The 144,179-nt window shown below is 40.3% G+C and overlaps 1 long non-coding RNA gene across 1 annotated transcript; it reads left to right on the top strand.

Annotated features, from left to right (window-relative positions):
* Positions 1-45,495: 45,495 nt before the first annotated feature.
* Positions 45,496-110,522, top strand: LOC142827200 (uncharacterized). Its single transcript, XR_012901730.1, has 3 exons — positions 45,496-45,617; positions 49,975-50,070; positions 108,254-110,522. It is a non-coding gene; the product is annotated as an uncharacterized LOC142827200 (long non-coding RNA).
* The last annotated feature ends 33,657 nt before the right edge of the window (positions 110,523-144,179 follow it).

Raw genomic sequence — 144,179 nt, 5'->3', positions numbered from 1 at the left:
CACTAACTGTTAGTGTTCTATGTATAGATCATGAACAGACTGTGATGCATACCATTTGCTGAACTGTAGAGTAACACTCATGTAACTTTTTTTTGCACTCACAGAACCACAGACCTGAGGCAGAAGGTCTGTAATAGTGTAGAAGAAACATGTTGGCATGGTTGTGAGGACTGGATCCAGCAGTTGTCACTAGTTTACGATGTAGTATGGATATTCAAACCCAGGAGTAAAAATATTGAGTCCGCAACCCAGGTAGGGTCGCACAGACCACGGTTCACAGTGCAATATATTCATACCTTACATGGCTGGTTCAGTTTCTGAGGCTGGCTTAGAAAGTTTGACATAGTGTGCACAAGAGTAAGTGGTGTGTTCTGAATCAGAAAGTTACAAAAAAGACTCTGCTGTTCATTTAATAATCACTTTGAGTATGAAGAAAAATATGTATGCATCTTTTGGAAGGGCTGACCTTTAAAGAAACATAAATCTACCAGCAGTGGTGATCTTTTACAGCGGCATTTATCTGAAAGGAGTTTAAGATCACTGTAGTCCTATATTTGTAATTGTTAATAATTACCCGTTCATTTGATAAAGACGTAAAATATATTATTTTGTATTGGTCTATGGAGCCAGTTCAGGTAAGAGGACTCTAAAACTGAGCATATTTCTTACCCCAAATGTGGTCAAGACTACATTCTAATACAAAAGAGATGAGCTTAACAGAACATACTGTATAAATATCTTATAAAGCGTTGGAACACTCAATAATTAATTTTCAGTGAGGAGATGCTTTCATTTCAAAACAGAATAACATAAAAGAGAAAATTTCCCCAATTAATTTAATGAAAAGGAATGGGACAGCACTCTTTAATGAATACTCGAGAGAGGGTTGTTTTGGCACACCTTATAACTTAAATATGCAGATTTCGTGCTGGGATATTATAGTAAAGAACAAGGAAATCATCACTCCTCCAGTTTTGTTGTTAATTCAGCTTGAGGCCCAGCAGTTCAGTCTTGCTAAATCATTCCCTATCTTTAAATTTTAATTAAACCCCAAACTATAAGGCACTGGGAACTTCAGCCTTTAAAAACTGGGGGAGGGAGAGGCAGAATCTTAAGAAAATAATTGCATGCAGCTTCCTACCGTTTCTTTGTCTGCAGGTCACTTGTACCTCCCACACAGAAAAACACTGCCCACTCCCTGCAGTAAACTCCTATTGGTGATTCTCACTGAAATCAATGGCAAAACTGTCAGGTCAAGATTGTCCCCTTAGAATCTGTGCAACTTTCAAACCATAACAAACTATTCATGTTGCTCTTTTTGTTGCCAGTATTCATCACACTTCTGTTTTGGCTTGCTGTACATTGCCAACACAATGTCATATCTCCATTGCTAAAAAATACAAGGGAAATAAAACTAGTTTAACACTAACGGTGCCCAACCAGTAGACATAAGGAGGGGTAGCAGCTTATCCCTAATCACACGGATGAAGACTTGTATTGTGAGTACACAGCCACCTAAAGCAGTGAGAGAGTAGGGAGCTGACGGCTACCTAGGGGTATCCTGGGCTGCAAAGAACAGTTTAATGCCTTCCCTTAGTATAAGGAAGACTTGTCTAGACCTGCTTAGGAGTCGGCTCTCAACACCACAGGTGACTTGAGCACTCCCACACAGGCTTCATGCTCGCTCTACAAATTAGTGATGGGCACTGCCCTTTTCCCCCTTTCCCCCAGCAAAACAGACCTTTCCAGATGCTGCTCTATTGAACATTAACAGTACTTACAGGTTTGCTGCTTCTAAAGGAAGAGGGCCCCACAATTTAGCAGTTCCACCTCAGATCATGGTTCTTCTGAAGACACAGAACTTGTCTAAGTTTTTATAGTGAAAATAAGTAAACATTTATTTAATGAAGTATAGAGATACAAGGAACTTTATCTCTGGTTCCTATTGTATAGCCCAGATACTCTCGTCTAAAATATTGATCACCATTATTTTCCTGCCAGCCAGGCTATGATCTCCTCTTCATTAGACAAGATGTGCTATCAGTGTTTTCTCCTCCGTAAAAGATAAAATCATGCCATCTCTTTAAGAATAAGTCAACAACCATATGTTATAAGAGTATATCTATCTATCTACAAAGTGTGTGTGTGTGGTTTCTAATCCTACAGTTCCATCATTCCCCAAGTATGATTCAATCTTTTCTCCGTGTGAAATAAGATCTAAATTATTCTGTCTGGTTCTTAAGGAAGCTAATGTACAGAGCTCTTCGATTCAGTTAAATTAAGGTTTGTTAGGCCAGCAGTTATTTTACTGTGAAGTACTTTAATTAGGGAAGTAGGACTGTGTTAGAATTATTAAAGTATTTGAACATCCTTGAACAATCATATTAAAAGACAGGGACAACATCCCATGATGATCAAATGCAAAAGAAAGATGATGTGAATTCACACAGTGGATTAGCAAAACAGAAAATTTAAACAACCTTGAATCAACCCTTCCTTTTACATATAACTGGAAAGAACTTTATCTCCATTTGTGTTTGGCTTCTGAATAAAGGGACCTACCAGCCACTCCTACAAGAGGGGAAAAAAAACACAGGAAGGAGAGTTCCTATGCACATCACAGTGTAGTGTTTTTCATGCGCTACCTCTTCCCTTGCAAGGGATGGGCTTATTGCCAGAGAAGGGGAGAGAATACAATCCTCTAGTAAGTATGTGGGTAATCCAAGATCTCCAGAAAGTTATGCAGACCTTGAGGGAATCTATGCAAGGCTTATTTATCCAAAAGTATGTATACATCCCATACCTAACACAGTGGTACCTGAGCTATCCTCTATGCACTCTACTCCCTTCCCACTTGCAGTTGGAGTCAAATTGTCAGTGGTAGCTTGCCCTCAAACTGCACACAATTCCTCCTCTTCTAATCTCTGATGGTGGGGCAAGAGCAATCAAGAAGCAGGAATTAATATCCTGTCGTCGTATGAATTGTGATAAAGCCCCGCATAGAGATTATGCCTTGGGTCACAGTCCATTCCTGTGACTCAGGTACACCTTGAGGTCAACTTAATGCTATTAAATTCACCAAAGAGTGCCATTTGAGGTCTCTCAGAAGTCAGTAGCTTCATGGGTCATCAAAAATGTTTCTGCGGGAAATAATTTACAAGACACGTAAAATATTATGTTCCAAAGTAAATTTTGTCACAAGTTGAGTAGACCTTGAGGCTTATCTTGATTGTAAAACAGGGAACTTCCATGGAGACAGACTAAATGTATTGTCTAGGACAGGTGCAGACCTGAGAATTTACAAAGACAAAGGAAACCTAAAATGTGCATGAAAAGGGGACTTCCAGGGGTAAAAGACAATAAGTAACTAACTACATATATGGTTCATCTTCATTAACATTGAGCATAATTGGGCAAATATAGTCATAGATAAGATTTTTCCATGACTGGATCTCGAATAATGTAAGTTTCAAATGCTGTGGGAGAAATCAATTTTTTTCTCATCAATGAAACAGTAAAGATAGCTTTCTTTTCCATAGAAATAAAGATATCTAGTGGGAAAGATGCATATGGGAAATTAGACCTATTTTCTTAAGTCTCCAAAAGGTTAAAAAAAAGTTGCAACTTGCATTGTTTCTTTGTAATCTAGTTTTCAGCAGACATGAAAAAGTTTGAGGAGTTTTTAACAGAGTAATTGTGTACCATTGCATAGCAAAAGTATGTAAAAAAATAAATGGTGAAGAATGCTGCACCAGAATAAAATTGAAAACATCAGAGAAGGTAGAATAGCATGATCCAAGTCAGAATCTGGTTAGGTCAAGAAAAGTTAATCCCTTATTTTTTAATAAAGTTACTCTTAGATCTTTAATGAAAACAAGTGATCAGGATCTTGCTTTCCCTTTCCTGAAAAACAGCACTTCCATCATAGTGCACATTGCTGAGTCATTGATTCAGAAACGGGTAAGAAAGGTACCCAACTATATCAGCATCACCACCAGGGGCAGATATAGGGCAGGGCGAACGGGGCGGCTGCCCCGGTCCCCGCGCTTCAAAAGGCCTCGTGCATGCGCCGTGGCGCCGCTGCACATGCGCCGTGGCAAAGGGGGGGTCCTGCGGACTTACGCTGCCTGGGGCCCCGCAAAACTGTCATCTGCCCCTGATCACCATCACATCCTACAACTACTACATTTTTCTTCAAGTCTTCGAATCACACACTGCTTATCTTGGGAGAGCTGATATGGTCATATTACTGTTTGGGTTGACAGCAAATGGACTCAGAATGCAATTCTTCAGCAGATTTGAAGTTGAAAGGAATTTGGGAAGAGCTCACGTTTTTCTCAGGTCCTAAAAAACAGGAAGTCTATTTCAAAGACCAACAAGTTTGAAATTTTAGTGGAGCCTGACTTCAGAAAAGATTGCTCCCTTAAATGTAGGGACGCAAGAATGTACAAGTAAGAATGCCTAGACTTGGATGATAATTTCTTCTTAAATTGTGTTACTCCAAGAAATGCATCCCTGACATCTGTAAGGGAAGAAAACAACTTGTGAAAAACGTTTTAAAGATATGCTTTTGGGGGGAGATTTAGTTCCAGTATTAAATCTTCTTGCAAGATATGGAATTATGCACTAAGCATACAATATCAAAGCTTTCTTAGTGGCATGGAAAAACTTATTTTTTTTTTAATAGCACCATTCTATGTATTGCAGTAAATTTGTGGAATTGTCTACTAATTTCTCATTGGGTATCAGTCCTTAGGTCATATTCCCTGAGTAGTACAGAGGCTGGATCTCACTAGAGAACCTTGTGACACTAATCAATAATTAAGATATTGGCAGAGTTCCTATCCAACAGAGGGAAATTATGGATCCATGACTCTTCTAGAAATGTCAGAAGGTGACAATTCAACTGAGTCATTGCTGATTGCTTCTCTGCTGTCACAGAATCCTTTAAGGTTTCAAACCTTCAGGGAAAATTTTCAAATTATGCTTTGCAAGATGTAAAGTGTCAACCAACATGTCATGTAACAGAACAGATAATAACTTTATCACTTGGACAGAGCTGAGATTAAAAAAAAATTAAAATGCTGTATTCAGATTAAAATGACAGTTGTCATTGATTTAGTATTTTAGCAAAGAAAAGCATGGGGAATATGTCTATTATTCGTGTTTCAGCTTTTGTTTTCCACATTTTCCTTATTTTTAATATTTCCAAAATGAAATACCAGTAACAATCTATTTGATTAAGGCATTAAAGACAATACATGTAGGATAGTGATCTTTCTTTCACGTGTAGCAAAAAGATGTAATTGGTAATATTCAGTGAAGCAGGGTTTGGTTTTTTTCCAAAATTGGCTTGCTCTATTTTGATAAGTGTGGGTCAAAAAAAAAAAACTTTGGTTGGGACGATAGTGTTAGTCTGAAAGTCTCCTAGAGTATGTCTACACTACAAAGTTAATTCGAACTAACGGACGTTAGTTTGAATTAACTTTTGATAGATGCTACACTAGTGCTCCGCTAGTTCGAACTTAATTCGAACTAGCGGAGCGCTTAGTTTGAACTAGGTAAACCTCATTCCATGAGGACTAAGCCTAGTTCGAACTTACTAGGTTGAATTAAGGGCTGTGTAGCCCCTTAATTCGAACTAGTGGGAGGCTAGCCCTCCCCAGCTTTCCATGGTGGCCACTCTGGGCACCACCAGGGAAACTCGTATGCCCCCTTCCCGGCCCCGGAGCCCTTAAAGGGGCACGGGCTGGCTATGGTGCCCGTGCCAGGTGCAAGCCTGCCAGCAGACCCTGCACCTGGCACGGCTCGAGCCAGCCACCCGATGCCCCCCAGCCCTCCACCTCTTCCCAGAACCAGGCTGGCGGCTCTCGGGAGCCTGCCCAGGAACGCAAGAGGCGGGCACCCGCCTGGTCTAGTGCTGACATCGTAGACCTCGTCCATGACCTCCACACTAGGCACAGGAAAGTGGCCATCTAGGGCAGGAGAGCTGCCAGTCTGGCCACCCAGGAGCAGGTTGGCATGAAAATCAAGGCGGTCCACTAAGACCCCCAACCCTGAGCCCAGAGCTTAGAATGGCCGTACTGGGTCAGACCAAAGGTCCATCTACTCCAGTAGCCTGTCTGCCGACAGCAGCCAACCCTAGGTACCCTGAAGGGGATGGAACAAAGACCGTGAACAAGTCATTGTCTCGTGCCATCCCTCTCCAGCCTTCCACAAACTTTGGGCAGGGACACCATTCCTACCCCCTGGCTAATAGCACTCCATGGACCCAACCTCCATGACTTGATCTCACTTCTCTTTAAACTCTGTTCTAGTTCTAGCCTTCACAGCCTCCTGCAGAAAGGAGTTCCACAGGTTGACTATTTGCTTTGTGAAGAAGAACTTTCTGTTACTAGTTTGAAGCCTGCTACCCATTCCTTTCCTTTGGTGTCCTCTAGTCCTTCTATTGTGGGAACTAATGGAGAACTTTTCTTCTCTCCACACCACTCATACTTTTATAGACCTTTATCATATCCCCCCTCCGTTTCCTCTTCTCTAAGCTGAAAAGTCCCAGTCTCTTTAGCCTTTCTTCATATGGGACCTGTTCGAAACCTCTGATCATTTTAGTTGCCCTCCCCTCTCCCAGCCTCTCTCTTCCCCTCTCCCACCTCCTTTTCCTAGTCTCCCCCAGTTTTGTTCAATAAAGAGAGATTCTATTTTTGAACACATGTTTTCTTTATTTTGTACATCGGGAAGGGTAAGTGGAAGGAGGTGAGGGAGGAATGGGGTATGAGCCCCGATGGGGAGGACTGGGCTGGCTCTGTGGGCTGCTTGGGGTGAAAGTTCTCCTGCAGCCCCCCGATTGTCCCCTCCCACCGGATGGCAGCCTGCGGCAAGTGCAGCCGGTCTGATGGCCGAGTGCTGTGATGTTCCCTGTGTGGGTACTCCAGGCAATCCAAGCCAGGACTGCTTTGCAAGCGGGGCACCCCTGAGAACTGTCTGTCAGGGGTGGGGGTCGGGTCCCTTTAAGCACAGCCCTCGGATAGCCTGAGACAGCATCTCCACGCTCTAAGTCCTACTCTGATCCCCTGCCGACACTGCTTCCGGTCATCCTTAACCTCTGTTCATGGTCCTCTCAATGTGGACATGCTAGTTCGAATTAGCAAAACGCTAAGTCGAACTAAGTTAGTTCAAATTAGTGCTGTAATGTAGACATACTCCTATATAGTAAAAAATAAATGACTTACTTTATTACATCTGATGTTGCTTTGTTTGACTTTTCCTTTTTGGAAATATAAACCAGATTCTCATCTCAGTTAAGCTGGTAGAAATCTGATGCAGCTGAATTGGCTTTACTGGGGCTATGATTGGATCTACACTGAGTTAACTGAGCAGAATTTGATGCTGTGTGTATACTCAGAAACATGGTTAGGAGGCACATTTTTGAAGGAAGACTCAGTGTGTTCTGTTTCCGTGTTGGGGGCTTAACACAATGAAATATTGGAGTATGTTTGTTTAAAGAAGCTGATTGCAATATTCAGTAGTATTTTAACCTATGCCTTAAGTAAGACAACATAATCTACATAAAAATAGTACTGTCAAACAAGCTACCTGAATAGGATTCCCAGACACATTATTAAACAAATATCTTCTAACACAATTTTATATTGAAATGAATGTTTAACATGAATCAGCTTATTCATTGATGAAAACTGTCTTCTGTTCTTATAAAGATGTATTAAAATTGTTACAAAAGTAGACAGCATAGGGTGTAAATTCTGTTTAAGGTGGATATCTATTACAATCTGTTAAAGGTTAAAATTATGTTTTATCAGGAAAAATGAAACCGCTTATAAATATTTTGTAAAACATATTGAAGGTATAATATTCAGCATATAAGTTTTTACATTCTTGTTTCATTGCTAGATACTTGTTAAACGCTCTTAGGGATTCAGCAAACTTTGCTTGAGACTCTGCCATTACAGAGAGCCCGATACTATTCCAATTTCACTTTTGTAGGCACCCAAAATGAGGATTAGGGTGTGAAGCTGTTACTCTTTTTTTCACTTGATGGAGCAGACAAAATCCCCGAGTTTGTTCTTCTTTGGTACAAGACAATAAATAGTTATAGCATCACCTTCTTTCACAGGTGTTATAAAGAGAAGAATACCTGAGCCGGGATATGTCAATTGTCCTCTCTTCATTTTGTAGCTTGGGGCTATGAAAGTTTTAGCTTCTTAAAGTGAACACTAGGTGCTGTGCATATACTCTGCATAAAGTGAGAAAACAAAGCCCACCCTTAATGAGTCACTGCCATTGGAGGACACAGACACTAAATGTCTTTCAATTGAATTTACTATTTTGTGAAGGGGGACTCTTGTGTTTGGCCTGTGGACTAAACTGGAACCGTGGGAATCGATCTTCCTGGAGAGTGAGTGATAAGAGACATAGGCAGAGGGGAGACTATGTTCTAGGGAGAGCAATCTAAGACAAGGCTACATTCCTACCACCTGTAAGATAAAAGATTAGTAAACACACAAAAATATTACTGCAAATCTGATTTTGTGTGTGTGTGTGTGAGAAATTATTATGGTTTGGTCTCTCACATACATCTAATTTGTCTGACGTTCAGAGTACTCACAGCTTACAATACATTAACTGGAGCTGTTGTATATGTGGGGTTTTTTTTAAATCATATGGAAGACTAAATCCGTTAGGATCTGTTCTGAGTGCCACATTTACCAAAGTTCTGTGTGGTAGGCCATGTCTCTATTCTGCTTTCGCAGCACAATGGGATCCAGATCCAAGACTGGGGCACTTCAGAAATAATAATGTACCTGCTGCAAGCTGATACGAACACCTTCCTTTTCTGCTTATCTCATGTTTAAAAAAATCTGGGTTGGTCTATGGCCTGCACTGCACATGCAATAAAATAATAATCCTCCAGTCTGATTCAAGAACCCTGTTTTCACACCAGAAACACAATATCAACATACTCCAGCTGCCATCTCCCTTCCTACCCCATTGCCATCTATTAAAAACAAATCCTTGACTGCCACTTGACAAATGGAGAGAAAATGGGTGAGGTAATATCTTTTACTTGACCAACTTCAACTGGTAAGAGAGACAAGCTTCTGAGATTACTTGGAATTTTTCTTCAAATCTGGGAAACTGAGGCATGGCACCACATAAGTTTGAAAGCTTTTCCCTCTCACATGTAAAAGTTGACCCATTAAAAAATATACTACATCCACCTTTCCTCTCTGGGGTCCTGCCACCGACACCACTACAATCACACTGCATATCTTTGTGACAATGACACTCCAGAAGTTAGTTCAATTGAAGTCTGCTGCTAGTTTGGTTGGTGCTTGTGTTTTAGGGTGTGGAATTGGAGGGTAGGAAGGTCTGTGACAAGATGGCGTGTCACGTGATTACTACTTGTATCTGGTTGCAGGACTGCTAAAAACAAGTTAGGCTCTGGTAGCTCTGTAAAGAGTCTGTGTGCTTTCTTCTCTGAGACAGACACTACAGCTGTGTCTACACTGGCATGATTTTGCTCAAATACTTTTAACACAAGAGTTTTTGCATTAAAGTATTTGTGCAAGAGAGCATCTATACTGACGTGCTTTGCGTAAAAGATTTGCTTTTGCGCAAAAGCATCCATGCCAGTGTAGACACTTTCTTGCGCAAGAAAGAAAGCTCTGATGGCCATTTTAGTCATTGGGCTTTCTTGCACAAGAAATTGATGTTACCTGTCTACACTGACCTGTTGTGCAAGAGTATTTGCACAAGAAGCACTGATTTCATACAGTAGAACGTCAGTGTTCTTGTGTAAATACTCATGGCCAGTTTAGACAGGCAGCAAGATTTTGCACAAAATTTTGCCAATATAGACAGCCTACATGTGTTTAGTAGAAAGTCTTTTAATGTTCTGACAGCCACAACGGAAGTTAACTTTAACAAAGCCAGGGGCTAAGCCAGGCCCTGATGATAGTTGAGCCACACCTGCATTGAATCAGGTGATCCCAGGATAAAAAGAGCAGGAGGCACTGGAGACAGCAAGAAAGCCCCTGCAGGTAGGATGGCCAACTGTCCCGTTTTCAACTGAACACTGGGTTGAAAAGCGACCCTCCCTCGCCAGGTGAAAATGAGGGAGCAAGCGAAGGAGGGAGGGTGATGGAGAGTGAATGAGCAAGCAAGGGAGAGGGGTGGAAAGCAGGCAAGTGAGAGGGAGGGGGGATGGTGTGAGTAGGATTGAGCATCAGAGGTATTCATTTTTGTTTGGTCAGGAGATTGGCAAAGCTACTTGCAGGGCTGTGAGTCAATGGGGGGAGGGGGAGGTAGGGACGAAATGATAGACGAAAGCTTAAGAAGCAGGAGAATCTCACCAGGCAGGGAGACCTGAGTGAGAATACACAGATGATCTGGGATAAAGACTAATTTTTGTGGTATTTTGGGTTAACCAGGGTTCCTTGGGGCCCACAGGTCAAGCATCTATCAAAGGACTAAATACTTGGAACTCCACATGGGGATTGTTTAAACCTTCTTCTGAGCTGGCAGTTCTCAAAGGGTTCCAAAAAGGGACAAACAGAGGCAGGGGTCACAGAAATCTCATAGACAGTTCTCTCCCACCCACACAGAGCTGCTACATGAGAGATCTTACAGCAGCTGCCCAATTTATACATAGGCTTACAATGACAACAGGAGAGGAGTTGTGTTTGGATTTGATTTGTACAAAGTCTATATACTAGTCAGGTCCAACATTATGCTTCTCTTCTGTCTCCTCTTGTGTGCATACATGACAAAAATTTAGGGGCCTGTTTTGTTTCCTGATTCAACGGCTATACGATTCTATGCTTCTGCAAAACTTGCATAATAAACATTCAAGTGTAAGATATTACCCCTGAGAAATGCTTGCATGGAATGAACAAAGCTTCTTGTTTTTTCTAATTATCAGGTCTTCACCTATGTGTCAGGCTGAATTGTTCTTATGCTGCTTAAGCATGAATACTCGTTTTTCTCACGGCTTTCTTGATAAATCTTGGCAGAGAAGGAAGAGCTTATTCCACTTCACAGTGCTGCTCCTTCCCATATGAATGACAGTAATACTTCACGACCTGCTAAGCCCAAGTGTGATGCCTTGCCCTACTGTTAAAATACTGTAGCACTGAGTAACTATAAACCCAAATTCCTTTTGACTGAGCACTATTATACTAAAATTAGACAATGCATCAGTAGCGGTGTAAATACGTTCAGCTTGAAACAAGCTGGAGAGAGGAGAATTTGTCTTCAGTGGGGAAACTTGACTTTTTTTCCAGTTCCAAGCATAATTTATGTATGAATCATTACTTCTCTCATTCCATTTCATATTCTCAGGAGGAGTCACACCTGAACGAGGCAGTCAGCACTGCCTCAAACCAACCAGTGCAATATAAGCTGTGGATGTGTCTTCACTGATTTTAAATTAGAGGCAAAGTTTGTATGAAACTTCCTGACATATAAGGTTAACCTCCTTAAAAATCTTTCTTAGACACAAAATGAAAATTGAGGTTTGCTTCCAGCTATGGTGGTGTAAATTTGAAATAACTCCAATACCTCGTGGAGAGTTATTCAACATTATGTAAGCATAAGGCATCAGAATCTAGCCCAGAGAAACTCCTAATATCGTATCTATCTTATAAAACCTGTATTACATGAGTATCTCACAATCTTTAATGCATTTAGCCTCACAACACACTCTGCAGAAAGTGCTATTATCTCTGTTTTACAGATGGAGAACTGAGGCAATGAGAGTCTTAAGGTATTGTGTAAAAGCTGGTATCTGGCTAAAATAATAGTGAACAAGCTCATCTGGAATCCTGGGTACAGACTTGATTTGTTTAGCCCTTGTTGGATCTGTGCTGCCTTATCTTCACTGCTATTTTTAACTCCGCTAGGTAAAGAGCGTATAGGTACTCCTGCCTGAGCTGCAATGCATTCATATCCTAGCAACTTGCCCAGTGTCCTATAGGAAGCATGTGAGGGAATTAGAAAATTAAACCTTCCAAAATTCAATGCTAGCACACCCTGAACTAGCCTTCCTCTTATTTTACAATTAGATGAGAAACTGTTTTTCTGCCTTGCACTATTTGTTGGGATTTTAAAAAGACATTTTTAATAGGAATGAGCAGTCAAAATCTCAATGTTATACACTGAAGTCTGTGGGGGTGGCGGGAAATGGGTCAGGTGGAATAAAGTATTTTGTTTAGGTTAGTACTTAATATTTTCTAAATGTTTCACTTTGATTATGACCATTTTGCTGTAATTAGCTGTAATTCCAAACCATTATTTCATACCAGAAAAACTGAATTTTCCATTTTGAAGTTATCAGTTTTACAACTTTGAAACTATTTTCAAAAACTGAGTAATGAAATTCATAGAAACTGACCCTTTTCCACTTAAAGTTCTGAGACTAAAAAATTGGCATTTTTCAATCAAATATTTCTTCAAGAAAATTCACAAACAGCTGTGACTGGCTGCAGTCACAAGTCTCCTTATGATTGCTCGCTAGTGTGCCAATTATGCCACTGAAATCTGCTGCCTCGCTTTCTTTGGCTCCCCACCACCCTGTCCTGCTGAGCTAGGTTCTCCAGTCTCCCCCAGATCAGGCAGAGTTGGGTTTACCATCCCTCAACCCTGTAGAGCAATGCAGACACAGAACCACTTCAGGTCCAGGAAAATGCAATTCTAGGGCACAGCACCCAGGAAACCAATCTTCAAAAGCTATCAGACCCCCAAATAAATCTATCATGCACTGATTAAAAGTTTTATACAAAGAAAGCTAATCAGGATATTCGCCCTCTGTATCAATGAAAGGGAGGTATGCACACTGGCCATCTTCCTTCCCCCTGCACAGTAACAGTTAATTACACAAAAGTGTTTATTAAGTACAAACAATAGGATTTAAATGGAAACAGATGGATCAAAGTAAGTTAGTTACAATGAAAATAAAATGCATAGTTAGTTCTGATTCACTAAAAAACATATCGCAGCAGAGTCTTACTCTAAAGAGCTGCTTTTGTTCTAGGCATAATCTTCAGAGACAACCTTTAGATGACCCTTGTAGTGCTTTCTATCCCTATGATTCTAGGCCAGTTACTGAGGTAAATGCTTTCGCTGCTACTTTTCTGAAGTGAGGGAGCAGGAAGAGAGTCCACTGATGCTGGATTGTCCCTATGCTCTTATTATGGCTTTGAGAGAGCAGTTCTTTTATCAACCACAACACTCAAACAAGGGGGCAAAAACATCATGTAAGTTCATATCAGGGACAGTACAAGTATCTCACTTTCTGGCTGTATTGGCAACAGAGAAGGGCAAGTGGCATAAGACCCCTATCATATTCTCTCTGATGCTGAAGGTTATCCTTTCATGATCCTTCTGGGGTCCATTAAGATCCCTTTACAGTCACTTTGCACTTCTGGCAGAAACTGTTTTCATGATACTGGGTAATTTTGTTCTTGGGCTTTAGCGGACAATTTGCAAGGGATGAAATTTTTTTGTAGATATGAGATCATCCCTCAAATTCCCTGACCCTAGCCCTTAGGCATGCACATGTAGAGTACTGCTAAATCACAGGTGGGAGAACACAGAGGACAAGAGTCATGCAAAATACATATTATTGCACATGAACCTGACAAAGCATATTTTGCAAGAGTTCACAAGACACAATAACATGTAAAGCAGAATTCAGTTTCTTAATGCAGAATATTGTCACTTTAGCATAGAAAGTTTTCACTGTAAATATAGCAACTTATTTTTAAACACCAAGTTGGAGTAAACTCATAACATGTCTCTGTCTAAAGGAGAAAAAGGGAGCACTACATAACTTTTCTTGAAAACTAAGATGCTTACAACAACGTGTTTTCATAATCACTACAGACCCAAACAACCAGTTTCTGATAGCTTGGTTAGAAATAAAGTGTACCTGGCTCTGGTTTGTTTTAAAAAATTCTGGGAAAGAAAAACTTTGCAATATGAAGAGAGGAAATTTGGATTTGTAGCTAAGGCATTAAAATAGGAATGATGAGATTGATTTAATTTCTGTCTGTTGCAGAACTTTTCAAATTTAGGAAAGTTACTTATACTGTCTGTCTTAGATTTCTATGTGTTAAATATGGCTTTCTTCAAAACTTTGAATTGGCTATTTAGTGTGTGTGTGGTAGGGAATTTCCCATACTAATTACACACACACACACACACACACACACACACACACACACACACACACACACACACACACACACACACACACACACTTCTTACAATCTGAAACACAATGGAGCACTGCATGTGGTTGATGCATAAAGATGCAATATGAATAATAAAGGAAGTTATAGTGGTATATTTCTATTTTTCTCTTTTACAACTAGTTTGTATTGCTTGACACTTGCAGAGCTCTATGTAAAAGAGCAGGTTAGACAGACATCTTTCAGGGATGATCTAGATGGTGCTTGGTCCTGCTGTGAGGGCAGGGGACTGGACTTGATGACCTCTCAAGGTCCCTTCCAGGTCTACGAGTCTATGAAATAGGGCTGTCTTTGTCACTGCAATCTGCTTCAGTGCAGAATGTTGTTTGTTTCACTGAGTCTTTCACCATCTGGTTCACCATGAGCTGCTATATGTGATCTTTGTGATCTAGCCACCAACACTACAGCTTTCTGTGTGCTGTTGCTAAAAAAAAAATAAATCATTCTATCCTTGCAACATAAGGCAGTTCCTAAGCTTCACAAACACTTGGACACTAGCTTCAGTTCCTTTTTGGGAGGTTGGGGGGGGGGGGGGGCAAAAGGGGGAGAATTGAATGCATTTTAAAATTTATTTATGTATTTATTTGACACTGCAAATATGATAAAGGCATAATACAACTTTACTGGCCCTTATGTTAGGCTCTGGAACAGATATTGCAAGTCAAATGACATATGTGCAGAGTTTATTAATGATTTTGATTCTTCTAACTGTTTACTATATTCTCCATTGTTAGGATGTTTAAACAAAGTGGCATTGTCCCATATGCCATCTGCAACTCAGAGATTGTAAAAAGCATTAAATATTAGGACATAAAATATTGTGGAAACTATAATTCAACTAATCCCAACAGCACCTAAGCAAGATGGTTTCCTGTGAACATACCACCCTCAGAGATAAATACATAAATGGCTACACCAACTCTCTAATCTTGCCAGAAGTATTGAAATATTATTCCTCTCCTGTAATTCCAACTGCTAAATTGTTTCATACTGTAAGAGTAAACATTGTCTAAATCTTCAGATCTTCTTTGATTATCCATATTACTCTTAAAAATCTGGTATTTTGCGGCATATGAAGTAGCCTGTAGCATTTTGTCATGCTACCTGCTGCAATATTCAATATTTACGATCATTCTTTTTCTTTGTTCCATGAAGAAATCAGTGATGAATCTAGTTATTTTTTATTTATATAATGAAAAACACAGAGCTGTGGAGGTATGGAATGGGTGATTAATGGATACAAGATTCCATCTAAATATTTTGATTCAAAATCTTTCACAACACTCCTTGGAAGAATAGTCTGTCTCAGAGGTGGGCAATCAGTGGCCCATGTGCCGCATATGGTTCACCAGGATTAGCCCCTGTTGGGCCAGCAGACATTTATTTGTGTGTCTGAAGATGCAGTCGCTCACCGCTTCCGCTGACTGTGGATCATCTTTCCTGACCAATGGGACCTACTGAAGCAGCAAAGACCAGGACAACTCTTCCTGCAGCTCCTATTGGTCAAGAGCAGTGATCCACAGCCAACATGAGCTGCAAGTAGCTGTACCTGTGGATGTGTAGATAAATAAAGCATCTGTCAGTCTGCCGGAGCTAATTCTGGCAAACTGCTTCTGACTTGGGGGGACCTTATTGCCATCCCCTAGTCTATCTGGTTACAATGAACAAACTGAGGCACTGAGTTTACATAACATCAGAAGCCAGTGGCAGAGCTAGGAATGAGACTTGGATTCTAACTTCATTCTCTCTTCTGCCAACCAAATATCCCTAATGACAGCATCAAACTACTATATCCATTACTTAAGTATGTATAAAGACCAGTGTTTTGTCTCCTTTTCTAACAATTAATTTTCTTTTATTTTCAACAGTGCTTCATTTTTTCCCTTTATCTGAATAGACCAATGTTCTAATACCAGCTCTTTCAGCATTTATTTACACCAGCATTTTTTCAGGTATACAACTCTTTTCTTTTATATTTTTATAATGTTCTTTAAGTTAGGTTTTATGTTTCTCATTCTTAATATTTAAATCTGACACCCTCCTTTCCCCCCCCCCCCCAAAGATCACTACTTTTGACTTGAAAATGTTGCATGGTGCTGTTTTCATATTAGAATTCTTAATCTACTTGAGTATGAGTGAATGTACTGAATAGTTTATCATGTGTCAAACTTCCAAGGGTTCTTTAGTACAGCTTATGCTACTATGCTTACTATGGCCAGGAGACGAGCACAAAGAGCATATTATTGGCAGATCTGGCAGGTGGGTAGTCACTAAATATCAAGATGTGGATGTAAATGTAGATGCTGCTTTTAAAAATACGGTACTGAACCTTTTTGTGAATCCAACAAAAAAAATTCAACTTTCATCACCTGGGGTATGTCTAGACTACATGGCTCTGGCAACAGAGCCATGTAGATTGTTTTACAAGATATACCCAAATGAAGCGGCAATTTAAATAATCGCCACTTCATTTAAATTAAAATGGCTGCCGTGCTGAGCTGATCAGCAGTTTGTCGGTTAAATCGCAGCTTCATTTGAGTATGTCTAGTAAACTAATCTACATGACTCTGGTGACAGAGTCATGTAGTCTACACATACCCCTGGGTACCAGTGGTAATGACAGTTCTTTTACTTAGGCCAAGTCTATACTGGCAAGTTACTGTGCAGTAAATCAGCTCCCAGCATTGCAGCTCCTGGGTTGTCCAGATTGGTAAGGCACTTAGTATGCACTAATTCTGCAGTTGCTGCACTAGTCCCCTCCACGAGAAGCATAGGACTCTGAATACTGGGGGGGGGGGGGGGGCTCAGTATTGACTCCTGCTTTGTTTTTGCACTCTGATTGGCCTTTGGAAATGGCCTGTAAGTCCCCTCTGCTCATTGTTTGGAACTCAGCTTTCTGCCTTGCAGGCAGGTACATATGCCCTTTCAGAGCTCCATTTTGGACAGCCTATATGCTGTGCTGATTTGCTTTGGGGGACAGAGCCAACCATTCAGATGAAATGCTCATGCTTTTCAACACAAAGGCAAGCATCTGCCCGTGTGTGTGTGTGTGTGTGTGTGTGTGTGTGTGTGTGTGTGTGTGTGTGTTTCAGAAAGAGAGGGAGTGGGATGGAGGAAGGAGGCCTGAAATGTTGGGATTCCCCCAATCTCAAGAGAGGTTGTTTCCTGCTACTGTCTGAACTTACAAGACAGCATGCTGATATCCCCCAAAACTCTGTCTCTCCTCTGCCACATGCACACTGTCACACTTATCCCCTTTTCCTCTGCTTTGGTTGTAAAGCAGCTGTCAATATAGCAGGTTAATTATGGAACAATGGCATTGGGAAACATGAATTATGTTATGCTGATTGTCCCGTGTGATCTTGCAAACTCTTCCCAAAGCACCTTGCAGCCAGTTGCACTGTGGGATGACTACCACAATGCACTGCTCTCTGTGGCATTGCAAGAGCTACTCATGTGGACAGGCTCCACCATCAAAAGGAGCACAGTGTGGACACGCAACAGTAGTTACTCTGAGCAGCGCTGTAGCTAACAATGATTTTTTTATATGCCAGTGTAGACCTAGCCTAAGAACATGAGAAGTTTGAGTGAGGTTTCTTTCCAAACCTTGAATTGTGCAGTATTGAACAATGATACCTGGTTTCTGAGAGTGAATAGCTGAATAGTCCATTTTGCTGGATTGTATTTACAAGTCTGTACTGTCATTGCCCACTAGGTATAACCCTTCTGCCAGATGGAACCAGCAGCAGTCAGGGCAGTATAGAAAAGAAACTTTTAATAAAAGGAAGAGAAGTAACTTTGTATTAATTTGGAAAAACACTACAAACAGGGTTCATACACATAAGGAAAAGTCTCACCCCAAATAGGTTGGGCAATATCCTTTTCCTCTAAAGTTCTTAAATCCAGCAATGTAAATGTCCCCTTCACACTCTCAACCCTTCTCTGCACCCCACACACAGTCACTGCCCTTCATAGAATCACAGAATACTAGGATAGGAAGGGACCTCGAGAGGTCATCGAGTCCAGTACCCTGCCCTCATTGCAGGACCCAGTACTGTCTAGACCATCCCCGATAAACATTTATCTAACCTGCTCTTAAATATCTCCAGAGATGGAGATTCTACAATCTCCCTGGGCAATTTATTCCAGTGTTTAACCATCCTGACAGTAACCTTTTCCTAATGTCCAGCCTAAACCTCCCTTGCTGCAGTTTAAGCCCATTGCTTTTTGTTCTATCCCCAGAGGCCAAGATGAACAAGTTTTCTCCCTCCTCCTTGTGACACCCTTTTAGAAACCTGAAAACCGCTGTCATGTCCCCCCTCAATCTTCACTTTCCCAAACTAAACAAGCCCAATTCTTTGTCTTCCTTCATAGGTCATGTTCTCTAGACCTTTAATCATCCTTGTTGCTCTTCGCTTGACCTTCTCCAATTTCTCCACATCTTTCTTGAAATATGATGCCCAGAACTGGACACAACATTCCAACTGAGGCCTATTAAGCGCAGAGTAGAGCGGAAGAATGACTTCTCATGTCTTGCTCACAACACTCCTGTTAATGCATCCTAGAATCATGTTTGCTTTTTTGGCAACAGCATCCCACTGTTGAATCATATTTAGCTTGTGGTCCACTATAAACCCTAGATACCTTTCTGCTGTACTCTTTTCTATACAGTCGCTTCCCATTTTGTAGGTGTGAAACTTAGGATTGTTCCTTCCTAAGTAGAGCACTCTGCATTTGTCTTTATTAAACTTCATCCTGTTTACCTCAGATTATTTCTTCAGTTTGTCCACATCATTCTGAATTATGACCCTGTCCTCCAAAGCAGTTGCAATCCCTCCCAGCTTGGTATCATCTGCAAACTTAATAAGCGTACTCTCTCTGCCAATATCTAAGTTGTTGATGAAGATATTGAACAGAATCGGTCCCAAAACAGACCCCTGCAGAATCCACTTGTTATACCTTTCCAGCAGGATTGTGAACCACTAATAACTGCTCTCTGAGAATGGTTATCCAGCCAGTTACGTAGCCCCATCTAAGTTGTATTTGCCTAGTTTCTTGATAGGCATTTTATACAGTCTTGCATGATATTCTTTACTAAAGTCTAGGTATACCACATCTACTGCCTCTCCCCTATCCACATGACTTGTTATCCTATCAAAGAAAGCTATGAGATTGGTTTGACATGATTGGTTCTTTACAAATCCATGCTGGCTGTTCCCTATCACCTTATTATCTTCCAAGTGTTTACAGATGATTACTTGCTCCATTATCTTTCCTGGCACAGAAGTTAAACTAACTGGTCTGTAGTTTTCTGGGTTGTTCTTATTTCCCTTTTTATAGACGGGCACTTTATTTGCCCTTTACCAATCTTCTGGAATATCTCCTGTCTTCCATGACTTTCCAAAGATGATAGCTAAAGGCTCAAATACCTCCTCTATCAGCTCCTTGAGTATTGTAGGATGCAGTTCATCAGGCCCTAGTGATTGGCAGACATCTAACTTTTCTAAGTTATTTTTAACTTGTTCTTTTTTATTTTTTTCTTCTAAACCAACCCCTTCCCACTGGTATTCACTATGGGTATGTCTACATGAGGTGTAACGGTAGTTCGAATTAGAAAGCCTAATTGGAACTACCTACTCTGTGCCGCGTGTAGCCGCGGGCACGGAGTCCGAAATACCGGGGATTTAAAAATGGCGGCGCCCGGCAAGATGCAAATGAAGCCCGGGATATTTAAATCCTGGGCTTCATTTGCAACTTTGATTGACTACATTAACCACCCTAGTTCGAACTAGGGTGATAGTGTAGACATACCCTATGTTAAGTATTCCTTCATAAGACTTCTTGGTGAAGACAGAAACAAAGAAGTTATTAAGCATCTCTGCCATTTCCAAGTTTCCTGTTACTGTTTCTCCCTCCTCACTGAAAGTCTTCTTGTTTCTCTTTAAGCCTGTAGCTAGTTTGAGCCCATCCTATGGGGGGCGCCTGATGGCAGCTGTAAAGGGTGCACAGCTCCCAGATTGCGGGCTGTAGCAGCTCCCAGCGGCCACCCTGCAGTGGCCTCCTGGGGCGGGGGCTGTGCTAATCCCTGCAGCGCCAGCCAGCAGTGCCCTTCTCCCCCCCCCTCCTCCCCCCGTGGCCACGGGACCCTGCGCGGCAGTGGTGGTAGCCAGTCTGGGCCGGGCTGGGCACATACATCCTGCTGCTGCCAGCTCTGTGAACCCCCTCCCACGCACCGGGTGGGGCCGTGCATGCGCCTTCCCCCAACCCGGGGCGCAATTAAACTGTCTGCCCAGGGCACCGCAATGGCTCAATCCGGCCCTGGATATGGGCCCCCAGAAGGCAGCATACCTCCTGAGATGACATGTCAGGGTGACAGATGGGTGCCTCCGTCCCCTTCAGAAGAGAGTCTCCGACCACCACTAGCCAACATTTCCTAGTCACAGTGGTGGCAGCAGACCTCTCAGCCTTGCGGGTACGAGTCTTCTCCTCCTCTGTTGTAGGTTCTGATTCCTTAACTCTTGTATCAAGAAGAGCATAACGGTTTCCTAGTACCATGGTGGCAGCGTTTGGCTCAGGGGTGGAGCACTTCCTGTTGCCAGAAGTAACCAGCTGCCAGTGTCCATCCTGTGCCATCTCCTCTTCCACCAGTGGTGTGTCAGCAGTCCTGTGTACTGGGACAGCTACCTCAGTTGTCTCCACACAAACTGTCCACAAATTGCTTGTGGATTCGTATGTTCCTCAACCTAGATACCTCCTTCTTTAGCTCTCCCACCTGCTGCCTGAGAGGTTACACCAGCAGGCATCTTCCACACTGGATGTTCCCCCTCACAGTGTGGATATCAGTAAGTGGGAATTGCAAGCCACAGTCCCTGCAAAACCACACCAGGTATTCTGATGTTCTGTCTGGCGTCAGGCGCAGGTGGAGGAGACAGAAGCAGTGCTGGCACAGGTGTTGCGGGTCTTCCCAACCATATTAGGCCTTCCTCTGTCAAACTCCCTCTTAAACTTCCCTGTCTGCAGCCCCCTGTCTGCTTTGCTCCCCTTGTCACTCTGCCTCTGGCTTTTAAAGACTGCTCACCTAGGTCAGGACTACCCCCTCATGAGTCACACAGGAAAAGTCTGATCAAAGGCAATTAAGGAAACAAAAGTCAGGCACTCAGTCCCAACTGCCACAGTAACTGAAACTGAAGTAATCTGAAATCAGAATCAAAATTCTTGGTCAGGGCAACCCAGAATTCAGAGGTGCATCCACAGAGTTCACCTCATATCCTGGGGCTTTGTCTAGACTGCAGGTTTCTTTCAGATGAAGCTTTTCCAGAAGAGATCTTCCAGGGCAAAGTTCTTCTGAAAGTGAGCGTTCACACTGCAAAAGCGATCTGCTTTTTCAAAAGATAGTCTGTTCGGTGTGGATGCTACCTCGCATTTCAGCTCTGTTTACTATGGATGGAGTGGCCACCAAGGCACCTGTGCTTTTTCCTGGAGGCCTCTTCTTCATTAAAAAAACAAACAAGCCCCCCCCCCCCCCCCCAACCCAAAAAAACCCTCTCTTCCTCATCCACACATGCCTTTTTCTGAAAGAGCTCTTTCGGAAAAAGGCTTCTTCCTTGTAGAAAGAGGTTTACCACTATCAGAAAAAAAAAACCCTGCATTCTTTCGACAGAAAATCAAAAAAATGCAATTGCAGTGTGGATGTAAGTGTAGTTTTTTTTCCAGAAAAACTCTGCAGTTTAGACATACCCTAAGAGACCTTGCTTACTTTCTTTGTATGGGGAAGTTAAGCCAGGAGTTGAGACACGGAGGCTGGGTCTAGACTGGCAAGTTTTTCTGGGAAAAACTTGCCAGCTGTCTACAATGGCCACTTAAATTTTCCACAAGAACACTGATGATCTCATGTAAGATTGTCAGTGTTCTTGCAGAAATGCTATGCTGCTCCCGTTCGGGGAAAGGCCCTCTTGTGCAAATGCTTTTGCACAAGATGGCCAGTGTAGACAATGCGGTATTGTTTTGCGTAAAAAAGCCTTGATCGTGAAAATGGCGATCGGGGCTTTCGTGCGCAAAACCGCATCTAGATTGTCACGGACGCTTTTCCGCAAAAAGTGCTTTTGCAGAAAAGTGTCCGTGCCAATCTAGATGCTCTTTTCCGCAAATGCTTTTAAGGGGGAAACTTTTCCGTTAAAAGCATTTGTGGAAAATCATGCCAGTCTAGATGTAGCAGAATGATTTAAACCAAGGCAGCATTACTATGCCTCCAAAGAATTCAGGGCATGGAAGTAGACTGAACTAGGAAGGGATCATGAATATCTAGTCATGATCAGGATAGTTTTCTTCATCTTGGTTGTTTGGTTTGAACTTCTCTGTGTGAATCCATGCCTCTTTCCCCCATTTAGTATCTAAAAGTTGTTCCTAGAGATTTTCTATTTTAATTTGTTTTACTTAGTAGATCTGTAACACCTAGGCTGTGTCTACATTGGTGCCATCTTGTGCAAAAGCAATTGCTTTTGCACAAAAACTTGCTGCCTGTCTACAGTGGCCGCGAGTTCTTGCGCAAGTACACTGACATTCTAATGTATGAAAACAGTGCTTCTTGCACAAGAACTCTGATGCTCCCGCTCAGGAATAAGCCCGCTTGAGCAACTGTTCTTGTGCAAGAGGCCAGTGTAGACAGGCAACATGAAATTCTTGTGCAAGAAAGCCCGATGGCTAAAATGGCCATCAGAGCTTTCTTGTGCAAGAAAGCGTCTATACTGGCGTGGATACCCTTGCGCAAAAGCACATCTCTTGACTAAAGGCACATGCCAGTGTAGATGCTCTCTTCTGGAAGAGTTCTTGCACAAGATCATGCCAGTGTAGATGTAGCCCTAGAAATCTAGTATGATTTATCAAGTATATCTTCTGTTTTGTTAATAAAAATCACTTTTTAAGGTGATTTGATTCTTCTGTCTTGGAAAGGAACACCAAAGACAAGCAGTCATCTATAAGAAATTGCAGTTTGTTTTCTCTTCATTTTTCAAGTTCTTTTGTGGTAAAACAGCTTTGGGGTACCCCTGTGAAATAGTCTAAGTGCTTCTTCCTGGGTTCAGGAAGAAAGAGGTTTTCTTTTGTTTAATTTGGTAATGGCAGCTACTCCCCACCCCAAATTCAGTAAATCTGTGACTCTGGGGAATTTTAGTAAAGCAGAGCCTATAGAGACAAGATATTGAAGGTCTTTGAAGGCCCCCACCTTCTGCACTTGGAGTGCCAGAGTGGGGAACATCCTGACAGCAACCCATGAGTGTTTCATAAAGTCTATGTCCATTTTTATCAACTACATCAAATACTTCTAGAGTGTATTTTGAAGACTGCTAACCTACAGCTTTTCTTTCGAAAGAACTCCCTCTTCCCTATCCACATGCACTTTTTTCTGAAAGAGCTCTTTTGGAAAAAGCTTCTGTCTCATAGAATGAGGATTACCAATGTCAGAAAAACCCTATTGTTCTTTACAATCATGTTCTTTTGAAAGAAAATCTAATGTGGATGTAATTGAAGAGTTTTGTTTTTAAAAATGGCTGTTTTTCCGAAATAAACCCTCTGTGGTGTTGCCATACCCTGGGGTTGCGTCTAGACTGGCAACATTTTGTGCAAAAGCGGCTGCTTTTGTGCAGAAACTTGCCAGCTGTCTACGCTGGCCGCTTGAATTTGCGCAAGAGCACTGATGTTCTAATGAAAGAATTCAGTTCTTCTTGCATAAATACTCTGACGCTCCCACTCAGGGATAAGCCCTCTTGTGCAAGAATACTTTCACAAGAGGGCCAGCGTAGACAGGCACCTTAATTTTTTGCGCAAGAAAGCCCAATGGCTAAAATGGTCGTCGGAGCTTTCTTGCGTTAAAGCGCGTCTATACTGGGCACTTATGCTTTTGCGCAAAAGCACTTTTTTGTGCAAAAGCATCCGTGCCAATCTAGACACTCTTCTGCGGAAATACTTTTTATGGAAAAACTTTTCTGTTAAAAGTATTTCCGCAAAATCATGCCAGTCTAGACGCAGCCTGGGTGTGGGGGGGGGGGGGGGGGGTAAAGAGGCACTTTCCTTACTTTGCTCACCATTCGTCTACCCACTGCTCTCCACCTCTGCCCTGTTGGCTCTCATTGCACTTTGCCACAGACACTCTGATGTAGCCCTGCTGGCTGTCAGTCATCATCCATTGGCATCCATCTCTTGGCTGTGACTTCTGCTCATCAGTCTCAAGTGATTTCAACTCTTAGCAGGCAGGATTGATGAAACACAGCTCCAATGCAATTTACATTAAAAACAAAAGAGTTTCCTAATGATGTCTATTTAACTCAGTTCTTTGAACTTGTGTTGGGGAGGGGGAGGAGGAAACAGGTCAAATCAGTCCATGCATGGTAGGGTTTATTTATAGCTTCCTGACCAGAAAAACCTTCCCTTAACCCTGTATTACTCTGAGAGTTCTGAAAGTCTAGCCCTTACTTAACATGTATGGTTTTTTTCCTGTTATGAGCCCTATACTTGGAGCAGATTTCACATTGTCCTGCTTTTCTGTATTCCCACAAAATTACAAGCATTGGTAGTCATATTTCAACTAACAGCTGGTGTTGGGTCACAATTTAAAGTGATCAAAACATGACTCCATCTGCTGAACATCTAAACAAAATAGGAGCAAACTCTATTGATATAGATACACCCAGTCTCTCCCTCCCCCATCCACCTATCTGTAGGGAAAGCATTCCTTCAGATCCTGCCTACATCACTATGAAAACAAATTAGAGGGCCAAAAGTTTAGGGTTTGTGCATTGTGGTGTGTGTGTGGGGGGGAGGGGGGATTGTTTTGTTTGGCACCTAGAAATATCAACTTTTGACTACAAATATTTCTTGCTCCTTAGAATAGTTTAGTTTCTTCAGATCATCAATCCTGGTGCCTGAGGTTTCTGAACGAGGTGCCAGAATTTAATTTGTGCCAGCTGAACAGATAAAGGTTTTGGAAAAAAGAAATAATTCTCTTGACTGACTGTTTTTTGTGACCAAATGTTTTATTTTGGCTAAATACATCAAGGTATCTGACAAACATGTATCTGTTTAAGAATGACTTAGATAGTTGACACCATGTATTAGATGTGCAGAAATGTGTTCATTTTAGTGGAGATCAGTGCCAAATCTAGGCAGAATCAATCAACATTCTTCAAAATAATATTATAACAGCTCTATTCAAGATGCCATACCCAAATATTTTTCACCATTTTCATTATAGCTTCCCATCTTGAGTAGTTGGTAGCTTACTATAAAGAAGTCTCCTGGGCTTTAATTTGGTAATCAATATCTGAGATTGGAACTCTTAAGGAATTTTTAAAATAAATTTGCTAACATTTTCCTTAGTTACTTCCTAGGATTTCTTGTGTTAAGAGATTTGAATTCTTGCTTCTCCTTCATTTTCCTTATTTTCATATGTACATGTAGTGTGCCTTCATATTGTGTGTTATCATATTGTGTGTCATAGTGTGTTATCATTCTAGTGCTAGAAGACTAGATGTAGACCTACTTAACCAATCCATGGTATGAACTTCTCTAGAGAATAGGTCTCCTCAGAGTGGGATTGATCTCCATGGTTTTAGAGCAGGGGTGAGGAACTTCTTTTTGGGGTGCCTGTATAATGAGGAGTACTGACCAGAGCTAGGGGACTAACAGGTTAACTATGTCTTCTGTCCCTAGCTGGTATCTGGTCAGCCAGTAGCAATGCAGGTAGTGATCTCAAACTGGGACAAAGGAATTGTTATCTTTTTCCCTCCATCTTAGTCAGAGCAGTTTCTTCCAAGACTGGAGGAGATGGAAGGGCAGGTTTTATTGTTTTCTGGTTTGAGAATTTGGAATTGATATCTGAGCTGTTAAAAGTGTGTTTCGTTTTTTGTTCCCCCCCCCCTCTCTTTTGTAATGGAAGCTTTCTAACCCAGGGAATTTTTCCCTGAGTATATAAATAAATTGGTGTCTCTTTTTCATATAGCACTTTATTATGCTTGCAACTGTAGTTTTGTTCTGATAATAAAAAGTTTGTTTCTTTTTCTAGTTAACTGGTATTGATTCATTTTGGTGCCCTAGTTTTACCTTAGGGAGGAGTTTTCACAAGTGATCTCTTCCCTGACTTTTCATGGAAATACTTGAGTGGTGGTAGCGGATATTCCCCAAAGTCCAGGTGCTAGGATTTTGGAGGGAGTTTTTTGTACCAAAGCCTGTGGAGACAAGGTTTTGGGGTGCTTTTGTGGGCCCCCCACATCTGAATTTGTCATGCCAGAGTGGGGAACAGCCTTGACAGGGTCAGGGGCTGCTGACCCACAGTTCAGTGATGTTTTTATCAGTCATAAACAGTAGAGGATGACTTCATTCAGATCAGTTATATGACATATTAGGTGCACTTAACACCTGCCGTTGCATGTGCTGTGTCTATGTAACCCATTACACAGTAAAAGTTATAGATTCACTTTTGTATCTGATCAGAACTGACTGGCTGACTTCTAAAACTGGTAACGCTGGTGTTCCCCCTTTTTTTCAGGACTCAAACATTGATGTTCTATAGCTGAAAGTTATCAACTGATGTAAATACAGATTCCAAATTCTGCCTCCACTTCTCTGCAGCCAGTAAGGTTACCCAAGCAGAAGGAAGCACAGATTACAGAAAAATATCTCTTCTACAAATTGAAAAGACACTCAAAATATTTGATTTCAGATTTGAAATATGTGCGCTAACTTGGCTAGGCTCAAAGGCAGAGAGATGTGCTGTATTAGCTTTAACAATGTCTTTTAGTCAGTTTTTAGGGAGAAGTAACCAGTAGAGACAGTAGTGGGCATGATGTGCTAGATCCTAAATGCTATTTGCCTAATTAATATTCTGCATTTAATTTTTCTTAGGTGAATGTAATGATCTCATTACTTCAGAATTGCAAAGGACATTTCAATATTTAATTTGAAGTAATATGATTAGCAATCTTCAGAGTTAAAAATGACTGTAATCTTGTTAGAGCTTAACCCTGTGCAGACTGACATTTGATTTTTGTCAGTTGCTCCTGTATAGGGCCTGCATATTTACTCCTAGCACTAGACATTGAAGACTGATTTTTTTTGTGTGTGTTGTTTTTTTGCCTTTGTTAGAACTACAGGATTATGCCTAATGGAGGTGCTTGCTCTAGGCTTTTTTACTGACATATATATCAATGTGCCAGGACCTTCACAAAGGCATTATGTTGTATTACAGAATCTAAGTTTTCATTTAGCAGTCTCCCCCCAAAAGTACTGTTAGGAAAGACAATTTTTGAAGAAAACGTTGAAAATGCAACCCAAGTGAAACTAATGGAGCCAGTAGAAGAGAATAGAAACACTTTTTTATACTATGGAAATTTTTACCATAACAACATGAAATTTCACTTTGGCATTACAAAAATGTGGCATAATAGAATTCCAACAGACTATTTGAGTCCCATTGAGGGAGGAGTCCAGTTCTCAAGGAGCAAGCTTTTGGATGTATTTGAAGCCCATTTGGGGAGAACGAAAGCCACAGAACTCAAAGCATACCAGGATAATATTTTCACCATCAGCACAGTCTTCTGTGAGAAGTGTCTTTCTTTGGCATCTCACATGGATAACATTTTGATCTCCATGTTGTCCATCCTCCTTCTAGGAGTTCTACATGAGATGATGCTAGAAATATAGATGGTCACCATGCTTTGTCTAAATGAGTTCCATCACCATTGCCAACACCAGTAGATCTGAATAGGGTAACAATGGTAAGAAATGTTATAGAAATAAGCCTTGTGTAGACATAGCGAAAGAGGAGAATCACTGAGTTGTTACAAATTTGTACACAGGTAATATTGAATGCTGATCGTATGAAACATCACATTTTGTTTTATGTGAATAGTGACCAAAAATTCCATTAATAAAACATGAACTCACTTAATCTTAGTTAGTTGCAACATAATTTGTATACTACAGCATTTATTTCATAAGTTACTTTAAAGTAATAAAAAGAGATCTTATGAATTATTTCTAGGTTTGACAGATTTATTTTAGAAAAAAAAATCTGTCATCCTCGTCAGTTGGTTTTACATGGGAAAGTAGCTATGGGGTGCAACACAATGCTAAAAAGTATCTGGAATCTCTTAGAACATATAACTCTAAACGTAGACAATCTTGGCTCATAAAGGCTATTAATAAACCATTAAGAAAATTACAAAAGACACTATTTTATCTGAAAAAAGTCTAAAGTGTGTTTTTCTTTTTTGTTTCTTGACACATGTCAATTACCAAGACACCTCTGCTTTTATATTTCAATTCTTCTGATATAAAAAATTAAATCTTCCCAATTTGACTCATAGAAATACTTGTCTTACTGCTGTGTACATATACAAAGTTTATAGATTAAGCAGCAAAACAAGGGCAAAAGCAGAATCTAAAGTAGACTTGTGATTTAATTTGCCTTAGTGCCTTCATGCTCCCATTAAGCAGAACACAAACAACATTGAGCTGCTATAAATTATTGTTTGTAAATTGAAGCATGCTTTTTCAGAGATCCATTGCATGGATTCTGCTAATGATATGAAAATAGTTGATGTCATTAAATGACAGCATTGCCAAAGATAAATGAAGTTATTTAATTTAGCTGCCGTATAGGCCTCAATTTTTTTAAAATTATTCTCCAACTTAAAAGATGTTGAAAGAAAAGCATTAATAGGGCAATGAACTAAAGCATTTAATAGAATCTTACTTGGCTTTTGATGGTATAATTTGGTTTAACATCTTTTGTTCATGTACATCCTAAATCTATATTAATGTTTTCACTTATTAAACATGTAGAGTAAATATTTTCCACCATCTGAAAAAGCTGTACTGTTTAATTATTGCATGAAAACTTACAATTGTGTGAGTAATAGTGTTTCAAAATAACTTATAAATGTAGAATGAAAGGCTTCTATTTAGTTTTACTAGGTCCAGACATGACCATTTTGCATATTGGAGGAAGATTGTCAGTGTACAGGGAGAGAAGAGGTGAAGGAAGTTGATGTGGTCTCTCCAAACTGGTTTTATCTATTTCTGGGATCACAAATTACTCCAGTGGAGGATAAGGTGAGCTAGGGTGAGGCAGGATGTGGAGCAATGGCACTTCTGCACCATCCCATAATCTGGCTGGCTATGGACTGCTGAGCACGCTGCATTCGGGCCCTGCCCCATGTTCTCAGGAGCTGAGCGCAGGTAGCTCTTTTGAATCACAATTCCTTACTGTTACAAGGTAAGTTATTTGGGATTCAACATTTTAAAAGAGAATGTGAGACTATTCCATTCAAGTACAGAAGTATCTGAACTTTCTAATGAGGTCATATGTGGGAGATGGAATTTAATGGCCATTCATTTGAAAAGAAGTAATAGAATTAGGAGTACTTTAAGTAGAACATAGATGAAAGATCCCATGTGTCTGTGATGGACAGGAGGAGTGCTGGCCAGCACTCTGACTGATGAGTTAAGCTAAGAGCTGGAGGAAGCAAGGTGAAATCAGAAAGAATGGCCATGCCTACAAGAAATATTGGGCATGGGAATGGACAGGGCCTTGAATCTATCCAGTACAGATCACAAGTAGACAGAGAAATGTATGTTTAGTCACAATCAGGTTATTTTTCTGTGTTTTGTTGTTTGGTCAAACTCTGTGCTAAATCCAGGAGCACCTCCCCACTCACTGAATCTAAGCTATAGCACAGAAATACCATTTTTCTCCGTGTTTTAATCTGTGTTCTAATTTGTTCTTTTCTTAGTTGCTCAGTTTTCTGCCTTTGAGAGGTAACTGCCATCATCAACTGTAAGAAAACAAACCCCCTTCTTCTAAAACCCAGAAAGAAGCACTTGGACTTCTTCCACAGGATTACCTCCAAACTCTTTTACCAGAAGAGAACATGAGGAAAACAGAAAACAAATTGCAATCTCTGATAGCTAACTTCTTAGTCTTAGGCACACATGCACAGATCTCCTGCTACTTTCCAGGATGCAAGAATCAAATCGCCTTAAAGGTGACTTTTTATTAACAGAACAAAAAGATATACTTGATAAAGCATACTTGGCTGCTAGGGGTTACAGAGCAACTGTGGGGAAAAAAAGATTAAAACACAGATTAAAACATGAAGAAAAATAACCTGATTGCAACTCAACATACATTTCTCTATCTACTCATGATCCATACTGATACGTACTTCTAGGCCCAGTCCATTCCCATGCCCAATATTCCTTGTAGGTCTGTCTGATTAAGTCACCTTAATTCCCTCAGCTCCTAGCTTAACTCTTTAGTTACCAAGTGCTGGCCAGCACGCCTCCTATCCATCACCAGGGCAAAGGTACCCGCTATAAAGGCTGGAATCCAGTTGATGGCAACAAGAATAAAAGCATTGTAGGGTGCATTGCTTGGCCTTGTAAGAAAGGGGATTATTTGCAAATTATAAAGGACATAGTAATCTCACTAGATAAGAAACTTATCAAGTTTAATTTTGAACAGCGTGTACTATATTAATTGCCAAGATTCAAAAGAACATCCAAATGGCAGATAGTATTCAGAAAGGAAAAAAAAAAAAGACTTGGCTAAGTGTGAACGAACATAGAATGCTTTACTAGGAATGGTGCCAAGAATTAAGCATAATTGGCTAAAAGGTAGGGAAAAAGCAGCCAAGACAATTAATTATGGCTTATAAATTTGAGTAGATCCTCAAAAGTTGTAGAGTTTACTTTTACTGTCACTACTGGTAATTGAATCACTGGTTTTTCATTAGGGCCACTCTCATTAAGTAAAAGTTCCAGGACTGGAACTGGGTTACTTCTTTGTTCTTCCTGTACAAGGGAAAAAGTTGGGATTTACAATGATTAAGGAGATGGTGATATGAAAAAATGGCTTTTCATATATGATCACTAATGTGTAATCTAGTGATACAGTTGTATTCAAGCAGTGGTAATTCACATTATCTAGGACTAATTATTTATTCATTCCTGCTCAGACCTCTGGCATTTTATCACCACATTCTATTGATATCTATAGATAACGTTCTGGTTCACATACTTGTTACTTGGAGACATGGGATAGTCTAGGACTATTTCTCCATATGGTTGAGTCCAGGCTAGTCATCAGTAACTTGCCCCTCATATGGCTGCTGTTTCACCATGGCACAGTGGTTGCAGATTTTATACACCATAAAGAAATGCTGCGCAGCCTAAGAACAGATTATCTTTGTGAGCTCTTCTATATTTCCTAAAGAGCAAGTTAGGTCTGTTACCTGAGGTCAAAATTGCCAAAGATAAAAGAAAATGTGTACAGTCAACATCTCAAGTGTTCATCAAGTTTTTAAACAGATTCTTTTAGTATGCAATGTGATTTACTTGTGGATATTGCTCATTAATTTAAATTGCAACTAGCTCTTAGACATCTTCATAGTTGATGGAGTGAACTGGTGGTAAATTAACATCAAAAGATGAGTGCCACACTGTCAGGTGTGGTTCATAACCATGACTGAGAATACCTGTGAACTCTTGGATTACTGTAACCCTAGAGGCACAGACAATGCTCTTGGGCATTCTAGTCTATCTTGCCATACACATGAACTGGACTTAGTGATAAGTGGTCCCTTACACCAAATACCACAAAATATTTAGGTTATTCCCAGTCCCAAAAGAACAGTAATTTATCCAAGATAAACTTGTACCTTCTATTTACTATAGGATTTGCTACTAGCATTTTCTACTGTGGAATCTAATGGTTTATAAACAAGGGAAAAGAAATGAACAGGATAAAGCAGGTAACATATAAGCTCAAATCAGTCAGGCGATAGGTCTAAAAAGTGATGAGAGATGGTAATATATCTGAGTGTTTTAGGACTAAGCTATGTTGACCCTGGGGAGCTTTACTTTTTGTTGCTTAGCTCTAACCCTAGTAAGACTCTAAACACCAAGACAGGCTGTTTCGTCTTGTTTGAGATTTTTATCTGCTTTCCAGAGCTCAAACTGATAGGTTACCCCTTCCTGGAGGGAATGCAATCAATTGAGTCTCTCCTTTAATTCTTTCAGTGGGCCATCTTGTATTAGGATGCTTCATTTCCTGTTTGAGTTACACAACTACTGAAATTTTACAAGCAAACACCTGACACCATTGGCTACAGAGATTGTAAATGACATGGAAGAGTGCAGGCCAGTACCTGGTGACTAAAGGGGTTAAAATCAGGTAGCTAGCGAGGGTGTTGGCAGTGGGCCAAAAGAACCAATGGGGATACAGTGCTGAAACTAGAATTATATAAGAGACCTTGTTTGCTTTCTTTGGGTGGGGAAGTTAAGATAGGAGCTGAGAGGCAGAAAGATTTAAACCCAGGCAGGATTGCCATGCCCCCAAGGAATTTGGGGCATGAAAGTGGGTTGAACCAGGAAGGGATCATGAGTAAATAAAAGGGGAAAATGTGTATCGTCACGATCAGGGTATTTTTCTTGGTTTTGTTTGTTTAGTTTAAACTTCTCTGTGTGGATTCACACCTTTCTCCCCATTCACTATCTAAGAGTTGTTCCCAGAGATTTTCTGTTTTTTTATTTGTTTTACTTAGTTGCTCTGTAACACCTAGCAATCAAGTATGCCTTATCAAATATATCTTCTGCTTTGTTAATAAACATAACTTTTTAAGGTGACAATTTGATTCTTGTGTCTTGGAGAGGGACAGGGACTCTCGGGGTGTGTCTAGACTACAGGGTTTTGTCGGCAAAACTATACCTGCGTCTATACTGCCGCTGAGTTCTGTTGACATAACGTCAACAGAACTCAGCAGTTTTGTCAATGGCTGTAAACCTCATTCTACGAGGAATAACGCCTTTTGTCGACAGAGCTCTGTCGACAGAAGGCGTTATTGCATCTACACTGTCCTTTGCGTCTACACTGTCATGTCGACAAAGCGGCTTGCTTTGTTGACAGAACTGGATGTAGTCTAGATGCTCTTTGTCGACAGAAGCTTTGTCAGCAGTATCTGTTGACACAACTTCTGTCAACAAAAGCCTGTAGTCTAGACATATCCTCTGTGTCTGCCTGTCAAAGAGAAGTGGTCAGCTGCCAGAGAATGCAGTTTTTCCCTTTGTTTTTCAAGCTCTCTTGTGGTATAGGAGCTTGGGGGTACCCCTCTGGAAGAAGTCCAAGTGCATCTTCCTGGGTTAAAGAAGAAAGAGGGGTTTTTTTTGTTTCTCTTGGTGTTGGCAGCTAGTCTCCAAAGTCAGTAAATTTATGAGTCTGGGGAGTTTTTGTAAGTAGAGCCTATAGAGGCTAGGTATTTAAGATCTTTGTGGGCCCCCACCTTCTGCACTTGGAGTGCCGGAGTGGGGAAACCTTGATAGCAATCCTATGAGAATTTCATAAAGTCTGTCTATTTTTATTAATTTAACATCTAGGCTATATCTACACTACAGGGTTTTTGCACAAAAACCCGCAGACTGTCCACACCTCAAGTAGGTTTTTGTGCAAGAAAATATACAGTAAAACGGCAGAACAGAGGGCTTTTTGCGCTGTAGGTATACCTCTTTCTATGAGGAATATCTCATTTTTGCTCGAGTTCTTGTGCAAAAAGGTATGTATGGATGCTCAACAGGGGTTTCTTGTGCAAAAAGACCCTATCAGAAAAAGCACAGGTGCTCTGATGGCTATTCTGTGAATGGCAGGCAGTATTTTCTTGTGCAAGTGTGTCCATGCAATGTGAGCACTCTTGCACAAAAGCACATGGCTTTTGCCATGCACTTTTGAGGTGTGGATGTGCTTTTGCACAAGAAATTTTTGTGGAAGATATGTTTACGAAGTGTAAACAAAGTCCTAGTGTGTACTTTGAAGACTGCTAACCTACAGTTGGATTTGTCAGGTTTGCAGCTATGAATTTGTCAGTGTTGAGCTAATGCCTGAGAGGAAAACAGGTGGTTTTCAGAAAACTGAAACAGCAAAATGAACAGAATAAATTAAACTAGTAGCTATGTTCAAGGAAGCTGTGGAAAGACGGAATCCTAGGGACTTTCCTGTCATTTCCAGAAGACTTAACATGCCACACCATTGATGGTACTTAGCAATTCAACTGTCTTCAGTGGACCATTCAGGTAATTTGTAACTAGGTGTGACCATTGAGCAGTCAATGTGAATTAAGGACACGCATTTGTAACGAGGATGACGTCTCAGACTAATAGATTTAGTTCTGGTAGCCTGCTTAGCTTTCTGCACGGATAATTGCCTGTGTGCTGCCTGTCAAAGCAACAGGGCTAATGTCATTAGTTCCTTGATCTCATGCATGTCAGGCAGAAAGATAATTTTAGGCAGTGGTGAAGAACAGGCATGTGTGCCTTTCTACTGTCCTTGGTTTTCAAAAGTGCCTTGTGTTCTCTTACAGCAGGAAGTGGCAGAGGTCTTGTGCATGAGTTACACTGGAATCTGCTTGGGCTAACCAGATGGTGAATATGGCTTTTTGATTACAAAGGCAGAAATCGTAGTATTTGAAAACCAGTCCAAATATCTATTCTCATCTATTTATTCTGAAATAATCCAAAATTTGTCCCCCCATTTTTGGTCATTAGGGAGAAATTCACATTTAAAAGTATGTCCAACTCCATGTCTAAGAACCGAAGAGCTATGATTTCTCCAACTTAAATATAAATTCAAATAAAACTGGCTGCTTCCCGAGTTTAACTGTATTTAGTTATCATACATCACAACCACATTGGTAGTATTTTTTTTCCCTTAGGCAGTCCCAGATCACAGGGATAACGGAAACTAATACTGCAGGATTTATTATGGTGTATAGGATCATCTCTGAAGGATACAGTTCAAATACTTTGGGATTGAGTGACCACTTTTGAATCTGAATCTAAAATTCAAATGAACACCAATGTTTCCAATCTCCCTTAACCCTTATGTATTTAATTTTCAATTGCACTTAAAATGAGAATTCCATGTAGCTAGGTGACTAAAGAATATTCATTTAAATAAATTGTTAAATCCCATTAGCATTTCATACTTTTATGAGGCTTTTCCCCCATCAGAAATGGCTTAAAATCTGTCATCAACATGTTCAAACATACAGATACTCAAATACTCATACCAGTTATTGTGACTTTGATGAAATTGAAGGACTTATATCAGCATTAAATAAAATCTAGTGGTAGGGCAGCCCTTATATATTTTCATTTCAATATACATATTAGATTTCCCTTTCCAAAATTACATACTTCTCTAGTTTCTTTCAGTAAAAGCAGCATCTACAGTAAAAGCAGCATCTACTCCTGACACACCTGAACTCAACTTGGAGCACATAGATAAAGAGACTGAGAGGGGCAGTTGTGGTGTTCTGTAACTTTAAAAATGAGTAGTCTTGTGTCCATTGGGAGACTAACAAAAATACATAGGATCATAATCTTTCATGGGTATGACCACTCCAACTCATCTGTGGAAGAGGGTCTTACTCATGAAAGCTCATGGTCCTATATATTCTTGTCCATTTCTAAGGTGCCACAGGACTACTGATTATCTATAAAGAGGAATATCATTGTCTTGCTGTGGGGAAGTGCACAATTTTTTTTTAAAAAAGCTGTCAGAATATACCCCTAAGACAACCTATCAGAGGCTCAACACATTTCTTGTTTCTTTCCAAGATTTGCTTTTTGAGCCCCAGGACTCTGATGGATTTATTTCCACAGGTTCCAAAGGTTGTGACCAAAACACAGTGTCAATTTCTGAGAACTGCACAAGTTCAGGAGCCCAGTGTGTGCTTAGCAGCTTCTCAATACCATCTGTGCTTTAATTTAAAGTTCTTTGAACTATAGGCATCATGTGCCTAGGAGAATTTACCTCTCCTACACTTCAGGCAGTACTTTCAAACTACACTTAGAATCATAGAGTTGGAAGAGTCCAAAAGTCATGGAGTCCAACCTCTTGTTGTAGGGATAACATATTAATGTATTGAAAATGATTCCTCCAAATGGAAGTGACTCCCCATAATTTGTTCCCCACAACTTAGTGTTTAGATTTATTATTAATTCTTCTTCTTATTATTATTATTATTTGTTAAGATTGTTAAATGTTTAGATTTATTATTATTATTGTCCCTTTAGAATATAATATATTAGGTCATGTAACTTAGAACTGTTAAAAATATAATCCTAACTGTTAAGAATATAATCCTATGTAGCCAGAAACAGCCCCCTCCCCCCCCCCCTCTGCGCTCCAGGGCATACTCAAGCTTGTGCAAGGGGCTGCTTGAAATTGACATTGCAGAGATACATTGTAACAATGCATTGTCAAGCCACTAACTCTGCTATGGGAGCCAAGCCCTGTAATTGACTTAAGGGCATTGTTACTTAATTGAGGCCTGTTCTCTTTAAAACATTGTAACTTTATTCAGCACTCAGAGAATGTTTTAAGCAATACCACCCAGAAACTTTCTGTAACTACAACTTTTATTATTATACAAAATACTGTATGAATGTATGAGAGAGTGCTTGGATGATGAGTGAATGGTTCTAAGAGGTGCCAGCCTGAGAATACAGCAACAAAGGGCTGAAGAAGGCGTCAGGTGCCAGTGCAACCAAAAGGTGTCAAGTGGAGAAACTGGAGGTCCACCCGATGAGATCACTGATGAGCACCTGGCAGCCACCCTGGAGACATCAGCATGATACAGCAATTTCCATAGACTGGCATAGGAAGAAATTCCTATAAGAACTGGACTAAAAAACTATGGAATCAGAGTCCAAGGTTCTGCTGCCAGCCCACCAGGAGCTTCAGATGCGCATCTGATCAGGACTTCGCTCCCCACTACCATCACTTGTGTACAGAATACCTGGCCAGTATTCTGTCACAAGCAACTTCCAGGCTGGTAACTATACACAGAACTTGAATGAATGGATGTATGAATGAATGGTTATATATATATATAATATACATACAAGTGTATAAGGGTTAAGTAGTGTTAGGAATAAGTAGTTAAACAACGTTATTTGCTTCTATCTTTTCTTTGTTTTTATTATTATCTTTACAATAAATGTGGCTTTTTGCCTTATCCCCCTCATAAGATCCTGCTTGCTTTTATTTGGTACAACATTGTTATAAAAGCAGGATAAATCCCAATTTCAACATCCTAGCCAGGACTTTGTCAAGCCAAGACTTAAAAACCTCTAGGAATGGAAATTCCGCCACCTACCTAAGTAACCCATTCCAGTGCTTCACCACCCTCCTAGTGAAAACGTATTTTCTAATATCCAGCTTAGATCACCCCACACTGCAACTTGAGAATTGTTTTTTGTTCTGTCATCTTATCATTGAGAACAGCCTCTTTCCATTCTCTTTGGACCCGCCCCCCTTCAGGTAATTGAAGGCTTCTATCAAATCCCACCTCACTCTTTTATTCTCATAACCTCAAATCCCTCAGCCTCTCCTCACAAGTCATGTGTTCCAGCCCTCTAATCATTTTTGTTGCCTGCAGTTGAACTTTCTCCAATGCAGCACATCCTTTCTGTAATGGGGGACTCATATTCAGTTTCTCCTCCACTGTAATCCCCAGGTCCTTCTCTGCTGAACTGCTACTTAACCAGTTGGTCCCCAGCCTAGAGTAGTGCTTGGATTCTTCTGTCCCAAGTGCTGAACTCTGCACTTGTCTTTGCTGATCTTCACCAGATTTCTTTTGGCCCAATCTTCCAATTTGGCTAGGTCACTTTGGCCCTATCCCTACCCTCTTCCCCATAGTTTAGTGTAATCTACACATTTTCTGAGGGTGCAATCCATCCCCTAATCCAGGCCATTAATAAAGATGATCTGCCCCAGAACTGACCCTTGGAGCACTCTACTTCTTACTGACTACCAACCAGACATTGGTCCATTAATCACTACCTGTTGAGCCCAGTGATCTAGCCAGCTTTCTATCCACCCTACAGTCCATTTATTCAATCCATACTACTTTAATTTGCTGGCAAGAACACTGAAAGACCAACTGTATCAAAAGTTTTGCTAAAGTCAAGGTATATCACCTCCACTGCCTTCCACAGAGACAGTTACCTGGTCAAAGAAGGCAATCAGGTTGGTTAGGCATGACTTGCCCTAGGTGAATCCATGTTGACTGTTCCTTATCACTTCCCTCTCTTCCAAGTGCTTCAAAATGGATTCCTTTATGATCCCTTGCATGATTTTTTTTCAGGGACTGAGGTGAAGCTGAACGGTCTGTAGGTAGTTCCCTGGATTCTCCTTCTTCCCTTTTTTTAAATGTGGGCAGTACATTTGCCTTGTTCCCTGATTGCCACAAGTTTTCACCAATGGCTCTGCAATCACATCAGCCAGCTCCTTCAGCACCCTCAGCTGTCTTAGATCCAGCTCCATGGATTAGAGCACTTCCAGCTTTTCTAAATTGCTCTTAACCTGTTCTTTCTCCACTGTGGGCTGCCCACCTCCTTCTCACACTGTGCTGCCTAGTGTAGCAGTTTGGGAGCTGGCCTTGTATGTGAAGACAGAGGCAAAAAAAGCATCTGAGTACTTCAGCTTTTCCCACATCATCTGTCACTAGGCTATCTCCTTGATGACCCTCTTATTGTTAACATCCCTGTAGCAACCTTTCTTAACGTTCACATCCCTTGCTAGCTGCAATTCTAGTTGTGCTTTGGCCTTCCTGATTCCGCCTCTAAAGTTTCGAGCAATATATTTATATTCTTCCCTAGTCACTTGTCCAAGTTTCCACTTCTTGTAAGCTTCCTTTTTGTGTTTCAATTTGCCAAAGATTTCACTGTTAAGCTAAGCTGGTCACCTACCATATGAACTTTTCTTAATGTACATTGGGATGGTTTGTTTCTGCACCTTCAATAAGGCTTCTTTAAAATACATCCAGCTTCCTTTTCCCCTCATGTTAGTGTCTCAGGGAATCCTGTCCATCAGGTCCCTCAACTTATTTCTTTTCTTAAATCTGATCGAAACCATGAAATAAGCATGCCTACATTTGCATGTGGGTTACTATTGCAAGGTTTGTTTGTATTTTGTTGCAAATAAACTTCATATAGAATTTGAAAGAAAAATTCTTAATATATACTACTTTATTTACTCATAAAAAGAGAAAAATGTGTATTCAAGTCAAATGTAGTTTGCAGTCTTTCTTTAGACTTAGAAGTACCTTTCTTCTTTGTTTTAAATATATTGATTATAGCTATGTTGTTCATTTAAAATGGCCCTCATAAAATAACCTTTATTGTGTTAGAACTACAGTAATTTGATTAACTATATCTTGTTGTTTAGGGGCCTTTTACTCTAGGTATGACAAGGGCTAACCAAATTGGTATGAAACATTTACAGTGCACTAATTTGATCAGCCTCAAAATTTGGGGAAAAAACGGAGTTTAGAAATGCTAATCACTGCCAAACAAAGCTCTTTGCTGAATCCTTTTTTTGTTCTTTTTAAATAGCAATGAATACTGAAATCCTCATTTCTAACATAGCGAAAATGGGAAATATAAGGCTTGATCATCAGTGATGGATGTTTTCAGTCTCATGAGTCAAAGGCTGTGCCAATATGACTCATTTAGCTTCCTTTTCGCCATCCTTAGCCCTGAAACTTTCCATCATTGAATGTATAATGGTTGTAGTGGTGAGAACTACGTCTTGGTCAGCTGGTATTTTGTCGCTGTTTTGTCTAACCTTGCTCATATCCGGTCTAATGGCAGGATAGTGTAAAAAATCAGCCACCATTAGCACTTTTTCTCAACTAGCATTCTGATCCTTGCTACTGCAGATGAAGCTGAGTCATCAGTGGGAGAGAGGGGAAGTATCCTGGGTGCCGTCATACTTGATATCCATTTCTTCTTTAGGAAAATGTGTAATAGTGCAAAGTCAGAAATTATGTTGCTTATTGAAACTTAGCTCCAAATTATCTCATTAATTTTAAAAAATCAAGGAGTAGCCCTGTTGCACCTTAGAGACAAATTAACGCAGCACATTTGCTTATGTTCAAGCTAGGAATATCTGTGTACTGGGAACTTTAATTCTACTGTAAAGGATTGAGTTTCTTTTGTTGTTCGTTTGTTTGCTGTGTTTTGGGTTTTTGTTGGTTTGTTTGTTTGCTTGTTTGTTTGTTTTTATAATCAGGATTTCTTCTGCAGCGGCAAGTCACCACATAGAAATCAGGCAGGGCAATGGAGGGAAAGTGCTTGCAACTCAAAATGCCTTTACACCAGTTTAGTTGTACAGATCACTTGTTAAAAGCACAGAAAAATCCCCATATCATATCCTCCTTCTTATAGCCAGTGCATTGATCAAGCCTAAATATCCAGTCACTGAAATATGGAATCTCTAAATTTTGCTCAAATTCCAAAATATTAAAATTACAACTTACATTGAAATCACAAAACTGTTTATGGTTTAATCTAAGTTAATGCTGGCTACCCAATTGTTGTTCAATCTATCCCTTACTAGTTGAAGTGCTTTTATATCTAATAAAGTGTCTTCAGCATAAAGGCCTGTCAGTATTAATCTTTCTTGGGTTACAACTTTGCTGTACTCTTCAGTTAACTATATAAAAGAAGGGAAAAAAAGTTCTGTCTTTGTCCTTCCGGTAACCTACTGCCTAGGCAAGAAGTACCCAGGGAGTAATAACTATAGGACATCTCATTTTTATTTTATGATATTTTATTCACACACTTCAGCTTTTTCATATGAACACTAAGTATTTTTTTCTCTTTTATGTCAATCCTTTAATGTTATTTTTTATGAAATTTGAGGGGTAATATGCCTCCCTAGGAAGTTTCATATACAATATACATCTCAGTCACTTAGGATGTCCTTATTGTGTATCCTTCAAATTCATAAAAATGGCATCAGTGCTGTCAACATAAAAGCACTTAACAATTGCCTAAGAGGTATGTAATTATCTGATCACAAATGTCTTGCACAAAGAATAGATGCAAAAAGCTTGTAATCTGTAATAATGTTACCACTTTTTTTCTGCATGACACAAACACTTTAGCCCTTAGCTTGACACATTTGTAACTCTATGATCCCTGAACACATCTTAAAATATTATAATGATATGGTAAAATTTCCTTTCATTACAAAATATACAGTGTACTAATATAATTAATAGCTACAGTTGCCAACGTAAACTAGCATAGAATTGCTTCGGAGGCTTTTGAATGGATACTGCACAACATTCCCCACAAAGTGCTGCCTCCCTGTGAAAATGTCCCAAGATAGTAATGAAATGGTTTGGGCTCCATTTGTTGCCTTAGCACTTAGCCATGAATAATGAACACCTCGAGTCAGTATGCTCTATTGAAAAATGCCTTCATGTTTTGTGTGTGTGTGTGTGTGTGTGTGTGTGTGTGTGTGTGAGAGAGAATGGTGTTAGTAATGAAATAATAAAGATTGAGAGAGAGAGAATGGTGTTAGTAATGAAATAATAAAGATTAAGAAATACTTTCTTGCACAAATACTTTGTGGCATGCTGTTTTGCCTCTTATCTGCAGCAATGGAAAAACTAAATTTAGCATAGTGAACCGTTTTGACAGGAGTGTGGATTTCAAGGATCTATTGACGATCTATCGAGTGTGTGTGTGTGGGGGGGGGGGGGTAATAACACTGGAAAGTTTTCAGGGGAATTGAAAGCGGTGAGGCTGAGTTTAAGGAATGAAATTAGAATTTTCCAGACAATCTTACCTCTGAGGTAAGACTACTTGATATACTCCAGCACAAGAGTTTCATACAAAATCACTCTGATTCTGCAGTTCTATTTCAGTGATCACTAAGTAGTGAGAAGTCTGAGCGTGTTTGGAAGGATGATGTTGTTAAAGAGTAGACTTATTATTTCTGTGAACTTAATGGACATACAGAAAACAGGACATTGCTCAAGTGATCCTGAATGTAAAGAATCTCCACGGGGGTGTGTGTGTGTGTGTGTGTGTGTGTGTGTGTGTGTGTACACACAGATATTACACACACACACAATTTTTAATAATAATTACTCTATCATATCTTGCTCTTTTTTAAATCACTGCCCCAGACTTTCAGTTCAATTTGCATAAATGTGAAGTAATTCTGTTCAATCTGGTATGGATACTAGGTGTTTAAATGAGTATAACATAACAGAATTTTGAACCCTGGCTAGAAAATTTGGAATTTGGACTTGCTTCTGTATAGCCTATTTAATTGTACCTCACTTAATTGCAAGTCTTTGAAAAGATGAAGGGTTTGATAGTTAGACTAGTGACTGACTGCTTTACTGCTAATAGTGCTTTAAAGTGCTACATTCAATCAACATCAGGAATTTTTTATGTATCATCAACTCATGCAGAAGTGACAAATTGGTTGGAATGGATGCCAGTCAGTGTTTGGTGATCTCATTTAATGTTAATGATGTGAGAAGCAAGTACATAAGAAATAAATTTGCATTGGGTTGGAAATGCCCATTTGTCTTCTAGCTCATATGGTGAGATCTACTGGATGAGTTTTCTGAGTGCAGAGCCCAATTCACAGACATAGAAGTCATCCCTTGTTGTTCAGGAGAACTATGGGCTGATCTTTCATAAGATTAAATAATTGCTGAAAAGAAAAATTGCACCTCAGTGTAGGCTGTATTTTGAACAAGATGGCTTTTTAGGTTGCTGCATTCTTCTACCACTCAAGGAACACTTACTTAGATCAGCAGTCTGAAAGAAGAGCAGACAACTTGAGGAGGAAATTCTAAAATAAAAATGGACTTCGTATAGTGCCATTTTTTCTTATTTCCAGTATTTTAATATTAGCCAGTCATAATAACATGTAGAACTGCGAATATTACAACCTAGTAATAGCTATGTGTCTTCAGTAGGCTACATTAGATAAATCCATGGTGCAAACAAAGCATCCGCATAGAGGGGAAATCCTGGAAATTGTGATAGGGATGAAACCAATAGGTATGTAGGGCAAGTCATCTAAAATCTAGATCATTCAACAAAAAGAGCTGCACTCTAGAGTTCTGTGGGTTGGGTTACACCCTCTGGAGAGGTGGTCATTTTCTTGTGGTTTTCTCTAGGACTCTTAAATAAGGAACATGATGTATTGTTTCTCTTCTCCTTGTGGGGACCATTATCTGATGTGAGTTGATTTCTTTTACCACTGCTTCCTCATCTCAAATATTTTTGTGTATTCATTGAGAGAAAGCAGGGTGCACCTAGTGATCCAGTAGCACACATGCCTCCTGCATTGGGCACCAGGTTGGAATGGTCTACAGCCATTGTGTCAACACACAGACTTACCCCAGAAATTCATCCTGCCATAAGGAAATTTTCATGAGGCCAGTTAAACCATATTCATAGATTGCTTTGAAATTATTATTACATCTAAGAGTTATAAAACTATTAGACTTTCCATGCCATTTTTAAGAGTTCTTTTTTTATAATAGTGTTGTTATTATTCTCTGTTACAGGAGTGATGTTATCAGTTTGCTATCTATTTCGGCTTCTTAGGTGTATTTTCCTTCTTTTGGTATCATAGCTGCAAGGAAGAATAAGTTGGCCAAGAAGTTGAGACTACATTATCAACTAGATCATTGTATGAAGAATGAAGTTGGAGATGGTGGAGATTTTTTTGAAACTATATTACCCTCTGACACGGCATATCCTCACTGTTGAAGTGAGGATAACCATTTGATTTTTATTATCACAGACCAAATACTATATCCCTCCAAAACACATACAAATATCAGAAACTGGATATATTCCCTAAGATTTCGTTATTTGAGACTCATATAGAACTCCTGAATGATGAGATCAGATTGAAGCATTATCTAGTACTGATGAAGGTACTGATGCAGGTTCCCAATGTCACATATTGGGAACATAGGGAATTGATCCAAGGTCTATAACCTTTAATTAAGTTTAAAAATCAGTGCAAATACAGAGATCATTGCATCATTTTGACAGGACTTTAAAAAGAATGGGATCAGAAATTCTGTCTCAACTCATGTACAAAAGGCATTTTGATTGTCTCCTTATACCAGTTTGAGTGAAGGGAAACTATTATTTGCTCTGGTCCGCCATAGAATTTTGAAAATATCTGTATCCTTCTTTGTACCATGCTTCCTGTACCGCTGTAGCTATCTTGGCTATAGTGGAACTGTGGGGTTTTTTTGTTGTTTTAAGGTTATCTTAATTTTGTTTTCTTTATTGAAGCAGTCAATAAAACTCTAGTCTAGATAAAATTGTACCTCTATATATGTGCTTATTTTGATATATTTTTATTTAGCTACTCTAATAATGAGAATATGCTATATGCACATAAGCACTTCTATATTAGTGTCACTCTACCAAAAAATGGAGTTTGTACTGGTTTAGCTATGTCAATGTAGTTAAAAAGAACAATATATCAGGATCAGATCATTTTCCCTCATGTATCTTGAGACACAAATGTGTCAGCTGACATTTAAATCTTAATGGTGCAGACAGGGATTTTGAGAAGTATAAGAGACTTAGGCCCACACATTCCATTCAAATCATATAGTTAGGCACTGGTCTCTATTGTCATGGACTAAAGCATGGGAAGCTGGATGTAATGGTTGATGCCAGGCTGAGAGTAAGACAGGCACACCAGAGATTGCAGCTGCAGATACAGGCAGTCCCCGGGTTACGTACAAGATAGGGACTGTAGGTTTGTTCTTAAGTTGAATTTGTATGTAAGTCAGAACTGGTACATATTGTAGGGGAAACTCTAGCCAAACATTTCTCCAGAGCTCAGTTTTATTCTCCCACACCTCACTTCCTTCAGTCCTTTATTCTCAAGCTTTATTCTCAAGACCCTCCTTCCAGCCAACAGCGGGGGGTGTTGGAGCTGCCCAGGGGCATCCGTGGGGCCAATGAACCCAAAGCTGGTGGGGCAGGATGCCTCCCCCACTGTCGCTGCTTCCCGCTCGGGGCAGTGCCGTCTGAACCACCTGTCAGGCGGCGCGTCTCGGAACAGGACCAGGTACCTACCCAAAATAAACCCAAGGACAGGGAATAGCAACACAAGTGAGGGATATCTACAGGGTGAAAAACTGCAACGAGCATTTCTCCATTGAGTGAAGCGCTGAGGGCTGAGGATAGACCTGGCTCTGGGACACCTTAAATTTCAAGCTGCTGCCTTTAAAGGCAAGCAAGGGCCTCTACTGCTGCTCTTTGGGCCGGGAGCCCGGCTGGTGGTGCACAGGAAAGAGCAGCACACACAGCACTCCCCTTCCAACACTCCACCCCACCCCCGGAGGCTCCTCCACGGAGCTGTGCAAAAGCGGGGGTGGGGGGCACAGACGATCTCCCTTACACTCGAAATTATTAGCAGGAAAAGCATGGAGGAAAGGGGGGGAACAGGTAAAATATCAGCAGGAGCAGAGTTAACCCTTCGCTGAAAGCAGAGGTGCCGGGGCAGCCTTTGGAGGTGAAGCGCTGCCCCCATTGCCGCCGCCGCAGCCCCGGGAAGGGAGGGGAGGAGGTGGAACGTTCCCTGCGAGCGGCGCGCGCCAGGCTCCCTGGCCAGGGGACTCTACGGCGCGGGGTCCCAGCGGCAACAAATGTCGGCGGGTGAAAAATGTAACCCGTCGCCTGGCGGCTTCGGTGTGGGGAGTTTTTTTAAAGCAGCCCCGGTGGCGCGTCACGTCCCCTTCCTCCCTCCCCCCCCCCCCCCCAGCCGGGCTCTGGGGCTGGGGCCAAGCGTGCCCCGTGCGCCCCGACCGGCCGCTGCAGCGCCCGAAGGCCGCAGCCCGGTGCAGGGCCAGGTGTTTAATGGCAGAGGTGGATTTCCCCCTTAAATCTCCCTGCCTGCCCCCCCTCCCCAGGTGTCACTCTTACCAGCTCGCTCCTTGCCCTCCTTCTGCCTCCTCCCACGAACGGGACTCCCAGCCCAGTCCCACAATGCACCGGGCACGCTGGGCTCCCTCTGCGCTGCCTGAATGGAAATGCTGCCAAATGTTTGGTCTGGCATAATGTTAGTTAACCAGATGCCCCCTTATCATGGATGTGGCTAGGTTTCTTACAGTCCGATAAAGTTTGTGAACAGCCACCAATCCTGACTCTACGTGTTCAATGCTGCTATTTAGCTCTAATTTACTCTAAATGTCTTCTAAGAGCCCACTAAGCAATGGAGGTGTTGATAATGCTCCTAGGCAATATTGACCTCCCATGGTTCAAGCAATTCTCTGGTTTGGCACTGGTCGATTCCTGAGGGTGCTGGACTAGAGAGGGTCAACAGGTATCAGCATCCTATTTTGATGGTGGCTTTTTAGATTAGCCAGCCATGGATAACAAGTTTTAGATATGTGGTAGGGGTGGTTTTTTGTTTTGTTTTCTGGATAGGATACATGCTGTCATGTTTTGTCGTCAGTTCTGTCACTTGAACATTTTTAAATGCATGCAGGCTATTTAACATAAATACAAAAATATATTTCAGATGGTTTGACTGCCAAACTTAAAAATGTTCCAAAATATTTTCTGGTAAGAAAATGTGTGTTAATGCTGCTCTCATTTCTAATTCTGTGTATGTCTACACTACCCCGCTAGTTCGAGCTAGGGGAGAGTGTGTGGAGGGTGGGAGGGGGGGTAAAAATAGCCAAGCAAAGTCAACCTTGGCCAAACAGCAGCCATGTGTTTAACCCCTCACTAAAAGGGAACCAACACAGCTCTCTATATTGAGCCTGTACTAGTATTTTCACTAAGATCAGATAATAGTAGAATGTTTCAAGTCCACATACTAGGATGAATGGCTGAGGCTCAGAAGTATCTGCCCCTTTCTGATTTTATATAGGTAGTCTTTTGAGAATTAAATGAATTGACTCCAGAGTAGAATGTGATGAATCTATGTATAAAGTGATAAACTTGAGCAGAAATAGTGCCCAAGGCTAGTATATTTGACAATAAATTAGAGGATCAGTTTGTCCTATCCCTAAACTTAAATAATTGATTGAGAACATAAGAGTAAGAGGCTGCCAGTTTGTATTAAGAAGGATGTACAAATAGGAGGATGTTCTGTTAATGGCTAATAAAGCTATAGTTGGAACACATCTTAAGCATAAAATCCAGGCTTGTTTGCTTCATAGGATTAAAGGTGTAGTTTACTTACACAAAGCACAGCACCTAGAAAAAAGATGAATCATGGAGAAGGTATTTATGTAGGAGGAAAGTGACAACATTGTCTTAAGGAGACAATTAATATTTCAATGTGATTGATGTATTAAACCTGCTACGGTTTATTATAAAACTAAGCTAGAGGGGATGCTTGAGGTTTTAGGCAGATCAGAACTAGAGGAGCTTACAGTAAGCATTAAAAGAATCAAGCAGACATTTGTGGTTGAAGTTAATGAAATGTAGAGGGATGCATACAGAAAAAAGTGCTGCAAAATGATCATTTATAGAAAACGAGTAAAACATGCTCTCTTACACAGAATGGCAAGAAAAGTTTTTCCTTAATTATTTCTCCACACTAAAGGGGGGGGGGGAGGAAATGTGATATTTTGGAAACCATAGGGTGATAGCTATTGAAAGTATATTTATAGTTTGTGAAAGGGTTAAGTAATTAGACATTCTACTCATGCTTGGACCATGCTCAGTATTTGTTAGAGATGGCTTTAAGGCATATCAACAGGTGTTAAAGAGGATTATTAGGCATGATTATAAGAAATATTAACTTTTTGAACTCTAGCCATCTTTAAAGAATTGAGTGTTTTATTGAACCATTTCTAAATCCATGTTTTAGTTCTTTATAAACTATAAAAGCACTCAATATAAAACATGATCTAGTGATATATATACTCAAAAGCTTTATGGAAAAAGCTTTATGGAAAAATGAATATTTATTTCCTTGATAAGCATTTATATAGCAGTCGATGAAGATCTGTGTTGTACAGTGGGGTCCATTTGTGCTAGATTCAGTATGAATGCACATGGAGACAATGTTCCTGCATAGAAGAGATCACAGTCTAGGAACTCTATGTACCTATCTGTAGATATAAATAATTTTATTGTAATAGTAATGATGTTTCTTACTATTTCACAAACCTGTGCTAACTCTAATCTATCAAATTGCCCTTTCCAAATGTAACCTATAATTTTCAGTCTTCCTTAAAGTTTTTTTTCCTTAAACAGAGAAACAAGTTTTGGAACAAATTGATAAATTAAAGAATAAGAAGTCACCAGGACCTGGTGGCATTCACCCAAGACTTTCAAAAGAATTCAGATGTGATATTGAGGAACTGCTAATCATGTTTTGTAACCTATTGTTTAGAGTATCTTCTGTTGCAAATGACTGGAGAATAGTTAGTGTGACACTAATTTTTTAAAATGACTCCTGAGGTTATCTTAACAATTAATGGCCAGGAAGTCTATCTTCAGTGCCAGGCAAACTGGCTGAAACTATAGTAAAGAACAGAATTGTCAGACACATAGATGAACATAATTAGTTGGGGAAGAATCAGTATGGTTTTTGTAAAGGGAAATCATGCCTCACCAATATAGTAGAATTTTTAGGGGGTCAACAAGCATGTAGACACTGGGGATCCTGAGGATCTAGTGTTCTTAGATTTTCAGAAAGTCTTTGACAAGAGCCCCTTAACAAAGGCTCTTAAGAAAAGTAAGTTGTCATGGGGTAAGAAGGAAGGCCCTCTCATGAACTAATAACTGATTAAAAGATAGGAAACAAAGGGTAGGAATAAATGGTCCACTTTCAGACTGGAGAGATAAATGGTGGTGTTCTACAGGAGTCTGTATTGGTATAAATCCTATTCAAAATAATATTAATAAATGATCCGGAGAAAGGGGTAATCACTGAAATGGCAAAATGTGCAGATATAAAACTGCTCTAGTCCACAACACACTACGAAAAGCTTCAAAACTATCTCACAAAACTGGGTACAAGGGCAACAAAATGGCAGATAGAGCTCTATGCTGATAAATACAAGGAAAGGCATATTGGAAAACATAATCCCAACTATATGTATAAAATGAAATAAATTAGCTGTTAAAACTTGAGAGAGAACTTGGAGTCATTTTGAATAGTTCTCTGAGAACATCCATAAAATGTGCAGTGGTGATAAAAAAAAAAAGCAAACAAGGTGTGGAATCGTTAAGAAAAGGACATATATTAAAATAGAAAATACTTTCCTGCCTCGGTATAAATTCATAATATGCCCACATTTTGAATATTGAATGCAGATATGGTCATCTCATCTAAAAAAAGATACATTTGAATATGAAAAGCTTCAGAAAGGGCAGCAAAAATGATTAGGGACATAGAACAGTTGACATATGAGGAGACATTAATAAGATGAGCACTTTTCGAGTTGGAAAAGAGATGACAGGGAGGAATAGGGTAGAAGTCTATAAAATTATGACTGGGTGGAGAAAGTGACTAAAACAGTGTTACTTACTCCACATAGCACAAGAATTAGGGATCACCAAATGAAATTAATAGGTAGCATGTTTAATACAGACAAAAGGGAGTATTTCTTCATATAACACATAGTCAACCTGTGGAACTCTTTTTCAAAGGATTTTGTGAAGGCCAAGACTTTAACACCATTCAAAAAAGATCTAGTTAAATTCATTTCACTAGGTCCATCAATAGCTATTATCCAGGAGAGGGAGGGAAGGTGTCCTTAGCCTGTGTTTATCAGAAGCTGGGAATGGTGTGAGAGGGGATGGATCAATTGATTATCATCTGTGCATTTCATTCTCTCAGGTGCATCTGGTATTGCCAGGTATCAGAAGACAGGATACTGGGCTCCAAGGACCCTTGATCTGACCCAGCATGACCACTCATATATTATGTTCTAATGTAAGTTCATGTGTTTTGATCATTTGATGTATCTCTAGTATTACAACTGGCGAAATCAATAAACATAAAGGATACACTATTTAGCTGCTCATGTTACATCACCCAGAGAAATAACCAAATGTCACCTAGTACTTTGTCCAATACTATTATTTAATTTGCATTTTGGTATTGCCTCTAGTCCCGAATAGTGAATTGGGGCAATTGTCCTGGGCACTGTATACAATATATTCAAATGCTTCCTAATATTTTTATTAATCGCAAATTCCTATTTACCATATGTGACTGCACTGTTAATACCTGTTTTTTCTTCAGCTACTGATGTGAAGACACCATTTAAGTTTTTCACTGTGTATCTTTCAGGAAATAATTATCATTTTTTTTGTGGCTGCCCTAATTGTGCCCCACCTGTTCACTCTTTTTTTCCATTTCTGAAGTATATTTAAAGAGTGTGTTAAGTACAGATTCTGCAGACAGTTACATCAATGCAACCGCTGAGTTCAATAAGGTAGAATTGATGTAACTGACAGCAAGTTTTTACATGTTTTGTTAGTCTTTAAGGTGCTATTAGACTATTGGTTGTTTAAGTTTTTCCAGTTACTGACTCTGCTACCCCTCTGAAGCTTATGGTTTATCCTGTTTAATATCTAGGTTCAATTCATGCAAAAAGTTTCAAGTGAACCTAGCCATAAGATGAATGTCTATTAAGACAGGAAAAACAAACTGTATACAAAAAATACTTTGAAGACAAAGTTCGAAAAAAAGGATAATGAATGCAAACTGAGCATTAGGAATAACATAGACACCTGGTGCAAGTGAGTGGTTGATTTGGGGGAATAATTAATCTGATTTAAGTGAATCTGGAATTTGTCAATAGCAATAAGTGTTCAATCTTTTCCTGTACTTGATACCTTTATAAAGCTCTTTTCGGATTATTTTTCCCCCCAACCAAAAAAAAAAAAAAAAAAAAAAGAGGAGAGTTGTGCCATTATTGTCTCTGATTAAAATAGTGTGTCAGGAATGTGTTTTAATATGCTTCTTAAAACTGATTGATGTGTTTGCATGGTATCTATAGTATCATTGAAACCTTAATTCACTTCATTTGCTATACTCAGGATTGCAATAAAATACTTAACTGCAAAGTACTTGCATATTTCATCAAAGGAAATAAAAGTACTTGTAAATATCAGTTAAGCCTCCCAATACCCCTTTGAGATACGTACTTCTGGCATTTTAGTTACCTATTGGAAAACATTTTTGTATTCTGAACTTTTATTCAGTATTTTTTCTCTTGTGATGAAATAACTTAAGGAAACAATCATGGCATCCCATTTTTCAAACAAAGGATAGAAAGTGCAGAGGAGAGAGAGATGAAAGACGAAAGATTGGACAATGGGGTAGGAGAGGTGGAGAGATAATGGAATAGAGAAGGAGAGTGACTTCTTGGGAAAAGAAGTATCAGAGATGATCCATTTTTTTTTTCTTGAATCAGCAACATCTCAAGACAAGAATCACACAAGGAATAACTTTACCTCACTATTTACATCAATTCTCATTTTAGCACCATCAGAGGTCAGAGTTGATTCTAGGAGTCAGAAATGTGATGGGATAATTACATTATTGCATCAAACAGAGAACTATTGGTGAGATCACTGCATATAGAGCAGTTTGGGGGGAAAAATAAATCTTAAAAAAAAAAAAAACCACCCTTGAAGTCACTGTTGAAGAAAAATCATTTTTGTTTTCCAAAATATTCCATGGACTACATCAATTATTTTTATATTAGATTTGGTAAATTGTGAAAGTATTCATTTTGAAATGGAAAATCTTCTAAAAGCAAGCGTTTCAATGTGGGGGAAAATAATTGACGCTTGTGACTAAATTGATTTTCAAATGGAAGTTCAAAAATCATATATGTTTGAGAGGGTAGTCACAAACCAGCAAACCCTTCATATCTATCCAGTTTTTTTTTCGGAGGGGAAAAGGATACCATTGATTTATGTAACCCAATGGTCAGGAAAATTAATGAGAAGCAAATAAGATAAGTGGAAAAAAAAGAAAAAGCACGAACAAGGTCCTAGTGTAATAAAGTACAGATCTTAAAGATCATCTATATTTCAATGATTTCCAGACATTATATTACTACAAACATATTTACAATATAGGGTAAGAATCAGAGTAAAAAACAATGATGGGCTAGTGAAGTTGATATGAGAAGTTTTAAATTGTTAGAGATCTTTTTTTTGCATTGATGGTGGGTGGATAAATCACCAGAAAGGGATGGGGATTATTTTAGTACAGTACAATGAAATAATGTGATAATGACATCACGAAAGAGAAAAGACAGGTTATCATGAAAAAACATCTTGACAGTGAGTTCTATTAGACTGGGGAGATGTTTCCCAAAAATAACCAATCATTTGGGTCTTTTCGTCAATAACTTACCTGATTCTGTGAAGATCTGGTTTATATATATTTATATATATTTATTTATATATATAAACCTCTTAGGCTCTTTCACCAAGTGCAGGGCTGCAGTGCTAGTTTTAATGCTTGCCACTTACTTTGTTAATCTTGTGCCAAAAAAAAGGTCTGTTTCTTCAGGAAGTAGCTAAGGTAAAGATCAGAGCTGTACAAAAACGTCTGTTCATGTCACAAGGGATGTGAAATATTGTGCTAAGTTCAAGTCACATGCATTGACAGTGCTTGAAGTTCAAATGAAATATGGTTGATTCCATTGCAAACAGTCAAGAATCAATGGTTTGCTGAACTAAAGGTAAGGATAGACCTTACATCTGATAGAACATCAGAACTCCAGTCTCTAACAAGCAGATTTCTCTTGTTAAAAAAAAAAAAAAAAAAGCCGCTTATTATTTGTGAGCCAAAATCTTAGTATGGGTACAGTTCAGGTAAATGGAAAAATAAGAAGTAGGGAATTGACAAACCTCTGCCAAGAACATCAATATTCAGAGAAAAAAATTCTCATTTAAAACTTCTCTCTTCTGAGGAAGAATTTTACTGTCCAATTAAAGACCTCCGAGAAGCATGAGAAGGGTTTGGATTGATTTTTTTTTTTTAAGTCTTCCTGTTCATGCTGTCAGAGCTTGACAAACATGTCACCTCTGAAAACATTAGAACTCAGAAGGAAAATTTTCTCAAGACAAATGAACTATGATCATAATTGAATGTTGTGTAGTTGTTACTCTGCTGGTCTCAGTTAAATGGTTCAATACAAGGGTACATCTACACTAGCCCCCAAGTTTGAACTAGGGAGGCTAATGAGGGAGACAAATTGCTAATGAAGCATGTTCCCTGGGCAGTCACCATTTTAGAAACTGACTAGCCTGAACTAACTGCCCGCATCTACACGCAGCAGAGAAGCGGAATTCAGAGATAAACCCCTTAGTTCAAATAAACCTCATTCCATAAGTAGTAACAGTTAATTTGAACTAAGGAGTTTATCTCAAAATTCCACTTCTCTGCTGCGTGTAGATGCGGGCAGTTACTTCGGGCTAGTCAGCTTCCAAAATGGCGACCGGCTGGCAATATGCTAATCAAGCATGGGATATTTAAGTCCCGTGCTTCATTAGCAATTTCGGTCGCCCTCATTAGCCTCCCTAGTTCGAACTAGGGGGCTAGTGTAGATGTACCCCAAGTTATTACCTCTTTTACCTTGTCTCTGACTATATACAAGTATAAAATATTATCAGTTACCAATAACAGTAAATTAGAAAGAGACCACATAATTCTTTGAAAATATATGATCCCATTTCAGGTTCAACAAGATAAATGCTGTAGTATGATCTTGTGCCTTGAGCTATGTATCCAATTTGACCAATCCAGGTGTAAAGATGAAATGCCGCTACTAAAACCTGTCTGAAGAATTAACATCATTCACCAATAAAAGCACAGGGTGAGAGAGGCAGGCAGACAACATTCCATGTTTGTGGAAAATGTTTGCAGATATGAAGAACATTTGAGTGAATCACTGCAAGGATGTTGTTCAAATTCAAACCAAAGTTGGTTTAAAATACTTCCATGATTTGCCTCAAACAACTTGCAAAGAATTTTTTTCTCTTCAAAATATTGCTTATATTAGGTAGTGCTTATTTTTAGGCATTGTATCTACCAAACACACCCTATTTTTCAACAGGACTCTGATAGTTTGTCTACTGACATCAACAAAGTCCTAAAATATGTACGTAGATAGTAGTGAATGGATGGTCTACTGCTCTAGACTAGGAATTGAGAGGCAGAAGCTGAATTTCCTGGCCTGCCTCAGACCTGCATGTAACCCTATGCAAGTCACTAATTCTCATTGTATCTGTAAAATGGGGACATTTGCATTTCCTAACCTTGAAAAATGTTGTAAGGCATTTGAATACTATTGTAATGCAGCACCTAAGACAAGTCAGAGGGATTTTTTTTTTTTTAATCTTGAGTGGGGTAGAACTCCAGAAGACTTTGCAAATTTTGTCCAAGCAGAATGCTCTGTCCTAAACTGAAGAGGAATTTATTGTTTTTGAATCCGTTAAACTTTGCTTCCCATGGACAGCCAGCCATTTATTTTGTAAATAAGGTAGGAATTGTTTTTAGTAGTGAAATGTTTTTCTGTATTTTTGGAAAGTATTCAGTTTCTTTATAATGAAAAACATTCTTTCAGTGGCAGGCCTCATGTTCCTATTATTTAGTGCTAATAATTTCTAAGTTAATTATTGGACAAATAATTCCCTCGTTCATAATGGTTTTGTGCACAATGTCGCATGCAGTTTGATTGCTTTTTGATGATTCAGAGATCATTGCATACTAGCCAATTAGCCCGTCATAAGACGGGATTTTCAGATCTCTCCTCCATGTCGGTCTTCTTTCCTGAGCTTCTTGTCTATTGCTCCGTTTCTCCTCCTACTGCCTCCCCGCCCCCATCTCTCTCTCTCTCTCTCTCAGCTGTCGTCCGCCTCCTGCCTCTCTCTCTGTCTTTCTTTTCTCCTCCGCCTCCTGCCTCTCACTCGGGGGACCACGGACCCCAAATGGCCATTTGGGCGCTGCACTCCCCCGGCTGCATGGGGGGTGTGGAGCCCAAACGGTCGCTTGCGCCACTTGCTCCCATGCAGCGGCCTGGCCAAGCAGCACAGAAGTCAGCCGAGCCCGCAAAGGGGGAGCGGGGTGCTGATGTTCACTGCCAGGGGGGCAGGGCCTGGAGCCGCTGTCACGCTGCACGTCACCCCCCCCCCCCCTTTGCCTCCTGTCATGGCTCTCTGCTGACTTCTGCGCTGCTCAGCCAGGCCGCCATGGGGGAGCAAGTAACGGAAGCAGTCGTTTGGGCCCCGCACTCCCCATGTAGCATGGGCTGCCCAGAGGGAACAGCCAGCATTTCAGGCAACAGCGCCCCCCAGAGGGAACAGCCAGCATTTCAGTGTTACAGACTCAGACACTGGGCTACTATATATATGATAGCATACATTAAAATGTATGTGCATATGTATGAAGACATTATATATGCGGCATAGTTTCTCTTATGCAGAGTGATGAGGAGAGTTAATCACAGAAGCACATTGCTTGGTATTAATAAAAGTTAAATAAACAAGTCTAACTTTTTTGGAGCAATTGGATTGCATTGGATCAGAGGTGATGTGAGACTTTGTGATGAACTTTTTCTCATCAGTAAGCCTGCAATCCCTTGCTAAGAAGCTTTGCTTCTGAAACCCTCTTGGGGTTTACTAAATGAATTTAAAGTAATACAGATACTTTCCAAATCCCATAACTGAATTCACAAGAAAGTCAAATAAGCTGGAAAAAATTCTGTTAGTAAGAGAAGGCAATTCATATTGCATTAATGAAAATTGGGGGGGGGGGGACTAAATTCTCTGTCTGTTTTTAGCCATCCACTATAACAATCTCTGAACAAATAGAAAGGACAACAAGGGGTGAGTTCTTAGAACTGTGACCTCTTAAAGTATCTTGCGGTTTATACGATTTGTATAATGCCATTTGGGCATCAACATCTTAGACTTTTTTCGAATGCCCTACTCCGTGCAATTCATAGATTCCAAGGACTGAAGAGACCATTGAGATTATCTAGTCGGACTACCTGTATAAGAGAGGCCATATAATTTCCAAAAATAATTCCTAATACAGATTTCTTTGGATTTTTTTCCTATCTTGAATTAAGGATTCGGCTATGAAGAATCTGCTATGACCCTTGGTAAATTATTTGAATGATTAAAATAATTTACTGCCAGTTTGCATTTCTATAGCTTCAATTTTCAGCCCTTGGATATTTTTTTTTAAGCTAAATAGACTCCAGGAGCTCAGTCACTATCTGGGATGTATTCTATTCTTTTGTTCATTCTTGGCATTCTTCTCTGAAGCCTCACTAATTTATTGGCAGCCTTCTTTAGCATGGGTACCTTGATGGCTAACCGTATTCCAAAGGTAGTCACATCTGTTCCGAATATAGAGGCAAAATTCCTACGCGAGTCCCTTGTTTATACATCATAAGAACAGCCATACTGTTCAGACCACAGGCCCATCTATCCCTGTATACGGTCTGCTGACAGAGGCCAATACTAGATGCCCCAGAGGGTGGGAACACAACAGGTAATCCTTGTGATCCCTCTCCTGTCACCCATTTCAAGACAAACAGAGGCTAGGGGCACCATTCCTACCCATCCTAACTAATAGCCATTGATGGACCTAACTCCATGAATCTAATGAGCTCTTTTTTGAACCCCGTTAAAGTTCTAGCCTTCACCACATCCTTTGACAAGAAGTTCCACAGGTTGTGCACTGAGTGAAGAAAACTTCCTTTTGTTTGTTTTAAATCAGCTGCCTATTCATTTCATTTGGTGACCCCTAGTTCTTGTACTGTGTGAATAAGTAAATAACTTTTCCTTATTCACATCACAGAATCTCATTAGTTCTTTTCACTGAAATGTTACCCTCAAAGCTCATGAAGTTCAACAGATTATCAGCATGACACCTCAATCATTTCCAGAATCACTACTTCACAGAATGAAGTCTCCCACTCTATAAGCATTGCCTACGTTATTTGCTCCTAAATATAATTTTCCCTTTTTGAATAGATTGGTTGACTTCAACACATGAAATGGCACGACTATTCTTTTTAGTTACTTAAGAGTGAATTATGTAGTTTGTCCTCCATGGTAAAAACAGTTTACCTATTAAAAATCAGTATAATTAATAAATCTGAAATAGTTCAATATAGACTATCTGCAGAGCTCTCATACCAGAGAGGGAGAGGATACATAAACATCTCTTGGACATAAATGTAAGTATTTTTTAGATAAAAATGTTTAAATGCTTGTGGCTTATGCATAGAAAAGCAGTCTCTCTTTGCTCTCAAAAATGGTAATACGTATTCTATATGCTAGAGATGGATCTGAATCAAAATCCTGGATCTAAACATCCCTGAAATTTGGAGAATGGGCCTCAGAATCCATATATTGTTCTGTATTCTAGTTCTCCAAGATGGACATTTATCATTGATACAAAATACTTTTTTTGTTGTTGTTTTGCCCATCCCTTGTTCTAGTGGCCAAAGATATGCTCACCAGGAGTCTGAATATTACTGTGTTACTATGATTGGTCCCAGGACCTGGCAAGTATTGTTTTTAAGGTATTTTATTCATTATAAGTTTTAAGGTTAAATATATTGTAAATATTTATAGGAAGATGTAAAATGGTAAAGAATTTGTAACAATTTAAACTATATCAGAGCTGGAATTATAGCAGTCCATCACTTACCTATATTTAATGTGATGTGCCTCCAAAGAGGAACTTTGATACTCCTTTTAAGTTATTAGGGGAAAAAAGTCCTAAGTTAAAGAATGGTGATCCATAGATATAATACTAATTCAGAATTATAATGACAGACCATAGACTGTGCTAGTTTTTCAAATATTAAATAACACACATCTTTTCTCTATACTTATTCTCTCTAAGCCATTGCTATGATTTCTAAGTACTGGAGAAGTGCCCAAATAAGATGTCATGAAAAGAGCACATGTTATTTGGGAACAATTTATGAACGAGCTGGACTTTACATTTCAATGTGAACACTGGTTTCAGAGAGGTAGCTTTGTTAGTCTGTTTCAGCAAAAACAATAAAAAGTCCAGTGGCACCTTTAAAAACTAACAAATTTATTAGGATATAATCTTTCGTGAGATACAATTCACTTCCTTAGATGCTTGAAGTGAAAGAGAGGCAGGGAGGCAGAGATAGGAGTGTAATATCAGTGTTAATTAAATCTGTGTGGGTGTGGTTCATCTCCAGCAGTTATGAGAAGGTGAGACTACCTGAGGAGAAAACTACTTATTGTAATAAGCCATTCCATCTCTCTATTCAGACCCCTTCTGACAGTGTCCAATTTGCATTTGAATTCCAGTTCAGCAGTTTCACTTTGCATTCTGTTTTTGAAGGGCTTTCTCCCTCCCTCTTCTCTCCCTCCCTCTTCTCCCCCTCCCCCCCCCCCCCCCCCCCGCCCAAGTATGGCAACTTGCAAGTCAGTAATTGCGGGTACATGTACACAGCAGCATTATTTTGGAATAACTGATGTTATTTCGAAATAACAAAGAGCGCATCTACACTCAAGCCATTATTTCAAAATAATGGTGAGCTGGAGGACTTCTTTCTCTGACTCCTGGTACCCCTCAATTTACGAGTAAGGGAAGTTGAAGGAAGAGTGTTCTTCCTTTGACCTCCTGCTGTATTGACAGGGCAAAAGGCCAAGTTAAGCTATTTCAACTTAAGCTATGCAATTGAGGTAGCTTAATTTTCCGTAGCTTATTCTGACTTGAGTCCTGCTTTGTAGACATATGTGTTCTGGGATATTAAAGTGCTCCCCCACTCTGTGTGTGTGTGTGTGTGTGTGTGTGTGTGTGTGTGTGTGTGTGTGTGTGTAAATTACTATTTTTGATGTCTGATTTGCATCCATTTATATAGGACAAAGTGGACTTTCTTTATGCAAACTAATAAATGGACACAAATATGACATCAAGAATGGTAATATTCAAAGGTAAGTGGGGGAGCACTTTATTTCCAGGCTTAGTCTAACTTCATCTTAGAAGTCTATCGCAGTGTTTCAGAGTCTGTCTAGGCCAGCTGAGTTAGTGTCCTCAAGAGGAATAGTTTATTGGGTGGATTGGTATGAGAAATATACCTGGCTAAAGCCAGTAACAGGAGAAATTATGTGGATTAGGATTAGAGAATTTGACAAAAAAATAAACCTGAACCCAGTGGATGTTTTGGATTACTGATGTATTTGTGTTGACTTTTGTTCCTTAACTTGTGTGCTGTCCAAGTTGCAAATTCTGAGTTGTAACCACAGCTAAAAAGCATTTAATGAAAGAGTAAAATAGGCAGATGCATTACAAAGTACATATTCTAACATACCTCCACATGCAGTTTTTGCATGCTCCTCTTTCTCTACTCTTCCTGTTCTTTGTTTTTCCAGGAGCAAGATGATATTCTTGAGCTGGAAAGCTTGCACTTTCTTTAACCTTGTATCCCATATGTGTGAGTAAAACTCACTGCTGTATGTACACATTGGCTGCAGAGTTACATTAGAGTATTTTATTTCCATTTCTAAATGTGGATTGTATCATATTTCTATGAGGGAATCTATTTTAAAGTATCTCTTAACATTATTGAAGTGTTTCTGGAAGATACCCTTTTCACCAATTAGTCTTTTACTTCACTTTAAGACCTGTTATCCTTTCATGGGGAAAAATATTTTTTTATTTGAAAAAGTTAATACCGTGACACTATAAAGGAAGAGGTTGTGCATAATTATTTCCCTTATTCTGTCTGTGTCTAAGTTACTTGACATACGTAATTCTGATAATGAAGTTGTGATTTTCAGCACGTGGGTATTGGTCTCTATAACTTACTTCATTTTCATTCTCAAGTCTGTGGAAGTAGTACCTTTATGTTCCAAACTGCCAGAAATTATTACTCTCAGATTCACTTCTGTATTAAGATGGGTTGTACATTTCTGCCTTCAACTGTGTCATAGAAGACTATGCAAAACTGAAAATCTCAGATTGTCAGTATTGGGGACTATGTTTATTTTGCCAACAAAATATTAAAAATCCCCTGAAGCAGTCCCTTAACAGTTACCATGATCAGAAAATTTTTCACTCTGTCCAGTATTAAACCATGCTTATTTCTTTTCCCATTACTAACTTCTTTGAAGGGTTGCTCCTATAGTTCACCATCTGAAAGTAAATAATAAGAAACTAAAGTTGTTTGCCTGTTTTTATTTACCCATTTGAATTGGTTTTGTCTATATTGTTGGAGAGCTTTAAGAAAAGACTTACATTCATCATTCTTTTGAACACTACATGGTGGAGTATTAACTGTATTTCAGCATCATTTGAAACTGAAAAAGCTTCAGAATTCTACATTCCACATGCCTTATTAATTTTGCATTTTATTTGACATAATGTTAATCACTATGTAGCTATTTTGTGATTAGTTGGCTAAAACCCATGCAACAGCATAGAAGTGACTCGTTCTGTGATTTATTTGGCAATTGCATTTTAAGTGATCAAGTAACTGAAAGAATATCCATATAAAACATTTTAACCTTATAATGCTGCTTTGCAGAAATTTTACATTTCCTTGTATTACATAGCATTAAGCATAAAAACACAGTACATAGGTAAGTTATGATATAGTTGGAAAAAAGCAAATTCCTAGATGCACGCATTAAATATATTTCTTCAAATCACAGCAGACAGAAACCTTGTGTAACATAAACAAAAGCTTGACTTTAATGTGGATTAGCAATGAGCTGAAAGGTAGGAGCTTAATAGGAATAGCTGACAAGTGCAAAAGTGAGATGGAAGACCTAGGGAGATTTCATTTCCTTCTAAATAATTATCCTAAGCTGTATAAACTTGCTTAAACAAATACTTACAAAATTAAATAAAAATTAATTTCAGTAACCCTCATTGATATTTGCAGATACCAGCAGCCTCTGCAAAAATGCAACCATGGCTAGGCTTATTCTCACCGACTATGAAAGGGTGAACAGACTTTACATCAGCCTTTAATAAAACTCCTGTATTCCCTGTGGGTTAAATTGTTTTAAAGAAACATACAGAGTAAAGGCTTAGACTTGCATTATAAGAGTCAGAGTAATCTCTGATTTTTATAGGAGAATCCCATTTACTCCGAGCTCATGATTCCAAACCCTTTTACCTTATCTGTGTTCATGAAAATCCAATAAGCTAGGTTTAAGTCAGCCCATTTTGAAAACCAGCCATACCAATGAGAAGAAAAAAAGAATTACGTGAGCTAGTCCAATTCCTGTGGGCCATTCTAAGATTATTCCTTCCAGTGTTTGTGTTTAGTATTTTGCCCAATCTAATCGTTGAGATGTCAACAATCTCATGACTTTCAGTATAAGGAAGTTGTTCCTGATGCTTACTTGAAAAGACAAATTGGATCATCTGTTGTGGCTACCTTCCTGGTTGATATTTGTTACCCTGCTATCTAACTTTACAAATGGAAGAGTCTCCATGCACTAAAGCTGACTAGATGTGGGCTTCTTCTAATGTTTATCTTATAGACTGATAGTTTCCATGTGCTTACTAACCAAAAATCAGTATGTTAGGGTGGGAAGGCAGACTTTTGGAATTAGTTTCACACATCTATCAGGGATTTTAAAGATGAAGAACCTGGTTGGTTAGGAGCTACAGTGTTGAGAGCTAGTGAAGTATACTCTCCTCAGCTGAAAGCATCATTGTGGGCACTGCATATGAAGAATCTGCTGGACAAGCCCAAATCTATAAAAAGCAAACTGCAATGGCTAAAATCCAGGAAATATTGGAAGATTTGGGGAAATGAGTAAGATATCATCTTCCATGAGGAATATGATCGAGATGAAAAATCCATAAAATTCTGATCAAGGGAGCCGACAAATTTGCCAGGCCCCTGGGTAAGGTGGTGTGGGAGATGGCTCTGTGCTCCTGGTGGGGGGTGGGGCTGGGACAACCAGCCCTCAGCACTGCCTGGACTGTGCTAGCCTACCCCCCATTTGTAAATGGAGTGAAATTGCATTTCAAAACATCAAAATCCTCTGTGAAATCAAATTTTTTTGCAGCTCTAATCAAGACATGCAGTAAGGTGCCTAAATCTGCTTTGAATGTCGAAATGGCTCGTGTGTGTGTGTGTGTGTGTGTGTGTGTGTGTGTGTGTGTGTGAAATTAATTAATCCAAAACCGTTTTTAGGACTAACTTCACTCCTTTTCTACCACATTTTTCAATGGCTATTAGCCAGGATAGGTAGGAATGGTGTCCCTAGCCTGTTTCTCTGGAGGTGGGTGTCAGAGGAGGGATCGCCCCTCTGGGGCATCTGGTATTGGCCACTGTCAGCAAACAGGATACTGAGCTAGATAGACCTTTGGTCTAACCCAATATGGCCATTCTTATTAGTTTTTATGTTCCAAAAGGAAGGCAAATCCTTTAGTAAATTCTGTATTAAAAGAGTGGAATCAATAATTTTTCTTTTCTATGATACCCTTAGCAAAATGAATAGATTTCAATGGAAAATTCAGTCTCCTTTGTAGTAGTGACTTCTACAAACAATTCTCAGAGGTTTAATGATGCATGGGTTAGGTAGTGGGACAGGGTTTGCTCTTCTCTCATGAGCACCCCCTTGCCTGAGGGTATGGGCCTTTATATTCTCCATTTCTTCCTGCTCTGGGATAGAACATTGTCCCAGAGCTCCTGCCTCAGAGAATATCCTTGTTCTCTTGTAACATTTCTCTAGCCAGGCCACTAAGCTTCAGTTCTCTCCTCTGGGGTTCCTAATTACAGGCCTCTTCTCTACTGGTGGTTAACGGTGGGGGCCTAGGTCCATCCATTACTCTGAGTCCTGGCCTGGGGACCTGTAGATAGTAGTTGTCTGCTGTGTCCACTAATTCAAGTTCCACTGCTATTCTAATTCCCTGGTCTACTTTTCTGTGTCCCTGGTCCATCTTTGCTCTTATTTCAAGATTTTGTCCAAGATAGAGCCCCTACTCTAATCAATATGACAATTACTTTACATACAAGAGAATCAAACCAATATCTGGTTGGAGAAAATTCTATCAGTGCTCTGTGACCACTTTTAAAATGTATTGTTCCTATTTTACTTCAAAGGTTATGTTCTGATTCTATAATCCAGTGGATGTTTTGGAAAGACTGGAGAATTGTCTCCAAAATTGTCTCTATCTCTTGTTATTATATTATTGGCACTTTCTCTTATGTTTGATTCTACATTTTTATTATTTCTTTTCACTTTATACAACAGTGTAGTATTTAAGTTTAAAACATGGTTCAGTTCTGAAAAGTGACCAAATAAAAATGTCATCTTCTAATATAGCAGCTCTGCTCATTTTGTGTAACTGGCCCCTATCTGCTGCCTTTACTGATTAAAATAACTGCTCACAGGGTTTTTACTACAGCTAGCTTTGCCAAATTAGAACAAAAGATGATGATCTAGAATCTTTTCTTGTACATCATTAACAGTAATATGCTAAGTTCCAATCCAATATAAATGTGTAAACACACTGATAAACCATAGGGTATACATATTTGTCAGTGAAAATATTTATAGACACTAGTGGTGTATTGAAGGTTCAGTTTGGCCTGTAAATCCTTTTAATTACTGGTGGCGAATGATGCATTAGAAACAAGTACTAAGCATGGATTTCAGGTCCTAAGTTGTTTTTGGGGTGGCAAATGTGAGAAGAAAACACATGTAAACCTTTCTATCTCTTTCTGAAAATGCCATTTGTTCATGTTGCTTTTAAGAGGAAAAATACTTTTTAAAAGATGTGGAATCTGTCACTGAAAGGGTTGTTTTGTTTTGTTTTAATGAACAGATAAACACTTCTCATAGATGGTCTTACTTAAATCTGCCGCCCTGTGACCAGATATTAGATGAAAAAGATTTGGAGTATAGATTTACCCAGAAATTAAGGACTACACAGAAGCTGACTAAATAAGAGGGAAGTTCTTAACCAACTAAGGAGTTCTGTCTACAAAGAATTCTAGGTCTAGTTTAGTGGGAAGGGGGGAGAGTGTGTTTTCTATCATTAAGAGGAAATCCATATAAAATATTTTCATCAGAGAGCAGAAAATCCACTATTCCTGAAAGGCAGCAGATAAGAAGGGATGCTTTAAACTAGTCAGCTACTACAGCAAGTTCCACAAAATATATTCAGTTATTATTTTGAGGAAGCTTCATCAGAAATGCCTCCAAACTGGTTGGCCACCAAAAATTTGTTCTGGGGTAGTAAAGATTCCTCAGTCCATTTCAATTTTTAACACACGCAATCTGTGTACATAGACACGTTGGCTTTTCACATCTCTGAGTGTGACGGTGGTAGTTCACAGGAACTACAATCCTTATAGGCACAGACTCAGAGTTTATAAGTAGTTTTGATATTTTCAAATGCAGAACAGTTGTGCATGATACTTATTGCATTTATTGATCAGACAAAAGTCTAAAACAGCTACACCTGACAAAGCGGAGTAATAAATAATGATGCAAAATGAAAATGCTTGGGATCATTTGGTTGAAATTTTTCACAGTACGCATTAGAGAAAAGATGCTTATGTTAAATTGCCCTTTTAGCTAGTTTTTATTTGAACCCCATTCCTTGGAGTTCTGGTAAGCACCTCACGTTTCTCCTTGCTTATTCTCACTAACTTGTGTTCAATGTCATAATGTTTCAAATGGCATCTCTATTTTTTTTTTTTTTTTTGAATCCTGTTTTGTTCTGTCATCTCTGAATGGTGGATTATTTCTCAATCAAGGAGATGCTGAGATGTAGAGACTGATATCCAGATTTTATATTGAGAACGGTCACCTTATTAATGTCCTGTAGGTTAATTATATCTTAATCTATTTTGTCATTATTTATGAGCTCAGGTAGCTTAGAGGATAAAACGAAGTTCTTCCTGTATAAGAATGTATCATAGGCTAAATATGTATCTTAAATAAAATGAATGTGTGATCTCAGTTTTCTAATTTGAATGAAGAATAGATCAATAAAACTATTTAAACTTTACTTTATGCTCTGATAATATGTGCATGTCTAGTTCTGAAGCAGACACCATTCCGGTATGAATGTGAAACTTCATATCTACCAATCAGTGGAAAAACCAGGGAATTTCATGCCATCACTTCCAAATGAAGCTGTGACTAATAGTAAAGTTAGAAAAATAGTAAGTCTTTCCAGTATCAATGTTATCCAGGTCCATGAAAGCTCATCACCTAATAAACCATCCTGTTAGTCTTTAAAGTGCTGCATGGTCCTGTCTTTTGTTTCAGCTAGACCAGACTAACACGGCTGATCTCTGTTGCTAAAGTTATCCTGTGTATGAGGCTCCCTTGCAACACGAGAATTACTCCTAAATATATTCTTGATGGCGGTAAGTTTAGACCATATGCAGGAATTTGAGGCTCTTTTGCTAGGCCATTCTGAACTCTCATTCTAAAACTGTAAATTCATTAAGACTCAGTGTAGTTTCTGCTGCATTCTATCCTCCTGGCAGATGTCTGTAGTGGAAACTGTGGAAGAGCTAATCTCAAGGTGGAAGCTTAAACTGAGGTTACTTTGTGTTCGTCAGATGGAAAAAAGACAAGTGGTCTGTCCAGTGTCCTTTCTTTGACTTAAATAATTGCCAGATGCTTCAAAGGGAGTTGCATGAAATCTGATGGATAATTGTGAAACAAGCTGCCTTTGTGATAAAGCTTCTCTTTAGCGTCATTAGTCAGTGGTTGGCTTAAGTGCTGATGCATGTGAGTTTATATCTCAAGGGAAAAATCAGTGTTGTGCACCCTGGATTTTCTTATCCACATACATTTCTAATCCTCTTTTAAATTATACTAAACTCTTAGTATCTTGTGGCAATGACTTCCACAGATTAACTAACTGTTGTATACAAGAAGTTTTCCTTGGCAACAAATCTTAAAAAAAATGTATTGGATAGCCTCTTGCTATTGTATTTGGACAGGGTAATTAGAAGTCTTCAATTTACCTTGGTTGTACCTTGGGGTACGTCTAGACTACAGGGTTTTGTCAAGTTTTGTCGACAGAATCTGTCAACAAAACTTCTGTAGACAAAGCGCATCTAGACTACTGAAGCAATAGACAAAACTATAGACAAAACTTTTTGCTTTGTCGACAGAGAGCGTCCAGACTGCAGGATGCTCTGTCGGCAGAAGAAAGTACCCGGAACTGCATTGCCAGTTCACAGGGGCAGCATGTACTTCCTTGTTCTGCTGCCTGCACTTTGCAGAGATGCGCGCTAAAAGGGGTACCCCCCCCCGACTAGCCCTTTCTCTGGTGCTGCAGCTGCCTAGAGGGATAGCAAAGGTTCTGCAGTGCCTGTTTGGAGTGCCCTGCTTCCTGGCACAGCACAGCAGTGTGGGGATTTTTTTAAGGTTTTTCCTAAACTTTCTTTACCATGGAGCGAAAGCTTCCCTTGGCCAGGTGCTGGCCCCACTCCATGGTGCTTCAAATGCTGCTGCGACTGCATGAGACTATCATGCTGTTAATGCCTGGCCCGGAACCTGAGCCCAGACTGGAGCCCCTCCTTCAGGATGCAGCAGCACTGTTCCTGCCTCCGAACTTTTTCCTGGACAGGCAATGTTGGAGGAGGGAAACAAGTACGGACTGGTGGGACTGGCTCATAATGGAGCAGTGGGATGATCAAGCTTGGCTACAAAACTTTAGGATGCAGAAGTCCACCTTCCTGGAGCTTTGCAACTGGCTTGCCCCCACGCTGCAACGACAGGACACCCACCTGCGCCCTGCCATCCTGCTGGAGAAGAGGGTAGCTATTGCCCTCTGGAAGATGGCCACTCCTGATAACTACCGGTCAGTGGGACACCAGTTTGGTGTGGGGAGATCTACTGTTGGCGCTGTGTTGATGGAGGTAAATCCCTTGGGAATGGGGGGAGGGCAGTCCATAAGGGGACTGTAACCAAAAAAGGGTGGGGGGGGGCAATGGAGGGGAGGTGGTAGAGGGCTCCTGTGCCTTACACCATCATACTACTGGGAACAATCACTGGGGGGGGGGTTGCCAAAGGACTTAGGAAACCCCTCTTACTTCATAATCTCTGTGTGTTTGTATGTGTCTATTTTTGCAGGTGTGAGGGCCATCAACTCAGAGCTGCTGAATCAGATTGTCCACCTCGGAGACCTAGACACGATCATGGCTGGTTTTGCAGGGCTGGGATTCCCAAACTGCGGAGGAGCGCTCGATGGCACGCACATTCCCATCCGTGCACCACCCCATCGAGCTGCCCGGTATATCAACAGGAAAGGGTACTTTTCCATTGTGCTGCAGGCCCTGCTTGACCACTGTAGACTATTTACGGACCTGTGTGTGGGGTGGTCGGGCTGGGCACATGATGCTCGGATCTTCTGCAATTCACACCTGTACAAAAGGCTGCAGACAGGAACCTTGTTCCCCCAGCGACCCTCTGCTATTGGGGACGTAGAGATGCCGGTCTGCATTGTGGCCGATGCGGCGTACCCCCTCATGCCCTGGCTTATGAAGCCATACACAGGGCATCTGACCCCGAGCAAGGAAGTGTTTAATGCGCACCTGACACGTGCCCGTTTACAGGTAGAATGCGCATTTGGCCGGTTGAAGGGAAGGTTTAGGTGTCTGCTAACTCGCCTTGACATGGGGGAACACAATATCCCAGAGGTGGTGGCAGCATGTTGCATCCTCCACAACCTGGTGGAGAGCAAAGGGGAGGCCTTCCTCCCAGGTTGGGAGCCAATGGCTGAAGTGGAGGGCAGGCGGTTTGCGCAGCCTCGGACAGCTGCCGTTCGATAATCCCATCAGGCGGGGGTTCGCATCCGGGAGGCTCTGCGTGAGCGCTTCTCAGCTGGAGCCCTATGACTCCCCAAGGTATCCACAATGGGGTCTGTGGGCCTTCCCCCCCATCCCAAAACCTTCCCTCCCACAATCCATCCCTGCATCAGCCTCTGAACAGTTAAGGCGCACACACCATGTTAAACTTAGAATCATAGAATAATAGGACTGGAAGGGACCTCGAGAGGTCATCGAGTCCAGCCCCCCACCCTCAAGGCAGGACCAAGCTCCGTCTACACCATCCCTGACAGATGTCTATCTAACCTGTTCTTAAATATCTCCAGAGAGGGAGATTCCACCACCTCCCTTGGCAATTTATTCCAATAATTGACCACCCTGACAGTTAGGAATTTTTTCCTAATGTCCAATCTAAACCTCCCCTGTTGAACTTTAAGCCCATTACTCCTTGTCCTGTCCTCAGAGACCAAGAGGAACAAATTTTCTCCTTCCTCCTTGTGACACCCTTTTAGATATTTGAAAACCGCTATCATGTCCCCCCTTAATCTTCTTTTTTCCAAACTAAACAAGCCCAGTTCATGAAGCCTGGCTTCATAGGTCATGTTCTCTAGACCTTTAATCATTCTTGTCGCTCTTCTCTGTACCCTTGCCAATTTCTCCACATCTTTCTTGAAATGTGGCGCTCAGAACTGGACACAGTACTCCAGCTGAGGCCTAACTAGTGCAGAGTAGAACGGCAGAATGACTTCACGAGTTTTGCTTACAACACACCTGTTGATACAACCTAGAATCATATTTGCTTTTTTTGCAACAGCATCACACTGTTGACTCATATTCAACTTGTGGTCCACTATGACCCCTAGATCCCTTTCCGCCATGATCCTTCCTAGACAGTCGCTTCCCATCTTGTATGTATGGAACTGATTGTTCCTTCCTAAGTGGAGCACTTTGCATTTCTCTTTATTAAACCTCATCCTGTTTACCTCTGACCATTTCTCTAACTTGCTAAGGTCATTTTGAATTATGTTTCTATCCTCCAAAGAAGTTGCAATCCCACCCAGTTTGGTATCATCTGCAAACTTAATAAGCGTACTCTCTATCCCAATATCTACATCATTGATGAAGATATTGAACAGTACGGGTCCCAAAACAGACCCTTGAGGAACTCCACTTGTTATCCCTTTCCAGCAGGATTTAGCACCGTTAACAACAACTCTCTGACTATGGTTATCCAGCCAATTATGCACCCACCTTATCGTGGCCCTATCTAAGTTATATTTGTCTAGTTTATCAATAAGTATATCATGCGAGACCGTATCAAATGCCTTACTAAAGTCTAGGTATATGACATCCACCACTTCTCCCTTATCCACAAGGCTCGTTATCCTATCAAAGAAAGCTATCAGATTAGTTTGGCATGACTTGTTCTTCACAAACCCATGCTGGCTATTCCCTATCACTTTATTACCTTCCAAGTGTTTGCATATGATTTCCTTAATTACCGGCTCCATTATCTTCCCTGGGACAGACGTTAAACTGACCGGTCTGTAGTTTCCTGGGTTGTTCTTATTCCCCTTTTTATAGATGGGCACAATATTTGCCCTTTTCCAGTCTTCTGGAATCTCCCCTGTCTGCCATGATTTTTCAAAGATCATAGCTAAAGGCTCAGATACCTCCTCTATCAGCTCCTTGAGTATCCTGGGATGCATTTCGTCAGGACCTGGTGACTTGCTGACATCTAACTTTCCTAAGTGATTTTTAACTTGTTCTTTGTGTATCCTATCTTCTAAACTTACCCTCTCTCTGCTTGTATTCACTACGTTAGGCACACCTCCAGACTTCTCGGTGAAGACTGAAACAAAGAAGTCATTGAGCATCTCCACCATTTCCAAGTTTCCTGTTACTGCTTCTCCCTCCTCACTAACCAGTGAGCCTACCCATATTGAAAAATATGTTTATCAAGGAGTAACGTAAGAAATTAGATCTGTTATACAAAATAGAATTGTTCAACAACAGTGAAAAATAAAGTTCTTTTTTTAACTAATAACCTGTGTTTATAACTGTGGTAGGAGGGGGGATTTCAACGTGGAGGGAGAAAGGGAGGGAGGGCAGACAACTTAAGGGTAATGGCGGTCTTGCCTGGGCCGCAAGGCTTTGCCACCCCTGGTCCGTGGACCCAGCCGTCCTCGGGCTCGAGTGGGGGCTGACAATGACTCTGCCCTAGCGGGGGGGGGGGGGGGGGGGAGGGGCAGGGCTGGAGGGGTGGCAGGGGCTGAGGGAGAGGAAGGGGTGGCAGGGGCGGAGGGAGAATAAGGGGGGTCAGAAGGGGCTGAGAGGGAGGACGGGCGGTCAGAGGGGGCTGGAGCTGGATGGGCAGGAGGAGTCCTCAGGGGGAGAGGACCTGGCACAGACAGGGACTCCCGGATGGTGGCACACATACTGCTCCACTCTGGGAGGAAGTCCTGCAGCAGGCGAGTATGCCACCGAGCCTCCTCCCTCGCTCTTTCAGCCATGGTCTCTTGCATTTTGGCCATGGTCCTCTCCATTTTCTCCATGGCCTCCACATGCCGCTTTAGGAGGTCATTGTAGGTCCTCCAATGCTTGCGGGTGCTGTGGGACCAGGTGGGTGGTGGCACAGGGGTTGCGCGGCGGACAGCAGCAGCAGGTGAGAGGTATCTCTCCATGGCCACTACTGCCAGAGGAGGGGTGCACATCTGCTGGCTGGGGCAGGTCCAGGTTTGTCTGCCCACTGTGTTCCCCTGCCAGATTGAGCAATGGAGCAATCTGTGCACTTCTGACTCCCTTATGAAGAACAGCCAGTAATGTTCCTGTACAAACAGGGGAGAAGCTGCAGACACCCAGCCTTTCCTTAACAGATGCCTGGGGGGTGGGAGGCTCAGAGCTGGGGCAGTCTTGGATGGGGGGGGGGGAGGGCGCACAACCAGGCCCTTCAATCTCCCTGATGATTCCATCTCTTTTGTGTATGGTTTTATGCCTCCTCATATGAGCCATGCAATTGCTTAAATTATTATAAGAGGAAGCTGTACACCAAATTTAATGTTCCTAGATCTTAGTGTTTAGGAGTGGTGTTTTTTATGTGTCCCCATACAAATCAGAATGGGGGAGCTTCACCCGCTCTCCTCCCCTCCTCCCTCCAAGCACACCCAAATTCTTATTTTACTTTTAAATTATAAGAGAAAACTGCACATCAAATTTAGTGGTCCTAGCTTTTACAGTTTAGGAGGAATTCTTGAGCGCGCGTGTACACACGTGCACACACACTCTAAAAAATATAGTAGATCAAGAAGAGGGTACCAGTATACAGGCAGTCTCCGGGTTACATGGATCCGACTTGCATCGGATCCCTACTTACAAACGGGGTGAGGCAACCCCGCACTAGCTGCTTCCCCCCAGCAGACCAGGGAGACGCGAAGCTAGCGCCCCCTCCCCCCCCAGCAGACCAGGGAGATGCGGAGAGGCTTTTCTCAGCAGACACCTCAGCTTGAGAATAAAGGACTGAGGGAAGTGAGGTGTGGGAGAATAAAACTGAGCTCTGGAGAAATGTTTGGCTAGAGTTTCCCCTACAATATGTACCAGTTCCGACTTACATACAAATTCAACTTAAGAACAAACCTACAGTCCCTATCTTGTACGTAACCCGGGGACTGCCTGTACTGTGAAATTCAACTTCTGTTATGATCAAGAGTGTTGGTTTTTCAGCACTACTTAATAATAATGTAGTTACATATCAGTGAGCCATGTTTCATTAACTTTAACTTTATATTTCATACATTTTAAAATACATTAGTATGCCATTCAGTCTTGCTTCCAGCAACTTTCCTTTGTCTAAGTGCAAGTGAGGTTATGCTATTTATTAGTGTTGGTACTTTCAAGGGCAACTGTACCAAAAGAAAAAAAAATTACCGCTCAAGTAAAGAATACCTTCTGATTCTTTCATTTTGACAGGCAGGATATTTTAGAAAAAATGGATAAAGTATTCATATCATTCAAGTCCTACTCAACTAAATTTAAAGTTCAAGTGATTAATCAATAATGTAGTAATAGAATTTTAGATGTACGCTAGGCTGATATGGATTTTGCAGCATTAATGTCATTATGTATAACAGTGAACATTCACCTTATCCTATGCATTAATGCAATTTTTTATATCCCAGTAAGTCTTGTTACTTATGGGATCTTATCCATAGGCAAGCAAATGCTCTAAAGCAGTGAATGATTGGTGAGACTTAGTTAATCTCTATAGCATGATTTATAATCCTGTCTAGTGTAGTTAGACACAATATCCCTAGGTTTGTAGCATGGAAGAAATGTAGCAATATTTCACTTTAACTTTTTTGTTGCGTTTCATGACTTGATGTAGAGAGTCGTCTTATAGCTTCATTTCCTTTTTTATATGACATGGAGTACAGTTCAGTGGAACTGAAGTATAATGAAATAGTTTTCCAACAGATAATGGCATGTGACAGGATCATTCAGTACAACGTAAGTGGAATCTATGCAATATCGGTTGCAAAATGTACCAACTACTTACATTTCAGGAATACTTCATATGATGATTATATTATACATTGACAAAATTGTAGTTACTGCAGTAGCAGGTCTCTTCATATAGATTCTTAAACTGATGTAAGCAAGAGTGAAATGCTCAACTCATGTGGTTGACAATCAGCCTGCAACAGACACCCCAATTTAGAAAACCATGACTAGCAGCATAACATTTAAACACATTTAAGTTCCATGGACTTCAATATAACTTAAACATGTACTCAAATGTTCTGGTGAATTGTTGCAAGAATGATAGAAAATTGGTAACAAAACAAAGGAGGTTCGTGTCCTCTGAATATCCATGGGAGAAAGTTTGTTTTAAACTATAAACTTTAAAAAAAAATGTTGCATGTGAGCATAATTCTTAGATGCTTCAGTGAGACTTGTCACTAGGGAGTTTCCCTGAACTACTGTGGCATTCCTTAGCAGGTGTCATGCTGTAATGTCTTGTTTCAATTTTTATAAGTATCTTCCTTTTTTTCCCCAGTTGCTCATAAATTTGTAAAATCCTCCTTTTTGGAGCTGTACTGTTGAGACCATTCTTTAATCATTATCATCTATGGTGAGTGGTGGGTTGTCAGCCCTTAGCCTTCCTGAAAGATGTTCATAAAATCCATAAAAATGAATTCCCATCTTTGAATTGTTCCCCAAAAAATTCCCAGGGGAGACCACCCAGGGTTACACTGGCATGGGTTTATTGCCGCTAGGTATAAACCAAAGAAGATAGAGCTGCCACCAAAGGTTTAAACTAAAGAGGGGAAGCAGCTATCTCGCTCACCTCCATTCATTCACACACTTTCATTCCTGACCTCAAGTACTTACACAGGCATATGGGTTTCAGAAGGAGCCATGGCATGGAGAGTCTGGAGGGTCTGTCTGCTGATTATGGCTGGGGAGCTGGTCAGGAAAGAGACTTGCTGTAGACAGGAGTTTCTCAGGAGCAGGGGAAGAAAGAGAGACTCTCTCATGTGATCCCTCTCGTTTATATTGTATCTCTATGGCCCTTGCGACTTATCCATCTCATTACCAGTGAGCATGCCCAGACTTCCCTTTATCCAGCAAAGCAGCAGTCTCTGATCATCACCATGTGCTCTAGCCTTAGCCTTCCAACTTCAAACACAAATACACTTTCATTCTCTCTCTCTCCCTCTCCATCACTCAGGGGCGAATGCATTTTAGAGCAAGTTACAAAGTGGCTGGGAGCTACAAAGTTTACAAAATTGCAGCTTACAGTGAGTTTCTGAATTTATAAAGCAAAGTTGCAAAGAGTTACAAAATTGCAAAGCTTGACAAAGATTACAATGGGTTGCATTTTAAAACCTTAGACCTTACCGTTTAGTGTATTTTTGGAAAATGCATATGTAAAATCAAGTAAGCTCAGGCAGAGGCTTTTTATGCAACATGAATGTATTTTAGCATCAAGACTTTCCTGTAGACATAGCAGCAACGCTATTTATACACTTGCCAAAAAGGGAAGTACACATGAGCCACATACATCATTATCAGCAGCATATCCATTCCAGACCTTATTTTATGTGATGCCAAACCACTATTAGGAGTGTTAGAAGAGCTTTGCCAAAAAGCACTGGGTACTTGTTTTGTGGGTGAGAATGATAACGGAGTAATTGCTCAAATGTTGTGCTGTAACCAGACTCCATCTTTCTGACAGCAGTCTACAATGAAAAGAACAGACTTTGTGTTTAAATGATGAAGGAACCTGTAAAGCACTAGATTGTAGTCTCATATCTGACTGGTGGAGGAGCTGTGTACATTAATGTTGGGCATTATGGGGTGCCACTAATAGTGTTTTGGGAAGCCACAGTCTTTTTGTGGCCATGGCAAAAAAAAAGAAGCTGAAGGTAATTCAAACCAATCTTTCTTTTATTTGTTTAGCTATCTGCTTCGGTCAAAATGAAACATGAGGCTGAAATCTTCAAACAGTTGCTCTAGTCCTTGCAATTGAAAACTTTGAGCAAATCAACAATTTGCTGGATTGTTTCCTGTCTTCTATTATAGATGCCAGTATCTAAGTACTGGGGAACAGGTATCCTACCTCAAAACCTCAGGCTGCGTCTACACTGGCATGATTTTGCACAAATACTTTTAACAGAAAAGTTTTTCCATTAAAAGTATTTGCACAAGAGAGCGTCTATATTGGCATGTGCCTTTGTGCAAAAGATTTCCTTTTGAGCAAAAGCATCCGTTCCCAGTGTAGATGCTCTCTTGCTCAAGAAAGCTCCAATGGCCGTTTTAGGCATCAGGCTTTCTTGCGCAAGAAATTAACCTGTCTACACTGGCCCTCTTGTGCAAGAACACTTGTGCAAGAGGGCTTATCCCTGAGCGGGAGCGTCGGACTATTTGCGCAAATTTTGTACAGTACAAAGTCAGTGTTCTTACGCAAATACTCATGGGCAGTCTAGACAGGTGGCCGCTTTTGCACAAAATCTTGACAGTCTAGACACAGCCTCAATGTATTAGTCACCAGATACCCTACAAAAGCAATGTGTGAATCATGTAAATAGGAATAATCAAGAATACTGATGTCTCATTTACTCATGAAACACACTGAAAAGCAGGATGGTGAGATGTTTTGAGCAAATTAGGTTCAATTCATGGAAGCTGCATCATTCAGAAGTTACTAGAGCACTCTTTATAGAGAATTACTCACCTTAAAAAAAAAAAAACACACCACCCACAGAACAAATCATTGTTCATCAAAGATGCATGGGGCAACATATTGAACATCAAAGCAGTATCTTAGTAGATGGGAAGAATGCTTTCAGGAACTTCTTAACTGGGAGTCTCTGAAGAGTCGAGTGACTGACACCTCCATGTTATGTAGGAGATGTATGTAACAAGAAGGTTATAAATTCCACCTTTGAACTTATATCAAAGCTGAAAAGCTGTTCAACTACGCTAGGAATACCATCTTGGCGTGGCTGATTCATGTTCTCAACAAGGTAGATTCATGAAGAGCTACTTAATGATTGGTGTCTTTGGATTTTTCTGCCATTTTGGAAGGGACAGGGTGATATTTTGACATATTTGAATCATCACAATGTATCTTTGTTTTTATTCCAATCCACCCGTTCATGCTGGTGATACTTGTGTGTGCTAAGACCACCATAGGAAATATATCTACAGCCTGAACAATCAACTATAGAGCAGATTTTTACCATTACACAAATTATCAAAAAAAGCCCATGAGTTTCCATGTAGGAAGGATGGCATTGATATAGCCTTTATGGATATAAAAGCTGCCTTAAACTCTATTGACCACCACTCTCTTTGGGCTATGCCTGCAATCTGCAGGTGTTCCTGGCAAGCTCCTCAACCTTCTTGTAGCACTACATCACCAGCATGAGAACTGTCTATTTATATACTGGGATATCCAACTGATTTGAGTACAATGGCTTCATCTGCCAAAGCTCTGTGTCCGCCGCAATCTGTTCAAAAGCATTTATTGAACAAATGATGAAGGCTCTCACTAACTACTTACCAGGGTAGTACTCCATGATTTCTGCATAACAGACCCAGAATATGTAGATGACAAAGCTGTAGTCACATCCTTATTAACTAATCTCTCCAGTACTTTGAATATGTTTATGGAAGAAGCAAGCTTTGTTTTCAAGTCAATGGTAAGAAGTCCAAACGAATGAAAAGTGGATGCTGAACATCTACCCTGCCCTACCTACTGTGACCAGAGATTTGGCAACTTATCTGAGTATCTTAGTATCATTGTAACCTAGGAGGGAAGTTGCCTTGCTCACATAAAACATTTGAACCAGCAAGAGTATGGGAGGTATGCATGCTCTTCAGAAGCCTCTGCACTTTCAGTACTACATTTGAACCCAGACTGTGATGCATATCTATCAGCCAGGAACAGTTTCTATCCTTTTTGCGAAACTCTGGAACCTGGGCTACTGCAGAGATGCAAACGTGCCATGTGAACACTTTCAATGAGAAACAGTAACTATGTATTGAAGGCATAGGATGGGCCATCATGCTACAAATGAGGAGGTCAAGCTCCAGACCAACAAGACTCCAGTGTCTTCTGAAATGACTGAGCACCAACTCAGATGACTTGGCCAACTCCTCATTATGCTTATGCCAACAAAACTTGCTGGAGAATACTCCACATCCCTCCAGCATGTGTGGATAACAACCCACATGCTGGAGAGATGTCATGGCTTGTGGCCTCACCTCACTGTCCTGTTAACACAGAACAGGCTGCAATAACGACACTCTGGTATCAGGTGATACAAAGTGTTCAGTCTATGATCTATGAGCAGGAGAACTAATTAAAAGAATGAGGGGATCTCATTAAAATCACATCCTGGAATTTCAAAAGATTTGAACCAGTATAAGATGAAACATTCCAGGCAGCTAGATCACTGAGGGCTAATCAATTTCCTACTTTGCAAAATAAATATACCAGCATTATCAATATTCTAAGATGGTGTGTGCTGTATATGAAAGGCCCACTGTGTTCAGGTTAGTAAGATTGACTGTGAAATGTAAATTGAGATGCTCTTCACTATCACAATGTAATTATTATTCTGAGTTGGTCTGCAACTCTGTACTTAATGAGTTGTCCATGGCTTCAATAAGGAAACTATATATGTACACAGAGTAAATCTTGCTATGTGGTAAAGAATGCAATTATCTCATTGGTTGCACTGTCTGTTGTGTGCATCTGTACAAATACTGATATTCTTTCGATGACTTACAAAGATGTGATGTTTACTCCATTTTTTGCTGTAAATATGTCCCTGCTTAAACATTACTAGAAAAGTTATTTGTTGAATCACCTCTTTTATACGACTGGGGTAGAGCAGCAACTACAATTTCACTTATAGTGGATTGAGGTAAATGGCTACATCAGGAGTAGCAGATTTTATTGTAATACTACCACAATTTGTTATCTATATAACCATGGCCCACTTATTTTTATCTTAATTTTCACAACTGCATTCTTTATTTTATTTCCTTGGTTTGTCTGATTCAGAATGTAGGCTCTTCTAGTGCCATAACTTTGCATTAAAATACAAACATTAAAAGATCCTTAATTTTTAATTAAACAATCCCATCAGTAACTGCAAGACTTAAGAACAGTAAAACACCTTTTAGTGAATTTAGTGATTTAGGGCAATGGGTAGTTGCCTTCATTGATGATGACTTTGTTTGTGACACCTAATTATCACCACTTCCAAATGATATGAATGTACAAACTGTAGCAGGAGTTCCAGGTAACCTTATACCCCAGAGTTCTCCATTTTCTATTTTACTGTTCCTTAGGTAAGACCTACACTAAAGGAGAAAGTTAACGTAAGATACACAACTCCAGCTACATTAATTACATAGATGGAGTCAACGTATCTTAAATCGTGTCTTCATGCCATCCAAACAGTGGGAGGTCAATGGGAGCAAACACTTCCCTTACTCCTCATGAGGAGCGGATGGCGGTACCCTGTACACTCAAATTGGTGGGTCTTCACTAATTCCGCTAATTCGAACCTTGGTAGATTGACAGTGGTAGAATGGATCTTCCACATCATTTAGACTTGGACTTAGAGTGCAGAGTATACCCCTGACTAGGCTCAATTCCCTCTGCTGACACTTATTGTTTTATACTGCCTGTGGGTGATATCAGGAAGTAGCCTTGTAGAGAACAATTGTGGCTGATGCCTGGATAAAGTGAAAAAGGCATGAAATCCTTCTATTCTCCCTTCCATTTGCCCATCTCTCCAAGACCTTGACACCAAGCAGCTAACAGAAAACCAAAAGTTTGGTAAAGATAGGGTGATGAAATCTGCAGTTCAGATTTTCTTTCTCTGACATTGTGCCCCATATTCTTCATAAAAATATTATGATGTGATTGTTACAACTATGATGTATTTTATGAGAGGTTATGAGCTTATTGAAAATCCTATGATTATCCTATTTGTATGCATGTGTCATTTTTACATTAAAGTAGGAATATTGGCTATGCATACTTTACAAATGTGTTTACACCTGGGGAATGCTAATTAGAGAGAATGCAGTGTCTAAATGACTGGCTGGGAAGGACTACTACGAGAAACAATGGATCTTAGAAGATGCTCAGATGTAAACAAATTCCATCCTCAAGTTGAAGTTTCAGATGGGTTAGTGTTCTCTTAATAATTGTTTTGGCATTTTAACTTCAGGAAAAATAAAGGTACATTTTTTTTAAACTCATAGGCTTTTCATATTCCAAATATGAGACAAACAAATTGCTTCAAGATATCCAGTGTATTGCAGTGGATAAACTTTTTGTTCTTATAGAATTATAAAGATAGATTTAAATTCTGCCTTTAATTTTTTTTAAAACATCAAATTAAAATAATTTAGCCTGTGAGTGCCAGTTATATTTCATCATTTAATACAAGAATTCAAGTACAGGCAGTCCCTGGGTTACATGGATCCGACTTACATCGGATCCCTACTTACAAAAGGGCTGAGGCAACCCCGCACTAGTTGCTTCCCCCCAGCAGACCAGGGAGATGCGAAGCTAGCGCCCCCCCCACCCCCCCCGCCCCGGCAGACCAGGGAGACGCGGAGCGGCTTTTCTCAGCAGACACCTCAGCTTGAGAATAAAGGACTGAGGGAAGTGAGGTGTGGGAGAATAAAACTGAGCTCTGGAGAAATGTTTGGCTAGAGTTTCCCCTACAATATGTACCAGTTCCGACTTACATACAAATTCAACTTAAGAACAAACCTACAGTCCCTATCTTGTACGTAACCCGGGGACTGCCTGTAGATACATTGTGGCTTCTTTTTAACTCCCCTTTCCTTAAAAAAAAATCATAATTTAGCAATGGATAATATCATTGATAACTGCAATTATATTTTCTTCTCTACAATTTATTGGCACATACCTGCCAAATATAAATAAATCATTTTCTCAGATGCCATGTTGAAATAAAAAACATACTGCCCTACATTACTCTTAGCAAACATTGTCTTCTTGTCAGCCTACTAAATTAAAATGAATTTTCATTCACCTGTAGCGCTCTTACAATCTGATTGCCAATTACATGTCTTAGTAGGATGTTCTTCACATCACCTTTTGAAGCTTCCTAACTGAGCTAACAAAATCAAGTTTTCATGTTATGACTAATATTTTGAATTCCAGCTGGACAGGTGAGAATGAATGTCTTTGCTTCTAGCCCTTTTCCAGCATTCAGTTCTCATTTGTTAACACTTCAGCAAATATTCAGATACTATGACATGTTCCAAAAATATCCTTAGTGAACAGAATTATTTATTAAAGAATCCTAATGTCTTTGATGAAAGTACAGTAAAAGAAAAAAATCAGTTCTCTCCGATCTAAATAATATTTATGACTAACTGTTGCAGTGTTGTGGGCAATCTCATAAAAACAGATTGAAACATACATTAGAGCAGCTAAAGGAAAGTAAAATTTAAAAAGGTGAAAATGGGCTGAAGATCACCCATATTTTATTTTAATTGCATTGGAAAAATACCAAAACACACCCATGAGAATCAGAGCCACCTCATGCTAAAAAGTGTGGCAAATCTCTATATATGTGATTTTTTTTCCCCTGTTTTTTCTGTTGACCGGTACATAGATTTCAAAAAGATGTCTGCTTTTTGGTGCTTCCACTTTATTACCTAAAAGGGAGAGACTTCCAGTTGTCATCAGTTAACACTTCTGAAAATATAAACTTATGTGTAGGATACCAGCTGTTGAAAACACATATTCTGAATTGCTCAAATGGCCTAATTCCCACTGGTGAGGGAAGTTCAACATATTTCTAAAAGGAGGGATAGCCTTAAAGTAGGAACCTCCATATGCCACCTTGTACAGTGTTCAGCTTATTGTTTCACTAGTGAAGAAACAGCTCCCAGCCCCTTGGGTATTGGCAACATTTGCTCCAACCACATAGATCTTAACCTGTTCAACACTTCTGTAACTAGAAAAATTTTCATAGCTGAAGTCTCCAATTTTAATGGCATCCAAAGTGAAAATCACTAATCACTGAACCATTTATTGTACAGGTCAGATATGATTTTATGAGCACCTCAATCATACAATTACTTGAAATAAATAGAATTGCTGGGAAACACAGTTAACCAAATAGTCAAAGAAAATAAGCCATACTTGCCACAGGCTGACAGCTAATACTGTATAGTGTGTCTTATCTAGAAATGTTCATCTGACCCAGTATCTGGACTCCTGGCTTATTTCCAATAAGATTTCTTTCCTACCCAAGTACTAGTCTCCAAAAGCAATGGGGGGAAAAATGGAAAAAGGAGACCAATACAGCCAGGGTTTATATGAATAAAGGGCGATAAAGGTGTTGCTGGTTCATCCTTCCTTAGCTGGGATCATGTGAGAGATTCCATCAAATGTATAACTGCTTATGTGTGGTGGAATCTCCAAGCAAAGGCAGGAACCAGCAACCATCAAATCCTCCTAATGATGAATTGTTTCCCAACTTAACGTTGAAGGGCTAGTGCAGATTGGATTGATTGACACTACTCTGTGCTAGGTCACTGAATTAACACCATGATGATTATGGAAATGATATAAATATAATTGGTCAGATGCCTTGACTTACTGGTCATGGCCCACTGAATTCATCAAAGAACACTTATTTGATCAAATGTATGAAGCATTATGTTTAATAGAGGTATACGTGAGGCGGGATTACTAATAGAATTGGAAAATAACTACAGTGTCTACCCAGTATATGCCATTTTGTCACAGATTTATTATTTGGATCCATGGATGTAAAGCTTGAACTCTGACAGTACGTAGGGACTTTCATCACTGCTTAGCCTCTTGGAGCCCTGCCACAACGTGATTGTAGGCTTAAAGTCATGACCTGGGTATCCTGGGTATCTGGATGGGTGAAGAGGTGTCTTTTCTGTCAGCAGTGCAACTTGAACTTGTGTAGTTTATAAAAAGATAAACTACATTCCTATCAAAGAAGCACTACTTTACTTAAAACTTTTTTTAAATATAGCTTTTTATAAAACATATTAAATAATTGGAGTCCACGGCAACAAAATAATATGATTACTTCTATTTTCTAGTCTGGCTGCAACTTTTCAATTCCTTTCCAACAAATCAAAGTGGGAGGAGGAGAGGAAATCATCTCTCTTTTTTTTTTTTAACATCTGCTTTGGAATGCTTAAGAGCAAACTGTGATTCCAGATAGATTTTTAAACTGTACATTGGTTATGAATCTTGTGCTATAAAATGTTCAGTCAGTCCTTTGAGATCATTGAATAATGTGTTTTATTAGTAACTGCAAAATGAAGACAAGATTGAAATATGTACTTCCAATAAAGGAAGAAAAAAAATCATAGTCATGCACTTAGAAATTATTGACTAGAAATATATTTGAGTATGTATTAAACAGCATTAAAAAAGACTGCATTTTAAGTAACTAGAGCACAAATTATGCAGGCTTACAATTTATGCATTTTTAAGCATTTATTTTCATAAAAATATCTAAGTAGCATTTAAAACAATTAACTGTTCATAATGATGAAAATGGCAAAGTTGACAAGGCACACTAGTCCCCTTTAGGTGAATATAAATACATTGTCAGAATTCTAATTTCTTATGTCTAAAGCTGCATAACAACTCTGAAACTGATGTGCTGAAGTTTGTTGGAAATATAAAGGTGACAATAGTATTTCATGTGGTAAAGGATAGCTAATAGGTGTTGATGGCTGTGATTTTTCATTTGTAAAATATGGCTTTTCGTTTTAAAAAACAAATTCTTATGATTTCAATCCACTTCTTACAAGTCTCTTTAAATTCTTCTTTGTACCTACCTAGCGTGTAATTCTCAGGTAAGTGATCAAACAAGAAATGAAGTCAGAGGAACTACAGCTCTTGCCAGTTTCTTGGTAATATTTTATATATTACGTAGACATAATGTTAATTCAGTTGAGTTGTAGGGAATGGTGTATGAACATATTAAGGTCTAGATTGTGGTTATTATTTAAAGTGAAGAAAAGTTTCTATTCATTATAAAATAGTTCGAGGATTTCTTGTATTGATCCCATAATATAAAACCCTTTCCCTACAGTGCATATAGAGTATCTAAAGGATTCAATAGAGTCAGGCAAATGAGCTTAGAAAGTCATTAGTGGATTTAATGCAACATACTGTAGATGGTGACACAAGGATAGTTCAAGAGTTAATCAGATTTTCCAGATTTTATAAATGAAGAAATTAGGAGGATAATGAACTGATAAATCTGTAATAAACCTTTTCTAAAGAGTAAGACATTTTTGGCTGTCTTCATTAAGATTTGTATCTCCTAAAGGAAAAGTGATTTCTTAAAGCTAAGCCCTCTGGAAGTCACTGTGACCTATTTCTGACAACTACATTCAAAAAGAGAAACTTTTCTTTGAAAATCATAGATTGGATAGAGAAGTCACAAGGGGAACATAAACTTATTTTCTGCAGATGCAGCTGTACTTAATGTTTGACATAAGACTAAACGGTTAGTCCTTGACGACAGTATCTGAACTCCCAGAGCCAAAAGGTCATTTTGTATGATTTAGGGAAATATTGTACTGTATTGAAAATAGTTAATTTTACTAATGGAAACAGGGGAGAAGTGCTGTTACTGAAAAACACCTACTGCTCTCTCCTTTCTACATTCACTCAGGACATCAAGAACCTGGCACTGGACTGCTCAAGATACAGCATTAATTATATTCATGCTCAATGCAGGGCCAGATCCTCAGCTGATAGAAACCCAGCCATGCACATTTACACCAGCAAAAGATCTGGCCTGCAAGTCTTAGTAGATGAGGTGCTGCCCTTGACTCCATGGTGCTTCTGCCTCTTTTTAGAGCAGGACACATGACATCAATATGTTCCAAGACAGTGATGGATTCAAAAACATCTGTGTCAGCTAAGGGACTGCAACGCACACACATGGAGATCAGACGTGATCTGTGTGTCAGCCAAAAGTTATTCTGGATTTCAAATATAGGAATAATCTCTAACGGTGGCTTTCCATGCAGCATTTTCTATAATGCTGACCAAACCCAAAGGCACCAAGGATAGTTCAGAGAAAAGACCCAGAAATTCTTGTCCCGGATACAGACACAAGCTGATGAAGAGATTGAAGGAGGCCAGGAGGTGAGGCTCAATCTGGTGGCAGCCTGGAGGTGAGGAATAGTTCTCAAACAATTTGAAAATTCTTAGTAACTCCTCGTGGACAAGATGCTGCATGTTGACAGAAGGTACAAAGGTACATTGCAGTATAGGCAGGCCAGATTGGGGGCTGAGTGGGTGGTGACCATCGGTGGCCTTATAGGGCAGTCTGTGCAGTTGTGGGGGAAGGAGGTGGAGTATAGGATGACCATTTCACCATGGCCAAACACTGCATCAACACACACAAAGATAGCAATAGAATCTTCCTGGGAAAGGTTGTTTAAGATTTGCTTGATGTACTTAATTTTTTCAGAGATTCCATGGCTGGGCTGTCTTTGCCCCACCAGGTAGGTATGACACTTTCCCAAACCAGCCCTCAATGTGTACTGCTGGAATCAAGGCAGCACACAATGTGGATGCATAAGTATTGGGGAGCCCTCTCCTCACCTCCAAAAGCTCATCCTGAGCTTGCTTGTTAACCTTCAGCAGGGATATGTCAATGATTGCAGCCTGTGGGCAAGTGTAGGATAATGAAAAATGGTTTCCTTGTACAAGTGCTGCACAGTGGGTACTTTGGGGGAGTAATTCTCCCCACCCCTCCTTACGCCTCAAATTAAAAAAAAAAAACTACTGATGCACAATCAGGAGTAAGAGTCGCTGAGGCCATTACTTGCCTTCACTTGTAAGAGGACACTATTCATAGAACACTGAGGAGAAGCTGAGGGAGGATTATTTTATCAATTAAAAGGGCCTCCTTTTTTCTGTTTTTTAGGATTGTTTTAATATTGCCTTTGGCTTTCTGACTATAGATTTTAGCAATTAACACTATCCTCAGAAGCCTTTGCTTTTTAAGGGTACAGATGCTAGACCACTGCCAATGTACTATGAAAAAAATTGATGTCAGTCAAACAATGCTAGGTATCCTAATGCAACACTGTTGGGGTATGTCTACACTACCCTCCTATTTCGAAGTAGGAGGGTAATGTAGGCATACCGCACTTGCAAATGAAGCCCGGGATTTGAATTTCCCGGGCTTCATTTGCATAAGCGGGGAGCCGCCATTTTTAAAACCCCGCTGGTTCGAACCCTGTGCAGCGCGGCTACACGGGGCACAAACTAGGTAGTTCGAACTAGGCTTCCTAGTTCGAACTACCGTTATTCCTCATTTCATGAGGAGTAATGGTAGTTCGAACTAGGCTTCCTAGTTCGAACTACCGTTATTCCTCATTTCATGAGGAGTAATGGTAGTTCGAACTAGGCTTCCTAGTTCGAACTACCTAGTTTGTGCCCCGTGTAGCTGCGCTGCACGGGGTTCGAACCAGCGGGGTTTTAAAAATGGCGGCTCCCCGCTTATGCAAATGAAGCCCAGGAAATTCAAATCCCGGGCTTCATTTGCAAGGATCAATTATCCTATGGAGTTTTAAGCCTTCTTATAAAAGAAACATTTTCTCCCCAGTTTGGTATTGACTGTAGAATCAAATCTATTATAACTTTTTTTTATAAATTTATAACTATAAAATTAGGAGTTCTAATTCTGGCTCATCTTTTTCTTCATTTAATGTGTATTATATAAATAATTTGAGAGGTCTGACAGTGTCATAGCAGACAGGACCAGCTATTATTGAAGTACCATATTCATTAGCCCATTTGTTTGAGCGGATTCTCCCCATCCCATGGAGGACAGGTAAAAATGGCAAAAACCCTTTGAATGTTTTCATAAGCCCTGTATTTCAGGGGTTGGCATACTTAGGTTCCAGACCCATCAGGGAAAACTGCTGGTGTGCCAGGATATTTTGTTTACCTGGAGCATATCGAGGCATGGAATCATGCAGCTCCCAGTGTCTGCAATTCGCTGTTCCTGCTGCCCTGACTGAGAAGTGGCAGCCAGTGCATCCCTTGGCCCACGATGCTTCTTGCAGTAATCATTGCCTCGGCAGCAAACCTCAGCCACCGGCAGCTGAGGGGTTGCATGCTTGTGGATGCACATCAGCAACTCACTCTGATTGGCTGTGAGCCAAAGTTTATTGAACCATGATCTACAATGACAATGTAGACCCATTGGTAAGCTGACCCCCAATCTTTGATTCACTTTTTTACCATAACAAAATCAGCTTCTGAATGAGTGTATATATAGTAATTATCAACTGCTGTATGGTGTATAGTTTGCTTATCAAAAGAATAAAGAAACTATGCTGCCCCTCTTCCATAGAAAAGTTAATCACTTTAAATTTAGCAAAACAAAATCAGACTTAAAAACTGTAGCATTTCATTGCTTTCCCCACATAAAATTCTCTTTTCCCCTGTAGTCCATAATCAGAAACTCAGAATAGCTTTAAACTGAATATTATCCATAAGGATTTTATCTGATACTTTATCTATTAATTTATTTACTTCTTTAACAAGAGAATTCACCAAGATTCTGTATTCTAAATGTTGTCACAATAGCATCTATAAGACTATGGGGAGTGTAGAATTACTTAGCTAGGAAAAATGTATATTTGCATTTTTGACAATTTTTAGAATAGGGTTAATCTGCATCTTCACAAGATGAATGGCTGTTGTGTAGTCTAAAAGTAGACAATAGGTTTGAACCTGAGAAACCCCCATGCTCATTGCTAGCAATCACAGTTGTATCTGCTGAGTACTTCCTGGCTCAGGTGCAGCACAAACCAGTCAAACTTTTTCATCATGATCTAATAAAGTGTAGTTTACAGTGACCTTTCATACTATGTGGAATCTGTCCATATATATATATTATGGAATTCTTAGCCTTTTGGCTTTCTGCTCTACACAGGCAATATGCTTAATTAAGGCACACTTTAGTGTGGTAGCAGACAATAACCAAAAGGAAAACTTTCAAAATATAATTAAATTGATTCTCACTTGAAGCATGTGTTATGTAAACTTAATCTATTTGCAGTTTCAAATTAGACAAATTCTATATTGTCTAACTTGAAAACCTAAATCTATTTATGTGCTTAAATTCCCCATTCTCTGCTGTATACCTTAGGGGAATTAAAATCATGACTGAGGGAGAAGGGAGCCAACAAAAATTAAAGCAAAGGCTTTGAAAATGTAAACAGAAAAGGCATGTAAATTATTCCATATGGAGTTGATTACTATTTTATAGTATCCCATTGACAGTTGTAGTGTTTAACATGATAAACATTTTTTTTCCTTTCCATAACAATAGGCACTGTATTTGATCAGCACTGAAACTAATTTAGAGCTGCTTGTGACATAGTCAGGAAATAAATCATAGTTAACGTCTTTCATGGTGGCATTGTTAAATAGTACATTTCTTTCGATAGCGTTATTCATTGTGATACAATATATTTTGCAATAAAGGAAAACAGATTCTTATAACTACACATTTAGGCCTGTGTAGTTAAATTTAAGGGATTTTTTTTTAAGTGTGCTACTATATTACCAAGATAGAAAAATGCATTCAGGAGTAAAGAGGTTCAGATTTTTTTTTGAGTTACCATCAATCAGAAGTCAAATATGTGAAATTACTATAAGAAGAGTTACAATGGCATCTGATTTCCATTCCTAATTATAGTAGTCACTACTGTGGACTGTGCAAATGCTGCTTTAAATGACAGAAAAGATGCACTCATTTTGCGTGGTTTTAAACCAAATTACTAATACATGTAGTTTCAAAGTTGGGCTAAGTTGGACACTACTGTGGCAACTTTCCATTTAGAGTCTAGAGGTGGCAAAAGCTAACTCCGAGATAAACAAAATGGAGAGAAGGTATAGAGAAACTGGTGATAAGGGTGGGAATGGGGATAAGTTATTCTAATGAAAAAAAATCCCATTGAAATAAATTAATAGGAGTTGTGGAGTTTAGTTCCCCAGTTAGTACTGAAAATCACAAACATTATAAATAAGCTGCATATAGCATCTACTTTCCCCATAAATAAATAGAACACCATCTCTTTTACAGAAAATAAACTTTTGTTTGAAAATTCAAGCATGTGTTCACAACTGCAAAGATATTTGTCACAAAGCTCATTTTTCAGCACACAAATAATTGGAGAGATTTACTCAACCTCAATCATGAGAGAGTCGGTCCCAAGTAAGCAGCGCTGTTTATGGTAATATATACTTCTGCAATAGTCACAATACAGTACAAATTGTCTAATACAGCTTCTCCTTTTGCATAAATGGTATTAATAAGAAGGTTGTTTACAAACTGCAATGTATTCTATGAAACACAAACCTGGAAAGCTACTGTTTCACCATAGCAATAAATCTGTTTGGAGAAACAATGCAATCAGACAAAGTGGCAATAAGAACAGACTAGTTTCTGCAGTAATATCTTTCTTGTTCTTCCTGCAAGTATAGAAATATGTTAAGTACCAAAGAGCTTTAACCTTTTTCTTCCATAGGAGTTTCATAGCCCTGTATTGGCAACTTTCTATCTTGTTAGCTGCTTTATATCGCATCATATATATAATAATTCAGGTCAGGTTACTAAAGTATTAGTAATTGATCATATTACAACTGTCTTTATTATTATGAAAAATTCTGAAACATCTATATCATACTTGTGCATGTGGATGCCAGTCTTTAATTGAATTTGATATGTCTGAGGAGATTTATTACATTAGAGTCATCCTTTACTGTCCCAAAATGTAACGTTGAATGTACTTCTTACATGGGACTTATGTAAATGAACTAGTAAATTCCCACCTTGAAGGTTCAGAAAGACCTAAATGTATCTTAGGTGCTACAGTTTTGTTGCATGTGTATAGGAAGGGTAAAATACAAAGGCATAGATTAAAATATATATTGAAGCATATGGGATTTAGGCACCTAAATTCATGTTGCTGACTTTTCTACAATTCATTACATTCCTGATGTAGGCACCTAAACTCAGTTGGTGCCTAAGTTTTGAGAGTAACAGTTCCCTGGGCATCACCATCTAGGCACCTAGATCCCTCTCTCCTCTCCAGTCCAATCCAAGTGATTGATTGAACTGGGAAAGAGATGTCTGCCCACCAAAATTTTGGGGGAGGGGGTTGTAATCTGGCAGAGATTGCTTACCTGATTGAGTAAAATGCAAAATCTTGCTTGAAGGAGGAGGTGCCCACTTTATACATTTTCTTCCATTGGTTGTCAGTTAACACCACTCAGCTTGGATTAGGGAACATCTAATTTCAATTCTCTCAAAAGCAGAGGGGAAGAACTGATTGGAACAGTTGAGTGCTTTAACCATTGAGTTATTTGATATACTGATATGGCGTTCCCTCAGTCTCTCCTGTTGAAGTCTCTTTTTATAAATAAATGTATCCATTGGAATAGAAGGTCTAGAGCCTTTGTCTCCCACGTCACAGGTAGGGAAGGCTAAATATCAACATACAGACATTCTTTCTCTCTAGTCTCTTTCCCTCCCATTGAAATTGTTCCATTGTGGATATAGTCTTATAGAATCCTAGGGCTGGAAGAGACCTCAGGAGATCATTGAGTCCAACCCCCTGCCCAAAGCAGGACCAACCCCAACTAAATCATCCCAGCCAGGGCTTTGTCAATACGAGACTTAAAAATCTCTAGGGATGGAGATTCCACCACCTCCCTAGGTAACCCACTCCGGTGCTTCATCCTCCTCCTAGTGAAATAGGTTTGTTTTTTTTCTAATATCCAGTCTACACCTTCCCCACGGCAACTTGAAACCATTGTTCCTCTGCCATCTGTCACCACCGAGAACAGCCTGTCTCCATCCTCTTTGGAACCCCCCTTCAGGTAGTTAAAGATCTATCAAATCCCCACTCACTCTTCTCTTCTGTAGACTAAACAAGCCCAAATCTTTCAGCCTCTCCTTGTAAGTCATGTGCTCTGGCCTCCTAAATATTTTTGTTGCTCTCCACTGGAATTTCTCCGATGTATCCACATACTTTCTATAATGATGGGGGCCCAGAACTGGATGCAATACTCCAGATGTGGCCTCACCGATGCCAAATAACAGAATAATTACCTCTCTAGATCTGCTGGCAATGCTCTTACTAATGCACCTTAATATGCCACTAGCCTTCTTGCCTACAAGGGCGTGCTGTTGACTCATATCCAGCTTCTCATCCACTGTAAGCTCCAGGCCCTTTTCTGCAGAACTGCTTCTTAGCCAGTCGGTCCCCAGCCTATAACAGTGCTGCTGAGTGTCTCAATGCCTAAATTCTTTTGTGAATGTAGGCCATAGCTACACATATTTTGCCATAGCTACACCTATTCTGCACCATGCTATATATGGTATCTTTCATGGAATAGAGAGAGAAAGTATTTGGAGATGGAGAAGTTATGAGCCAAGAGAGACAACAATGAGCCCACTATATCTATGTCGGTACAGGATTCTATTATGGTAATTTCCTAAATAAACCTGTTACTTAGGCATTCCAAAGGGATTAAACTCAAGGTCATGGATCCAAATTTTGCCCTCAGAGAGAAACTAACCTGAATTTCTATGCAGGTCATAAATTGGCCCCCATATTTTTCATTTATGGTGCTGGGATATACTACAAGTCATTGGAAATAAAGAGAAGTTTAATTTGAATTCAGATTTTTAAAAAATCTTCTCAAGAATAAATTTAGGAAATTCCTCCCTTCCTCTATTCAATTTTCCTCTATATTCTCTCTCTCTCTCTCTCTCTCTCTGTATATATATATGAATGAAAACAAAATATTTAGCATCTGAGTCTACTGAAAATATTTGCAGGTATCTTCCTTGTGCAAACATTTTTGTCATGCTGTATGTTGTCCATTGCTATGTTTTAATTGACTTTGCAATTTAAGGAGAGTTTTGACATTAAAGCACTCTGTACTGTTGGCAGTAAGATTTGACAGTCATTTCAAGGGGATGCGGGAGGAGGGAGGGAATGAACTGAAGGGACTCCAACAGCTCTTTGTGAGGAAAAACTTGAGCATGACATGCTGACACAGCTGTCTTCATGAAGCATCATATCTTATGGTGGATGTGCCTAGTCTTCAGTCTAATATAAATGAGGGGAAATATGACTAAAATAATGAAGAGATCATCTGGCAATAAGATTCTCTTACGTTTGGTTATATGAGTGGAGTATTTCCTCATCCACATATTCTACTTCAAACATTGTCTATGGCTGCCTGAGTATCACTTTGAGAGATCAAATCAAAGTAGGAAAGGCTTTTGCACATGATTTGTCGGGTATTTTTTAATCAAGGCCAAAATATACATTATTTTTTCTGTCTAGTAAAACTGCATTCATTTGCACACTTGTACTGAAATGGATTTTTCATTATGTAATTTTCAGTGAGTTAAGGTTCAGTAGTTTAAGAATATGATCTTACAGAGAGCTGTTTAATTCCTAGAGCTGGCCAGTGAACAAAAAGTTTTCAGTTCTTGGTACATATCTCCAGTATACATTTGCCCCAGAAAAGAAGGTGATCAAGGGAAAAATCAGACAACAGATAAATTAACATTAAAGCTGACAGTAATGGATATTTCTAAAAAGTATCCCTTGCTGACCTTTAAGTATGTGTTACCTCAGGTCTGATACCAGAAAATCTCAGAGACTTCGATTGTAGATTAATAACATTTTAATCTGACAAGAATATGAAGTTTATTTTATTTTATTAGATAATAGGATTGAGGAGGAAGTGTCATAGTTATAAGGAAACCTTACACTTATTAATTTACACATTCAAATGGGACTTTTAATGTACAACTTTTAATATACAACACTTTCAAGAGTTCCCCTAAACTGAGACATTCCAAGCAGACTTCGTCTCCAGGGTCCTGAGTGGATCCTGTGTATCTTAGCTTTCCTGCCAATCTTTCAGACATGATGTAAGAGAACAAACAGCCCTCTTCAAGATTTTATGGGTTTTTTTCCTCAAGAAAGAGTAAAATCAAATATTTCAAAATCAGAGCACGTAAGTGGGAGTCATGGAGACTTAAAGGTTTTGTAGTTAGTTAATGTAATCTCAGCTTTCTAGTAAGTTCCCCGGATGTAAACTAGGACACATGAATAAATTCTCCCCTTTTAGTATCTTAGTAAAATTCGAAAGGAAAAAATGCCCTGAATAATTAATTATGCATGCAAAGTTAGCTCCAGCAAGAGTAGCTTGTCAGGTACAGCTAATGCAGGAAATGCTTGACCTAGAGATGTTCTAATGTCTATTTCAGTAAAATTGAAACAATTTTTCATGCCTTTTTTGCTCTTCAGTGCTCCCTCTAGCCATTTTTTGTTTTTACTTACACATAAAATGAATATATGGAAGAGTTTTTTATTATTTTTATGCACTTTGTAGGTGCTGTTTTTCAGCTGAATAAAAAAAGTTACACTGATTTAAATCTTAATGATGATGATTTGGAACGTCATTGGCATAACTGATCTACATCAAGGCAATAATGACTCTGGAGGTGAAAATGAAGATCAGATATATCTTGTCAGAAAATATTTTTGCATTATTAAACAAAGGACAAAATCAGAAAATAGTATGTGTGATAATTGATGTATTGCCCAAATCATTCTGCTGAATAGTAACTCTTTTGATGAATTATTATCATGTAAATCTGTTTGCTATACAGAGAACTATCTCCTCTTACCAATGAAAATGGCAAATTGCACCTAGTTGCTTATAACAGTAACTCAAATACTGTAGATTCCACACTAATAAAGGCTCTTTTTCTGCTTTATTAGTAGAACTGCGTGAAATGAGAAATATGCTTTAAAAACAAACAAAATTGTACTGTATCCATGCCAGAGTGAGGCTTTTGCATTTTCTGTTCATTGACTTATTCAAACAGTTGTTTGAATTATTACATGGAAAGCAAATCTTACTAGTGAATGTCACTTTCTTGTAAGGTTCAAAGTCTGAAAATAATTTTTCTATAAAACTTGAATTCAGGTTGGCATTGTATTCAGTATTAGTTCCCTTCAGAATTAGGTATTTAAAGAGAGATGGATTAAGAAGTCTAGAAAGCACAAAATGTACTGGTAAATGTCACCAAAAGATTCAATACCAAAGTAGTTTTCCCAAGCAGCAATAATCACACAAACACAATAACATCTTAATTGCTCATGTTAGTTTATGGACTATATACCATGGCATGGTATAAGGCTCCATATGTGATGTATCTGAACTTTTAGGCTGTGTCTAGACTGGCAAGTTTTTCCGCAAAAGCAGCTGCTTTTGCGGAAAAACTTGCCAGCTGTCTACACTGGCTGCTTGAATTTTCACAAGAACATTGACTTCCTACTGTCTGAAATCAGTGTTTCTTGTGGAAAAACTATGCTGCTCCTGTTCAGGCAAAAGTCCTTTTGTGCAAAAGCTTTTGTGCAAAAGGGCCAGTGTAGACAGCTCAGATTTGTTTTGTGCAAAAAAGCCCCGATGGCTAAAATGGCGATCAGGGCTTTTTTGCGCAAAAGCGCGTCTAGATTGGCCACGGATGCTTTTGCGGATAAGGGCCGTGCCAATCTAGATGCTCTTTTCTGCAAATGCTTTTAATGGAAAAACTTTTCCGTTAAAAGCATTTGCGGAAAATCATGCCAGTCTAGACGTAGCCCTTATGTATTATTGTGCATAAAAGCAAGGCAACTTAAGTAAGGGCTGAAGGTATTTTGCAAGAACATCTCACTGTCTGACATATTCTGGATGGTCAGTATGCTTTTTGAAATAAAATCACAAACCAACAGTAACATTCTTTAGCATTTAGGTTAAAAGTGTGTTTCAATGGACTTTGGCTGACACAACTAAAAACGTACACCTTTCCTTATAAAAAAGTGCACAATTAAAAATCCAGATGTTGGAATTTCTGTCTGGAAATGCTCAAGTAAGGGATCTACCCAGTTTCCTGGTTAACATACCTCGTGTAATGTTACTCACCTGACTTATGCTACCCTGTCAAGGTTAACATTGCAATATTATTTTCTCCTGCACTAGGAACAGGGTAAGTTTTACACTCTCTCTCACTCAGATTTACGTATCAAAGTCCTCATCCTGCAACTGATTTTGCATCTACCCAGAGACTTACTGTCTTCAGTGTGACTTTCTGTAGATCAGGTTACAGATGAGAAATAACCACAAACAATATAATAACAGCATATAGCAAACCAGGACCATTCCATACACTTTCACATGACAATGAATTTGAAATATAATTATATTTAAGAAATTCATTTAGTGTTGTGATGTGTGCTATCATATGGTGTTGCACGCTCATCTGAAGTGTATATGTACTTTGCCCTTTATGTATCAATATATTTAGGCAAGGATATAACAAATAAAGCATGCATTGAGTATTATTGCAGCATATTATTTTAGCATATCGGATATGGATCCTTTGAACAAAAATGGATTTTAGAAAAGAATTTTAACTTTGCATACATTCTGCAAAGTTTAAGGGGCAATGTTAAGGTTGGAGGGTAGTATATATTAATGGAGGAGTAGTTAGTGAAGAAGGTTTAGAGGTGGGGAAACAATCTGGAATTTCTTTGCTTGCTATCAGTAGCCGGTCACATTTATATTTATAAATCTCTTAGACATAATCTGAACAGTCCTTTGTAATCGCATTAAAATAATCCCCACACAGAGCATTTCTCTGCAATGGCCCAGTTATGATTGGGTCTCCCTTCAGCCTGATGTTAAAAAGGAAACAAAACATCAAGTAAAAGGATAAAACCATTCCTTGATTTACTAAATCTCTTGGCAATTTAACATGTTTAGTTCCCATTTGCCTGAGGCTTGAAAAAAATTTCCTCTTCTCTCCTCCCCCCCATTGTAGATTTCCTTTGACCTCTACTTTTATAAACCAGTTCTTCCAAACCTCAAGTTAATCCAAGTGTGATGGTTATATTAATCCTATTCTCTTAATGAAGGCGATATTACTTTATTTTATGTCTTTATAACTCATCCCATTCTTAGCAAGGCTAACAAATAAAATGAGGGTCTGTAGGCCACAGTTTTGGAGACCTGATGGGACACAAAATACGTTCAAGAAAATAGATGGAAAGATATAGAAATTGCTTTAACTTTATACTAATTTTGATATACTTATTTTTCCTCTGAAGAAAATTTCTACCCTGGATCAAATGTAGCATATGAAATTTCAGATGTTAGTGTGTGTTTTGGGGGAATTCGGGGGAAGAGTGGATTGTAAGTTTTGTTCATACATCAACCTTAGCTGCTGCTACAAAATGTCATACTGATGTTTTATTGATGTTTAAAAAAAAGTGACTTCTAGATTCTAACCAATGACCACCTACACTCTTGTTCATCTTTCAGAGTTAAAACGGTAAGTCCTTGATCTTCCCCTTATTAAGACTTTAGATCTTGTGTTGATTTAATTAAACTGCATGCTATAGTTACTATTAGTTGAAGACTAATTACTTTAACTTAATCCCTAAAGATCTAATGACGCAATATTATTCTCATTTGCGTTCCTTTTGATCATTGCTTAGGATTGTGGATGTCTCCACACTTGCCAAAAAACTTAAAGCAATAAGTTAAAGTTGCTCAATTAAAGTTCTTCCATGAAACCCCTTTGAAATCGGTGGATGTGTCCTTGGGCAACACTTGGCCCCAACCACCTTTTGTTTTCTTTGTCAGAGTTTTCCTATTAGGACTGAAAGGCGAATGCAGTATGGGCCAGATCTCAGCTGATGCAGCTCCATTTAAATCTTTTGAGCTACACCGATTTACCATCTGATAATCTGCCCCAGAGGTTGAAAGTTATAGAACTTAATGTACAAATTAAGAGGTTGATGCTTCCTTTTAAATGACTTTATCATGGTTCTAGTAATTCTTAGCCTTACAGTTCATCCTCGATAGAGCAGTAGGTCTTTTTTTTTTCTATCCCTCAGATGAGTAGAACATGTGGGTGGGAAGATGGATTTTTTGAAGGTTTTTTTTTGAGTACTCAGAACTGAGTCCCCTTATTATCCCTAGTCTAGAAGCACTTTAAAGACTAACAAAACATATAGATGGTATCATGAGCTTTCATCAGTATAGGTCACTTCTTCAGATGACCATTATCTGCCATTCTTTTTGTCATCTGAAAAAGTGGGCTGTGCCCACAAAAGCTCCTGATACCATCTACATGTTTTGTTAGTCATAAGGTGATACTAGACTATTGGGGGGGGGGGGGGTAAGCTTTTCCTGTTACATACTAACTCAGCTACCCCTCTGAAGCTGCTTATCCCTGTCTCTCTAACAACAAATAACCCTGCCCATAGAGACAGTTATCTTCCTAATACCACAAGCCTGTTAGCCTAGAGGAGAATGTTTTGAATGGTTATGTCAGTCCTGTCTCTGTCTAGCAGGTTAACAGGTACACCACAGCTCCCATGTCCCCTTGAAGTGGAACACTGGCTAATCACAAAAACCCCAGGTCTCTTCTCCCAAAGAAATAGGTGTACTTCAATTTGGGTTTTACCTAAAACCACTGCCCTATATGATACACAGAATTTGTGAGTACTTGCAATAAAACAATAAAGTGTATTTAAGAAAGAAAAATGACTTCGCTAGTAACAAAAGTGGTGGAAACGAATGGTTACAATAAAAAAAATCTACACAAACTATGCCCTACACTTATTGAGATTTGTTTTTCCTATCCAATAAAGTAGGTTTTGTTGGTCAAAGTTTAGTCTGTTAGAGACCTGTCTAGCTTCTCCAGAAACCAGGATCCAATCTTTCATGAAACAATGCTTCTCAACAAGTTGTCTCCTCAGTGAAGAGATGCAATGTTTTTTCCCACTCTGTGATGTACTGAATCAGTCTTTTTTTCTTTGCTCACAGAGAGAGAAAGCTAATGTCTGTTATATTCCGCTTTTACCTCCAAGAGGTTTTGATCATTTGCAGTTGTCTTTGATGGTATTCATTGATTGTTCAGAGATGGGACATGAGTAGACAATTGCGCCTAGCACTAAGTCAGTAGCTCACCAGGGGACAGGTGACAACTCCCTCCTGCTTGAATAGACATTCACTGAAACATAGGTTTTTCTGGATGACTAACTTTTACTCTAAGACCATCAGGTATAATGTTCATTATAGTTCCATTATTCCTTTAATATACCAACGCACACATCACAGTGATTATTAATATTGATAAGTATTCTCCATTTCAGTACAAACTCAAATGCTACCTTTCATGGATAAATACCTTGAAAATGATATATTAGGTGTGAGGAGTGTGCCAGGTTTGAGAGGAGTTGCCTGAAAGTAATGCTGAACCTTTTGATACTAGTCTGGTAGCACTTTAAAGACTAACAAAATATGGAGATGGTATCATGAGCTTTCGTGGGCACAGACCACTTCATTGGTTGTTTTTTAAGTTTATCCTGTACATACTAACTTGGCTACTCCCTGAAGCTTCTAATAGTAAGCATCAATGGGCCTTACTGTCACAGGTGGATGGGGATAATAGGATTAAATGCTCACTTCTCCTACACCCTTGAGGGCAGGGGGCTGGACTCGATGACCTCTTGAGGTCCCTTCCAGTCCTATTATTCTATGATTTTTACACTTACCAATGTAGAAGTAATGTCATGTTCCTAATCTGAGAAACATAGGGAAAGTACTCTAGGAAATCTCCTGTATCATAATGTTACTCACTGATTTTTTGGGGGGATTACTCACAAAACATTTCTGAAAGGATATGCCAGGGACAATAGGTATAGGATTCACTTTTTATGAACTTATTATGAAATAGACACCTCAGTAGGACAATATTTGATTTGGCACAAACTATCTGAAAATTTAAAAAAGAAACACAAATAAAAAAGCTGGCAAATTTCATTTTGGGTTGAACAAAATATTGTGTTTAGTTCCTGGGAACACTTAGCATAAAATGAAAGAAAAGAAGGAATAGATTTACCAATTACTCAAAGAAATAAAATATTTGTCTAAAAAACTTTATCCTGCTATAGCCATGGTCACATCTTAGTGCTGAAGCTTTTTGCTGTGCTCCTACCAGCAACAAGATGAATCTCAGGTAAGCTATTAATGGTCTCTAGTTCCTGTCCTCCCACCCCAGCTAATATGCCATCTGGCTATCCTGGCACAGCAAGCTCCTAGGTTGCTTCATCCACCCTGTTGCTCCTGTTGAAATGTAGCCTATGGCTTCCTCCTCAGCCAGGTCCCCACTTAACCTTTTCTCCTTGCCTCTCCTGGAAGGTGATTGGAGCTCTCTCCTGGCTGGATATTTCTCTAGAGTTAACACAGTGCCCAGCAATGAGCTGGAAGGTTCACTATGATTACTTTTTCCTTGGAATCATTCAAATGAGAACAGAATTAGAAATTTGCAAACATCCCATTAAATGAAAAATTCGGATGCACTTTTAACTGTGGCTTTCCTAGTGTGCTGCCATAATAATAATGATATATGTTTAGTGCCTTCTGATGAAACTGCAACTTTTCTGAATGCATACTAAAACTGTTCAATGTTCCATATTTCCAGCTGAAGGTAATATATGGAGTAGGGTCTGGCCTCTGTCCATGCATCATTTTTATAGTAGACCAGCCTCCTTCTAGATCCTAAAGCCATGCTTCTAAGGAAGGCTGCACAGCTCTACCTCCCATGCTAATGTGCTTGGGGAAGCATATGGAGGCTGTGGTTTCAATGGTATATTCATAAATTCAAAGATCAAAAGGGATTATAGTGATTATCTACTCTGACATCCTTTAAAAAAAAGTCTAAACAACTCCTATAAAATAGTTCTTAGATCACATCTTTTTTGGATAACATGCCATCCTGATTTAAAAATAGTGATAGAAATGTAGCCGTGTTAGTCTGGGGTAGCTGAAGCAAAATGCAGGACAATGTAGCACTAAAAATAGTCAGTGATAGAAAATCTACCACAATCCTTCATAAGTTGTTCCAATGGTTAATTGCTTACTGTTTAAAATGTGCAACTTATCTTCAGTTAGAATTTGTCTAATTTCAAGGCTCAGTCTTTATTCTAGCAGAATAGGGTATAACATGATGTAAACATCACATTATTAAACATTTGTTCCCTGTGTAGGTACTTAGAGACTGTTAACAAGTCAACTTTGTCTTTAAGCCAAATAGACTCTGGCTATGTCTAGACTATGGGGAAGATTCAAAAGAGTATATGCAAATTCAGTGGGAATTTGCATATCTCTTTCCGATCTCATTTTTTTTTTTAGGAAAAGCAGCTTTTCGAAAAAGGGGGAGGAGGTTGCTGAAAAAAATATGTCTAGGCAACTTTCACAAGGTGAGATTGGAAGAAGATACGCAAATTCCTATGGAATTTGCATATAGTCTTTTGACTCTTCCCTGTAGTGTGTATGAGCCCATAGCTTCTTCAGTATGTCACTGTAAGGGATGCTTTGTAATCCTTTATTCACACTCTTGTGTGTCTGCTGAACCCACTGATTTGATCAACATCCTTCCTGAATTGTGAAAACCGGATCTGGACATAGTATACCAGCAACAGTTGTACCAATGCCAAATACTAAGGTAAATTAACCTCTTAACTGCTACGTGAGATTCCCCTGTTTATGCAATAACATTAGCGTTTTTGGCCACAGCATCACACTGAGTGCTTATTTTCAGCTGATTGTCTACACAATTCTGATACCTTTTTTTGGAGTAATTGCTTCCCAAGATAGAGACTATTGTTCTACAAGAATTGCCTATATTCTTTGTTCCTAGATATATTTGCATTTAGCCATATTGAAATATATATTATTTGTTAATGCCAAGCTGATGGAGTGATCTAGATTACTCCAAATCAATTATGTATCTACTTTGTAATTTATCCTCCCCCCATTTTTGTCATCTTCAAACTTTGTCAGCAATAATTTAATTTTTTTTCTGGGGTTTTAATAAAAATGTGAGAGAATTGGGCCAAGATGTAATTCTGCTAGGACCCTACTAGAAATGTACCTGCTAGATGAAGATTACTGTTTTCCATTTCCATTTTTTAATCCTTTGTTAGCCAACTTTTAGTTCATGTAATGTGTGTCATCTTAACTCTGTATTAGTTTATTAATCAAAAGTTTTTCTGTACCAAAACAAATGCCTTATAGAAGACTGGATATAGGTATAATCAATGTTATTACCTCTATGAACCAAATTTGTAATCTCATAAAATCAAGTTTATAGAAAACAAATCTTGTCAAATTAACAGATGTTAATTGGAATAAATTTTATTATCCTTCTTTAATACTTTGAGTCTTATATCAGCCTCTCCATTATTTTACCATGGATTAATATCAGACTGACAGGACTATAATTACCCACTTACCCTTTTGAGATATTGTGTCATTAACTTTCTTTTATTCTTCTGGAAATTCTCCAGTGTTTCAAGACTTGTTGAAAATCAATATTAATGGTTCATTGAGCTTCACTGAGACTTCTAAAACTTTTGGATTCAAGTTATCTAGGCCTTCTGATTTTTAAATGTCTTTAATAGGTGACCACTGATGCACATCTTCCATTGTAAGTTCAATTTATTTAACCACATCTTTGACCTTGCTCTAATTGTTTCTGTCATAATAGGCACAATCAGATTTAGGAAGCAACATCATATTTTGACAAGAAAAAGAATTGTGTTCCCCTTTCTCTTTATTATGACTCGTACTGAAATTGTAGCTTATTCCACCATGATTCGATAATTAGCTTTATTGAATATTGTAATCAACGGAAGTGAAATTTTTACATGCTTTTCTTTACCAAGCATAGATGTACATGTCTTTAAGTGGTACCAAGCTGTGATCATTTTAAAATAAGTATTATTGAAAAATAGGGGTGAGGGTTTAAATGACTCAAGTTCCATGCTGCCAGAGAGATACTTTAAAAAGACTTGAAAATGAGACTCAGATTAGTTTCACTACAAATGAGTAACAGTTTCAGATTTCTCCCGTGACTCCTGCATGAATAGTTCTTACATGCAGAATCGTCTGGAGACTCCTGCTATTCCCTGCTTAACGGGGAGAGGTTCAGAGGTCTTTCCCCTGGTGTTTCTCTTCCCATATTCGACATTTGTCTCCAACTGCACTGCATGTGTTAGCAATAGCTACAATTTTAGTGAAATTACAAAACATTTCAGGCTCTGAAGCACTGGCACAGAGACTTGCCTCGAGATGTTCAGCTGCTGTAAATTGCCGTATCTCCATTTATTTTAATGGGAGCTAAATTGATTTACACCAGCTGAGGACCTCACTTTGTGATATTTTGTTAATTTTCAGAAATTTTATTGGTGCAACTGCACACAATATAGGGAGAAGTAGAAGACCAAAGGGACAAAGTCAATTGAGGAAGAGGAAAGAAAGGTTAGAGAGACCAACAGTAATGAGGAAACTCATCATAGGGGCAAAGCAAATCGCAGCTCAGACTTCAACCACACTGCTGAATTATTAGTGTATTTGGGGGGCAGTGGAAGGGGAGAAGGGAGGTCTTAGACTGGTCTTAGACTGGTTCAGTAGAACAATTCTTCCTTCTCCCCAACTCAAACTTCAAGCAGGTTTGTTAATTAACTTTTCTAAAATCTTAAGGTCTCAAATGCTGAGACTGCTTTTTGCCTGGTTGTTGTCTTCAAACCTCATACATTATTGCTTTTTTACATAAGAGGTAGTTATTGAGATGCCAAGGGAGTACTTGTAGTTTCTCATTATAAACAGGAGTCTTGGGCACAGGGCCATAGTGAGAAGTGTCATGCAATACATTACCTCCTCTATGGAAAGAAAGAGTAGACTAAAGAGTATGCAGCAGTTAAATTCCAGGCATAGTGGATGGGACTAGTATCCCCCTAGGAGCTCAGAGGGAAGGCAATGCACTAGAAAATGCACTTGAATATGAAGTGTGGCTGTGTGATATGATTCAAGCCTCAACAATTCATCCCTTCTTGCTTTTTTTTTTCCAGGGGGAGCGGGTTACAATACATTTTAGAACTTCTTGTTGCTGTTGCACCAACTTGCATTTCTGTGATCTGGATATTGTGCCCAAGAGTCATGGCTGTTAACTGTGGCTTGGTCAATAAGGATCGTGACTCGCACATCACTTGTGCTTGGGGCTGTCCAAGCAAGGACTGTGTGGTGATTGTGCTACTTCAGCCTGCTGAATATTGGCAGCTTCACTGGCTCTCACTAGCACTCATTTCCTAATTCTACAGTGGTCACTGCCACCAGTCACATTCTAGTCCTGTGCCTTATCATCCTTCAGTGAGTTCTACAATCTCTGCATTTGTTCAGTTCCATGCAATCATACAGCTCTGACAGATAATAAAGGAAGTTCCCTCAACAGCCCCATGCCTCCGCTTCATGTTTTCTCTGCAACAGCTATATTTGAGTTGACTCCACGGCAATTCAAACACCTTCCTTAAAGAGTGATTATGCAGCAGAGAGAGAGAGAGAGAAAATGTTCAGCTTACTCAACAGATCTGCTTCTCATGCGTATTTTGAGCTGTATCATATGTAGTGCCAAACATGATAGCTGCCTTTGCTTGACTGTTTCCTATCTAGAGTGATAGAATGAGTTGGTGTCTGTCTGTCAGTCTGTCTCTCTAATTGTGTGCATAATTGAAGAGAGAATTGTTAGCCAAATTCTAACATAGCAAAGGCTCAGCAAATAGAGTGGTTCCAATTGGAGCAGTTTCACTAATTTGCACTGCCTTTACACAATTCCATACTTCAATGCCTCCTGCTGAGAATATATTGTCCTATTCTGTGAAAAAGAAGAGGTATGCCTCCAGCCACCTCTCTACCCTGCTGAAAACAGAGCTGTGAACTAAGGAGAATCTATTCTACCTTGCCTCGTTGGATTTATGTAAGTCTTGAAATCAGAGTGACTGAAAACACAATGGAAAATAGTGTGTCAGTATTTTCAGGATGGCAGTGAAAGCAACAGGGTGGCCTCAATGGCTCTCCTGGCTGTAGGAGAAATGAAGTTGAGCCTAATCTTGCACCATTCAGATAAGGAAGCTAATGTCATCTTTTTTTAGAGGATGCTCTCCTAAAGAAAAATTGTGGAAGGAGGCTCTAAATCTGTCTCTAGCACAATACAAATTGCTCCAACTACTAGTGAGCAAAGTTTAGTAAAAAATTAGTATAGAGTTTGTCAAAATATTTTAAAATTAAAAATGTCTCTGAGATTTTTGTTGCCATTTTAGAATTTCAGGGGAAAAATTAGATGACATTTTCATAAAAATGTTAATTAAAATGTTGATACATTTTTTGACCCATAAGTACTCTATTGATAAGTATGTTTATTAAAGTATTTATGGAAAGAAGATTGTGAAATGCTTAATATTTTCCCTTTATTCTATGCATTTATTTTTACCTTTTTCAGTTGCTCCCTAACTACAGCCTTTTTATTTCATTTACAACAATGTTTACTAATGACAGTCAGGAATTCAGCTTGGTTTAAAGAGGCCAGTGTGAGTTTACAGGTCTGGCAGAAGCTGCGAACTGAGCAAATCTGGGGTCATTAAAAAACAGTTGAAAGCCTGCAGTGTAGTTATTCTTAATAGTATATGACAATATCAGAGTCTTTGGTTTGGGTGATCATATCCAGTCCAGCCTCGAGAAACAGCTTCAACAGCATTGCTCTGGGAATACTATAGTAATACTATCAGATTTACCTGCTGTTTCTGAGGTTCTTAATTTAGTTTCTTTTTTAAATAAAGGGATCATGTGCATGCTTTATTTAAATGATTTTTTTCCTAAAAAAATTGTGTTATTTTTATGGTGGCATTTTTTTATTCTTTCTTAAATGGACAACTGGGTTGTTGGTTTTTTTTTTTTAACTTTTTGTGGTAATTTATTTAATGGGAATTCCATCAGTGTATATATTCTTCCCTGTATACTCTATCATTTGCTATCTTTTAACAAAAAGGGGATGTGGTCAATTTAATATCTACTAACATTTTCTTGTAATTTTCAAACCTTAAGCATCAATTTAGCTGTGCCAAAAGAGAGCACTACACCAAATGTCTTTGTTTTATCTCCTTTCTGTAAAGTTTATTGAGAAGCAATCCTATTCCAGGTTCATCCTATTTTTTGTGGCTCATCATAATTCAGTCTTTCAAAATGGGCTCAGTTGTCAGTTGAGGACTGTACTTGTTTTGGTCTTTTTTTTTTGTTTGGTTGTATGACAGAAAATCCCATTCCAGGCACATCCTGTTTTACTGGCATAACCAAACCCTTACATTGCTTTAAATTATGATAAGAGGAAGCTGTATACTGAATTTGGTGGTCTTAGCTCTTACCGTTTAGGAGGAGTTCTGGATCAAACAGGCATACAGACAGAGAAACTCTCTTAAATATACAGTGGATTCATGCAAATTTGTTTCAGCACATTTTGTATGCATTTTTTCCCACACCACCAAAAAAAGTGAAAAGAGAAGAAAAAATGACTTAATCCTCAGTTTATTCCTTGGAAAACTCCTCATTCCATACTATAGCATGACCAAATGTTTCTTTAACTCTGTGGTCTCCAACCTTTTCAAGCACAAGATCAATTTTTGAATTCCAGTCAGTCCAGGGTCTACCTCAAACCCAAATACAGGCAGTCCCTGGGTTACGTACAAGATAGGGACTGTAGGTTTGTTCTTAAATTGAATTTGTATGTAAGTCGGAACTACTTGTAGGGGAAACTCTAGCCAAACATTTCTCCAGAGCTCAGTTTTATTCTCCCACACCTCACTTCCCTCAGTCCTTTATTCTCAAGCTGAGGTGTCTGCTAAGAAAAGCCACTCTGCGTCTCCCTGGTCTGCTGGGGGGGTGGGGGCCTAGCTTCGTGTCTCCCTGGTCTGCTGGGGGGAAGCAGCTAATGCAGGGTTGCCTCACCCCGTTTGTAAGTAGGGATCCGATGTAAGTCGGATCCATGTAACCCGGGGACTGCCTGTACCCCTGTCCCGTTCCTTCTCCAAAGACCTGTCCTTCCCCCACCACTTCGCCAAGGCCTCACTCTCCTCACTCTGTGAAGATGGGGTACAGAAGAGGGTGATAGTGACATCAGTGCCCCCTACCTCTATCTCCCCTCATCTTACACATCAAGCAGGAGGCTCTTGGGGCAGCTCTGAGGCTCTGGCCAGGAGCAGCAGGGGAAGGGGAAGCTGAAGTACCAGCACTTGATATCCTCCCAGCCAAACTAGTCAGGATCACTTGCCAGAGTTATAGCAACTATATAACAACAAGCCCTCCTATTGCAGATGGATCTTCTTCTTCTTCTTAAATTCTTGTACTCTGAGTGGAGCATAGGTCATCTAAAAGTCTCCTCCACTTCACTCTGTCAAAACTTCTAGCTGACCCCAGTAGTACCCCAGTTGTTGTCCTTCAGTCTCAGTAGCTCTTCTCAACGTTGTTCGAGGTCTTCCGCTTTTGCATTTTCCTTGAGGGTTCCATGTGAGAGCTTGACGGACTATGCTGAATGATGGTTTTCTGAGAGTGTGGCCTAGCCATCCCCACTTTCTTCTCTTGATTTGAACATCAAATGGTTCTTGTCCTGTTCCAAAGCTCCTCATTTGTGACAATCTTGCCATTTGATATATTAGTCGCTTCCTCCCTCCCCCTCCCATTGCTGCCTCTATCAGAAAGAGGCAGTGGGGGTGAGGGAAGAAAAGGGAGTGCTTCAAAATGGCAGTGCCCAGGCTCCATGTGGTGTATCAAGTGGCAGCACTGTGTGGAGCCCATGGTCTGCTGCTTGGAAATTCTGTGCGTGACACAGAGCCAGCTAGGGACTGGACTCCAAGCTGGCCCTGGGCTGCACGCTGTGTTTCAAAGCAGCAAGACCACGTGGAGCCCCCACTGGTCCCAGGCTGCATGGAGCCTGACTAACTGGCTAATCAAATAGTCAATGCAATCTAAGCAGACGTCTAGTTTTTAGTGTTTTCTGTTTCTCCATAGGGAAAGTATATAGTGGCTGGATAAATGACTTGGTAAAGGATTTATAAATGAGGTGTTGGTAAAGGAATGGAATGTGGTGGGTGGAGTGGCAACTGGGACTTCTGTGTATGCTATGGCAGCAAGAACAGCCCGTGACTATAGGCCAACTCGGCTGTCGCCTAGGGCGCCGCTTTCATGGAATGATGACATCACTCCATTGATGGCCATGCAGGCGGGGGCACCGATCGCGTGTTCCACTTGGGGTGCCAGGTGCCACAGCCTACCTTGGGCCGCCCCTGTATGACACTGACCCACACCTCCCCTTTCTTACAGCCCTTCTTAATGCTCCTGGGAGGGAGAGTATAGGGGAGTCGTCACTACCCTGCTTTAGCAATATATGGTGATGTCTGCCTTGTTCACAGTGCAGATTTCTGGCCTGTCTCAAGTCCGGCGTGCCAAAACAGGCAGGCATGGTCAAAGGAAGCGGTGAGAGTCAGGAAATGATTTGAATAACAATACAGGTTAAGCATGGTACGCGAGACCATGTCAAGAACTCAGGACAAGCAACCTTGTACTGGTACTTCTGTTTCTGAAAAGCAAAAACTACAGATGCATCCATGAAACTGTCAACTATGCACATAGTTTAGGTAACATCCTAGGTAGCAGGATGTACCCCAGATAGGGTCATTGGGAATTTTACATATCCCACACAATACATAATCAATTGGTAAATATTATTAGAATGACCAAGTCTCTCTCTGCTATAAAATGGGCTTAGTAAGAACAATTGGAGGGAGGTAATGGGCAGGATTGACCCACACATCCATCTCGATGTAACTAGAATTAGTCTCTTCACACTGGTGAGCCAGTGCATGGTGTTCCATTGTGTGAGAAGAAAAGGAACCACAACCTCCTGCCTGGTAGGTAGCATATGGGTGAAGTGTAAGTGAATTAGGCTTTATTATTGTATATAGTAAATCTTTTAGTAATTGCTTTTGCATTGCTTTGCACTGTGTTAATTGTTTTAGAGTTTATAGTATTAAATTCTATAGTAATTGTTTTTAAGGCATGTAAAACTTAAACAACTATATTAACTGTTTAAAGCTTGCAATATATAAGAAAGTGATTAAATAGCCCTGGAGTGTCCTAGTTTCCCTTGGATCTAAAATAAATCGAACCACATGACAGAGGGTGGGTACAAGGTACGAATAATGTTGACTGGGGAACCTGGTTGGATAAAAAAGGGAAGACTGATGAAAGTGCATGAGGTAATAATGGAATGATCATGAGGTAACTTGCAGTGTACACTGTATCTGCTGGATAGTACCAGACATCTAATAATAACGTTATGGCTAATTAGGACCTTATTTAGTGTGTTCTGTTGTTTTTAGATATAGCTGGACTATGAATAAGGGTTATTTGTAATCACTTGTCCTGCATTCTTTACATATGCAAAACTCCCATTAAACTTACAAGTTTGGTATGGTTAATGGGTGAATTTTGGGTATGTGAGAAATTTATGTTCTCAGTTTATCAAGAACTACACAATGTCAATAATTCAATTAACAACCAACCAATAAGTAAATGTATTATGATACAATGCTAACAAAGTACACCACACAGAAGTTTAGCCATGTAAAGTCTTGCTTGGGTTTATATATGTAGTTAAATGTTGACTATTAATTTACAAATGAACTCAATAGCTGGATTTTCAGAAGTGTTAGAAGGTTTGTTATATGAAGCAGAATTTTGCACAACTTGACTCATCCAAAACTGTCACTGATGTGCCTTGAGGTTTTTTGCCTGGGTAAGGTCTTCAGGAATTCTAAGTTTTGATACTCATAAACAGTGTATTAGAGTGAAGAATCTGACCTATCAACCATATCTGTAAGAGATTCTGTTTTTCTGTCTGTCAAGAGCTCCTCCAAAATAAGAGCTAGGGCCACCCAATTTGATATTACACGTTCCTCTTATAATTACTCAAAGCAAGGTCAAGGTTTGGTTGTACCTGGAAAATGAGATGTGCCTGGAATGGGATTGCTTCTTCTAAATCATACCAAACAGAGACAGAATCACCAAGCAAGTGAAAAGGGCTGGCTTTGGGGTTGCACTCTCCCCCATTTGAGATTGACCCAGTCCTGAGCCTCCTACCTCCAGGTGCCCTTTAGGGAGGCTGGGAAGGGCTAAAACTCCCCCCTCCCCTTCATATGAGGACATTGCTGGCTGTTCCCCTTCATCAGGGAGCAAGGGGAAAGTGCACAGTTCTCTGCATTCCTCATTCTGGCTGGGGAGTGCAGGAATCCGACAAACCTGACCTTCCCCAACTGGGGGACATGCACCCCTCCTCCCGCTGTGCCTGCTGGAGCTGAAGTGGCCATGCAGAGACGCTTCTCACTGGGCCTCAAGTTACTGAAATGAGAGAGGTTTGGGGTAGTCCTCTCTTCCCTGGGGCATCCTGCATACTGAACCCCCTCATCCCCTGCCCCATCCCAGAGCAATGATTCAAATGAAGAAAAACAAAAATCAAGTTAAGGACCTGAGAAACCCTATGTAAATCTTCTAGTAGTAGATTGAATATATATATAATATTCATTCAATATATTGAATATAAACTGATTTGTGTCCATTACTGTGTATATCATATATGTTGTTGGCAGAGCACTGAACTATAGGCAGGAACAGATATGAGAGGAATGCTTTAACATGCACTTCTGAGTGGGTTCATTTTCAGAGGAAAACATTTTGTCTTTCTGTAGGGCGGATGAGAGGGAACACAAGAAATGGAAAGTCCATTGTTCCATTAGAAAGAATTCTATCAAACAACAATGAAAACGAAGGCTGACAATTGCAGTTAAGTCATGTGATTAACTTGAAAAAAATTAGTCATGATTAATTGCAACTTTAATCACACTGCAAAACAATAGAATAACATTTGAATTATATTAAATATTTGTGGATATTTTGCTATGTCAGTGCTCACTTTATAGTACTTTTATTACAAGTATTTGAACTGTAAAACTGTCAATGTTGTATTTTTTAATTTACCTCATACAAGTATGGTAAGGTGTACTCTATATTGTGAAAATGGAACTTAAACAAGTAGATTTTTACATATCTGCACTTAAAACAATGTGTAACTTTAGGGCCTACAAGCTCCCTCAGTGCTACTTCTTGTTCAGCCTAACACTAATGGAAATAAGTTTGTTTACGTATGTGGGAGATAATGCTGCCTGCTTCTTGTTTTCAAAGTCACCTGAAAGTGAGAACAGGTATTTGCATGGCATTTTGGTAGCTGGCTATGCAAGGTATTTACATGCCAGATATATTAAACATTTGAATGCCCATTAATGCTCTGGCCATGATTCCTTTAGGTCATACTTCCACATAGATGACTCTTGTTAAAAATAATGCAAACATTAAATTTGTGACTCGAATCCTTGCTCTGTGTTTTGTCTACCTTCTGCCATGTATTTCACTCTATAGTAATCTCAGATGATGATCCAAAACATATTATTCGTTTTAAGAACACTTTCACTGAAAATTCGATAAAATGCAAAGAAGGTACCAATGTGAGATTTCTAATGATAACTACAGCACTTGGACCAAGATTAAGAATCTGAAGGGCCTTCCAAAAACTGAGGGATAAGGTGCAGATGATGCTTTCAGAAGTCTTAAAAGAGCAACATTCTACTGCAGAAACTAAAGCACCCGAACTATTAAAAAATAAAATCAACTTTCTGTTGGAGTCGTCAGCCTCAGATGATAAAAATGAACATGAATTGATCCTCACTGCTTTGGATTGTTATCTAGCAGAACCCATTAACAGCATGAATGTATATCGTCTGGAATGGTGGTCGAAGCATGAAGGGACACATGAATCTTTAGCACATCTGCCACAGTAACATTTTGCAATGCTGGCTAAAACTATGACACATGAATGCCTGTTTTCACTACCAGGTGACATTGTAAACAAGAAGCAAGCAGCATTATTTCCTGTAAATGTAAACCAACTTTTTTGGAATGGACAAGAAGTGGAACTGCGTGGACTTGAAGGCTTTTACATTTTATATTTGTTTTATTTTTGAATGCAATTTTTGGTAGATAAATCTATATTTGAAAGTTCAACTTTTATGATAAACAGATTGCACTACAAAAGTTACATTAGATTAATTGAAAAAATACTATTGTTTTTACAATATAAATATTTGAAATAGAGTATATTTTGAATTCCGTGGTGTAAATGAAATCAATATATTTGTAAATGTATGTTATATGACATAAATATATATGTAAATTTAACGGCATGATTAATTGTGATAAACATACAATTAATCTTGATTAACTTTAATCGATTGACAGCCCTAGTGGAAACACAAGTAGCAAGGTATATGCAATAAAATATGGTAGTACTGGCTTAGCGCATCATGACTTCTCTACTAATGAAAATTAGTTTGCTTATAATAGTGTTGCTCTAGGCAACATATAGAATCCTAGGGCTGGAAGAGACCTTAGGAGGTCATGGAGTCCAGTCCCCTGCCCATGGCAGGACCAACCCCAACTAAATCATCCCAGCCAGGGCTTTGTCAAGCAGAGATTTAAAAACCTCGAGGGATGGAGATTCCATCATCTCCCTAGGTAACCCATTCCAGTGCTTCACCACCCTCCTAGTGAAACAGATTTTCCTAATCTGCAACCTAGACTTCCCCCACTCCCACTGTAACTTGAATTCATTGTTCCTGGTTCTGCCATCTGTCACTGGGGAGAACAGCCTCTCTCCATCCTCTTTGGAACCTCCCTTCAGAAAGTTGAAGGCAGCTGCCCGGCCCTGGATCCAGCCCCCTAACCATCTTGGTTGCCCTCCACTGGATCCTCTCCAATGCGTCCACATCCTTTCTATAGTGGGGGCCCCAGAACTGGGTGCAATACTCAATATTCAAAACGTAAAGAATAGTTCTTATGGATCACAGTTCCATCCAGTCCAGCCATATGACCTCTTTAATAAGTTTTGCTATCTATCTTTCAATTTTTCCCCACTTCAACTGAGTTTGCTTCTCTTATACAGTCAGTCCCCAAGTTACGTGGATCCGACTTATGTCGGATCTGCAGTTACGAACGGGGTTTGCTGCCCATCTCCCTGGTCTGCTGGAGACCAGCAGACCAGGGAGCTAGGAAGCAAAGCCTCTGAGGATGCCGGCAGCAGGACAGCCGCAGCGCGTCTGGGCTGTCCGCTGCCCGCGTGCTCCGCGGCTTTTCTCCACGTCTCCCCAGACCAGGGAGACTGGGAGCAAAGCCAGGGAGCATGCGGGCAGCGGACAGCCCAGACACACCGCAGCTGTCCTGCTGCCGGCATGCTCCGCGGCTTTGCTCCCGTCTCCCTGGTCTGCTGGAGACCAGCAGACCAGGGAGACGGGGAGCACGCGGGCAGCAGGAGAGCCGTGGCGCATCTGGGCTGTCCCGCTGCCCCCGTGCTCCGCGGCTTTTCTCCGGACGCCTGTGGTACAGCAGCTGGGGCGCTGCCGGTTGGTCCCGTAGTGCCGCTCTGGGCGCTACGGGACCAACCTGGCAACACCCCAGCTGCTCTGCCCCAGGCGTCCTGATTCAGCCACTGCTGGTCAGTTTCAGCAGCGACTGAATCAGGACGCCTGGGGCAGAGCAGCTTGGGTGCTGCTGGGTTGGTCCAGTAGCGCCAAGGAGCGGTGCTACTGGAGTAACCCAGCGGCACCCAAGCTGCTCTGCCCCAGGCGTCCCCAAGTCAGCTGCTGCTGAAACTGACCAGCGCTGACTACAGGAAGACCGAGGCAGAGTTGCTCTGCCCCGGGCTTCCTGGAATCAGCCGCTGATCAGTTTCAGCAGCAGTTGACTTGGGGACACCTGGTGTTCTTCAGTTGAATTGTGTGTAAGTAGGAACTGGCGTCCAGATTCAGCCTGTTGAAACTGATCAGCGGCTGATTCCAGGAAGCCCGGGGCAGAGCAACTCTGCCTCGGGCTTCCTGTAGTCAGCCGCTGGTCAGTTTCAGCAGCGGCTGAATCTGGATGCCAGTTCCGACTTACATACAGATTCAACTTAAGAACAAACCTACAGTCCCTATCTTGTACGTAACCTGGGGACTGCCTGTACACCTTTAGTATCTCCTCTTCTGTCTGAAGTTTTCTTTCTCTGTTTTACTTTGTCAGTGATGGGGAGAACCACATTTGACAGAGATGTAGAACAGAAATGTGATTATGATCGTTCCATCATCAGGCATTGATGTTCTGTCTGATTTCTTTGAGTACCAAATATCTGACATGATTGTTAGCTCAACTAATTGTGGATGCTTTGATAATGGTTCAGACACAAATTATTCATGTTTCATTTCTTTCAGAGTCATCTTAATCTTATCTTGTATTGTTGCTTCAAGATAAATTGGTATATTGACCATGAATTTTATCAAATTGTTGTCATGAGTACAGTGTCATTTCTAGGTACCATGTGACAAGATGGTTATCCTTTCAGAGCAGTAAGCTTCAAGTAACATTAGCAGAACTTTGTCATCTCTGTATTATGTTATAGAATCACTGGATATGGAACCAGATGTTAAGGGAAATGTCAATTCCCTTGGTGGAAATACCATTTGACAAGAAGAAATAAAACCACCTGTTATATTGTACAAAGGCTTCTTAAGAAGGATGAAGTTGAATTTTTTTTTTCTGGCTCTCATAGACCTATGGTTTCATCTTTGCATTTTATTGTCATTATTAATTGTATTCCTGAGGCCAGTGTCCAAAATGCACAGTTTACCTAATGCTGAAAACTTCTCTCTCTCTGAGTAATTAATGGTACTCTGCCTCTTTTATGCTCTTCTTCCTTCCCTGCACATACTCGTTATCATGGTGTGTCAATTATTTTCCAAGCTGTATTTTTTTTAAAAGGTAGTTCTCTACTATTAGAAATTGCTCAGAAGTTGTTAATAGCTCTCATGAGAGCCCTTGTCTCCCCTATATCTGCCACCCTATCAAAAGGTCACGTTAATTACAGGACCCCTGCAGGGAATAAATCAATGTGTCAATCACAGTGGCCCACAATTGTGCTTCCATTATAAAATAAAATTTCAAGAATAAGAATATATTTAGGGACAAAAATAGATTTTAACTGTTAAGTTTGCAAAATAACCTATTAATGGACGAACCCGCAAATAGTAAAAAGTTAATCTTAATAGTGCTCATAATTTGTTGATTGCCCGTGCTAGTACTAACTGTACAGCATTTGTTTTGTTCTTATAGTACCGTCTTTAGCAGTATGATTGGTAAAATTCTTAAGCTGACAATACTATAAGACACATCACAGAGGAGCTAGAGAAGTCCCTCTCCTCTTGGAGGGGCCTGGTGAAAACATCATGAAAAGGGCCTACAGGAAGTAAAATAGTGATAGAAATGTATCCGTGTTAGTCTGGGGTAGCTGAAGCAAAATGCAGGACAATGTAGCACTTTAAAGACTAACAAGATGGTTTATTAGATGATGAGCTTTCGTGGGCCAGACCCACTTCCTCAGATCTTCCTTTTCTTCCTAGTGGAAGAAAATAGTCACAACCATATATACCAAGGATACAATTTAAAAAAATGAACACATATGAAAAGGACAAATCACATTTCAGAACAGGAGGAGGATGCGGGGGGGGGGGGGAGGAAGGAAGGTAAGTGTCTGTGAATTGATGATATTAGAGGTGGGGAGAGTGGGATGTTTGTGAGCTAATGGTATTAGAGGTGCTAATTGGGGAAACTATCTTGGTAATGGGTAAGATAGTTTGAGTGTTTGTTCATTCCTTCTCGGAGAGTGTCGAATTTTAACATGAATGACAGTTCAGAGGATTCCCTTTCAAGTGCAGATGTAAAAGGTCTTTGTAGCAGAATGCAGGTGGTTAAGTCATTGAGAGAGTGTCCTTTCTGGTTAAAATGGCAAGAAACTGTTTTTTCTTTGTGATCTTGTCTGATATCTGTTTTGTGGGCATTAATCCTTTGGCGAAGTGTCTGAGATGTTTGTCCAATGTACATAGCAGATGGACACTTTCGGCACATGATAGCATAAATTATATTTCTGGATGCACAGGAATATGTTATTATCTTGTGTAGGAGGCCTGAAAGTGGGGCTAGTAAGACATGAAGAGAGTACTTGAGAAGCGGAGGTGATGGGGAAGCCTGCATAGAAAAGGGGCCATACTCATATGCATTTTTATTTTGATAATGTGGTTTGACACACTTTTTAAACAATGTATTTATTGCAAATATTACAAGAATACATATGAATGCAATGTTTACCCCTTGTCCTCAATAGCTTATGAACCAGGATGCCCTGTACATATGGAATAATGTTGCATAGATTCAAAACTATAAGTTAGGGGTAACTTAGGAGTTTTTTTTAATTTGAAGTAATTTTTGTTTTCCCATTTCCTTTCAAAATGGTTCTGTTCCCTGGTGTTCTTGCTCTGACATGCTTCATTATAATGTTCATAGTGATAAAGTCTTGGAAGGATTTATTATTTTTTTAAAACCCTTCTCTTCCAATGAAAGAGATTGGAGAAAACTTGGAATGTGTGTAATACTCTTTGCCTTTGTGCTTTGTGATACTGAGATGTGAGATGACTTCCCCCTTGCAAGACAATAAAAATTGAGATTTTGTCAAAAATAAAACTAACGTTAATAAATAGGAGTGGTGTTTGCTCAGGTACAATACATTGTTTATAACTTGTCAAAGTAAAACCTAAAACTCTGTTCTTGTATTAGAGGGCCCCTGTGGGTCATGGTACATTTGAGAGTGATCCATTACTTCAGCAGAACACAGCTAATCAGTGCAGGAAAAGGGACTCTGTTTTTGAGGCCTTGAGGCTTTGTTTTTACTTTGAACAATGACTAAAGGTGTTTGCTTCTGAATGTTAAACTGTCTGAGAGCATTTTAAAATTGTAAATCTTCTAATGAAGCAGAGTCTTCTGACAATCCTGATCACAGCTGACCACTATTGTCTGCTTCTTTTAGATTGGTACTTTTCTGTTGTTGTACCTGTATCCAAAAACAATAGCAAAAAGTTAGAAGAGACCATCTTGAATCTCCAAATTAAGATAGTTCTATTCCAACCTGACTACTTCAGCTCTGATCTGGCAAAGCACTTAAGCAGATGCTTAACTTTGAGCACAATTCTAATTCATTGGCTCTAATGGCCCTACTCTAATGTTTAACATTAACAATAAGCTTGAGAGCTATGCCAGACTGGAGCCACAGTGCCAAGAGTACTGCAGTGTGGCGCCCAGACTGAGGTATCAGAATTGGTGCATTAATGAATATGTTTAGTGGATCCTTGCAATATGTAGTACTACTTATTTATTCTCCTGTAGTTCATTGGGTGGCTGTTTCTCTAAGTGAAGGGTTTTATAAATAGAAATAAAAGGGGCAATAATGTGAAAATGAATGCAACTATTTTTACCAAAAAAGTTTACTTGTTACATCCCTGATTGAATATAAGCAGTAATAAAAACTCATTTAAACAGACACCTGTTCTATTGTTAATATTTTCAAATATTTAGCATAGGGGACATAGCTTTAACCATCTGAAAATGGTATAAGATTTGCATTTCAAATAATGTAGCTAGTCAGGGGAGATAAGTGAAATTAATATGAAGTTTAAAACATTAAAGTATTATTTTTCTGTATTTTGGTTAATTCATGATTATTGTAGAAAAAAATCATTCTGTAGTTAATGAGGTATTCTTTATTAAAGATTATAGCTTCCTAAGGAAAGAAATGTACTCTTCATATGTAAATGAGTTTTTCCATTAATGAATAAAGCTAGCCTATCAATCACCTCTGAAAAGGCAAAAATTATGAATAGGAGATGAGTTCTTTTATACTGTTGTGTTCCCTAATTGCTGAAAATAGTATATCTATTAATGATGTACTATTGTCTTGTAAAATATAAAGATGTAATTAATACAAAAATTGACCAAAGAGGTTAAAGAAAAACAAAGACAAGAAACTCAACTGCAGAATTTAAGTGATTTTGTGAAACTGAGAAATATTTCATTTCAGTGTGGAGGGATTTGGATACACAAATCAACATCCATCAAGATGTTAATATGCTGTAAAGACATTATGGTAAATATTTACCAGCTACATGCAAATTCCCTTAATGCTAGGCCCTGACTAGGTAGGGAAAAGCTGATTTATAAATTGGAATGTAGGTAGTTGAATTCTTAATTTGAGTGAACATTGATTTAAAAATAAGGGAGGGGCTCTGATTTTGAAATGTACTGCTTCTGAAAGGGCAAGATTCATAATGTGGTACTGAGCCACTATCACATTCCACTGTGCTCTCAAGCTCAGTGAAAGGCTGTCACCACCTGCCCGCAACATTGGATACCACACAATGTTTTCTGCAATAGCTCCCAACCTGGGCCCCTCATGAGCAGCCTGTAGGTTACACTGTGAGTGCCAGTGTACAGCTGAAGCCTGCCAGCAACACCCTAGTCAATACTCTGACTTCCATTAGACTTGGTTACCACTTGCAGGGTGACACCAACACACTCTCTTGCATTCCCCCACCCCCCAAAAAAGTGTTTTTTCTTCCCTATACAGCCCTCTCCTGGACTGTTCAAATATTACAGGGACAACAGACCTATGGGCTACGTCTACACTGGCCCCTTTTCCGGAAGGGGCATGTAAATTTCACTAGTCGTCGTAGGGAAATCCGCGGGGGATTTAAATATCCCCCGCGGCATTTAAATAAAAATGTCCGCCGCTTTTTTCCGGCTTTTAAAAAAGCCGGAAAAGAGCGTCTAGACTGGCCCCGATCCTCCGGAAAAAGTGCCCTTTTTCCGGAGGATCGGGGCCAGTCTAGACGCTCTTTTCCGGCTTTTTTAAAAGCCGGAAAAAAGCGGCGGACATTTTTATTTAAATGCCGCGGGGGATATTTAAATCCCCCGCGGATTTCCCTACGACGACTAGTGAAATTTACATGCCCCTTCCGGAAAAGGGGCCAGTGTAGACATAGCCATCCAGGTACCAGTATACAGTAGTTCACTACTTTAATTGTAGTCATCAGACAATTCATTTTACACAAAACACTAAATTAGTTTTGATTAAAGAATAAAATAAGTTTAACCACATACAAACATTTCAACATTGACTCCCTCAGGGATGGGCAGGATCCATAGAGAGGTTAATATGAGGGGTGAAAAAGTCCAGGGGAGCTGGCTATATTTTAAAGTAGCTTTATTGAGGGCTCGGGGAAAAAAATTCCCCATGTGCAGAATTAATACAGGCAGTCCCCGGGTTACATGGATCCGACTTGCATCGGATCCCTACTTACAAACGGGGTGAGGCAACCCCGCACTAGCTGCTTCCCCCCAGCAGACCAGGGAGACGCGAAGCTAGCGCCCTCCCTCCCCAGCAGACCAGGGAGACGTGGAGCGGCTTTTCTCAGCAGACACCTCAGCTTGAGAATAAAGGACTGAGGGAAGTGAGGTGTGGGAGAATAAAACTGAGCTCTGGAGAAATGTTTGGCTAGAGTTTCCCCTACAATATGTACCAGTTTCGACTTACATACAAATTCAACTTAAGAACAAACCTACAGTCCCTATCTTGTACGTAACCCGGGGACTGCCTGTATAACATTTAGCAGATAACCTGCTTGACTTGACTTAGATAAATCTTTGGTGAGCTTACACACAAAATATAAGCTTACAAGAAGTGGAAACTTAGACAAATGATAAGGGAAGAATATAAAAACATTGCACAAGCATGCAGGGGTATAATCAGGAAGGGCAAAGAAAAAGTGGAATTCCATCTGGCAAGGGATATGAAGGATAACAAAAAGGGATTCTATAGCTATGTTAGCAATCAGAAGATGAAAGTGTGGGATCCTTATTGAATGGGGGAAGGCAACCTAGTACTAGATGACATTGGAAAAGCTGAAGTACTCAGTGCTTTCTTGTCTCCATCTTAAACAAAATTATCTCCCAGAATGATTCACTGAGCAGCACAGTATGAGAAGGTGAACAGCCCTCAGTTATGAAAGAACAGGTTAAGGACTACTTTGAAAATCTGGACATGTACAAAGTCTATGGGGCCGGACTTCATGCTTCCAAGAGTGCTGCCAGCGTTGTCTGATGTGATTGCAGAGCCATGGGCCATTATCTTTGAAAACTCACGGGGACTGGGGGAGGTACCAGATGATTGAAAAGGGGAAAATGAGGGTGTCCATGTTTAAAAAATGGAAGGAGGAGGATGCAGGGAACCGCAGACTAGTCAGCCTCACTTCAGTCCCTGGAAAAATCATGAAAAAGGCTATCGGGGAATTGGTTTTGAAACACTTGAAGGAGGGGAAGGTGATCATGATCAGTCAATATGGATTCACAAAGGGCAAGTCATGCCTGAGCAACTTGGTTGCTTTCTATGATGAGATAAATGGCTCTGTAGATATGAGGAAAACAACTGATGTGAAATAGCATTACTTTAGCAAAGCTTTTGCTATGATCTCCCACAGTATTCTTGCCAACAATTTAAAGAAGAATGGCTTGGATAATGGGTGGACAATAACACATAGGGTTAGCTCCTGGTGAGCCGCTGCTGCTATATTTACCTGCACCTCCACAGGTACAGGTGTTTGCAGCTCCCACTGGTCAGAAACAGTGATCTGCGACCAAGGGGAGCTGCAATCCCCCTTACCTGCAGAGGAACAGGTAAATATGGTGGTGTGGAGTCCTGCCAGGATCTAATCATAGCAGATGAGATTCCGCCTGCAGGCCAGTATTTGCCCACCCTTGGCTTGGATGAATGGACTATAAGTTGGAAAGAAATCTGGCTAGATCATCAGGCAATGATCAATGATTCAATGTCTCATTGGCGGATAGTATCCAGATGTTTTTATATTCCTTTCTTATCTGATTTTGTTCAACATTTTCATTAATGATCGGGATGATGCAATAAATTGCAGTCTCAAGAAATGACACTGATTTCGGGGGAGAAGTAGATATGCTGGAGGATAGGTGTAGAGGCCAGAGTGACCTAAGCAAATTGGAAGATTGGGCTAAAAGAAACCTGCTGAGGTTCAACATGGACAAGTGAAGAATTCTGTACTTTAGTATGTGTAAGCAGGGGCTGAACTGCTGCTTGCTATCAGCCAGCTAAAAGGAGGGGTGGGTGTGCCCACTACAATTGTTTAGCTCTGCAAGGTAATTAACTGTTAACTGTTGATATGTAAATACAACTCAGGAGAGGATACAAGGTGTGGCTATGTAAATCCCATTCAGCCAGGACTGATGGAGGGTCAGTGTTGGAATGGAATGTGAAGAATTGTAAATAATTTGGGACTGTTGTGGGGGTTACTAAGCATGCTACCCCTAAATGTGGGAACTGTAAAACATGCCACCAGTGCTTGCAGGAGAGACATCACCATCATGGTAAGAGGTCCTGGAGGAACAAGCCTCCCCCCTTCCAGAGTTGAGTAAACTGAACTGGGGGGAAGCAGCAACCAGCGGTGTGGTGCAGAGCAGCGGCAGGCGAGGAGCGACGACCAGCGGCGTGGCACGGTGGCCAGCGGTGTGACATGGAGTGGTGGCAGGTGAGGAGCGGCAACCAATGGCGTGGCACGGTGACCAGCGGTGTGGTGCGGAGCGGCAGCAGGCGCGGAGCGGCGACCAGCGGCGGCAGGCGCGGAGCAGCAGCAGATGAGGAGCGGCGACCAGCGATGGCAGCAGGTGAGGAGCGGCAGCAGGTGACCAGCAGAGCTTCTGTTGGCATGGGACGAGACGGCAGGTGGAGCATCGTAAGGTGCCCCCTATCTATCCTCCCACCCCCATTTCTACCCAGGTTGGGAGGTGAAACCCTACGGGTGAACTTTGGGACTCTCAGTGGCACGGACCAGGGACAGAGACTTTTGGGGTGTCGGACTCTTTGGACTTCAGGTGATTCTTGGCTGGGGAGGGCTTATCTCATGTTTGGGTTATGAACTCTGTTTGTGGTGTTTCCCCCAAGTTAATGCTGTATGACTTCTCTCTCTGTTTCAATAAATGTTTCTTTCCTACACTCAGACTCAGTGCTTGCGAGTGGGGAAGCATTGCCTCTCAGAGGCACCCAGGGGTGTGTGAATTTTCCAGATTACTGGATGGGGGCTCAAGCCGGTTCTGTGTGAGATGGACCCCAAGATATTGAACCCAGCCCTGGTTACTGCCAGGCCTACCTGGCAGAAGGGTTACATATGAAAGAATCCACAGGCTGGGGACCGATTAGTAAAGCAGCCATTCTGCAGAAAAGAACTTAGGCATTACAGTAGAAGAGAAGCTGGATATGAGCCAACAAGTGCACCCTTGTTGTCAAAAAGGCTAAGGGCATGTTGGATTGTATTACTAGGAGCATTGCCAGCATATGTGGCACTGGAGAGGCCCTATCTGGAGTATTAAATTCTATTTTGTACACCCCTTCCCCCCCCCCCCCCCACACACACACACTCACACACTGCAGAAAGAAAGTGGATAAATTGAAACAAGTCCAGTGGAGGATAGTGAAAATAATTAGGAATTTTGTCCCATGGCTTATGAGGAGAGGCAGGAAACTGGACTTATTTCATCTACAAAAGAGAAGAAAGAGGGGGTGCATTTGATAGCAGCCTTCAACTACCTGAAGAGAGGGGTTCCAAAGAGGATGGAGCCATGCTATTCTAAATGGTGGCTGATGACAGATGAAAAAACAATGATCTCACAGGAAGGCTTAGGTTGGATATTAGGAAAAACTACTTCACAAGGAGGATGGTGGAGCCCTGGTATGGGTTACCTAGGGAGGTGGTGGAATCATCATCCTTTGATGTTTTTAACACCAAGTGTAACAAAGCCCTGGATGAAATGCTTTATTTTGGGTTGGTTCTGCTTTCAGTGGGGAGTCAGAGTGGATGACATCCTGAGGTCTCATATAGCCCTAATCTATGATTTTAAGAGAACACAAGGAATTAAAATCAAGAATGGTTATGAGAGATATAAAGATAAAGTACTTTACTAGTAACTAAGACATACTATACATCAAGGTAAAATCCTTAACCCATGTTCCCTGCAACATAACTGACAAATTTCTCAAATTAGTGTCGGCCTTCAAAGTTGAAAGGGTTGGTTCCTTTGTCATCTTGGGTGAAATATTGAACGTGAGAGAGAGACTAGGGTATTTATAGGTCAGTCCCCATTTCAAGTGGATTCCTCTGAGGACTAGTTCTGAAAACAAAGTTTATTGAAACAAGTAAAGAAGGTGACATGGAGTTTGGGAGTAAAGATACCCCCGTGTTCTTTCTTTCTTCCTATTTATGCAGAAATCCAGATTTGCCTTCTCTTCTTATTGTCTCAAGGATCTGATTGCTTATATGTAAACTGAGATAAACACACATGCCTTTTGACAAGTATTGGAGTGGTAGTCATGTTAGTTGTGTATCCACAGAGACTATGGGGAGTCCTGTGGCACTTTAAAGATTAACAGATTTATTTGGGCATAAGCTTTCATCATCAAAAACCTTGAAGTAGGTTTTTGCTGACGAAAGCTTATGCCCAAATAAACCTGTTAATTTTTAAAGTGCCACAGAACTCCCCATTGTTTTTACACATGCGTTTGTTTAAGATAGACATGCTTAACACTGCTGCTTAATTATGAGTTTAAATATGTGCTATCAATATTGCAGTGCTGGAATTCATAAATAACATAATGTTGCTATGTACATTTCTCTATGATATTATGGCTCAGTGAGTTATTAGTTTTGAAACGATGCCTACCAGGACATATTTTATACAAAAAGTGTTACCGTAGTGTGGAAGGTCTGATTATATGGGTGCATTCAGCCACAACCAAGCAGATAGCAAACTTTCTTGCCAATTTTATCTTCAAATGAATCTGTTATGCCCTGACCTATCACGTCTTCTGCTATTTCAGATGTCGTCATATCCCTCCTCCCAACCTGAGATTGCGAGACTTGTTAAATTGTGTGGAGGCCCACATTTCTATTTGAGGCAAATCATCTCTCAATAACACACAGGTATAGTATTTTCAGATACAGAAACAAACTTCTGGCATTAGAGATATCTGATGTGTTCTGGAGGATTAATCCAGAAAACAAGTTATTTATTGCTTCATGAGAATTTCCTAGCTCTTTATGTTGTATATCAGTGTTTAATAGGTGTAGACTAAAACCAAAATAGATAAATGTCCATCTTTTTAATAGATCACTGTGGGGATCAGGTAAAAGGCTTTTTGAAGTCAGGAAAAGGCAGGCATAAGAAAATAAATGTAAGTGTATTAATCCCAGTTACGGTGTGTGTTCTCATGATATTTATTGAGAGAGAGTGATGGCAATATTTTTAATAAGGAATGTAGGATAAGTCTTAGCCTCTGGAGTCTTCAGGGTCTCAGAGATATGTGGAGGATTTGAAAGGGAAACTTTTATTTTATTATAACTATTTTTTTTATTATAACATTTTTGTTAACTATTTTTTGCCACAGCATCTATTTGTTATCTAATATACCGCTGTTTTTTCTTTGAGTTACAAAGGTTCTATTTTTATTTAAATTCTGGTACATAGAGAAAATGATAGGAAGCCATTTTGTAATGCCAAATGATAGCACAAAGAGCAAGATGTATGTAAGGTAATGACAAGGGAGAAATGATCAGTGTGTGATTGTCAGAACAATTTTTTTTCTTCCAAATGTATTGAAAATGTGGTACTTGGCATGCATCATTGTGCATCCAATTGAATGCCCAGTTAAACATGCAGCTGAACATGCAATATAATTAATTTTCATTTACACTAGGCATTTAATGGTATCTATGAAATATTGTCTTTTGGGGGTGCATCTTTATTGTCTTTTGGGGGTGCATCTTTATTGAAACAATGCAAACTCATGATTATCTCCTAACCTTTAAGTCATCCACATATTGGACTCAATTCTGAAAAGTACTGAATCTCTATCCTCCCTCCAGCAATTCTCTTAATCACATATTAATTCTGAGCACATGTTAAGTCTCAACGACCTTAATAATTCGCAAACTATAAGGCACTAAATGAATCCAAGAAATGACGGTTGCTTTCCTTAGCTAAAATACTCCTGAATTCATGATTGTCCCTGCTGTTTAATTTATTTTCCCCTGATCCAATGAGGGGGATTGAGGGAGGAGTGGTGGTGGTTGTTCGTTTTAATATTATCTCAAATCCTTTTTATCATCATCTACTTAGCCTTCAGGATGTTATGGGAAAAACAGGGGAGGAAACATGCCACGTCTGACATCATACCTGTCTTGAACAAAGAAAAAATGCTTCCTTACCACAGAAGTGATCAGATTTGAACCATAGCAAGTCTGCAATCCCATCTCAGGCAACTGCAACATCTATAGGGCAGGGCAAAGTAAATTTCAGCAGAAAGCTCAGCTTTAACATAGAATGAGGCAGGATCGACTCAACCCTAATAGACTCCCGCACCATCCCTGCTTTGGATACTGGAATGCTAGGGGAGACAGACACTCTCCTTTACTCTCTAGTCTGATTGGATGACCTCTCCATTGCTCCCTTTCTGGGATGGGTGCAGCAGAGCCCTGAGATCTCCAGCAGGGGGCCTCTTGGTACAGCCCACCCCTTCACACTGCCATCAATGCATTTTTTATTAATATTATATTCTCAGATTAATATGACATGTTCGCCCATATAAGGTAACTTTACTCAAGTTGAGCAATCCCCACATACATTGTGGGTATGAGCAGAGAGAGCTCAACATCCTATTCATCAGGCTCACATAGGGTGGATGCTGATTCTTTTGCTGGTCCTATAAAGTATTTTCACCACACTAGTATAGGAAAGGGCCTCTTTGTTCACCCTTATTAAAAACCTTTGTTAATCCCATTTTCTAGAGTTGATTTGCCTTATATTTTTATATGGGTGAACATGTCATATTAATCTGAGAATATAATATTAATAAAAAATGCATTGATGGCAGTGTGAAGGGGTGGGCTGTACCAAGAGGCCCCCTGCTGGAGACCTCAGGGCTCTGCTGCACCCATCCCAGAAAGGGAGCAATGGAGAGGTCATCCAATCAGACTAGTGGCTTCATAGAAGGCAACCAATCAGGGTCCACGAAGGCCATAGAAAAAGGAATGGCAGAACAGAGCAAGGGAGAATGTTGGTAAGAGTGACTGGGCTGAGCTATTACTATTGAGACGAGATGGACTGAATGCCCAGCTACTCAAGGGAACCCCAGCACAACCAGAGCTAAATGAGGGACAGGGACCAGGGAAGTAAAGATCTTCTGTATAGTTCCTCAGATTGGGTGAGAACTGAGCCTGGGGAGGGTCCCAGGAATATAGTGTCTTCAAGGGGGAAGCCCTGGGGATAGAGCCCCATACCAGGGCAGAGATCATGTAAAGTAAGAGCCCCAGGTGACGCCAAAAAAAAATCATTAAAGGGGTTATCCGAGGATACAGTATATGGGCATACACAACCAGAGAAGGCACTAACAGAGATGAGTATTGACCCCATTACAGGCCATTTTAGATATTGTCATACAATTTCTGAAACCACTTTTGCAAAATTATCTTTGTGTATTTAGATTCATAATCATATACACATAATTAAATATCTACATTCTTGGTTATACATTTGTAACGGTTTGGTTAAAGAAATAACTTTAGGACTCTTGTATCAAAATGGTCAAGCAAAATATTATTTTGTAGAATATTTATCTAAGCTTTTCAGTTTTATTAAATTTATGGAGGAATTATTTTCTGAATCAATAGTCAAAGATCATCAAAGCAGTTTCAAGTTCTGCCAAGATATTTCTAGGACAAGTAGAGAATGTATCTTAAAATGAGTGACCATGGAAAAACTTCATAAAATAATTTGACATGAAATTTACCTTTCAGAATCTGAAGTATTTATTATTGGAAGATTAGATAAGCTTCTTTATTTTTCATGAGACACTATAAGGTAACTAAATGGTGTCTATATAAGTAATATTTTAAAAATAGTATTCATGAGATAAGGTTAATTTGAATCTATAGTTCTATTGAGGATAGGTAAATCACTTTTGATAAAGTGAGACCTGTTCTGAACCTTCACACATAAGGCTAAAACTTTTGAAGATTTGAAAAAGTTCATGTAACTTTTTCATCATTGCTTTGCATATCTGTGCTTCACTTATCTAATTAGCGGGTCTTGTCTCGAGGTGCCTAAAGATCATACTTTAGGTTGAAGCAATATTGGATCTTTTCCAAGAAGCCTATTCTTGCAAGAGGTCCTCACATAATGAAGACTTTGCATGTTCAGATAAGTATGGAATCAGCATCCAAAGATTTTAGTTTTTTCTAGAGAGAATCTCAGGAATAATGATCATGTTAACACCTCCATAGTGCCTTTTTCATGTTAGTCTCTTTAAAAATGTGAAAAAAAAACCCCACTAAAATGGGTAAATATTAATATCTCTCTTATAAAGGGAAAAACTGAAGCAGAAAGTCAGGTGTCTTACCCAACAGCTCAAGACCACTAGTTTAGCATTCAAAATAGTCAGCCGCTCTTCTCCCATTGTGAAATACACCTACACAGAAAACAATAAATGCCTGGAAGAATCTTGTTCTTCAGTTATCAGCAGGTTATTTCCATGTCTGTCTTTTTGACACAAAGAAAATTGACCTATTCTTAGGAGGAAGACATTAAGAATTATCTGATTATTTGGGGTTGGACTGTTTTGGACATTGGCTAGCACCTTCGAGGGGCTTTCAAATGATTTGGAGATCAAGCAAGTCAATACTTACTCCCCAGCATATCCTGACATTCTGTATCTCATAAGTGCTAGAAGCCCTACTGTGACAGGGAATTTTATATGCTTGATCAGAATAGGCTTATAAATATGACATAACTGGAATACGTTTATGTAAAATACTTCATGTGAAATATAATTGGAAAGCTTGTAATCTACTCAATATAATTATCCCATTTGTATGCAAGTAGCATTCTGTATTTGAAGTTCGAAATATGAAGTATAAACCTGAGTAACTAATGCATTCATGCTAAGTAAAGGCCATTAATAACATTCAACAGTCTTAATGGCCCAATACTCTAGAAAATGATCTGTAAATAGACTTGTTTTTCCTGTAAGCCTGGGATGAGGGGCTGTTTGGCTCTTACCAAGACATGTGGTCCTGTCACCTGATGCTGGGATCCATCTTGGATGTTGTATTATATCCACAAGAGCAGAAAAGCTAAGTCTGAACATAAAGGATTCCTGCCTTAGGCAAAATCTGTTCACGGGAGGGGGAAGGAGTGGATGAGGTAATCTAGGTTGTCAGTTCTCCTTGGCTACCCCCAACAAAGATGACTACTAGAAATATCTGAAACAGAACTGGGAGAAGAGATAGACCCAGGCTGGAATGCTTTCTATCTGTTAGGGTATGTCTACACAGCAAAGTTATTTAAAAATTAGTTATTTCAAAATAACTTTACTAGCATCTACACAAGCCAAATTAATTTAGAAATTAATTCAAAATAGCAGAGGGCTTATTTTGAAATTGGTAAACCTCATTCCACAAGGAATAATGCCAATTTCAAAATTGCTATTTCGAAATAAGCACTGGGTAGATGCTTCTTTAGAAACAGAGGGCCTCCAGACCTTCCCAGGGTGCCCTGCTGGCCACTCTGGCCTCAACCAAGAAAACTCCTCTCCCTTCCCCTCCCCCCCCCCCGAGCCCTTAAAGGGGTAGAATCTGGCCACAGTGTCTGTGCCAGCTCCAGGCCTGCCAGCCCAATAAACAGTCTGTCCCACCCCTGACCCAGTGTCCCCAATATGAGACAGCAAGTCACCGGCAGCCAGCCCTCCACCATGCCCCAGGAGCAGTCTGCCAGCTCCCAGGAGCCTCCAGGGGACAGAAAAGGTGGGTGCCTTCCTGGTCCAGTGAGGAGATCATGGACCTCATTCAGGTTTGGGGGGAATCCTCCAACACCAATGATCTCTGCATTAGACAGAGGAATGTGGCTGTCTGGCAGGATAGCTGCCACCATGAGCAGCAAAGGCCACATCAGCACCCAGGAGCAGGTGCAGATGAAAATAAAAGAGTTTCAGCAGGCATATGCCAGGGCCACAGGGGGGCAGCTCCCAAACAGGGGCACACACCAAGCTGCCCCTATTTCAACGCCCTGGACCACATCCTGGGAGGCGAGACAGTCTGTGGCCCCCAGGTAGTCATCAACCCTGGGGCAGAGGGCCCTGACCCGGGCATCGAGGAGGAGGAGGAAAAGAGCCAGGAGCCGCAGCAGACCAGACAGAACATGCTGAGCATCCAGGACCCCTGAGTCACCCCAGTTGACCTGTCACCGGTGTCATCCGAGGCCAGGGAAGCAACAACAGGTGAGTGCCATCACTGTCCTCTTATGCGGGTGTGGGTGGAGGGGATGGAAACCAGGGACTGAGCGCATGGGTCTTGCTGTCCATGGATCACGCAGCAACCTGTGCATGTGCCATGCCACCCCCGGGCACGTGGCCCCAGCTGGCTGCCACACAGGGGCCTTACCCTGTTAGCCACGTGTGTGTGAAGAGGCATGACATTCTCCTGACTCCGGGATGGGACACAGCAGGATGCCTTCCCTCCACAATGCCACTCTACACAGAGACAGGGGGCATCTCTCCCCCACCCCACCCACACTATATATATAGGATAGGGGCATGGGTGTGGTCTTGGGACAGCTCCCACTCCCAGGAATAGCAGGACATCCTGAACATGGCCTGTATGCAAGCACATAGGCTCTGACAATTCAAGGAACGGTCATCCTCATCTTGCAGAGGGGAGCTGGGCTTCACCCACTGTGTCCCCAAGGATAACTGACCACTTATCTTGTTTCTCCACAGTTGTGCATTCAGGGCACACCACACCACCTGGGACATGCTCCCACACCTGAGGGTTCCGCAGGACCACCCGTGCAGTGGAGGGGTACCGACAGCAGCACCTGGGGGCACTGCGAGCCCTGCACTGCATTCTCCAATACTTGGTGCAAAAAGACCTGCAGCTCCAGTGGGAGCAGCTTGCCGAGGGCCGTGCCATCTGCCAACACCCGCAGACCCTGGTGCAGAGCGTGCTGACTTCTGCCACTCCGGCACCTGCTGCCTCCCCAGCTATCGCTCCTCCTCCCACTCCTTCTCCCAATCCCGCTTCTCCCTCCATCCTGTCCACACCTTCTATCCCCTCCCCATCCTCCTGGGGACAATGAGGCCCTGTACCTGCAGTTCTGGGAAACAGATGGCCCAGCGAGACCCCCCAACCCTGAGTCCTGAGCTTTCCCTCCCCCTTCTTCCCCTTGCTTCCCCCTTCTGGCTCCCTCTTCCCAGGTTTCCCCCTCCCCTCTCCCATCCTGTCTCTTCCCTTCTCCTGCCTCCTTTCCCCAGTCTCACCAGAGTTTCATCCCCCTGCCCCGTGTTGTTAAATAAAGAGAGTTTGTGTTCGTGAAAATGTGTATTTTATTTGACATAAGGAAGGGAGTTGGTGGGGGAGGAATGAGGCATAAGCCCCCAGTGAGGCAGACCAGGGAGTTAGTGCTTCAGGATGGAAGCTCTCCCGCAGGGCCTCCTGGATACTGACAGCCCCCCAATGGACCTCCTGGATGGCAACCTGCAGAAAGTGCAGCCAGGCTCATAGCAACGTGTCCAAGAGAAGCACAAGAGCACCCAGGGACAGCTCTGGCTCCATGTTGCAGAGTGCTGTGGTGTCCCGAGTAAGGGCAACCAGAACACGCAGATACAAAAATGCTTTGCTGTCCCTCATTGAGGTAGGCAAGCAAGCAGGGAAACCTGAGAACCGGCTGTCCGCGGGGAAGTCCCTTTAAGCACAGGCCTCAGATAGCCTCAGTTAGCAGCCACACAAAGGAACTCCTGACCTGATGCCCTGCCTGAACTGGTTCCAGCTGGCCTTAAATGTGATTCAGCATCCACACAATGTGCATGCGCTATTTCGAAATAGTAAAATACATTTTGTGAAGACGCATTATTTCGAAATATCTTATTTTGAATGAACTATTTTGAAATTAGCTATTTTGAAATAATGCTGTAGTCTAGAGGTATCCTTAAAGAGACTTATCAGAATAATTTTGAGGGCGAGATGTTATATGTAAGTAGTCTCTTTACTGCATTAAGCATAACTTGTGTGTTCTGTTTTATTTTGTTTAGTAACTTACTTTGTCGATCTCTTATGACCACTTAAATCCTACCTTTATCTATATTTTAGAAATGTCTGTCTGTCCTCTGTAAGTCTGTTTTGTTCAAGAACTCCTCCTAAACAGGAAGAGGTAGGACCACCAAATTTGGTATGCAGCTTCATGTGCTTAAAGTCAGAATTTGGTTGTGCCATAGAAATGGGAAGTGCTGAGAGTGACTGTTTTCCATAACATGGAAAGGGAGGGGGCAGAGAGAGGGATGCAATACTAAGAGTGGCCACTGGGGGCAGTGGCCCTGCAGGGGAGAGCAGAATGTAGAATGGATCCTGGGGGCAGCTGCACCACAAAAAGTGGCCAGCAGGACTGGGACTTTGCAATCTTGCCTGCCGTCATATGGCATGAGTAGTCTCCCTGCCCCAAACCCTTTCCTCCTGATGTTGGCCACAATATTTGTGGGTGGGGGAGTGAGACAGAAGGCCCCTGGTAGCTGGGAGGGCTAGGGTGGAGAGAAGGACACTGTGGTCAGGGGGATGCTGCAAAAGGAGAACCCCACCCCCACCCTGGCCAGAGGAGTGTGAAAGAAAGCCAGATGGGATCCCCCCTGCCCTGAGCCCAACTTCACCCTCAAACCTTCACTCTTGAACTTCCCTCGCATCCAGTATCCTTCCCTGCTCCCTCACAGCCCCCGGGCCCTGCCCTGATTGCTGCAACCTCTTCCCCCCCCCCCCCCCACTGCTAGTCCTCTCTCCTGAAGGACCCAGGTAAGTCTTCTAGTAATGAATATTAATAAACACCATGTAAGTAACTTTTACTTTTAATCTGAGAGAGGGTGAACTATATGAGCTTACATTGCATAACACTTTGTAGTGAGATGGATTTATCTAGGGTTCAGGTCCCACTGGCGCTGTGGATTTGGGTTCTGAAGCAAGTTTCTTTGAGCCTTCCCAGACCAGAGCTGATTTCAGTGTCTGTGCTCCACTGCAGTACTTATCTCTGGCTACATCTAAACTACACTCCATTGGCAGAGGGATGTAAATGAAGCACTTTGAAAGTGCAAATGAAGTGTAAGCAGGGGCTGAACTGTTGCTTGCTGTCAGCCAGCTGAAAGGAGGGGTGGGTGTGCCCACTACAGTTGTTTAGCTCTACAAGGTAATTAACTGTTAACTGTTGACATGTAAATACTGCTCAGGAGAGAATCCAAGGTGTGGCTATGTAAATCCCATTCAGCCAGGGCTGATGGAGGGTCAGTGTTGGAATGGAATGTGGAGAATTGTATATAATTTGGGACTGTTGTGGGGGTAACTAATCATGCTACCCCTAAATATGGGAACTGTAAAACATGCCACTAGTGCTTGCAGGAGAGACACCACCATCATGGTCAGAGGTCTCGGAAGAACAAGCCTCCCCCCTTCCAGAGTTGAGTGGACAAAGCTGGGGGAAAGGGTTAAAGGACTTGAGTCAGCCTGCTTCACACCTACCAGGTGTGAGCTATAAGACTGGCCCAGCCTGCACCTTTCCCCCTTTGTTTTAAGGACAGACCTAAAGCAGACTCCCTGAGGAGTCTTTTTGTTTGCTAGTCCAGTGAAAGCTGGATTAATTTGAGAGCTGAAAGCACTGGTTTGGCTGAGAGCCAGACCTACTGCAGCCAGTAAAGTGGCGGTGACCAGTGGCCTGGCGTGGCGTGGCGGCAGGTGAAGAGCAGCCATCAGCGGCGTGGCGTGGAGCGGCAGCAGGCGAGGAGCGGCGACCAGCGGCGTGGTGTGGAGCAACTGCAGGTGAGAAGCGGCGACATGTGCCCAGCGGAGCGTCCAGAGGTGTGGGACGAGACATCTGGTGAAGCGTGGCGGAGTTTTGTATAAGGTGCCCCCTATCTATCCCTCCACCCCCATTTCTACCCAGGTTGGGAGGTGAAACCCTGCGGGTGAACTTTGGGACTCTTGGTGGCACAGAGACTTGTGGGGACAGAGACTTTTGGGGAGTCGGTGGACTTTGGGCGAATCTTGGCTGGGGTGGGGGCTTGGCTCATGTTTGGGTTATGAACTCTGTTTGTGGTGTTTTCCCCAAGCTAATGCCGTATGAATTCTCTCTCTGTTTCATTAAATGTTCTTTTCCTACACTCAGATTATGTGCTTGCGAGTGGGGAAGCATTGCCTCTCAGAGGCGCCCAGGGGTGCGTGAATTTCCCAGATCACTGGGTGGGGGCTCGAGCGGGTTCTTTGTGAGATTGACCCCAAGATATTGAACCCAGCCCTGGTTACTGCCAGGCCTACCTGGCAGAAGGGTTACAGAAGTATAGATTTAAATATCCCATGCTCCATTTGCATAATCGCATCATGGCGCTGTTTCGAACAAGTGCTATTTTGAAACTGAAACCACAATTTAGATGTTTTTTTCGACAACGGGGCGCCTTTTTGAAAGATCCTGTACTCCTCAAAAAATGACGTGACATGATGCCCCTTCTCTGAGCACTGCCCCCTGTTCACTCCATCCCTTCTCCCTCTGTTACTCACTCCATCCCACCTTCAACTCACTTGCTCATCTGTACTGGGCCGGGGAAAGGGATTTGGGCTCTGGTGTGGGGGAACAAGGGTTTGGGGGTGAAGGAGGAATCTCTGGGCTAAAGCAGGGAGTTAGGATGAGGGAGAGGGTGATAGCTCTGGACTGGGGGTATGGGTTCTGGAGGTGGAGCTAAAATGAAGGATTCAGAGTGCAGGAGCAACATGCCTCTCAAATCCAAGACCTATGGGTGTTCAAGTGGCTCCCACAAGTGCTGCTACCTCAGGTCCCGCTGACTGGTTCACAGCATCTGTGTGCTTCGGAGGCTGTGCACAGGGTGGAACAGTGTGTGACTACCCTGTGGCTACATGTCAGCCCAGGACCTACTTCTAGGAGACATGAGGAATTACACAGGGAACTTTCCAGCACAGCCAACTGGACTTTTAAGAGCCTGGTCAGCCGTGGCCAAACCTGCTCAAAAGTAAGACATCTGGCAACACTGTGTTCTTGTCACGGTAGAAAAGAAGTAGTAGTGTGTTATCAGTAGTTTGGCTCAGGATACTGAGTGTACACATTTGGATGCCTGTGACGGGGCAGCCCCGCCCCGCGCTCAAGCCCAGGGAAACCACCTGGTGCTGGGGGCGGAGAGAACCCCACCCACACAGCCCTGCTGGGCATGCTCCAAGGGGAGAATAGGTCTGCTCAGAAGGGGCAGACTATGGCTAGAGGCGGAGGGAGCACCCAACTGCCGAGGAGGGAGGCGACGGGACGGCTGAACGCGCCGCTGCCAGGCCCAAGCCGGGCCCGACCCCAACAGCGGAGCCGCCGGCCGACGCCCCGGGACCCAGGCACCGAGCCAGACACTGCCAACCCCGACGCCGACTGGGGAAGTGCCGCTACAGCCACCCGACTCGCGCCAGCAGGTGGGGCCGCGACGGGCCGGGGGCCTGGGGTAGGAAGTGACCCAGGGCAGGGAGCTGGGAAAGCCCCTGAGGGCTCGGTGCATTGTGGGGAGGAACCCCCACGAGCCAGTGGTGGGAGCCACCCGCCGCTGATAGGGCCCTGGGCCCGGGCCCCCCACCCCTCCTGCCCTGCACCCCGGCGAGTGGGAAGCTCAGCCAGAGGACTAGGCTGCAGAGCCGACATCCGGAGGACTAGGCCAGTGGGCCGTATTTCCCCTAAGAGAGGGGCATTGTAGTTTGGACCTAGGCCAGTGGGCTGTATTTCCCCTAAAAAAGGGGCATCATACTTTAGGACTAGGCCAGTGGGCCGTATTTTCCCTAAGAGAGGGGCATTGTATTTTGAGGGCTAGGCCCAGGCGGGCTGAACTAAGCCCCGGATGGGGGTGGCAACCCCAAGTCAGGGGGGAGCCCCCCAACAATGCCAAATATAGAGTCTTAATTGAAGAGCTTAAAATAATTTAGCTCTAAAGCATTTTTCATTGGTGTTAAAGAAAAATGGATTCCAAAAAGGCTTGGCAATCTCCTGCCCTGGCTTCCTTTTATAGCCGAACCACAAATTGCCATTTATCAGCAAGATGGACCTCACACTAGCAGTTGTCAGACATTTCAATTGTCGTAAAATAACTATTTTAAAATCTATTCCACAGTTTGTACACAGTGTGTAAAACAGAGGGGGATACAATAGTGCTAACAAAGCAAACACTGGCACAATTTCTGTTTTCATAAAAGTCTATAAACACCATATGCCATAACTTAAAATTAATGATTAGTTACAGCACATTGTATTTACTATTCACCACATCAGAATTTCATGTTGTATTTACAAATACATTTTCATAGTCTTTAATTTGTGGCTGATGGGAATTCCGACATTTTATAAACAAAGCAAGAAAACACTACTGTGCTATATAAGTTTTCTTTTTAAATATGGTTCATACTCGGGTCAAAAGAATGCTTAATTCCTTTGGCACTGAAAATGATTTTTCATCCAAGACGGGTAATTCAGACATAATTAAATCCCTTGTAGATTGCCTGCAGGCAACTTTATTATTTAACTTTATTATTTTTTGTGACTGAATGGATTCTAAGCCAGCATGATACATGTCTAATTGTTTTCATTTTTATGGCTTTTTTACTCTATAGCTCTCTCTGAAGCAGGCAATTGCCTTCATTTTGTTTGTTGTACAGCATCAATTATGTTGTTGGTATCAAAGAAACAATAAATAGTCATCAACAGTCAAATTCTGTACTCCATTGGGCCTGAACTAAACCCTAGTGATGTCAATGGTTATTTTTTATGAATGGCATGGTCTTGTGGATTTGGCACTGGGTTGGGAGTCAGAAGACCTGTGTTTTTACCTCAGTTCTGCCATTGACCTGATTTATAACTATGATTATGTCATTGCACCTCAGTTTCCTCTTCACTTCATTGTCTGTTTCACATGTTTAAATGGTCTCTGTTATGAAGGGGCTACAGTCTTTCACTCGAGGAATGTAGAGCTGACTGGTGCTACTATCTCAGCAGCAGCCTATGGTGCTACTGGAATATACATAAATAATAATATTGGGTTCTGCCTATGGACTTGAGTCAATATTGGAACTCTGATAGAGTTAAATTTTACCTTGGTTTCAATTGGCTTTGCTTAATCAAGAATTTAAGATTTTGGTCCAATGGAAAGCTTATACAGCAGTCATACTAATTGGTGGGCTAGTGGCACTATATGTGAAAGTAACAGTAGAATCAACTGAATTAAAAATCTTAAATGGATCAAACTGTTCTATAGAATCATTACGGATAGTAATTCCATGCTCTAATAATATGAATACAGAGTATTGATGTATTACTGATTACCTGACCAGGATAGCGATAGTGACTGTGAAATGCTAAGGAGGAGTAGAGAGGCTATAAAATAAAATAAAATAAAATAAACCTCTCAGTAATAATGAGGGATTTCAACAATCTCCCTAACGAGTGGATGCGCAACACATCAGTATGGCTATGTATAGACTACAGGCTTCTTTCAGAAGAACCTTTTTCGGAAGAGATTTTTCGAAAATACTTCTTCTGAAAGAGAGTGTCAACACACACAAGTGCGTCAAAAAAGCGATCTGCTTTTTTGCAAGATAGTGTCCATTCAGTCTTGACGCTATCTTGAATTTAAGCTGTGATTACTATGGATGGAGTGGCCACCAGGGCACCTGTGCTTTTTCGTCTTTCCTCTTCTTTCGAAAGAACTTCCTCTTCCCCGTCCACACAAGCCTTTTTATGAAAGAGCTCGTTTCAAAAAGACTTCTTCCTCATAGAAGGAGGATTACCAATGTCAGAAAAAAACCCTCTATTCTTTTGATTTACTTTCAGAAGAATGCGACTGCAGTGTAGACGTAACTCAGGTTTTGTCAGGAAAAATGGCTATTTTTCTGACAAAACTCTGTAGTGTAGACATAGTTTATCAGTTTTCATGTCAATCTGGTCACTAATTTGAGTAATCTAGCACCTTCCTTTTTTTAAAACTAATTTTATACCACAGTGGTAACTTATAGTTGTCTTTGCTTTTTTTATGTCTGCCCCTTTCAGACAAAACTCTTTAGTGGATTCCACAATCGAAAAGAAACATTTTGTCTGTTTTATTTCTCACTGTTTGCTTATAGGCTGATTTGTAAACAAATGAGTTCCTACTGCCAGATGCCACCATCTACATTTTAAATTCTGTAATCATCCATATTTAGTTACTTTTTACACACTAATTCCATGAGTGTGTCAACTTTTCAAAATGTTGGTTTTCCAAGAAGAATAGAACATCAATAAAAATTCCATGTGCACTTATATTCACCCTCTGCACACTATTGTAATGATCTTCAGCCCTTGTGAGGGGGTATTTTGAAAATTCATAGCTTGGTTGTCATTATTGCCAATATATGTGACAAGCAAAATATGAAAGGTTAATAAGATTCCACTGTTAATGCTAATGTTACTAAAATGTTTTCCAAAATCTGTGAGTTGCCAAAGCAGTTCTTCAGATACAATGGGCAAGCTGGTATCTCAGCCGTATCTAAAAAATGCCACTAGACCCTTTCTTGCTAAAAGACCATGCTTTTGCAGGAATGGGTGTAGGTGAAAAATCTATATCTTAGGGGAAAAAAACAGCATGAGAGATCACAGAGGCATCTCCAGTTAGAGATGCATATCAAAATGAGGAGGGGACCATAAAAAAGAAAGGGGAAGAACCCCAAGAGACGATTCCCCCTCTTCCTCCCTCCCTCCGTCCCATTCCTCCCCGCCTTTGCCCCATAGCTTTACTGCTGCAGACAATGCAAAAGAAGCAGCCATTACACGGAACAAGGGTCCTGGCCTAGAAATTTGGAAACTTGGGATCATGTGGTGAGGAAAAAAACACTTTTCTTTGAATTTAACAGTTTGTTGGTGTAGCCCAAGGTCCAGTGTGTTTCAGCAGCAGCCCTGGGAACTACAAGTTGTGGAGTACAAACTGCGGCATGTTGGGGGAACTTCCTGGTTCCCGCCAGGATGTGCCCTCTGCCCCCAGCAGGGTCTCAGCAAGGACTGTGCTAGAAGCAGCACACAGGCTGCATGCTGAGAGAAGGGGCTGCTGAACTGTTTTCCTCTTCTATGTTTTTTACAGAATAAAGCCTGTTCCTGGTGATTTGTCGGAGTGGGTCTGGTCTGAGGTGCGCTCACACATACACAACGCAGAGCACACCAAGCAGCCTCAGGCCTAGCCCTCCCCCCACAGTGGTGTAAGAAGTCACAAGCTTCTCGTATGCTCAATAACCTCCCACTGGGCTAGCCAACAGGAGGGGTTACATTAGGTTAGTCATTACTTGTGTATTATCTTTATTGTCTTGTAAGCATTTTTTACTTTTATCCTTTCTTGCTTTTATTAACTTACAATCTATTTCTTAATGGTTAATAAACTAGTTGTGTTGTTTTATCTAAACCTGTGTCTTTGGAATTACGTGTTTGGAAAACTCCATTTGGATCACAAGGCTTGTGCATATATACTTTTATTACTAAAAAGATGAATTTTATATGACCGTGTATTGTCTAGTAAAAGGCTCGGTAGTATAAGACCTAGGTTCCAGAGGCAAAATTTTGGACAGGGAGTTTGCTGGGATCACCTTCAGTATCTCTCAGGCTGGTAGAAGTCTCGATGTGCCAGGCAGGTTGTATATGAACACAGACTTAACTGGGAGTGATGTGTGTGCTATAGACTGATTGTGAGCAGTCCAGAAGTGGAGTCAACAAAAAAAATCTAAAGGGCACCTCAGGTGAGAAGGCAGAAGTGATGCAGCTACTTTCTAGTCTAGGTTGTACCCAGGGTATTTCAGTTGCTGACATTCTGACAAATCAGCTAAAAGCCTAACCAATAATGTCAATCTTGCCCTTTGGAGTAAAGCTCACTACAGCTTGTCAGTCGTAAAATGTTCAGAGAAATTGTACCAGCCACACCCTGAACATACCCTCACATTCACTGTAGAATTCCAGGATATGACAAAAAATAGTGTATTCATAATTTCTTTGCTAGAACATAAGAGGAAGAAGACGAAGACTCAAATTATTTGGTTCCATAAGTCCCTGATTCAGTAAAGTCCTTAAGTATGTGCTTAAACACAGATTAAGTCCATTGGACTTCAGCATATGCTTAATTTAAAGCATGAATTTAAGTGCTTTGATGAATTGGCTCCTTGAAAATGGCAACTAATACCTTTGCTATGTTGTTTATGCATAAAGACAGGTTATTGCCTCTATACTTCCTCTTCCACAGTCTTTAGTACAATTAGGTTCAGTCCTTCTTCGTCTCTGTTTATGAGCTAAAAGTGTAGTGAAAATACACAGAGCAGTGAAATGGTTAAAAGGAGACACAAAATATGAAAAAGCTAATATCTGGTACATTGTTGCACCTTTCTTAAAGAGCACAGAAAAGCAGGTTTGCTCACTCAGATCCACAACATTATTTATTGGAATGAAAATGTAAATATATTATTTGCTTCAGAAGACAGCTGTAGGTAAACACTTGAGGATTTCAGTGTATATCCAAGACAAGATTATATAAGGTAAAGAAGAAACTCTCTAATAATGCATCTGACAAAACCGACCAAAGGAATATAAAGTACGAGTTTCTTGAAGCTTATAATTTACACAACTTCTAACAAATTACATAAGTACCTTAGATTAACCTACTCCAGTTAACAACTGAATGCTTTAAAAGGTACCAAAATGCTCAGCATTTCAAGACTGTTTAATGTCAAAACAGTGACAAATCTATGCAGATTTTCCCCATGAAATAGCATAAGTATTTGTAAATATTTGGCTTCTGAGAAGCACAAGTTCTCTTTGTGAATATTCAACATCAAATGCACTCCGAGATATACCTCTATTGACTTTCTTGGAATTATATCAAGGATAAGCTTGGCCTAGTGTCTCTGGGTATATCTACATAGCAAAGTTATTTTGAAATAACAGCCCTTATTTCTAAATAATTTTCCGAAAGTCTACACAGACAAACCACTATTTCAAACTGAATTCGAAATAGTGGAGTGCTTATTTCAAATTTGGTAAACCTCATTCTACGAGGAATAATGCCAAATTCGAAATAGCTATTTCAAAATAAGTGCTGTGTAGACACTTATTTCGAAATAGGGGGTCACCAGCCTTCCCAGGGTGCCCTGGTGGCCACTCCAGCCTCAACCAAGAACAGTCCTCTCCCTCCCCCATCCCCCATCCCCAGAGCCCTTAAAGGGGTAGACTCTGGTCACAGTGCCTGTGCCAGTTCCGAGCCTGCCAGCCTGAAGTTATCCCTTTCTCCCTGTTGTAGTACTACCCAAACATCCCACTCGTCTGAGCCAATGACATCACCAATTTTAATTATGTACTAGATCACGATCAACCCCAAATGGAACGTGAATTTATTACACTCCAGCATCTTTCAACTAAACAACCAGAATGCCATCACCCACTCCTATCTTATAGCCTAATTTTCATAAGAACTTCATGTATATCTTAATGAAAAAGACAACTCGTAGCTTTGGTCTTTAAAAGACAAAAAAGGAACAAACCTATAAAATTGGTAGGGATGAATGAACACAGTTGTACATTTCACAGAACAGTTATGGCCTCTGGTTTCACAGGAGCTTCCATTACCATTTTTCTCTTTAAGTGTATTAAATTTAAAAGCAGAACTAATGTCCTCGAGACCTCTGAATACTATGAAGCTACACGATAGCATACTAGCTCACCAGGAAGTAACGGCCTTAAAAAGGACAAGTTAAGAATCAAGGTTATTGTGATATCATAAGGTAACAATGATACTGTGTCTGCTAAATGGAGTTAGAAGACTAAAAAGACCAGAAATGTGCAATGTTTCTGTTGCCAGGGACCAAGGATTTGATTCAGAAAGTTAGTGTTCAACTGCAAAATGGACATTAAATGCAGCAAAACATTAAGCATTGTCCCAGTTTGGAGAGTGAAATTTTGCAATTCTTATTTTCCATTGTGGCTGGAGGTATGACATACAATTAGTAACAGATGGTATGTTTACAGCATTATTTCAAAATAATGCATCTACACACAAAATGCATTTTGAAATAGTGTTTTGCTATTTCAAAATAGCACATCCACAATGAGTGGACGCTGCATCACATTTACGGCCAGCCAGAACCAGGTCCAGTAGGGCATCAGGTGAGGAGATACTTTGTATGGCAGCTGCCTTAAGCTATCTGAGGTCTGTGCTTAAAGGGAGCCCCCCTCCCCCCCGGACAGCAGGTTCTCAGCTTTCCCTGCATGCTTGCTTGCCTACCTCTATGTGGGACAGCAAAGCATTTTTGTCTCTGCATGCTCTGGTTGCCCTCACTCGGGACACCACAGCACTCTGCAACATGGAGCCAGAGCTGTCCCTGGGTGATCCGGTGCTTCTCTTGGACGTGTTGCTGTGAGCCTGGCTGCACTTTCTGTAGGCTGCCATCTGGGAGGTCCATCGGGAAGCTGTCAGTATCCAGGAGGCTCTGTGGGAGAGCTTGCATCCTGAGGAGCAATAACAGTCTCCCTGATCTGCCCCACTGGGGGCTTGTGCCTCATTCTTCCCTCACATCCCTTCCGCAAAGGGGAGAAGAGAGAGTGGGAGAGGGGAGGGGAAAACCTGGGAGGAGGGAGCTGGAAGGGGGAAGCAAGAGGAAGAAGGGGGAGGAGAAGCTCAGGGTTGGGGGTCTCGCCGGACCAACTTGATTGTCATGCAAACCTGCTCCTGGGTTCGCATGTGGCCTTTGGTGGCCAGGCTGGCAGCTAACCTGCCATAGATGGTCGTGTTCCTTCATATAGCGTAAACATCATGGACGTTGGACACATCTCCCCCAAACATGAATAAGGTCCATGATCTCTGCCCAGGACTAGGAAGGTGCCTGCCTTTTCTGGGCCCTGGCAGGCTCCTGGGAGCTGACAGACTGCTCCCAGGGAGAGGTGGAGGGTTGGCTGCCAGTTGGTTGCTGGCTCATGTTTGGAGCTACTGGGTCAGGGGCAGTGACTGCTCGTTCTGTCACTGCTATAATGTTTCTTGGAAACACATTTTCTTCTGAGAGGCTTAGTTTGGTGTGTTTGTCAAGTATATATGTGGGTTTTTAGAGAGCAAGGCTGTTTGAGATCAATGCTGCCTTATATTGTTCAGAGTAAGATTCTATTTTCATTTTGTAATCTTCCTTTTCATGTCATGTTTCTATACAATCTTTAACTGTATGTCAGTGCATCTTTACACAAGTGTTTGTGTTTTAGATTTTGTATGTTTGGTTGACATTAAGTATGCCAGTACACAGAAGGTAGAAGGTAGCACCTGCATTTTTCTTCATATCTATTCGTTTTAATTTGAAGCATTTCCATACTTGTACAGAAAATATTTCCATTGGGAGTTTCTGAAATGTTTTACCAAACTCCTTTTCAAACAAGTCTCCCTTAATATTATGATTTACCTGCTTAACCACTTGCACTCTTTATTATCCTTTGCCTGCTTTCTTAATAATTAAGTTTTTTATATTGAGTTCTGAATTTTTTGAGGCTTCAATAGCCAGGGACTTCAGCACTGGAACTATTCTTAGTATCTCTTTTATGATATTCTGAGCTTCCTGCAAGCACACACTACTATTAGCTGAACACTAACCAACCTTTTCATTAAGGGGAAGCTCTCTCTCTTTTTTTGGGTGGGAGGTGTCTTATGTAATATTTAGCAGTATATCTGTTAATCAAGGTACAGGTGCAAAATACACATTACTCCTTGATTCCAAGTCATTGGCCCAGATGATTTCTGGGAGGACTGAGAAACTTCCTTCATTATCAAGTATAAAACAACATAGGTGAAGGTGCATATGAAGCTAGGTTACTTTTTATATAGTAAAAGAACAAGGAAGAGAATATAAAAAAGGAAGTTTTTTTAAAGATCTGACTTTAATTTAAGAAAGGGAACAGAAGTAGGACAGATATTTTGGATTATGATGATGATTGATTATTATGATTTATTTATATATTTATTTGTTTGTTTATTTATTTATTACATAGCTTTCTTACTCTTGTCCTAGTGACCATGGTGGTGATCCCCCTTACATACCTTAGTTAAAAACTCATATCACCTCACAAGTCTTTTAGAGGCAAGACATTGGAAGTAAACTTTCCTACTTCTAGTGATTGTAAGGGTGTATGTATGGCCATGTCTAGACTACAAGCCTCTTTCGAAAGAAAATGTCTAGACTACAAGCAGATTTTTCAAAAAAGCGAGCCGCTTTTTCAAAAGAGAGTCTAGATGCTCTCTTTCGAAAAAGCACAGTTTGCATTCAATAGTGTTAGTTATTCCTCGTAAAATGAGGTTTACTGCGATTGAAAAAACTGCCGCGTTCTTTAGATTTACTTTCGAAAGAACGCGGTGGCAGTCTAGACCCTGTAGTCTAGACACACCCTATATGTCCAATCATCCCTACATTTTGTGCAAGTGTTAGGTTAGTTTGCACTTCTTGCAGTGGGGACAGGGAATTGGGGCTTTTTAGGGCTCCCACTAGAGCAGAAGGTGGATTCATCAGATCCGTCATGATTTTCTGCTGTATTTTGAAGGCATGAAGCTGTAGATACTGAGGATCATAGCTGACTGACTTCACCAAGAAAGTCTGTAGCTATGCAGACTTCCTCAGGGACTTAGTCGTGTTTCTTGGGGCCTCCACTGTTGTAAGCAGGGACCTAGAAGTGCCACTCTGCTGTATAATCACATGGGACCATTTCCCTCACAAGTGACAACTGCTCTTTGTCCCAAGCAATGTGTTTCTGCCTCATTGCTTTTCTTTCCTGGGGGAAATATTGGCTGCAGGACACCATCAGTTCCCCTTCATATGTGATAGACTCCAGGGGAGGGGGTCCTGTTTGCAGTTCCTTGAAGTACTGACTATGTCTCATGCTTTGACTGGAAGGAAGAGACAGTTCTTCTTTGCTTGGATGAGTATATAGTACAGTATTTCTAAGGTAAAAGTATAAATGATTTCACTTCTCCTCTACTGCATATTATTCTCTTACATGCTTTACAGATTGTCACCATTAATCTTTATTCTCTTATTCCATTATCTAAAACAATAGCACTAAAGAAGTAGCTATGATGTGGTATTTTTCTTAACTGAAAGTGTATTTTCGATAATTAATTTTCCAAACATATTAGTGGTATTTTTATGATACAGCTTTCCACTTTAAACATACTTCAGTTGCTCTGCAGTCTCTGAGAGCATCCAATTAAATTAAGTTGGCATCATGCAATATGTTGTGCTCCTGCTAAAGGAAATACTCTCTCAACTTGCGGAGAAGTCTTAATGTCAATGATCACTTTTACTTACATTTTTATCCTAATTATAAAACATTTACTTTTTAAAAAATATTATATAATATTCAAGGTGTCTCTTTTACATTTCAAATCCAAACATTCTCTGATGCATTCTAAAAAATGTAGGATGCAAATATATAAATTGTTTATCCTTAATACTCTTCAGGATATTTTCAGGACCTGTCTATTTAAAGATGGACAGGTTTTTCTTTTTTAATAGATAGTTGATTTTGTTCCTATTGACGCATACTCTTGACTCAGTTATGTGGTTTAACAGTGTTCTTTTTGGCACAACCTCTATTTTTCTATATAAATAATGCTTAATTATTTTATTTTATTTTTAGACAGATCCTAGGTACACCAATCACAGATCCAAGTTCCATAGTGTTGGCAATGTACAGAAAAGTAACAAAGATTTCAATCCTTGCTCCATCATGCTTATGATCTAGGTCAGGACTCGAGGGGTGGATTTCTCTACTGTAAGAATGAGATAACAATAAAACAATCACTTTAATAAAAAAGCAGATGGCTTAGTTTTCCATTTGACTAATGACTTTTAAATGTGCATTGTTTTATCTATTAGCCCTTGGTCCAACAGTGTTCAATTTTTTTACTAATGACATAGCTAATGGAGTTGAAATTATGCTTATTAAAATTTGCAGCGGACTGAAAGGTGGGAAGCATTTCTTACATTTGGGAGGGTATGAGTAGAACTCAAAATTATCATGACAAATTGGAGACTTGGTCCTAATTCACCAACATTGAATTCAGAAAAGACAATTGCAAAGTACTTTACTCAGGAAGGAAAAAAATCAAATCACAATTACAAAATGAGAAATATCTGGTTAGACAATAATGAGGATTATTATTATTAGAAGATCTGAGGGTTGAAGTGCATCACAAATTGAAAACAAGTCAACAGCATGTTGATGCTATGAAAAATACAATTATCATCCTGGGGTGAATTAATGGGGTTGTTGTATGTAAAACAGAGGAGTTCAGTTTGTTTAGCACTGGCGAGGCCTCCGTTGGCATATTGTGCCCAGTTCTGGATGGCACATTTCAAGAAAGATGTCAACAAAGTAGAGAGAGACCAGAGGAGAGCAAAAATGAAAGATTTAGAGAACCTGACCTATGAGGCAAGGTTATAAAAAACGTGGGCATGTTTAATCTTGAGGAAAAGAAGAATGAAGGAGAACATAAGTCATTTTATAGGTTAAAGGTTATATAAAAGTCTTTGTGGTTATAAAGATTATTGTGATCAATTGTTCTCCATGTCTACTAAAGGTAGGCAGATACATTATGGACTTAATCTGCAGCAAAAGATAGTTAAGCTTTGCAAAAGTCTTCTAATGGAAACGGTGAAATCTTCCTCATGGGAGATTTTTTGAAAAAAGGTTAGATAATCACTTCTCAGGGATGGCCTAGGTTTACTTGGCCCTGTCTCATCATAGGAGGCTGGACTTGATGACTTCTCAAGGTCCATTCCAGAACTATATTTCTGTGATTTTATTATCTATTATATTTATTCAAGATACAAAATACAGGACACAGTGTACGTATTCCATCTCAAATTGGAATTATGCCTTATTCGTAGAGTGCTGTATTCAGAGAAGTACCTTTCATAACTTCTCTGGGCTTCAAAAACCTGAGGTAGTAATGATTCTGGATCCTCACGAGAACACCTTATGCAGAAGAAAGATCAATCTGTTTTGTACACCTTCTAAAAGCCTTATAAAGATCAAAGTTGTAGATACTGAGAGCTACGTAGTAACAAAACTTCTGTATTCCACAACACTTGATTCTTTTTCCCATTAAATATAAATTCTCCTTGCAATGGAGCAAATGAAAATTACTCACCTATTACATAATGTGTATGTATGTAACAGCTGTCATCCTAACAAGAGTTGTGTTAAAATTAAGAAATTAAAGTTCACCATGCTCTGATCCTAATCCATTAGAGACCCTTTTTTCAATGTATGGGAGGACTACACTTAACTCAATCAATTTTAAGATGATTAGGTTAGTGATATAAGCCTGCTATTCTCAACCTTTTCAGACTACTGAACCTCTTTCAAGAGTGTGATTTGCTTTGATTACCCCAAGCTTCACCTCACTTAAAAATTATTTGCTTACAAAATCAGACATAAAAATAGTTACAGCACACAATTACTGAAAATGGCCTTCTTTCTCGTTTT

This window comes from Pelodiscus sinensis, chromosome 2 (genome assembly GCF_049634645.1).
Source record: "Pelodiscus sinensis isolate JC-2024 chromosome 2, ASM4963464v1, whole genome shotgun sequence".
NCBI classification, from domain to species: Eukaryota; Metazoa; Chordata; order Testudines; family Trionychidae; genus Pelodiscus; species Pelodiscus sinensis.
Note: the sequence above shows the minus strand (reverse complement) of the source record. Positions and strands in the feature narration are given on the sequence as shown.